This window comes from Budorcas taxicolor, chromosome 16 (genome assembly GCF_023091745.1).
Source record: "Budorcas taxicolor isolate Tak-1 chromosome 16, Takin1.1, whole genome shotgun sequence".
Classification (NCBI taxonomy): Eukaryota; Metazoa; Chordata; class Mammalia; order Artiodactyla; family Bovidae; genus Budorcas; species Budorcas taxicolor.
In genome coordinates this window covers 7,161,853-7,306,031 of record NC_068925.1, presented here as the reverse complement: position 1 = coordinate 7,306,031, position 144,179 = coordinate 7,161,853, and the positions used below count along the sequence as shown (strand labels likewise).

At 38.7% G+C, this 144,179-nt stretch overlaps 1 protein-coding gene across 1 annotated transcript; it reads right to left on the bottom strand.

The window, feature by feature from the left end:
* Positions 1-53,444: 53,444 nt before the first annotated feature.
* On the bottom strand, positions 53,445-103,021 carry CR2 (complement C3d receptor 2). The gene is made up of 27 exons (XM_052653502.1): positions 102,959-103,021; positions 91,714-91,893; positions 89,585-89,684; positions 89,069-89,154; positions 87,201-87,599; positions 84,979-85,155; positions 84,794-84,896; positions 84,097-84,182; positions 82,615-83,004; positions 80,802-80,990; positions 79,977-80,076; positions 79,680-79,762; positions 78,607-79,014; positions 76,963-77,139; positions 76,783-76,873; positions 76,429-76,505; positions 71,672-72,079; positions 71,123-71,299; positions 70,961-71,048; positions 70,524-70,606; positions 69,110-69,502; positions 67,883-68,068; positions 66,589-66,777; positions 65,597-65,620; positions 60,860-60,935; positions 56,201-56,306; positions 53,445-53,506 (listed from the first exon to the last, which is right to left on the bottom strand). The coding sequence occupies exons 1-26, from the start codon at positions 103,014-103,016 to the stop codon at positions 56,216-56,218; spliced, it is 4,419 nt and encodes a 1,472-aa protein (XP_052509462.1). The 5' UTR covers positions 103,017-103,021; the 3' UTR covers positions 53,445-53,506; positions 56,201-56,215.
* Positions 103,022-144,179: the final 41,158 nt, after the last annotated feature.

Below are 144,179 nucleotides of genomic sequence, written 5' to 3'. Positions count from 1 at the left end.
ACCTTTAAGATCTGCTTTCTACACAGCTGCTTCATGATCTTCTCTTTCTTACAGCAATGTCTTCTCTGGGTTCAGGCTCTGTGTATGGTTTGCCTGTGCCCTCTCCACATTTTCTCGTTTCCTTACTTTCTACCTAGTGAACACCTAACTTTTGTTGTATGCACTGTTCTGGTTTCTAGCAAGGATACAGATTTTTCTTCAAATCTTATTATACCTTTCTTCATTTCAATTAGGTGTTGAAAATCTGTCTTCAACCTTTTTAAAAGCAGATGGAAACAGCCTAGTCCTCCTTTCTGAGATATGCCCAGGAAGTAGAATTTCTGTCCTGCAACTCTTGAGCCAAGAGCTGTTGCTTGCAAATCACCCTCTATTACAAGAAAAATTGACTCTGGATCCAAGTTGGTGTTTACATCTATGTGAGCCACCCCATTCATGGGGGTTTAATATGATTTTCCTTGGGAAAGAAACAGAATTGGAGTCAGGTAGACTAATCTGAACTTTTGATAGTGTATAATAAGTTATTCCCATCTGACTATTACCTTCAGAAAAGCACATGCAATTCTGATGGTTCTATAGATTTTTACATCTTGCAGAACCTCACCAGACTGCCTCAGAATTAGCCACCCACTAAACATCACTTTCAAAGAGGTCTCCACTCTAGATTTGCCTCTAATTTCTTATTAAAATATAAAATTACATGTGTCCCACCAGTGTAATTTTTCTTTCCTATTTATTCAAACAGTTTGCATCTCCTGAAATATTTTTTCCCTTATCTTGAGTAATTCATTATTTACTTCCCTGTAACAAATGGAGTTCTCCTGCAAATATTCCTTGAAACTTTCTTACGAAATAAGCATTACAACCAATTATTAAAGATAACCTGTAAGACCAACTCTTACATCTGCCTGATTGCACATGTTTGACAAAATTGCCTTATCACTAAAATTTGGAAAAATTATATATGATCTTATTGATACTTTGACACAATGGGAACACACCAGTGATGGGTTTACTCACATTTACAGACATCTTTGGCACTTGACTATGTGAGATTTTGTAGATACGTGATAGAGAATGATTTCCTATGGTACTCAGGATAGCATTCATACATTAATGATGTCCCAATGGGAAACTCAGTTTCATTGGTTTGGATATTCAATTTGGCAAATTGGAAATGATCTAAGGCATTACAGTGACCTAGGGACCAAAAGCTCAAGAACATAAGAGTTTAAAAAAAGATACCTAATGCCATTCTTCTTTCTCTAGTATTAGATTTGAGGTCACACAAAATAAACTTTTATTTTGGAAAGATAATGTGCCTATAATCTTTGAAGGGAAATTTCCGTTAGCATGTATCCATTAGAAAACAAATTATCTGGAAGTCTATTTTGCTCTCTGGACCTCCTATTTATAGCATTTACTGTAAAAGACAGCTCCCATTCAATGTTCCACATTTTCAGGGAGACAGAGAGAGTGTTTCTGCCCAGCTTCCACCTGGTTTGGTGTCTGTGTACTTCAGTGCATCAAAACCCCAGTAGAGGGCTTATAAGCATGAATGCAAAACTCAAGATGTTTTCTGAAACTTGGAAGCAATCACTAGCTTTCTAGTTCTGATTCCTAGGAAGGCCATTGCAAAACAATGAGGTAATAAATATTATCTCCTCAAAATGAAACCAACAATAACAGCAAATCTACAGTTATTATAAGAAAACATGGTTTGATGTGTATGTTGAATAAAAGTCTAGCTTTAGCTTTAAAACCCTGTGCCTATAGCTCTAGGCTCAATGAGCAAAGACTTACTTTGTATTCAATTAGCAGGAAATCAAAAAATGTATATATCCTTTGAAAAATAGAAATCATTTCCATTTTGTTTTGATAATTTCTCCTTTAGTTTCTATTGAGCTCTCCTCTTCTTCCCTTTCAATTTTTTTTTCATATAGTGAAAGTTATGCTAGATACAATTCTGCACCCAGACAATTCTGTCTGAAGATTTTCAAACCAATTTATTATCTCTTCAACATAATTAAATACTTATCCTCAATATGAAAATTTGATTTATTTTCAATATATTTCAATTTATTTATCCTTTACAGGATATATTTTGATCTGTATTGCCAGTTTCTTTTTTAACTTAGAACTTGAATATTAGGTATAACTAGATTCTAGTTCAAGGAGTTTCCCCTTATAAATATAACCTACTGGACAGAGGAGGCTGGTAGGTTCCTAGTCCATGGGGTTGCAAGAATTGGACATGACTTAGTGACTAAACCACCACTGCTGCTGCTGCTGCTGCTAAGTCGCTTCAGTCGTATCCGACTGTGCGACCCCATAGACGGCAGCCCACCAGGCTCCCCCGTCCCTGGGATTCTCAAGGCAAGAACATTGGAGTGGGTTGCCATTTCCTTCTCCAATGCATGAAAGTGAAGAGTGAAAGTGAAGTCACTCAGTCGTGTCTGACTCTTAGCGACCCCATGGACTGCAGCCCACCAGGCTCCCCCGTCCCTGGGATTCTCAAGGCAAGAACATTGGAGTGGGTTGCCATTTCCTTCTCCAATGCATGAAAGTGAAGAGTGAAAGTGAAGTCACTCAGTCGTGTCTGACTCTTAGCGACCCCATGGACTGCAGCCTACCAGGTTCCTCTGTCCATGGGATTTTCCAGACAAGAGTACTGAAGTGGGGTGCCATTGCCTTCTCCACTACCAAAGGCCAAATGAACATGAAGATGGTCTGGCAGATCTCCAATCTAAAAAGTTTGCCTGGTAAAATAATGGCTGCCATCTCAGTACAGGTTATTGTTATTGTTCAGCCGTCCAGTCATGTCTGACTCTTTGCCTCCCTGTCCCTCACCATCTCTAGAAGTTTGCCCAAGTTCATGTCCATTGCATCAGTGATTCAGTCTAGCTATCTCATACTCCAACTCCCTCTCCTCCTTTTGCCCTCAGTCTGGTGAAAAAAAAAAAAAAATCTCAGAATTTAGATGATTGCCTCTCACTTTGAATTCAGTGAATCTATACTAGGTCTCTGTATTTGTAAACAGGCACGTTAGGAAGCCCCATGTTGAAACCATGGTGTTTATGGAGAAGAGTGAGGACAAAAGTGAGTTGAGTGTCTGTTCTTGGTCTGTTTCTTTTGAGAACCACTCTTTTCTTTCAGAGATCTCCAGCAGTGAATATGTCATGTGAAAGAGTCACTTCAACAATTCCCTTTCTCCTTCTGTCTTCACTTTCTGAATGTTCATGTCTTCATGGTGTTGGTTACCTTAAGAAATTTTCTCCAGACCTTAGAAATACACTCTTATGCATTTTCTCATTGAATTTATCTTTCTTTGTTTTTTGTTTTTTCTTTTCACCAGAGAAGGAAAACTTCAACAGCTGAAATTAGTGTAAAGCTAAGGAGCAAGTCAGCCTTCTATTCACTTAGAATTTGGTTCAGATGGTAAAGAACCTGCCTGCCAACTCAGAAGATGCAAAAGACCCAGATTCTGCCCCTGAGTCAGGAAGATCCCCTGGAGAAGGAAATGGGTACCCACTCCAGTATTCTTGCCTGAAACATTCCATGGACAGAAGAATGTCTGGCTCAGTCTGTCGTACATGACTGAGCATGCACACACATAGCCCATATTGGCTAAAACAATCTTTGTGTTTAGTTTACAATGTAGCCCAATTTTCATAGGGAATGCACAGCATTCTCCAGCCAAATAGGCTATTAATAACAATTTTGCATGCTTTGTTTTCTGTTGGTCTGTGTTTCTCGCCAATATCTATGAAGATGGTCAGTTTACCCCAATTTAGGTTCAACGATATTTTCTTTAAGTTCCTATACTTTGACAACATTTTGCTTCTAATTCTAGACTTTCCTGATGGCCCGGTGGTTAAGAATTATCTTTGCAATACAGGGGATTTAGGTTCCATCCCTAATTGGGGAACTATGATCCCACACACTATGTAACAACAAGGCTGAACACTGAAATTGCTGAGTATGTGTCTCTGGAGCCCATGTGCCACAACTAGAGAGACTGCGTACCACAGCTACCAAAACCTTGTGCCCTGGGGCCCAAGCACAGCAACTATTGAGCCGTGGCTTCACAACTAAACAGCTTGTGCACAGCAGCAAAAGACCCCACCTGACTCTACAAAGATTCCTCATGCTGCAACCAAGACCTGACAGAGTTAAATATATAAATAAAATAATCAAAAAGATGTATTGTATAGCACAACACCTGCTTCCTCAATCTGCAATGCAGGAAGCCTAGTTCAATCTCTGGGTCAGGAAGATCTCCTGAAGAAGGAAATGGCAATCCCCTTCAGTATTCTTGCCTAGAGAATGCCATGGACAGAGGACCCTGGTGGGCTATAGTCCATGGGGTCACAGAGAGACACGACTGAGTGACTAGAACCAAAGATCATCAGAATCTTACATGTTGATGTCTCTTAAAACTATTTATTATGGATTTGGCATTTAATTTTGTCAAGTGCACAAATAAACACCACCTTGTAATTATGGAAATTTGGAGAGTCTTGTTTAGATATTCTGAAGCCTTTTGGAACGTGGGGTAGTGTGCACTAAGCTGGAAGTGCACAGAGAGGGGCAGGACCTCTCCAGATTCCTTTCCCCTGGATGTCACTGGTGCAGCAGATGGTGCTTTCCCCAGTGAGGCTGAAGCTCATCCCTTTCTAGGTGCAGGTCACACGTATAACTTACTTCTTTTCCAAAAGGAAAGGCTTCCAGAGGTTTTCCTCTGTGTCTCCAACTAAGGATATCAGGTTGATTTGGACACAAAATTTCTGGAAAGAAAGTAAAAGGTATGTTTTATTGAAGAGTTTTCACCAGAGGTAATCTGCAGTCATAGGGTGCTATGGTTGGTACTACCTAAAAACACAGAATGGACTAGATCAACTGAGATTTCAATCTCAATTTTTACTTAAAACTATATAAAAGAAATTGCTTGTCCTGAATCTTCCAGGCTTTTAAGTATTCTGAATAGAGAAATTTACACCTTTAGTTAAGTACCAAAACTTTTAAAGAAGCAAAAGGATCTCTTGGAGGATAAGTCATTCATTTACTCAATGTATATTAATTGAGTACTTATTCTGTGTCAGCCATTCATCAGGGTCTGGGGATAAAATGGTGAAGAACATAGATAAATTCCTTGTCTTCCAAGGAGCTTACATTCTCAGGAAAGATTTCTACGTATGTATTCCACACATACTAATCATCTAATCATTGCATATTGGAGACTCATGTTTTAATCAGCTTATTGTTTCTGAATCTTTCAGCATAATTACCTAGATACAAGTTCTGAGAATTTAAGGAGTCTTAAACAGCTCAGCCGGAAGAGGCGATAGCACCCCACTCCAGTATTCTTGCCTGGAAAATCCCATGGATGGAGGAGCCTGGTAGGCTGCAGTCGATGGGGTATCGAAGAGTCGGACAGCACTGAGCGACTTCACTTTCACTTTCATGCATTGGAGAAGGAAATGGCAACCGACTCCGGTGTTCTTGCCTGGAAAATCCCACCGACGGGGGAGCCTGGTGGGCTGCTGTCTACAGAATCGCACAGAGTCGGACACGACTGAAGCAACTTAGCAGTAGAAGCAGCAGCAAACAGCTCAGCCTGTGTAATGTTGCTCCCCATTTTCCCCATATTCCTGCACTGCTTTGATCTACAATCTCCATAAAAATTACTTTAATTTTTTTTCCTTCTTGTGCCACCTCTCCATTTAAGTAGAAATAACACAGGACAGGGAGTTTGCTCATCTTGTTCACTGCTATAACACCAGTGCCTGGAAGAACATCAAACACAGAGTATATGCTCAATAAATTGAATTAAATGAATGAATGTTTTATACTTGTATATTAGCAAATGCAAAAACCATAGAGTACTAATGACATTAAACAAAAGAAAGAAGAAAATAATAAATTGGTCAAAGCTTGACATTAGCTAATCTTTCCTGATTTAGAGGCAAACTACAGCAGGATTTATCATGTTAAACAAAGAATTCTAAATGGCAGAGCCTGATCAGATGGTTCCCAAAACATATGATGCACTTGAAAGTGAATTACAACAAATTTAATCACCATAAAATACTCATAAAACAAGCAAATACTTGTCAATAATTAGAATTAGAAAGCAGGGAAACAACTGCTGGAGAGGCCAGGAGTCAAGTTACAAATAGATTAAAGGGAGAGATAGGCCTTCAGTGTTATCCCTTCTATGCACATTCGCTGAAGCACTGCTATTTCAAAGGCTTTCCCATTTCTACCAAGACACAGTAACTAGCAGAACTTCCTTTTAATTGGAATCTAAGGAAGTAAATATTTGTGAATATGGGAATAGTTTCAACCAAAATGCTATTTTATTTGCACAAATCTCATCATTTTGAGGATCTGAAACCAGCAGGTGGCAGGGGTGCAGACACCACATCAGTCTTGAAAAGTCACAGCTTCCGGAACAGTGAGGGATAACAGCAAAGCACAGTTAAATGGTCATATTATACAGACCCAGCCAAAGATGAAGAAGGTATTGGTAGCATAGCTGCCATCTCCTTGATCCTGGATCCAGACTCAGAGAAATCAGTCTGTCTCTGAGCATCCCATGCTGATAAATTGTCTCATAGTCATTATTAGAATAAAACATCCTCCAAGTGTAGGCACTGAAACAGCTAGTAAAGCAGCTGCCAGTTTGGATTAATAAAGCAAAGAATATCTGGAAGAGAACAATGACTATTCTTTTATCTCTATATTTGTGGTAGTGATTTGGAAAGTTCACATGTTGGGCTACAAAAGAGTAAGTGTGAATATCCTGGGAGCAAAAATGAAAGGAGATTGGAAATAATTCTGGTATAAAGTCCTCCAAAATTCTCATTGTATGTTGAACCCTTGAGTATGTGTGTGCTCAGTCGCTCAATCATGTCCAACTCTTTGCAACCCTATGGACTGTAGCCCACCAGGCTCCTCTGTCCATGGGATTTTCCCTGGCAAAAATACTGGAATGGGTTGCTATTTCCTCTACCAAGGGATCTTCCTGACCCAGGGATCGAACCTATGTCTCTTGCATCTCCTGCACTGCAAGTGGATTCTTTATCACTGAGCCACCAGGTAAGACTGGGCCCTCATGGTTCCTACATTTATTAGGTGCTGGTATTTGGCTGCTGGAAAGGATTCTTCGGAACATTTTGAGATCAGGCGCTTTATTGCTCATGCTTTATACTTCCCATGTAGAGATGTGCATGCTGTGATGGGTCTAAGATTCTGATAAACAAGTGAATGACCTTACTTAAAACATTAACATCAGCCACCATAATCCCATTTCAGAGCCCTTAGCCTGTTGCTAACCAGGTGACATGTGATTGGATGAACTATAATTATAGCTTCACTCCTACTACAAAATTTACTTTTGATGGTTAAAAGATTTCTGAAATCATTCTTAAATGATCTCAGTTATTTTTAATAAGCTTTTCTCGCATATCAATCTTTTCCTGGATCTCTGAAAATGGCTCTTTTTCTTTTATGCCTGAAAATTGCTCTTTTTCTTCAATGCTTGGAGAGTATGATTTCTTCACTTAATGTGTCACCTATATACGTTCATAACTAGTAGCTGTATGTGTGTTTTTGAACTTGCCATTTATGTTTCAGGTTTTCTTTCATATCTCATGTTATTAGTTTCACCTGTTCCTCACTCTTACTTTCCATATACACTTCCCAAACTTAATACCTCTGAATATTTCCTTTTTTTCCCAAATCACACTAAACCCTTTTTAAAATGAAGATCAGTTTCAGCGTTCAGCAGGCCAATCAGCTCACACTCATCCTTCATCACGAATGAAGGATACTTTTGTTCCAAGGTGGAAATTAAGTGCGAAGAGTACACTTCCATTAGGAAATTAGTACAGAAAGTCAGCACAAGATTTCACTAGGAAAAAAAAAAAAAATGGGAATGAGATTTCCCATGAGAGACAAAGAGATTGATCTGCAAACCAGAGAGTACAGGCACAGTGGGGGGCTGCCAGGCTCCAATCTCCCTGGGATGCGCAGCACAGAGAATCAGTCCCCCTGAAGTCATAGCCGGGCTATAGAACACTTCCTGTCCAGGAGAAAAGACATCCTTGTGGCTTGGAGTGTGTTTACCGTGCAGAATTTCTGGAGGTGGCTGACATACTGGAGAAAGAGAAACAAAGTGCTCTTAATTGTGTGAAAATAACTTCTCCTCATTGATGAGCTAGCCAAGAGGCTCATAACCATACATCTATATGTTTTAACAGTTGTGGTAGACTAACATTTTATTGATGGCAAATTTAAACAGAGAGAGAAAGAGAGTCTTGTTAAAAGAACTGATACACTGCAGAACAGTGACTAGAACTGAGACATACTCGGTTCATGGTTTTCCATCTAAAGTACACTCCTGAGATGACATAGCAGACGGTTCCTGTCCACATTTCGTTCTATTAATATCACTGTTCACTCAGTACACAGTTGTTAGATTGATGTATTTTTATATCTTCATACCTCCTTTCTAGAAAGGCATTATCAATTTATATCCACCTTCTTGGCAATAAGAAATGCTTGTGCCCAAATCTCATCCAACATGTTGCCCAATCAGCTATCACACTATGCTGTGACCAACAAAATTCAGACATCTCTTTCCAACTCTGCAGTGGCCACCTGCCATGTTTTGACAGAGAAAATCGGTCTCCTCTCTGCACTCTCTAGAGCCAAGTCCTCCTCAAGCATTCATTTCATTCCAATGAAAAGAGAATCATTGAGTGAAATCTTCTAAAAAGCCTACAGTTCTCACAATAAGACTGCATATTCCATACCATAATTTGTATCTGAGTCTCTGTCTCTATATACAGTTGGTTTGAACCCAGAATCAGAATACACTGGAATCTCTTAAATTATGTAAAACTGTAGTAATGTGAAAAGTCATTTCAGCTTGGCTTTAATCAGGTCAGTTTCTCAGCCTAGACTTTAGATTTCTCAAGAATAAAATGGGGCATTGCACTAGAATAAATTATCCCTTTAAGGACTTTGTAAATACTCTGATGTTGTAATATCAAATTTCAGTCCCTTGTTTCCCTTGATTAATAAATGCACTGTAGTGTGATATTTAAGTACCATGCTGGTTAAATCTCTGTTGACTAAGCCTCACACTTCTGCATTCTCCTTTGACTGCTGAGGCTACAAGCCTGAAAGCTAAAATTGTCTTTCTTATCAGCTGTGTCCTGGTTAAGCTGACAGTTGAAGGCATATATACTGGATTAAAAGGCAGGAAGATGATACAAGTCATTCTTGTAGACAGGCTCAGGAGGTGGCAATTGATGGCTCTTTCTTAGTAGCAGCAACTTTAATTCCAGCAATGGCAATGACTGCATGCTCCAGCAACTTCAGCTACCTTCTGGCAGCAGCGGCAGCTTCTGCAGCATGAGCAGCTGAAGGAAATACCTGTTCACTGACAGTTTCAGGCACCTGTGCTCTAGTCCAGAGGAAATGGCAGGTTCCTGAGCTCTGGTAACATTTCCTGCCTCCTTTAGCTCTTCCTGCCGTTTTAACACTTACTACATGCACTAAACCCCTCACTTCTTAAAATATATAGACTAGTTTTTTTATTTTCACGGCTCTAGAATCAGGTACACTTAGATTCTGGTCCTCCCCATAGTTCAGTTTGGTTCAGTTGCTCAGTCATGTCCAACTCTTTGCGACCCCATGAACTGTAGCATGCCAGGCCACCCTGTCCATCACCAATTCCCAGAGTCTACCAAAATCCATTTAAATTGAGTTGTTGATGCCATCGAATCATCTCATCCTCTGTCATCCCCTTCTATTCCTGCAATCTTTCCCAGCATCAGGGTCTTTTCAAATGAGTCAGCTCTTTGCATCAGGTGGCCAAAATATTGGAGTTTCAGCTTCAACATCAGTCTTTCCAATGAACACCCAAGACTGATCTGCTTTAGGATGGACTGGTTGGATCTCCTTGAAATCCAAGGGACTCTCAAGAGTCTTCTCCAAAACCACAGTTCAAAAGAATCAATTCTTCAGCGCTCAGCTTTCTTCACAGTCCAAATCTCACGTCCATACATGACCACTGGAAAAAGCATAGGCTTGACTTGATAGACCTTTTTTGACAACATAATGTCTCTGCTTTTTAATATGCTGTCTAGGTTGGTCATAACTTTCCTTTCAAGGAGTAAGAGCCTTTTAATTGCATTGTTGCAATCACTATCTGCAGTGACTTTGGAGCCCCCAAAAATAAAGTCTGACACTGTTTCCATTGTTTCCCTGGCTATTTGCCATGAACTGATGGGGCCAGATGCCATTATCTTAGTTCTCTGAATGTTGAGCTTTAAGCCAACTTTTTCACTCTCCTGTTTCACTTTCAACAAGAGGCGCTTTAGTTCTTCACTTTCTGCCCTAAAGGTTGGTGTCATCTGCGTATCTGAGGTTATTGATACTTCTCCTGGCAATCTTGATTCCAGCTTGTGCTTCATCCAGCCCAGCGTTTCTAATGATGTACTCTGCATAAAAGTTAAATAAGCAGGGTGACAATATGCAGCCTTGACATATTCTTTTTCCTATTTGGAACCAGTCTGTTGTTCCATGTCCAGTTCTAACTGTTGCTTCCTGTCCTGCATACAGGTTTCTCAAGAGGCAGGCCAGGTGTTCTGGTATTCCCATCTCTTTCAGAATTTTCCACAGTTTTTTGTGGTCCACACAGTCAAAGGCTTTGGCATAGTCGATAAAGCAAAAAGAGATGATTTTCTGAAACTCTCTTACTTTTTTGATGATCCAGCAGATGTTGGCAATTTGATCTTTGACTCCTCTGCCTTTTCTAAAACTAGCTTGAACATCTGGAAGTTCACGGTTCATATATTGCTGAAGCCTGGCTTAGAGAATTTTGAGCATTACTGTACTAGAGTGTGAGATGAGTGCAATTGTGTGGTAGTTTGAGCATTCTTCGGCTTTGCCTTCCTCTGGGATTGGAATGAAAACTGACCTTTTCCAGTCCTGTGGCCACTGGTGAGTTTTCCAAATTTGCTGGCATATTGAGTGCAGCACTTTCACAGCATCATCTTTCAGGATTTGAAATAGCTCAACTGGCATTCCATCACCTCCATGAGCTTTGTTTGTACTGATGCTTCCTCAGGCCCTAATGTGAATGACTTCACATTCCAGGATGTCTGGCTCTACGTGAGTGTGAGTGATCACACCATCGTGATTATCTGGGTCTTGAAGATGTTTTTTGTACAGTTCTTCTGTGTATTTTTGCCACCTCTTCTTAATATCTTCTGCTTCTGTTAGGCCCATACCATTTCTGTCCTTTATTGAACCCATCTTTGCATGAAATGTTCCCTTGGTATCTCTAATTTTCTTGAAGAGATCTCTAGTCTTTCCCATTCTATTATTTTCCTCTATTTCTTTGCACTGATCACTGAGGTAGGCTTTCTTATCTCTCCTTTCTATTCTTTGAAACTCTGCATTCAAATGGGTATATCTTTCCTTTTCTCCTTTGATTTTGGCTTCTCTTTTCAAAGCTATTTGTAAGGTCTCCTCAGACAGTGATTTTACTTTTTTGCATTTCTTTTTCTTGGGGGTGGTCTTGAAACCTGTCTCCTGCACAATGTCATGAACCTCTGTCCATAGTTCATCAGGTACTCTGTCTATCAGATCTAGTCCCTTAAATCTATTTCTCACTTCCACTGTATAGCCCTAAGAGATTTGATTTAGGTCATACCTGAATGGTCTGGTGGTTTCCCACACTTTCTTCAATTTAAGTCTGAATTTGGCAATAAGGAATTCATGATCTGAGCTACAGTCAGCCCCATAGTTACTATCTTAATAATCTTGAACAGTTATCTAACCTAAGACTCACTTTCTCTGTAAAATGTGAAAAGAATATTAACTACCTCATGCATTTATTTTAATAATTAAGTGCCTCAGCTGACCTGATAGCTCACTTGGTAAAGAATCTGCCTGCAATGCAGGAGACTCCAGTTCCATTCCAGGGCCTGGGAGATCCACTGGAGAAGGGTAGACTACCCACTCCAGTATTCCTGGGCTTCACTTGTGATTCAGTTGGTAAAGAATCTGCCTGCAATGCAGGAGACCTGAGTTTGATACCTGGGTTGGGAAGATCCCCTGGAGAAAGGAAAGACTACCCATTTCAGTATTCTGGCCTAGAGAATTCCCTGGACTGTATAATCCATGGAGTCACAAAGAGTTGGACACAACTGAGCGACTTTCACTTTCACTTCACATAGACTATATAATGGTGCTTAACAAGAGGACTCATTATGTATTAGCACTTACAGTACTCAAGAGTAACTAATGACTTTTTTTAAAGATTATTTTAACTTAAAAAAAATGAGTAACAGATTATAGAGAGTATCAGTGGTGATATGAGCAGAAAATTTGTTTATAAGAATAGCAAGGAGATTGTGCATTCTTTGCCCTGATTTATCTTTGCTTCTGAGTTTGAACATGTACACATATGCACATGGCTGCTTTATTTCATGTTTCCTCCCAAGAAAATGTACTCTTACACACTGCTCACTACACATCTTCCCCCCAGGACAAAAACAAATCTCCTTATCCTTCTATAACTCGTATCATTTGTAGGCACCTTCATGGCCTCAGTCAGACTCACCCCTGGAGGAACTGGGCAGCTCCAGCTCCCACATATTTTGGGACTGGAAATGAACAATGGAGACTCCGTTCATGGTAAAGCCAGACTGACACATAAAACTCATGGTTTCATATAAGAAGAAAAAAAAAACACCTTTTGTTCTCAGACATCTTTATTAAATTTTCAATGACTAGAAGTGTGCATTTAATAGATATAATGCACTGGAGGGGAGGTCTTCTTCAGATGCTCACTTGATTGTCTTTGCTGTTGCAATATATTGACAGTTCACCCATGAGGTCAATCAGCTTTTGCCTTCTCTCTCCAAAATTGCAGTGGTAGGTCACCACTGTTTCATACTTAAAATATTCCCTGTTGGCGCTATTGAAATCTCCATTGGTAATGCCTGGGAGTGGCCCACAAAGAATGCCTAGGGAAATGGAAAGCAGTGAATTAAAATGACTATTGAGAGAAATCAAATGAGTCACTAAATGGTAACTATCTTTATTTTACCTTTATTATTAGATTTGAACCTTTGCTAACCTAGATAAAGCTTTTACAAAGTTTTAATTTACATGGTCATGCCTAAATACAATTTGAGTATATTTGGGTAAGCATGAGAAAATGTATGAAGCTGTAGACTATGCTGAATATTTTGAAAATCTAAATGATGTAAATAGAAATATAAATTACTAATATTCACTAAAGTAGATATAGAAAGCTAGTATAGACCAAGAAACTTGTAAAAATAGAAAAAATTCACAAAGAAGTTATATCATAGTTTCATGTAGTATATACATCTAAATGTAATTTTTAATATAAAGGATAAAACTTACCAATTCACTTTATCAAGCCTAAGTTTGATTTCATAATAGTATACCCCTATAAAAGTGACCACAGAGTAACCTGCAAGAAATGTCAGATACAGTTTTAAATGTAAAAGTGGGACATAACACATGACAGGACATGGAAAAAGTTGTATTTTTCTAACACTATATAACAAATAAGTAACATCAACCAAATTTCTAAAACAAAATTAAAAATGAAAATTCTTAAGGTAGCTTTTGCTTCTGGTAATTTCAATAATTGACATCAATTATCTCTCCACCCATTTCCCACTTACCTCCAGAGAAAAACTAGAAATGCTGCAAAAATATAAAATATGTATCAGGGTGCTAACAAATGAGGGACTATGGTCTCATAGAAGATGAAAATTGAGGTGGCATTTGATAGGCTCATTGAGTCAAAGGCTTTCCTGGTATCAGGGCTTCCCTGAAAGCTTAGTTGGTAAAGAATCCACCTGCAATGCAGGAGACCCCAGTTCCATTCTGGGGTCTGGAAGATCTGCTGGAGAAGGGATAGGCTACCCACTCCAGTATTTAGGAGTATTTAGGCTACCCACTCCAGGGAAGCCCCCACAAGGGCTTCCCTTGTGGCTTGGCTGGTAAAGAACCTGCCTGCAATGTGGGAGACCTGGGTTTAATCCCAGGGTTGGCATGATCCCCTAGAGAAAGGAAAGGCTACCCACTCCAGTATTCTGGCCTAGAGAATTCCCTGGACTGTATGGTCCATGGGGTCTCAAAGAGTCAGACACAACTGAATGACTTTCACTTTCACTTTGAGTCAAAGGAAAAAAATTGCAGTTCAGGGCCTTCAAATTAGAAATTTTATTAATATCTCCTGATATGTATTGAGACTTCAAAAAACCAGGCTCTGTGACTCAAGATTATTAGAATTATTCTTCAAGCACTGGTGGCCCAGAAAAATTAGTTTTTGAAATTGAATCAAAGTCTCAGATTGCTAGGGTCCCCAGGAACCTGGCAGAAACAACAGCAACAATAAAATCCCTCTCTGAAAGAAAATTAATCATCCAAAATCTTGAATTTATTTCTACAGAAAAGCTTGCAAATGTCATTCCTGATACACAATTAAGAGTAACCAGGCACTTGAACGAGTAAAATAACAAGAACAAAAGCTAGCATAGCCACTGACAATAGAAACTGACCCATCAGGACTCCAGATATTGGAATTTTTGTTATCAGATTTTTAAAAACTATATTACTACTAATAATAAAGAATAAAATTAACAAAATGGAAATTTTTGGAAAAATTAAAAACAATTGAAGTGACAGGGCAAATTTTGAAAAAACCTAATAAAAGTTCTACAGTTATAAAATGCGGTTAACTGAAATTCTGAATTTGGATAAGATTCAGTTCAGTTCAGTTCAGTCCCTTAGGTGTGTCCGACTCTTTGCGACCCCATGAATCACAGCACGCCAGGCCTCCCTGTCCATCACCAACTCCCGGAGTTCACTCAGATTCATGTCCATCGAGTCAGTGATGCCATCCAGCCATCTCATCCTCTGTCATCCCTTTCTCCTCCTGCCCCCAATCCCTCCCAGCTTCAGAGTCTTTCCCAATGAGTCAACCCTTCGCATGAGGTGACCAAAGTACTGGAGTTTCAGCTTTAGCATCACTCCTTCCAAAGAAATCCCAGGTCTGATCTCCTTCAGAATGGACTAGTTGGATCTCCTTGCAGTCCAAGGGACTCTCAAGAGTCTTCTCCAACACCACCGTTCAAATGCATCAATTCTTTGGCGCTCGGCCTTGTTCACAGTCCAACTCTCACATCCATACATGACTACTGGAAAAACCATAGCCTTGACTAGATGGACCTTAGTCAGCAAAGTAGTGTCTCTGCTTTTGAATATGCTATCTAGGTTGATCATAGCTTTCCTTCCAAGGAGTAAGCGTCTTTTAATTTCATGGCTGCAGTCACCATCTGCAGTGATTCTGGAGCCCCAAAAAATAAAGTCTGGCACTGTTTCCACTGTTTCCCCATCTATTTCCCATGAAGTGATGGGACCGGATGCCATGATCTTTGTTTTCTGGATAAGATTAGTGGCAGTTTAGATACAGTTGAAAATTTAATCATTGGAAATTAGAATAGAAGAAAACATCAAAAACACAGAGCAACAAAAGAAACATAAATACAGACAGGAGAGTAACAGTCTTGTAGAACAGAGGAATAAGGATAAGCACATGTAGAAGTTTGAAAACTAAGGCGTCCCACAATGACAGGAGAGAGATAATAGTGCATAAACAACATGGGAAGAAGTAATGATAGAGATTTTTCCAAAACTGATGAAATACATCAAACCACAAATTCAAGACACAATACAAACCCCAAAAAACAAATACAAAGAAATCCCTACCTAGATGCATTATTGATATTGTAAAAAATCAGAAGCAATTTTAAAAGCAGTCAGAAAACAGAGAAGATAACTTTCAAAGGAATCATACTTAGAAAAATTTTTAAAACATTTGTTGCCAGAAGACTTATAATACAGAAATGCTTAAAAATTATTCCCTAGGCTGAAGGAAAATAGTGTCACATAGAACTGATAGAAATGTAATATGGAAGAAGTATAAGAGTTAACATGTGGATAAATATAAATAAATACAACTTTTATAAAAGCAGCAACTATAATGTCTTATGAGATACAAAATGTATGTAAAAAACAGTAGGAAATGGCAGGAGGACATAAATGGAGTTGAGATTGCTATGGGTTCTTGCATTGTTTGGGAGGTGGTAAAATCATTATTTATTATAGATTATATAATTATAATAGGTTATAATTAAGATAAATTCAATTATAATAAATCAAGGATCTATATTGCAGTCTCTAGAATAATAAAATATACAAATAAATAAAATAACAAAATTTACTTGAGGAGACAAAATAGGGTAATAAAAATGATTAATTTAAAAATGTTAGAAAGGAAGAATAAAGGAAAAAGTTAAACAAAAATTAAATAACAAGATGCTAGACTTAAACCTCACTATATAAGTAATTATATTAATTTGAAATATTCTAAGCATTTCGATTAAAGGCAAAGATTTTCAGGGTGAATTAAACAACAAAATCTGAGTATATGATGTTTACAAGAGATAAATTTTATTTTATTTTTATTTTTTGGTCGTACTGGGCAGCTTGCAAGCTCTTACTTACTTTCCTGGCCAGGGATTGAACTCAGTTTCTCAGCAGTGAGAGTAAACAGTCCTAACCACTGAACTTCCAGGGTATCCCCTGATAAATTTTAAATGTAAGACAAAGAATGGATGAAAGTAAAAGATTTGAAGCATATGTAATACAAAATCAGAAAAAGAATGTCAATATTTCTATATTAATATTATAAAATAGATTTTAACTAAAGAAATATTATGAAAGGTAAAGAGGGACATTTCATTATAATAAAAGAGTCAATTCAGCAAGAAAGCAAAATAATAGAGATAGACAAATCTAGTCATATTCAGTAATTGTAGTGGTTTGAATGGCAACTCCCTAAAAAGATATTTCATGTCCAAATCCATGGAACTTATGAATGAGAATTTGTTTGTAAAAAGAGTCTGACATAGTTAAGTAAAGAATCTTGAAATGAGATCAACTTGGATTAACAGCGTGGATCTTCAATCTAAAGAAAGCTTGTAAGAGAAGAGAAGGGTAGACATACACGGAGGAAAGCATGTGCAATGGAGGCAAATAGCGGAGAAATACATCTGTAAGTGAAGGAATGCCAAGGATTGCATCAACCACCACAGGTAAGAAAGAGGGACAGGACAACTTTTTTTTTTTTTTTTCCTCCCAGGAAAAGGAATCAATCTTGCTGACATCTTGATTTTAAACTTCTGGCTTCTGAACTGTGAGAAAAAATTTTCATTTTAACCTACTAAATTTGACTATGCTAAAACCAGTCCATTCTGAAGGAGATCAGCCCTGGGATTTCTTTGGAAGGAATTATGCTAAAGCTGAAACTCCAGTTCTTTGGCCACCTCATGTGTGAACTGAAAGGCTTTGACTATGTGGATCACAACAAACTGGAAAATTCTTCAAAGGATGGGAATACCAGACCACTCTACCTGTCTCTTGAGAGACCTGTATGCAGGTCAAGAAGCAACAGTTAGAACTGGACTTGGAACAATGGGCTGTTTCCAAGTTAGGAAAGTAGTACATCAAGGTTATATACTGTCACACTGCTTATTTAACTTATATGCAGAGTACATCATGTGAGATGCCAGGCTGGATGAAACACAAGCTGGAATCAGGATTGCCAGAAGAAAATATCAATATGCAGATATGCAGATGAAATGGCCCTTACAGCAGAAAGTGAAGAGGAACTGAAGAGCCTTGAGATAAAGGTGAAAAGGAGAGTGGAAAAGCTGGCATAAAACTAAACATTCAAAAAACTAAGATTGGGAGCAGTCCCAAGATGACAGAGGAATAGGACAGGGAGACCACTTTCTCCCCAAAAATTCATCAAAAGATCATTTGAATGTTGAACAGCTTCCACAAAACAACTTCTGAATGCTGGTGGAGTACACCAGGCACCCAGAAAGGCAACCCAATCTTTTCAAAAGGAGTGGTCTTAAGGCTACTATAAGAAAAAGACTGAAAGCCAGAGACAGAAGGCTTAACTCCAGAACTTTAAAACATCAGAAAACTCCTGACTCCAGGGGACATTAATAGATAAGAGCTCACCCAAAAGTCTCCATACCTACACTGAAACCAAGCTCCACCCAAGAGCCAACAAGTTCCAGTGCAAGACACACCATGCTAATTCTTCAGCAAAGCAGGAACACAACCTGAACATTAAGAGAAAGGCTGCCCAAAGCCATGCCAAATACATAGACACCCCAAAACTCACCATTGGACATTTCATTGCTCTCCAGAAAGAAGGGATCCACCTCCACTCACTAGACCACAGATGCAAGCTCCTCCAAACAGTAAGTGTTGACATACCACTGGTCCAACCCCACCCACAGGGAGCAGATTTCACAATTAAGATTAACAATGAACTCCCTGCCTGCAGAAAGGGTACCACAAACACAGCAATCTAAACAAAGTGAAAGGGCAGAGAAATATTCAGCAGGTGAAGGAACATGATAAAAACCCAATAAACCAAACCAAAGAACAGGAGATAGGAAGTCTACCTGAAAAAGAATTCAGAATAATGATAGTAAAGATGGTCCAAAATCTTGAAAACAAAATGGAGTTACAGATAAACAGACCAGAGACAAGGAATGAGAAGATGCAAGAAATGTTTAACAAGGACCTGGAAGATATTAAGAAGAGTCAATCAGTAATAAATACTGCAATAGCTGAGATTAAAAGCACTCTGGAGGGAGCCAATAGTAGAAGAAATGAAGAAGAGGATAAGTGACTTGGAAGATAAAATGATGGAAATAAGTGATGCAGAGAGGAAACAAGAAAAAAAGAAGAGACTCTGAGACTGGTTCATCTTCTGCTGCTGGATTAGTGGTGCACTACCATGGGTGTAGGGTCAAGAGATACTGATCCTGGTCTGTTTTCTGCTGCAGTGTGGAAGGCTGGCACTCTGGGCCTTCTGGCATGTCTGATGTGAGTGGAGGAGTCTCCCTGCTGCTATCTTGAATGCTAGGTCTCACCAACCAGGTTCTGCTGGTGCTACCATTGGAAGCAGAAAACAAACTCACTGCTGTTGCAGGACATGAGATATGTCAGTCACCCAGGACCTACTATCAACACGGCTGCTGGTAGACTGAGACCTGCTGTTTCTGATGGGTGGGACGTGGGAAGGACAGACTTCCCCCATCCCTGATTTCTCCCTATGCTGCTAGGCAGACTGGGCCAATGCTATCCCTAAGTATGGGTTTCTTCACTACATCCCTGCTGAGCTTCCCCTCCTCCAGTCCTTTAATGAGAGAGTAGGCTTCTGTCTCTCTCTGCTTGTTGACTATTCTGGCGTACAGTCTTCTATAGCACTCATCTTGAGGGGTAAAAGGAAAATCCAGGGAACTCACCACAGAATCATTCTTTAAGGTCTGGGGCCCCTAACCAGCCCACTTTCTTCCTACCTTTTGTGGTTATCTTACGGTTGTATGTTGAACAGTTTCCAGGGGAAAGCAAAGCTGGAACTAAAAGTTCAGTAACAGGTCTTTAAAAACCATTTATAAAAGTTAATAATCAGTCATTGTAGAAAAAAGTGAAAGACACAAAAAATTCCAGTAATGACAAAAAATTACCTAAAATGTCTCTTTCGGCATAGTTAATGGTTTAGAGAAGAGCTTCTCAAAATTCTCATTTGCATGGAAATCACCAGGGGATCTTGTGAAAATGTGACTCTGATTCAGTGGGTATGCAGATTTTGCATGTCTAACAAGCTTCCAGGAGATGCTGACCTTGCTGGTCTGTGCACTGTACTTTGGGTCCAGAACTTAGAGGAAGTTCTTTCAGTCTCTTATGTGAAGAAATATGTGTGTAACATGAATGTTAGCTGTCAGGTAGTCGTGGTTAAACTGGACTGGGACCTATATTTCACAGCTGTATGAGAGTCCTCCTTCACCCGCATGATGTCTGTGTGTCTTAGGGCTTATATCCCCACACTTCTTTCTGCTTCCACTCTGCTGTGTCTATCCCTGCTGGCTTTGGGTTTTGTACTACATTTCATCTAGCAGCAAAACCCAAGATTTTGTGGATTTCTCCCCCAAATCCACTTGTGCAAAGCATTTGTTGTTGCATTTGGGGCAAGTTTTAGAAAGTGTTCCCCTGGGAAGTGAATGCCATCAGTCATTTTATTCCATCCCTCACTTGTCTTTCTCCTTCTTCTTCTCTGAAATAACAAGCAACTTTCTCTCCTTGCCTTAGTTTGGAGTTGCCTTAGTCCTGAGTTTGGAGTCTCACCTTTTTTAAATATAACCTCTATCCTAAAATGGTTTTCATTATATACAATATTGCTGGGTAGCACACCTATATTTGCTCTTCAGATTTCCTTTTGAGCCTTATTGAGACTGATACGCCTGGGTTCTCTCTTTATCTCTACCTTCCCATCATGAGTTCTCAGATTGGTGAGTTTGGGAGAAGGATAAGGGCAATTAATTTCAAACTTCTTCATCTTGCACCACACTCCCACTCTTCATGCCTGCAGAGAGGATGCATTCTGGTTCATTCCCGGCCATATGCTGAAGTGCCTCTCCTACCCCTGTGGTGAGTGGGGGTGGGTGGGGGAAGCTGACTGTTATGCATCTGTGCCTGAGAACAGGAAAGTACATTTAATTGTGGGATTTTAAAAATTAGTTCATTGATCCCTTACCTAAAGTTATATTCTCTACCAATCCCTTTCAGCAATAAAGATATAACTTGAGCTTCATCTGTCTGATTCCTCAATTGGTCCAGAAATTTGGTGGTGAAGATATGTGAATTGCTCATTGGAATCCTTCCTGCAAACTCTAGCAAATATACTTTGTCAATCCCCAGTGTTTTATTGCAGAATAATATTCCATCACCTAAAGTGAAAGTGAAGTTGCTCAGTCATGTCCAACTCTTTGCGACCCCATGGACTGCAGCCTACCAGGCTCCTCCATCCATGGGATTCTCCAGGCAAGAATAGTGGAGTGGGTTGCCTTTTCCTTCTCCAGGGGATCTTTCTGACCCAGGGATCAAACCCAGGTCTCCCACATTGCAGGCAGATGCTTTAACCTCTGAGCCACCAGGGAAGCCCATTCCATCACCTAAAATGGACCACAATTTACTCCAATAATCCCCTATTGTGAATATTAGGTTACTTTTCAAACTTTCCAAACCTTTAGATTCGTTTAGACTCTTCAGAAGGCTTCCCTTGTAGCTCAGTTGGTAAAGAATCAGCCCGCAATATAGGAGACGCAGGTTTGATTCCTGGGTTGGGGAGATGCCCTAGAGAAGGAAATTGCGGCTCACTCCAGTATTCCTGCCTGGAGAACCCCATGGACAGAGGAGCCTGGCAGGCTACACTCTATGGGATTGCCAGAGTCAGACACAACTGAGCAACTAAGCACAGTACACACAGACTCTTCTGATAATTTTAACTTCTTGGCAAAAATATATTGCTTAAATTGTGCTAAATGGTATAAATTTGTATCAATTTATACTGTTACTAAGGAGATCAAATCAGTCAATGTTAAGGGAGATCAACCCTGAATATTCATTGGAAGGACTGATGTTGAAGCTGAAGTTCCAGTGTTTTGGTCATTTGATGCAAACAGATGACTCATTGGAAAAGTCCCTGATCATGGAAAAGATCGAGGGCAGACGAGGGCATTAGAGAATGAGATGGCTGGATGGCATCACTGATGCAGTAAACATGAACTTGGGCAAACAAAACCCCGAAGATGGTGAAGGACAGGGAGGCCTGGCCTGCTGCAGTCCATGGGGTCGCAAAGAGGTGGACGTGACTGGGCAACTAAAACAATAACAACAGTACTGTTATTAGAAGTTTATGTCAATACCCATTACACTGAACTTCATCAATAGCAGTTATACGTAAGGATTTTTGCCTCTTTTGTTTATTGCTGTTCTTAGTATTTGTGGGCTCTGAATAAATACTTTTGTATTGAATAGTGGTCAAATAGGATACTATTGTTATTTTCATTTGTATTCTATTAATAGCAAGGCTAGACCCTTCCACATGTATTGACATATACATACATTTTTCTTTTGTTTATACCTTTTATTTATACCTTTTTCTTTTGTTAATTGCCACTTTGTACCTTCTGATCATTTGTCTATTTAGATGTTCATGTTTTGTTTATAAGGACTTTCCATATATTTTTTCATTTGCATTTCATTTGTTTTTAGTAATAGTGTATGTGTCAATTCTATTAGTCTCTCAGTGGATTCTGCCTTTGTTTGAGATAAACCCATTGACTTGGAATATTCTTAAATTTGACACATTTATTCCTTTTTATTTAATTGTATCTAGGAGTCATATATAATAACATCTATTTCTTTGATCAATATGAAATTTATTGTGGTACATAAAATGCAATAAGTATTTAATATTATTAAAAAATACTAGTCTGCTTATGCTTTGAAACGCTACATGATACCTTCGAATCACAAGATTCTCTCTTTTACAAATTTGGGTCTATTTCCACTATTCTGTCTTCCAGATCACTGATCTGTTCTGCATTTTCTATTCTGTAATTGAGTCCCTCTCAATAATTTTTCATTTCAGTTATTGTATTCTTCAGTTCTGATGTTTCTTGTTTGTATTTTCTGTCTCTTTATTGAAATTCTCACTATGTTCATCCATTCTTCTCCTGAATTTGATAAGCATTTTTATGACTATTATTTTGAAATCTTTATCTGCTAAATGCTTATCTCCATTTTGTATAGTTCTTTTTCTGGGCTTTTGTCTTATTTTTTCACTTGAAAGATATTCCCTTGTTTCCTATTTTGCATACATCTCTGCATTTGTTTTTATATATTAGGGACATCGGCTGCATGTGCCAATCTTAAAAGAATGGCTTTATGTAGACAGTGTCCTGTACAGCCCAGTGACATAATCCCTCCTGGTCACCAGAGCCAGGCAATCAAGGCTATCCCCTGCATGGGTTACCCACATCCTTCTGTTGTGTTTATGTCATGACTTCTACAAACACACTGGTGGGAAGGACTGATCCCCAGCCCAGGTGTCTGGGAGGCCTGGTTGCAATTACTGTAGGCTTGCTGGTGGGAGGGGCTAGGCCCCCAGAATGTGAGTCACTTTGGAGGGGCACTTGTCCTGACCAGAGACATGCAATGGCTGAGATGGGGTGGGAGCATCTTCAGAGGAACTGGTTGAGGCTGGAAGGTTGGATAGAGCAGAGTCTTGGTGGAATGTTGGGATAGGGCACACAGTATTACTTATGTTTATGGAGAGTGACAGCAAGTCACCTACCAGTACTGAGCGAGCTATATGGAAGGAGAGAAAAAAAAAAATGGCACCTACCAGCACTTTCATCCCCTGGTATATGTACCCCTGGTACATCCCCTAGTGCCCTAAAACTAGACAGTAAATCACCTTCTTATAAAATCCAGGCATTTTTAAACTGCTGCTCTGTCTGTGTGGGACTCAGAGCAAGTGAACCCTTTAAGAGCAGAGTCTCCCACTGCCCTCTGGATCTCCCAAACATAAGCCTGCTGGCTTTCAAAGCCAGACACCATGGTAATTTTCTTTCTGGTGCAGATGCCATTGGCTGTGGAGCTCAATATGAGGCTTGGGCACCTCACTCCTCGGGGGGAACCCTATGGTTGTGATTTTCTTCTGGCTGTGGGTCCCTGTATTGGGGATGTGGGTTCTGACAAGATCACATCTCTTTTCCTCCTCTGCATCTCAATGTGACCATATGTATATATATATATGAGTTTGAGTAAACTCCAGGAGTTGGTGACAGACAGGGAAGCCTGGTGTGCTGCAGTCCATAGGGTCGCAAAGAGTAAGACACGACTGAGACAATGAACTGAATTGAACTTCACTCTTCTCTTTCGCTTTCATGAAGAGGTTCTTTAGTTCTCTTCATTTTCTGCCATAAGGGTGGTGTCATCTGCATATCTGAGGTTATTGATATTTCTCCCAGCAACCTTGTGGGACTGTGTTTCAATCTTATGCTTAATCCAACCCAGGATTTCACATGATGTACTCTGCAGAGAAGTTAAATAAGCAGGGTGACAATATACAGCCGTGATGTACTTCTTTCCTGATTTGGACCTAGTCCATTGTTCCATGTCCACTTCTAACTGTTGTTTGTTGACCTGCATACAGACTTCTCAGAAGGCAGATAAGGTGTTCTGGTATTCCCATCTCTTTCAGAATTTTCCACAGTTTATTGTGATCCACACAGTCAAAGGTTTTGACGTAGTCAATAAAGCCAAAGTAGATGTTTTTTTGGAACTCTCTTGCTTTTTTCATGATTCAACAGATGTTGGCAATTTGATCTCTGGTTCTTCTGTCTTTTCTAAATCCAACTTGAACATCTGGAAGTTCATGGTTCACGTATTGCTGAAGCCTGGCTTGCAGAATTTTGAGCATTAATTTACTAGAGTGTGAGATGAGTTCAATTGTATGATAGTTTGAGCATTCTTTGGTATTGCCTTTATTTGGGATTGGAATGAACACTGACCTTTGCTAGTCCTGTGGCCACTGTTGAGTTTTCCAAATTTTCTCGTGTATTGAGTGTAGCACTTTCATAGCATCATCTTTTAGGAGATGAAATAGTTCAACTGGAATTTAATCACCTTAACTTGTTTTGTTCATAGTGATGCTTCGTAAGGTCCACTTGACTTTACATTCCAGGATGTCTGGGTCTAGGTGAGTGATCCCACTATCATGCTTATCTGGATCATTCAGATCTTTTTTGTATAGTTCTTCTATGTATTATTGCCACCTCTTATTAATATCTTCTGCTTCTGGTTAAGCCCATACCATTTCTGTCCTTTACTGATCCCATCTTTGCATGAAATGTTCCCTTGGTATCTCTAATTTTCTTGAAGAGATCTCTAGTCTTTCCCTTTTTATTATTTTCCTCCATTTCTTTGCATTGATCACTGAGGCTGACTTTCATATCTCTTCCTGCTATTCTTTGGAACTCTGCATTCAATCAGGTATATCTTTCCTTTTCTCCTTAGTACTCAAGTACTTAGTAATCAAAGGGACTAGTGATGTTTTCAAGGCTGGTAACATATGTGCACTGAAATTCATTTCATTTTATTACTATTTTTATGTTTCATTTGTGTTATTTAGTATGTATTGTAAGTAAGCAATAAGTAATAAAAGCAGACCAGAATTACAATATAAGGTCCTCCTTCTCTTTCCTAAATTGGTTGTCTCCCGCAACAGTAAGCCACGAGTATGTCCACTGCAAGATAACTGCATGGTGTACAGTTCTGTACGGGTGCTAGAACAATTAAGATTTGCCCATCCATCACATCTGCTCCATCATCCCAAATAAAGAGGTCTTTCTTACTTTTTCCTGATTCCAACATTTCTAAGACTTATTGCTTTAAGAATGTATGTATGTTTGTTTCATTTACATTTTTAGAATGCTGGTCCATCTCATCTAGTGAATGTTTCACTTTGCTTTAGGTACAGTAATTTAATATGAAAAGACTACCCTCACCCCTCTAATTTCTATCTTGGATACAGGTTTTTCCTATTTTTTCAAATATTTGTTTATCATTCCCAAGGGTAGTTAAATGCCTGGGTTCAAGTCACCACCTCTACTTAGAAACCTTAAAGTTATGTTTTGAATGAATAAGTAGTTTGACTCTGAGACTATTATTTAGAGACTACTGTTACAATTCTAGAGCTGTTATCCCGACCAATGCTACTGCCAACTCACCCTTTATTACAAAAATAATTAAAAGTTGATCCAAACCAAGTGTCTTCGTTGATCTTCATTTTGCCATTTATGAGCTCTAGAAAAGATCCACATGATTTAACTATGGGAAAGAAGCAGAACATGGGAACTTGGGTGTGAAATACTCTGAACTTCTATTAATACATAAGATCTCAACCTGGCCATAGATTACTGAAGGGCATTTGTAATTCCACAGATTTGCTACCTTGAGGAAACTCATAAGACTGCCTCAGAATCAGGTACCTACTACGCATCATTTTCAAAAAGACCTAACTTCCAGATCTGTCTCATCCTCATATTTTTTGCCTGTCAAAAAAAATGAAAATTTTGTTTATTACCAAAATGCTTACTCTGTAATTCAACCAGTATAAATCAAAAGACTTGAAGTTTGGGATTCTCTCCCCACCTACACTTTTCTTTCCTTTCCTGAGTCATTCATTACTTAGTTTCAGTTGTATAAATGGGACATCCCCTAGCAAATTTTCCCTCAGTCATGCCTTCTGATGGTCATTTCCCATGAAATGAATTTGTAATGAACATGATAGGAACTCAAAGCAGTAGGAAGATACAACCTACAAAAATAAATCTCACATCTATTATGCTTTAGGCAAAGTTACCAAGACTTGTGTCTTTGTTTCAAAATTTGAACAATTGATCAGATCTTAAGGATTACTGACTAATACAGAGTAATTCTCAACCCAGATAGATAAAAGAAATCCCTGTATACAGTTGTTACATGTACAGTTGTTTTCAGGGCTTGCCCAGATAGAGTTTTGTAGGCACGTGATAGAGAACACTTCCATAATCACCAAGGCTGCATTTATACTTCACAGTTGTTCGGACAGGAAACTCATCTTTGTCCGTCAGTACTGTAAGCTTGGTGAATGGAAGCTCCACTGGGGCTTTGCATTGACCTGGAGAGAAAGACCACAGTGACATCAAAGTTAGTGGAGAAACTTCTAGTATACTTTCTCTTTTTTTTCTCCAGTGTGTTTCATAGATGTAGCAGTAACCACTGTTGAAAGTCTGTTGCCAAGTCAATGATTCAGCACAAAGAAATTTCAGCACTTAGTTTGTAGACAAAACTCAACAAACATGAAGTAATATTTTAATGCATATTTTAAATACTGGACTCAGGTACTATACCTTAAAACCTCATGTATGTGTGCACGTGTGTGTGCATGAGCTCTGTCACTCAGTCATGTCCAACTCTTGCGACCTCACCCAATGTAGTCCCTCAGGCTCCTTTGTCCATGGAATCTTCCACAAAGAATACTGGAATAGGTTGCCATTTCCTATGCCAGGGGATCTTCCCAACTGAAGGACTGAACCCGCAGCATCTCCTGCATTGGGAGGAAGATTCTTTAACACTGAGCCACCCAGGAAGCCAGAGATAATTACTCAGACTTTTTAAAATTTTCAGCTGTTGATAGTTTCTAAACAAAGAAACCAGTTTTTTTGAACAGTTTGACAGTATTCAATGAGTTATAATGTGCTTTTTTTCACTTTAAACATTTGATAAGGACCATTGTTTCTTCATTGACCCATGGTTTATTTAGAATTGTTTTGCAGAATTTACACACATTTGAGGAAATGACTTTAGCTGTATGCTGCTGCTGCTAAGTCGCTTCAGTCGTGTCCGACTCTGTGCGACCCCATAGATGGCAGCCCACCAGGCTCCCCCGTCCCTGGGATTCTCCAGGCAAGAACACTGGAGTGGGTTGCCATTTCCTTCTCCAGTGCATGAAAGTGTAAAGTAAAAGTGAAGTCGCTCAGTCGTGTCCAACTCTTAGTGACCCCATGGACTGCAGCCTACCAGGCTCCTCTGTCCATGGGGTTTTCCAGGCAAGAGTCCTGGAGCTGTATATTTATTACCAAACTTTGAGGTTAATTGAGTTTGTTTTATGATTTAGTATATGATCAACTGAGACAATTGTATGTGTATATATTTGTAAAAAAAGTTTGTCTGTGATAATGTGTGCAGTCCTCTAGGTGTATCAATGAGGCAAAATCATATTTGTTTAAATCACCTGGATACTTACTGATTTGTGGGGGTCTGCTTATTGTACCAGATAATGTTCCATCTATTGTACATTTGTCTTATTTTTCTAACTCTGCTCTTTTTATTACTATACATATTTTAACATTTTTATTTAGGTATAGTGATGTACCTCTATATATTTTAAAATTAAATTTCCTAGTAGATAGACTCTTTTATTATTAGAATATATCTCTCTTTATCTCTAGTAATGAATCTTGTCTCAAATTATATTTTCTCTATTTTACCTGTAAGGCAAATAATGAACAAAAAAACAAGTTTACAGATTTAATCTTCAGTGAACTGAGAGAGATGGTGAGGGACAGGGAGGTCTGGCATGCTGCAGTCTATGGGGTCACAAAGAGTAAGACACGACTTGGCAACCAAACAACAACATATCTATAATTTTTTTGTTTTGTTTTTCTAATGTGGACCAGTATTAAAATCTTCATGGAATTTGTTACAACGTCACTTCTGTTTTCAATGGATCCATTGTATCATCAAAAAAAAAAAAAAAAGAGAATACCAGAAAAAAAAAATCTACTTTTGTTTTATTGATTATGCCAAAGCCTTTGACTGTGCAGATCACAAAAAAACTGTGGAAAATTCTTCAAGAGATGGGAATCCCAGACCACCTGACCTGCCTCTTGAGAAACCTATATGCAGGTCAGGAAGCAACAGTTAGAACTGGACATGGAACAACAGACTGGTTCGAAATTGGGAAAGGAGTACATTAAAGCTGTATATTGTCACCCTGCTTATTTAACTTCTATGCAGAGTATATCATGTGAAATGCTGGGCTGGATGTAGCACAAGCTGGAATCAAGATTGCCAGGAGAAATATCAATAACCTAAGATACACAGATGACACCACCTTTATGGCAGAAAGTGAAGAAAAACTAAAAAGCCTCTTGATGAAATTGAAAAAGGAGAGTAAAAAAGTTGACTTAAAACTCAACATTCAGAATAAAGATCATGGTATCTGGTCCCATCACTTCATGGCAAATATATGGGGAAACAGTGGAAGCAGTGACAGACTTTATTTTGGGGGGCTCCAAAATCACTGCAGACGGTGACTGCAGCCATGAAATTAAAAGACGCTTGCTCCTTGGAAGGAAAGCTATGACCAACTAGACAGCATATTCAAAAGCAGAAACATCACTTTGCCAACAAAGGTCTGTCTAATCAAAGCTATGGTTTTTCCAGTAGTCATATGTGGATGTTGTTATGCACCGAGCCCGTATCTCCGAACCGACCGAGAGAACAAGTCCACCACAGTAATGCAAAGGCAAGAAGGGAGTTTATTTCTAGCGCACTAGGGCCTAAGTTCCATCCAGCACAGTGGAATCCGACAAGAGCCCCAAACAAAGGAGTATGGCAGCTTATATACAGTCAGTTCTTTGTCTCAGTTACAGGAGTAGCTGGCGTTACATGATTGGCCAGGCAGGATGAGCGCATGTCCTGTCTCTTTCTGGTAAACATGACTCAGGTCCTATAGCCCGTCGTTTGGTCCCTAACAATGTGAGAGTTGAAGTATAAAGAAAGCTGAGCGCCGGAGAATTGATGCTTTTGAACTCTGGTGTTGGAGAAAACTCTTGAGAGTCCCTTGGACTGCGAAGAGATTAAACCAGTCAATCCTAAAGGAAATCAGTCCTGAATATTCACTGGAAGGACTGATGCTGAAGCTGAAGCTCCAATACTTTGGCCACCTGATGTGAAGAACTGACTCCTTGGGAAAGACCCTGATGCTAGGAAAGATTGAAGGCAGGAGGAGAAGGGGATGACAGAGGACAAGATGGTTGGATGGTAACACCAAGTCAATGGACATGAGTTTAAGCAAGCTCCAGAAGTTGTTGATAGACAGGAAAGTCTGGCATGCTGCAGTCCATTGGGTCACAAAGAATTGGACACGACTGAGCGACCAAACTGAACTGAACTGAACTGAACTGCTTATGTTTTATGTTTAGGTTTTTGGCCATGTGATTTGTGGAATATTAGCTTGCCAACCATGAATTAAACTCACATCTATGCATTGGAAGGTCAAAGCTTAACCAATGGGCCTCCAGGGACGTTCCTATCACTGTTTTAAATATAAACACAGAATGATAATTCAAAGATGAAGATTGTCATAATGCCACATTTTTCAAATCAGCTTTCTTTCGGTTCATTTTTGCATAACATGCTTTTCCATCTTTTTATATTCATTCATTCTGTTTCTGGGGCTTCTCTGGTGGCTCAGCTGGTAAAGAATCCTCTTGCAATATGGGAGACCTGGGTTTGATTCCAGGATTGGGAAGATCCCCTGGAGAAGGGAAAGGCTACCCGTTCGAGTATTATGACCTGAAGAATTCCATGCATTGTATAGTCCATGGGATCGCAAAGAGTAGGACACGCCTGAGCAACTTTCTCTTTCATTCTGTCTCTGAACGTGTGTATTATTTGTTTTATATGGAACAAATAGTTTTTATTTTTACTTTTATTTATTATTTATTTAGGCAGGCTGCTTGACATGCCTTCTGGGATCTTAGTTCCTCGACCAGGAGTTGAATATGGGCCCAGGCAGTGAAAGCACATAGTCCTAACCACTGGACTACCAGGGAATTCCCTATAGGGTTTTTTTGTTGTTGTTTTTTAATTAACTAACTTATTTTAATTGGAGGATAATTTATTTACAATATTGTGCTGGGTTTTGCCATACATTGACATGAATCACCCACAGGTGCACATGAGTCCCCCCAACCTGAACCCCCTCCCACCTCTCTCCCCTCCCTCCCTATCCTCTCCCTCTGGGTTGGCCCAGAGCACCATACATAGAACTTTGTGTGCCCTGCTTCATACATTGAACTTGCACTAGTCATCTATTTTACACATGGCTATATACATGTGTCAATGCTATTCCATAGTTTTTATTTTTAATTATGATAGAGTCCCCAAACTTATCAAGTTCACAGCACTCTTAGAGTTTTAGTAACTTTTTCATGTCATTTCTAGCCAAAAGAAAAATACTTAACAGTTTATTTACTAAATAACTAGTCCCAAACAGCTCAGGAAGTCTTGTGCCCACCATAATTCTTAATAACAGAATGTTAAATGCTGCTCAGCTTTGCAAACCATGAAATCAGATTGCAAACCACCACTTAATTTCTGATTCCAGATTAACTTTCACTTAGTACTTTTTCTTTATCACAGTCATTGCTGAAAACCCAGCTATGCAAAGATTTCATGTCATCAAATAGAACTTACTGCAGTCTAACATAACTGGGAGCTACTCTGAGCTAACAGTTTGCAAAATACATGAGAGATATCAAAGATTGCTGTGTTTCCACAGAACATTTAAAATATTCCATAGGTCCCTTGTGAATTTATAAAGGCCCCCATGCCACCTCTGTCCACAGTTTTGGGAATGCAGTACTATGACAATCTTCGTCTTTAAAATGGAATTGTCTGTTTATATTTAATATAATTATTGATATATTTGGGATTCTAGCAACCATTTTACTATGTGTTTTTAATTTGTCCTATATTTTCTATGCTCTTTATTTTCTTCTATGTTGCCTTCTTGTTATTAATTATATTTATCATTTTACTCATTTCTCTTTATTAAATTATTAATATAATAAATTTAATTTTATTGTTATTTAAAGGTAATGCGCATCCTTAACATAGGAAAGGTAATTAACAGTTATAACTTCCTCAACAATGCAAGAACCACAGAAAATGTTAACTTAATTTACTTCCCTCCTGTCTTTTTTTCTATCATTATCATGTATTTAAATTCTACATACATTTTAAACTAATGCTAGTCATAATCAATGCACACAACACAAGCTGTTTACTAGACTATTACCACTTTCTGCTAACCTGAACTCTAATGGGAATGGACTCCCTCAGCTAAGATTTTGAAAATCTGTTTGGAAATATGCAGTAGGCCAGATAATGAGCTCCCAAAGACATCCATGTCCTAATCCTTGAAAACTGTGAACACTACCTATTATGGCAACAGCGCTTTGCAGATGTGATTCACTTAAAAACCTTAAAATGGCAAGATCATCCTGGATTATTTGGATGGGTCTTAAATTTACTTGCAAAAGTCTTTATAGGAAGGAAGCAAAGGATCAAGGAGACAGAAGAAGATATGAAGATGGGACACTACTGACTTCAAAGGTAGAGAAAGGGGGCCATGATCCAGAGGACGTAGGCTGCCTCTGGAAGATAAAAAGAGCAAGGAAACCTAAAGTCCTCTTGAGCGTCTAGAAAGAACACAATGCTATGGACCCATTGTAGATTTTGACCTCCAGAACTGTAAGAGAATTAATTTCTGTTGTTTTAAGCCACCGAGTTTGTGGCAATGTATTTTATAGCAGCAATAAGAAACTAATACAAAAGATAATAGGACACGGTGTTAAAAAATTTGAATTTGTAGAGACTTGGGCTGGAACCCAATGTCTTCTACTTACTAAGTATGAGGTCTCAGATGAGCTGCTTAAAATTTCTGAGCCTGAGTTTCATCTTCATCATAATGATGATAATATTTACCTAGTAATTTTGCTGGGAAATTCAAAGATGTAAAGCATTTAGTAGTATCTTAGATATGAAAGACACTTGGTAAGTTGTTGTTATTGATATTGTTTTCATCTATTGAAAAAGCGAAAAGCTAACAGTGAGCATGCTCACTTTGCTTCCAAGAGTTTATTTTCTGCCTACATGTACAGAGCTAATTTAGAATAAACTTACCTTGGAAAAGCCCTGAAGGATCTCAGTGGCCAGCGATCTCAGAAGTTCTCTTGAATGAGTGTGTCCCAGATTCAGCCTAGGATTTAATCTCTGAAACACATGAGTTCTATCATGGTTCCCACCAAACCACTGACAAGCATGAGAATTCCTGAAGAAACTGGATTGAACTAGCCATTAGGTCTGCATAGTTGCTACGTTACATTTTTTCCTATTTAATGGCTTTTATCAAAATTAAGGGATTTCATCTGTGTATCCTATCCGTGCAAAGGATGGTGATCCAAGAAAGCACACATTACTTATTTTTTCTAACATTAGACAGTCTTATATCTATTCCTACACATTCTCTTTATTAAATAGCAGCTATTAAGCTAGAGTGTCCTTGTCCATGTTTATTTCTTCATCTTGTATCATCTTAGTCCTCTGACTGTGCTATAGTCCTTCCCACCAAAACCTTTTTACTTCTTCTTTAAGATATATGTTCTTTCTTCTGTCTGTGATATTCCCTCCATGTGATTACTTTTATCTTTACTGTAACTTTCACTCTTCTTCCAGATGTCTGCTAAAATGCTGCGTCCTTATACATGGTTGAGTCCCTTTGCTATTCACCTGAAACTATCACAGCACTGTTAATCAGCTATACTCCAACACAAAATAACACATTCCAAAATAAATTAAAATGCTGCTTCCTTATTGAAGCCTTCCCTGACCCTCCTAGGGATTTCAAATCTGATTTCCCTCTGCCTCATCACATAATAATTTCTAATGAGACCCTTTCTTTTTCCTTTTATATCACAAGTTTTCTTTTATGTTTATATGCTTTTAAACATATCTATGTCTCTCAATAGATATTAGACATGCATATTATGAAAGCAAGAAACTCAGGAATTTTGGTCTAGCACTCAGGTATAAGCAGTCAGTGCATATTCACTGCAAAGAACAGGTGAATGATGAATTACCTAAAAAACTTAAAATAAAATCAAGAAATCAGGCTATATCCCTAAAAGCTGTAATTCAGTGGGTGTGGGTAATGGCCCAAGAAACCATCGTTTTAAAAAGTTTCCAGGTGATTTTGACAGATAACAGCACTTTGAGAACCACTGTGACAAATAAGAAAATACTACCAAAATTACCCAAAACTAAAAAACAACTCCTGTGACTTCAAATATGATGCCTTCACCTTTTCTCTAGTTATATGTAGGATGAATGTAATTTTGATAGTGATCTCATTCATTGGTTCTGGACAAGGGAAGAGATTGCAAGTGCAGCTTCTAATGCCAAAGTTTTACTAGGAGAGGCTGAATGTCACAGCAAAGCTCACAAGAAGACAGATATCTAAAACAACAAAGCAAATGTAATGAACAAATCTTGGAATGGCGTACCTTTCCCTTCAGTTCAGTCCAGTTCATTTCAGTCACTCAGTCGTGTCTGACTCATTGCAGCCCCATAAACTGCAGCATGCCAGGCCTCCCTGTCCAACACCAACTCCCGTAGTCAACTCAAACCAATCCCCATTATGTCGGACATGTTATCCAACCACCTCATCCTCTGTTGTCCCCTTCTACTCCTGCCCTCAATCTTTCCCAGCATCGAGGTCTTTTCAGATGAGTCAGCTCTTTGCATCAGGTGGCCAAAGTATTGGAGTTTCAGCCTCAGCATCAGTCCTTCCAATGAACACCCAGGACTGATCTCCTTTAGGATGGACTGGTTGGATCTGCTTGCAGTCCAAGGGACTCTCAAGAGTCTTCCCCAACACCACAGTTTGAAAGCATTGATACTTTGGCCCTCAGCTCTCTTTATATTCCAACTCTTACATCCATACATGACAACTAGAAAAACTAGCCTTGACTAGAAGGACCTTTGTTGGCAAAGTAATGTCTCTGCTTTTTAATATGCTGTCTAGGTTGAACTTCCAGATGTTCAAGCTGGTTTTAGAAAAGGCAGAGGAACCAGAGATCAAATTGCCAACATTCGCTGGATCATCTAAAAAGCAAGAGAGTTCCAGAAAAACATATATTTCTGCTTTATTGACTATGCCAAAGCCTTTGACTGTGTGGATCACAACAAACTGTGGGAAATTCTTCAAGAGATGGGAATACCAGACCACCTGACCTGCTTCTTGAGAAACCTATATGCAGGTCAGGAAGCAACAGTTAGAACTGGACATGGAACAAGAGACTGGTTCCAAATAGGTAAAGGAGCCTGTCAAGGCTGTATATTGTCACCCTGCTTATTTAACTTCTATGCAGAGTACATAATGAGAAACGCTGGGCTGTAAGAAGCACAAGCTGGAATCAAGATTGCCGGGAGAAATATCAATCACCTCAGATATGCAGATAACACCACCCTTATGGCAGAAAGTGAACAGGAACTAAGAAGATTCCTGATGAAAGTGAAAGAGGAGACAGAAAGAGGAGGGTGAAAAAGTTTGCTTAAAGCTCAACATTCAGAAAACGAAGATCATGGCATCTGGTCCCATCACTTCATGGGAAATAGATGGGGAAACAGTGGAAACAGTGTCAGACTTTATTTTTGGGGGCTTCAAAATAACTGCAGATGATGATTGCAGCCATGAAATTAAAAGATGCTTACTCCTTGGAAGAAAAGTTATGATCAACCTAGATAGAATATTAAAAAGCAGAGACATTAGTTTGCCAACAAAGGTCCATCTAGTCAAGCCTATGGTTTTACCAGTGGTCATGTATGGGTGTGAGAGTTGGACTGTGAAGAAAGCTGAGCACTGAAGAATTGATGCTTTTGAACTGCAGTGTTGGAGCAGACTCTTGAGAGTCCCTTGGACTGCAAGGAGGTCCAACCAGTCCATCTTAAATGAGATCAGTCCTGGGTGTTCATTGGAAGGACTGATGCTGAAGCTGAAACTCCAATACTTTGGCCACCTCATATGAAGAGTCGACTCACTGGAAAAGACCCTGATGCTGGGAGGGATTGGGGGCAGGAGGAGAAGGGGACGACAGAGGATGAGATGGCTGGAGGGCATCACCGACTCAATGCACATGAGTTTGGGTAAACTCCTAGAGTTGGTGATGAACAAGGAAGCCTGGCGTGCTGCGATTCACGGGGTCGCAAAGAGTCGGACATGACTGAGTGACTGAACTGAACTGAAATGAGGTTGGTCATAACTTTCCTTCCAAGGAGCAAGCGTCTTAAATTCCATGGTTGCAATCACCGTCCGCAGTGATTTTGGAGCCCCAAAAAATAAAGTCAGCCACTGTTTCCCCATCTATTTGCCATAAAGTGATGTCATGATCTTAGTTTTCTCAATGTTGAGCTTTAAGCCAATTTTTTCACTCTCCTCTTTCACTTTCATCAAGAGGCTCTTTAGTCCTTCTTTGCTTTCTGCCATAGGGTGGTGTCATCTGCATATATGAGGTTATTGGTATTTCTCCCAGTAATCTTGATTCCAGCTTGTGCTTCCTCCAGCCCAGCGTTTCTCATAATGTACTCTGCATATAAGTTAAATAAGCAGGCTGACAATATACAGCCTTGACGTACTCCTTTTCCTATTTGGAACCAGTCTGTTGTTCCAAGTCCAGTTCTAACTGTTGCTTCCTGACTTGCATACAGGTTTCTTAAGAAGCAGGTCAGGTGGTCTGGTATTCGCTTCTCTTTCAGAATTTTCAACAGTTTATTGTGGTCCACAGTCAAAGGCTTTGGCATAGTCAATAAAGCAGAAATAGATGTTTTTCTGGAATCCAGCGGATGTTGGCAATTTGATCTCTGGTTCCCCTGCATTTTCTAAAACCAACTTGAACATCTGAAAGTTCAGTTTACGTATTGCTGAAGCCTGGCTTGGAGAATTTGAGCATTTCTTTGCTAGCATGTGAGATGAGTGCAATTGTGTGGTAGTTTGAGCATTCTTTGGCATTTCCTTTCTTTGGGATTGGAATGAAAACTGATCTTTTCCAGTCCTGTGGTCACTGCTGAGTTTTCCAAGTTTGCTGGCATATTGAGTACAGCACTTTCACACCATCATCTTTTAGGATTTGAAATAGCTCAAACTGGAATTCCATCACCTCCACTAGCTTTGTTCGTAGTGATGCTTCCTAAGGCCCACCTGACTTCACATTCCAGGATGTCTGGCTCTAGTTGAATGTGAGTGATCACACCTTCTGTGTGATTATCTGTGTCGTGAAGATCTTTTTTATGCAGTTCTGTATTCTTGCCACCTCTGCTTAATATCTTCTGCTTCTGTTAGGTCCATACCACTTCTGTCCTTTACTGAGCCCATCTTTGCATGAAATGTTCCCTTGGTGTCTCTAATTTTCTTGAAGAGATCTCTAGGCTTTCCCATTCTATTGTTTTTCCACTATTTCTTTGCCTTGGACGCTGAGGAAGGCTTTCTTATCTCTCCTTGGTATTCTTTGGAACTCTGCATTCAAATGGGTATATCTTTCCTTTTCTCCTTGCCTTTCACCTCTCTTCTTTTCACAGCTATTTGTAAGGCCTCCTCAGACAGCCATTTTGCTGTTCTGCATATCTTTTCTTGGGGATGGTCTTGCTCCCTGTCTCCTGTACAATGTCATGAACCTCTGTCCATAGTTCATCAGGTACTCTGTCTATCAGATCTAGTCCCTTAAATCTATTTCTCACTTCCACTGTATAGTCATAAGGGATTTGATTTAGGTCATACCTGAATGATCTAGTGGTTTTCCCCAGTTTCTTCAATATAAGTCTGAATTTGGCAATAAGGAGTTCATGATCTGAGCCACAGTCAGCTCCTGGTCTTGTTTTTGCTGACTGTATAGAGCTTTTCCATCTTTGGCTGTAAAGCATGTAGTCAGTCTGATTTTGTTGTTGACCATCTGGTGATTTCCATGTGTAGAGTCTTCTCTTGTGTTGTTGGATGAGGGTGTTTGCTATGACCTTTCCTTTAATTACCTAAAATTCATACCTGAGTTCTGGTATAGTATATGTAAAAACTAAAAATGAAAATTTGGATGAAGTGAAAGTGAAAGTCTCAGTCATGTCCAACTCTCTGCAACTTCATGGTCCATGGAGTTCTCCAGGCCAGAATACTGGAGTGGGTAGCCTTTTCCTTCTCCAGGGGATCTTCCCAACCCAGGGATCAAACCCAGGTCTCACAGATTGTAGGCAGATTCTTTATCAGCTGAGCCACCAAGGAAGGCCAAGAACACTGGAGTGGGTATCCTATCCCTTCTCCATTGGATCTTTGTGACCCAAGAATCAAAGTGCATTGCAGGCAGATTTTTTACCAACTGAGCTACCAGGGAAGCCTGAGACTTTGGATAATATCCCAAATAAAAAGGAATATATGAATCTGAGAAAGCTTGATTTAGTTTCTTTTCCTTTCTTTATTGCCAATCCCTCAAATTAGGGCTTGTTCCTACAACAAACATATTAATATAAACTCTATAAGCTCAAGATGTACCATAGTTTAAAAAATTTTTTTATAGCTTTATTAATATATATTGGGCTTCCCAGGTGGCGGTAGTGGTAAAGAACCTGTCTGCCAGTACAGGAGACAAAAGAGATGCAGGTTCAATCCCTGGGTTGGGAAGATCCCCTGGAGTAGGGCGTGGCAACCCACTTCAGTGATCTGGCCCGGAGAATCCCATGGACAGAGAAGACTGGTGGGCTACAGCCCATGGGGTCGAAAAGAGTCGGACATGACTGATGCAACTTAGCATGCATGCAAACATACATTAAGCTATATTACATACAGTAACTACACAATTTGTTGACTCAACATATGTATACACTATGAAATGGTCACCACAGTCAAGACAACAAACTTTTCCATCACAGTACCCCTTCTCCTTTCCTAATGTTTCTTTGTAATCCGTTCATCTCTTTATCTCCTTCTCTAGGCAAACTTTTGAATAAACTGAATTACTCAGTTTGTATGCACTGAGTTACTCAGTTTGTACTTTTCATTTTTATCTAGCTTTCACAAAGCATAAATATCTTGCGAATCATCTGGATTGTTACACATAAAAATTTAAATGGTTTTGTTTGTTTACTGAGTAACATTCAGCTGTAAAATTACACCTTAATTTAGTTTACCCTTTTAGCTGTTGAAGGACATTTGTATTGTTTCTAGTTATTGGCTATCACAGATAAAGCCACTATAAAAATTCTTGAACAAGACTTTATGTGAACATATGCTTTCATTTCTCTTGAGTAGATACCTAGGTGTAAAATACTTAGATATATGTGTGTTTAACATTTTAAGAAACTGTCAAAATTTTGTTTCCAAAGTGGTTGTATCCTTTTAACAATGAAGAATGTTTGATAACTACAGTTTGCCTTATAGCTAATACTTGGTATAGTCAGTTTTTAAAATTTAAGTCATTCTAGTGGGTGTATGGAGAAGGCAACGCACCCCACTCCAGTACCCTTGCCTGGAAAATCCCATGGACGGAGGAGCCTGGTAGGCTGCAGTCCATGGGGTCACTAAGAGTCAGACACAACTGAGCGACTTCACTTTCACCTTCATGCATTGGAGAGGGAAATGGCAACCCACTCCAGTGTTCTTGCCTGGAGAATCCCAGGGACGGGGGAGCCTGGTGGGCTGCCATCTATGGGGTCACACAGAGTCGGACATGACTGAAGTGAGTTAGCAGCAGCAGCAGCAGTAGGTGTATAGTGTCATTTCATTGTTATTTTTGTCTTGGGTGTCACTGTCCACTTTGAAATACACCTGATTCAAACTTTCTTGAGGCAGGTTGATTTATTCTCTACTATAAGCACAAACTACCCACTATTTCTTTCATGTCTGTTCAAACATGAGCTGTCAACCTAGAGTATACTCTGTTCCTCATTCCTCATATTCTGCTCTTTATAAAGGGACCTGAAAATGTTTCACTTAAGTAATTACATTATTTAGAAAAAAAGAGCATGCACTTAAACATTTTTATTTATCTTATATTTAAATATATTCATATATTTTATGATGTATATTATATGCTATGCATTTGGTGTACTATATAACATTTAATATTATGTAGCACATACTTTGGTATAATGTACCCCTTCTCCAGGAGATCTTCCCAACCCAGGGATCAAACCCGAGTCTCCTGTATGGCAGACAGACACTTTACCATCTGAGCCACTAGGGAAACACATAATATACATTGTATTTTCTATATGGTATAATATAATATATACTTTGGTATAGTTTGGTATTAAATAATATATAATATTTAGTACACATAATATACATTATATAGATTAACATGTTATATATAAACTATATATACAAACTATAAGAAGTCAATAGTAGGTGTTAAATTATATTATATAACATAATAAAGCTATTATATCCATGTTTAATTATACTAATATAATTTAATTATATTAATATCAGTAATTATATAATTATATTATATTATATTATTATGCAAGTTATTTACAATTATTATATAAGCTATATATAATAATTATATATGCTATATAATATATATTGAATGTAAAGCTATATTTCAACTTGTCTCCTTAACACTTTCTAGATTTTTTCATTTTTGTCAACTTTTGGTCAATCGTGATTAAACCAACAGGATTTCTTCCTCTTAATGTCTGTGTGGAGAGGACAGTCAGCCAGGTCATTCAATTGCTTGTTTGAGTTGGCCTTATTAGAATTATTTTATTCATTATCTCTATATAGGAAAATTTTGAAGTTACTTGTCCAATTGTGAAAGTTATATTAGATAAAACCAGGTAACACAAGCATAAATCTACTCATCTGAGCATATGTAAACTGAAACAAGTCAGGAATTATAGAAAGCCAACTCCTTTCTACCCTGCATCTTTACACAACAAGGTAATAGTGAGATCCGACCTGAGGGCCAAGTGAGGGCGCCAGAGTCGTCCCTATCTTCAACACAGTCCTAGCAAGGCTTGTGCTATGCTAATTTTTACGTAAAATAAATATACTCATGAAACATCCTTTATATATTTTTTTATTCACTCTTCAATTGCTGTTAAAGCTATGCTTCTTCCACTCAGCCTAACATCACTGAAGCTGAGATCTCCCCCTTTTCAATCACTCTGAGGCCCTCAGACTCTTGTATGACTTTTTAGTCATGGTTTTGTAGATCCCCATGGGGATTTTCAGGTTATGAAACACTGTCACATACAGTAAGTCATCTGATTTTCACACTAACCCTCTCAGATAGCAGAATATTATGTTTATTGTATACATGTGGACTCTCGAGATCAGGGATGTTACTGACTTGCTGGTCCAAGGCTTCTAGCTAGTAGGTAGCAGAGGCTGGACAAACCAGAACCCTGGCCTTTTAGTTAAGATTTCCTAAAATCCCACCACCCTACTTTACGCACACATCTTGAAGGCACAGCTCTCTCTTCCATTTCTTACAAACTTCAAAGGGCTGTGTACACTGTCAGCATTCCATCAGCATTTTCTAAATTACTTTAGCAAGTAAATTGCTAGAGTTTAGGATATCTCACATTTTGAAGTTATTATAATAATCCTAGTAATTCTTTTTTTTGCAATTAATCATGTCTGGAAGTGTACTATAATGGTAAACTTAATAAACACAGACAAGCTATAACAACATTTCAATAAGAAGGGAACCAGGTACCCACAAAGTCCACAAAAATTCTAAATACAGATTGCTTAAATTTTTTGGCATGCTTCTCTTCTGAAAATAAAGCTTTAGGTTTTATCCCATTTCTTCACTTGACAGGTTCCTTTATGACATCTAAGTAAGTGTTAGTTGCTCAGTCGTGTCTGACTCTTTGCAACCCCATGGACTGTAGCCCAGCAGGCTCCTCTATCCATGGAATTTTCCAGGCAAGAATACTGGAGTGGGTTGCCATTCCCTTCTCCAGGGGTTCTTCCCCTCCCAGGGATTGAACTGAGGTATCCCACATTGCAGGCAGATTCTTTACTGAGTCACCAGGGAAGCCTATGGCGTCTAAAAAGATAAAATATTAATAACAATTCCTGTGGAAACTTAGTTTTCCTTCTTTTTTAACTCTCTTAGAAGGGAAGGCACGATCAAATACTGAATGCAAAATGCCTAGTGGTGACAAAGAGCAAACTGAGTTGTCAAGAAGAGGCTCAACAAAAAAGAAAGACTGTCACTTCAACCAAGATGTCCACTTGAATGAGGTGACTCAACTAAGAAGACTTCTAGGGAAGTCAAAAATAAGGGTTCTAATCTCTGTTTGCCTATTTGAAGTGAAAGGAAAAAAGAGAGGACACCACCTCAAAATTTTCATAAGTTATAATAGGCTTTGTTTTGTTGTAAATACTTGACTAAACTGGGACAATATGTAAACATTACTCTCCACTCCTACCTGCAGTCATTACACTGACTGAGGGTTCTGCAGTTCGGCTAGCTTTTCTAACCCCAAGCACCTGGCATTTGTCTTAGCACAGGTGCTCAGTAATGACGGCTGAGAGGATAAAGCGTCTGCCTGAATGCAGGAGTCCCGGGTTCGATCCCTGCGTTGGGAAGATCCCCTGGAGAAGGAAATGGCAACCCACTCCAGTATTCTTGCCTGGAGAATCCCATGGACAGAGGAGCCTGGCGGGCTATAGTCCATGGGGTCGCAAAGAGTCGGACACGACTGAGTGACTTCACTTCAGTAATGATGACAGTGGTTGTTTAGGGTGCTGAATGGCGGGGGGCGGGGAATATAACCAGATGCGAGGCACCTTGCAGGTGATAACTGGCACCCCGGGACTGCTTGTCCAAACACCCTCGTGTACAAAGGGCTGAAGTAATGAGGATAGATAAGTGGCAGGCACTGTGTTAAAACTTTGACATGCTGTCTGCCATTTAGGTAGCAACTGGCACCCCACTCCAGTACTCAGTTCAGTTCAGTTCAGTCGCTCAGTCGTGCCCGACTCTTTGCTACCCCATGAATCGCAGCACGCCAGGCCTCCCTGTCCATCACCATCTCCCGGAGTTCACTCAGACTCACGTCCATCGAGTCCGTGATGCCATCCAGCCATCTCATCCTCTGTCGTCCCCTTCTCCTCCTGCCCCCAATCCCTCCCAGCATCAGAGTCTTTTCCAATGAGTCAACTCTTCGTATGAGGTGGCCAAAGTGCTGGAGTTTCAGCTTTAGCATCATTCCTTCCAAAGAAATCCCAAGGCTGATCTCCTTCAGAATGGATTGGTTGGGTCTCCTTGCAGTCCAAGGGACCTTGAAGAGTCTTCTCCAACACCACAGTTCAAACGCATCAATTCTTCGGCGCTCAGCCTTCTTTACAGTCCAACTCTCACATCCATACATGACCACAGGACAAACCATAGCCTTGACCAGGCGGACCTTAGTCGGCCAAGTAATGTCTTTGCTTTTGAATATACTATCTAGGTTGGTCATAACTTTTCTTCCAAGGAGTAAGCGTCTTTTAATTTCATGGCTGCAGTACTCTTGCCTGGAAAATCCCATGGACAAAAAAAAAAAAAGAAAGAAAATCCCATGGACAGAGGAGCCTGGTAGGCTGCAGTCCATGGGGTCGCCAAGAGTCGGACACGACTGAGTGACTTCCCTTTCACTTTTCACTTTCATGCATTGGAGAAGGAAATGGCAACCCATTCCAGCGTTCTTGCCTGGAGAATCCCAGGGACGCGGGAGCCTGGTGGGCTGCCGTCTATGGGGTCGCACAGAGTCGGACACGACTGAAGCGACTTAGCAGCAGCAGCAGCAGCCATGAGGTGCAGAGATGGGTGACGAAGAAACACAAGGAGTAACTTTCCTCACAGTTAACATGTTTCAAGGGTTAGAACTCACCTCTGTCGAATCCCCCAACACCTTTTCTTTCCCTGTGACCTTCGGCACATTCTGCTATAGACAGTCTCTGTACAAGTAAGGCAAACGCAAGGAATTCCGCGCGGCACCCGGTCATCATCGGCACTGGGCACAGCAGAAGCCCCACGAAGAGAGGAACTGGAGCAGTGCCACCAGGGGTCCGGAACACAGCGGGGAGTCCCAGAGCCGACCTGCCTTCTCGCGCGCTTAGCTCTTGGAAACAGACACTCTCGACGCGGGTGCCAGCGAGCACAACGCGCCCGCGCACCTCACCCCCGGCAGCCCGGCGCGCAAGTAGCGCCAGAACCGCCCGCACGGCTCCTCCCGAGCTGGAGAGCGGGGCGCCGGCAGCCGGACAGGGTCCCGTTTCCACGGAGCGGAGGTTCCCATCCGTCCCAAGCGCCTCTAGTAACCAGAGACGGTCTCGGAGAAAATCGAAGTCGGGGAAAGTGCAGCGGAGAAAAGGACCACACACCGGATGCCGCTCCCGGGTTTGGGAAGTGCAGCGAAGGTTCCCGACAAACACATGTCAATGTATGGCAAAACCAATACAGTATTGTAAAGTAAAATAAAGTAAAAATAAAAATTTTAAAAAAATAAATAAAAATAAAAGTTAAAAAACAACAACGACAACCAAAAAAAACTGTTGACCACAACTTCCCCTTGGTGAGCGAGGTCTTGTTTACTCCCGGTTTACCTTGTTTCTAGTAAGTCTCGCTCCCAAGGAACACCTAAGAGATCTTGGTACAGAAGGAAAATTAGGCAGAGCTTTCAGCTCCTTGATGTGTTCTACATATGAGGGTGGGCAGCTCGGCACAAAAGCGGTGGATTCTCACAGCCTCGCTTTCATACACCCCTACACGATTTTTTCCCCTTCTCAAGGATCCGCGTGGGTATTAGTAGGTCAGCTAAAGAAATGCCTGCACTCTGCCTAAGAGACTGTTGCAGGCAACATGCACAGTGTACAGAAAATGAAGAACCAATTTCTTTATGTTGAATTGAGATACACCAAGCCATTGAAAGATCTTTTGAAAGAGAGTGACTTAATCAAATTTGCATTTTTAAAAGTATGATTCTGATATGACACCCCTTATGTATGGTATCTAAAAAATAATACAAATGAACTTAGAAAACAGAAAGAGACTCAGAGACTTAGAGAAGGAACTTCTGGTTGGAGCAGGAGAAAGGATCCTTAGGACGTTTGGGATGGACATGTACACACTGCTCTATTTAAAATGGATAATCAGCAAGAATCTACTGCATAGAACATGGAACTGCTGCTCAATGTTATGGGACAGACTGGATGGGAGAGGGCTTTAGGGGAGAATGGATATATGTGTATGTATCCAGTCCCTTTGTATGGCTCAGTCCCTTTGCTGTTCACCTGAAACTACCACAACTTTGCTAATTGGCTATGTCCCTGATAGCTCAGTTGGAAAGAAGCTGCCTGCAATGCAGGAGACCCTGGTTTTATTCCTGAGTCGGGAAGATCCCCTGGAGAAGGGTTAGGTCACCCACTCCAGTGTTCTTCTGCTTCCCTTGTGGCTCAGCTGGTAAAGAATCTGCCTGCAATGCGGGAGACCTGGGTTCGGTCCCTGGGTTGGAAAGATCCCCTGGAGAAGGGAAAGGCTATCCACTCTAGTATTCCAGCCAGGACGAGTCTATGGGGTCGCAAAAAGTCAGACACGACTGAGGAACTATCACTTCACTTCACTTCAATACAAAATAAGAAGTTCAAAAAATAAAAAATAAAAGTATGATTTTGTCTGTAGTTTAGAGACTAGATAGGAATAAAGCAATAGTGGATGGAGATACCAAGAAGGAGGCTTTTACATCAGGATGAGATTTGGTGGTAACCATGACTGGGATTAAAGTAGATAATTAAGAAAGATATTGGATATAGAATGAACAAAATTTGCTCAAGCATTGGATTTTGGCTAATTTCTTAAAGTTGCTGGTAAGAAAAAGAAGAGAATCAATAGTTAGCTTTAGGATTCAAAATGAATGATAAAGGTGTTTATTGAAATAAGAAATGTGGGGGAGGGACAAGTAAGAATTCAAAGATGAGAGAAATGGGGGGGGGGGGGTGTGGTAGGCAGAAAAATGGTTCCTAAGATGTTCCTGTCCTATTCCCTACAACCTGTGCTATGTTACCTTATGTGGCAAAAAGGATTTTGCAGTGTAATTAACTTAAGGATTTGGAGGTGGGGAGGTTATCCTCTATTATCTTGGTGGGCAATATAATCAAAAGGCTTCTTGTAAGAAAAAGGCAGCAGAACAGAGTGGGAAAAGGCAACATCTGAAGCAGAGATTAGAGTGATGCCACCACAAGCCAAGGAATGCCAGCTACCTCTAAAATCTGGAAGAGGCAAGAAACAGGTTTTTCCCTGGAGCTTTCAGAAGGAGTCAGTCCCATCAACACCTTGGTTTAGCACTGTAATACTCATTTTTAACATCTAACCTCCAGAACTGTTTTTAAAATCTGCACTTTTTCAAGATTCAAGGTAATTTGTTATAGCAGTATCAGGAAATCAATATGGAGAGGATGGGGGCAGCCTGATCAGGGGAGAATACTGAAGGTTTTTTGGATTTTTAACTGAGAAAGTTGTAGCCATGGAACAAATGGAGTTTAATGAGGGCCAGAAGGTGCGAGAATACTGTAGGAAAAGGTTGAGAGTATAGTTAGTTTGTTGATTATGAAACTAGACTTCTAGAAAGGCCCATGAAGAGGATTTTGTAAAGGAAATGGATGGAAGACAATCAAAAATCTCAGGAATTGTTCGATTTGTTAAGGAAGAAAATGTACAATAAACAATAGATCAGCATAGAAACATATGAACCACATTCATCCAGAGGTCTTAAAATTTTTTTGTTGAAGTATAGTTGATATACAATACTATTTTAGTTTCAGGTGTATAACATAGTAATTCAAATTTTTATAGATTATATTCCATTTAAAGTTATTATAAAATATTAGCTATACGGTAATTCCCGTACATATGAACCTTCAAGTGGTGAACTTTCAAAGATGCAAATGTGCATTTACATGTCCAATCATGTAAGTTAGTCCACCTGTCTGGTGTACACTGTCATGTTCACGCCATCTTCTAGAAGTGGTTGCATTTTTTGCATACTCTATTGTACTGTATGGTATAGAGTCCAATAGTACAGTATTCTTATTTCAAACCCAGAATGTCCAGAAGCAAGTGTAAAAGCAGCAGTGGTGTAGTTGGTACTCCTGTACTTTTCAAGATACTATACTGTAAGATTTTAAATGTTTATTTTGTGTGTTTGTCTTTTTTTTTGTATTTGTGTAAAAAGTAGTATAAACCTATTACAGTGCAATACTAGATAGAAGGTTGTTAGTTGGTTACCTTGGCTAACTTTATGGGACTTACAAACAAATTGGTCTTATGAAAGTACTCTCAAAACAGAACTTGTTCATATGTAGAAGAACTACTATACTCAATATATTTCCTGTGCTGTATAATATATCTTTATACCTTATGTATTAAAACATAGTGGTTTGTGCCTCCTAACCCCCTATCCCTGTCCTGTCCCTCCTCCCACTCTCTCCCACTGGTAACCACCAGCTTGTCCCTTATATCTGTGAGTCTATTTCTGTTTTGCTGTATTCATTCTTTTGCTTTATTTTCTAAATTCCACACACAAATGATCACATACAGTATTTGCCTTTTTTTCGGTATGACTTATCAGCTAGAGGTTCTTAATATTTTTATGTATAATGGACCCCTTTGCCTATTTGATCAAGCAGGACCCCTTCTCAGAATTGTTTTTATAAATGCATAAAATAAAGTACACAGAATTACAGATAAAACTGGTTATACAGAAATATAGTTCTAGTTACGAATTTTTGGAGGTCTGTGGTGACCAAGACAGAACCCCTAGATTTAAAAATTAGTAAAAGCAAAAGTCATTTGTTTCTGAAGCTAGAGTTAGAGCAAGTCATATGGAGTGGAATAATTTCAAATATCAAATGCTGTAAAGAGGGAGGAGGGGTATGAGGATTGAAAAGTCTTCAGATATTTCAGTAAATATGTTAGCTCTTCTCTCCTCTGTGCATAGATATGGTTCATGGTGGAATAAAGACACTCAAGGTTGGAAATTAATCTTCACTCATTACCTCTTCACTGTTGGAGACCCACATACACACCGTCCAGCAAACCTGCACTTACTCGGCATGTACAGCCTTAGTTCACACAAACATTCCAAAATACTGTCTTACTTCATTAGTCCTTTTATTAAAGTCTCAGTCCCTACCCTCACTAGGTGAAGAAGGGCAGTGTCCCAAAGGCCAGATATGTTTTTAATCTTCCATTCGTGCCCATTAGACTCTCTCCTAAGACTCTATTGTGATAAAATCAACTTTGATCACATCACATCACAAGCCCCCTTTTATTTTTTTAATCAATAAATTTATTTTAATTGGAGAATAATTTCAATACTGTGATGGCCTCTGCCATACATCAACATGAACTGGCCCTAGGCACACCTGTGTCGCCTCCCTCCTGACTCCCCTCCCACTTCTTCCTCCTCCCCATCACAACAGTTCAGGTCATCACAGAGCACTGGCTTTGGGTTTCCTTTGTCACACATCAAATTCCCATTGCTATCTATTTTACACATGGTAATATAAAAGATTCAATTTTACTCTCTCAAATCATCACACCCTCTCCTTCTCCCACTGTGTCCAAAAGTCTGTTCTTTACATCTGTGTCTTTTTTAATACTTTAATACTTTCCTTTTTAATACTTTAATACCACTCTTTCAAGGATTTGATATCATCCTTTCAAGATATTCTCAATAGAGCAATGGAAGAAGAAGCCAGATAATAGTAGGCTGTGGAAAAAGGAATAGAAGATTCAATTCCCCAGGCTTACATCACAAGCTATCAGAATATGCCACTCGTTACCACTTCTTTTTACACTAGTCTCCTAGCATCTGCTTTCTTCCCTCATTTCTGGAAGGTTTTAGCTCCTACCTCATGGCAAACTTCTCTACCATTACTCCTGTCATAATCCTCAGTGATTTGATATTCAGTGACGGTACTTTCCAAATACCTTGTCTTTTCTCAACAATCCTGCCCTTTCCTCTATTCTGCCACTTATGCCCATGGCCATATCTTAGACCTTGTCCCCATCAATAAATAGAGTCCCTCCATAATTTTGGCCATCTCACTGTTCAACCACTAATCCTATCCTTCTAGCTCACCTCTAGTACCTTGATCCCAGCTATCTTGGTATCTCTAAGTACCTACAACCCATTATCTTTTCTTTCAATTTCACACCCCCTTAGTATCCTCACTTTCATCCTGACCAGATTCAATTCAATTCCATGGTCCATCATTATAATCACTATCTTGCATTCTGCCTCAGTCGCCTTGCCTTCTTCCACTTTATTGTATTTATTACATGAACAATCTTGCTTTGATTCATTTCTCCACAATTTTGCCCCTGTACTTATGAAACTGAATGTGGCTGGAAAAAAAAAATGTCCATGAGGACTAGTCTAATGACAACTCATTTCAAATGGACCTTTGTAATGCAGGCTGGTGTTCTTACTACACTTACCTAATCCATTTACTCTCTCATTCTTCCAAGTGACTATCAATCTTTTTTTTTTTTTACATTGAACTCTCATTTCTCCTCCATTGTTCTTAATATGTTTATAGCTTTGGTTCTTTTCTTTTCTTTTTTTTTTAACAGAGAAAATAGAAAGAAAAGAAAGAAAGAAAAAAAAAAAAAAAACAAAGAAAACTTCCACAAACTTCTCTCAAAATTTAATCCAAATATTTCTATCTGGTTTAGATAGTTTCTTTATCTCCTGTTCATGGGGTTATACAGTTCACACCTTATCTAAGGCTAAATTTGCCACTAACGCACTAGATTCTATCTGTTCTTTCTTGCTCAAATACATCACTCCAGGAATTCCCCTCTCTCTCCAGAATTATTACTTCCCCCTTTCTACTGGATTTTTACCATAGCATGCAAACAAATTTCTCCAAATGCAGCAGACATAGTCCCTCTTTCATTTTTTTTTAATTTTAATTTTTTTTTCTCCTAATATTTCTTTTGCTTGCAACCCAATCTGATGAGATATCTATATCTGCAGAGCTACCTCCTTCATCCCCTTGAGTTTCTGTTTTTACTTAAGTGTTACCTTCTCAATGAAGTCTTCTCTGGCCACTATTTACAGCTGCGCATCCATTCAGAACTTCCTTTCCTCTTTCTCTGCATCATATAATGTTGAAATTTTTACTTATTTCTTCATTTTATTTCCATCTGACGATCTGCTTGTCTTTGGCCTCTCCTCACTAGAATAAAAGCTACTTGAGAAAACATGTTCATTTATCACTGCTATATCCCACAACCTAAAACATTGCCTAGCACGCAAGAATGGGTACCATAATTATTTGGTAAGTGAATAGATGAAATGGTTAAATCTGCTAAGTTCAACCACTTTTTCAGAAAATTTGATGGTAAAGAAAAGGGAGATAGTTTAAGGGAGAAAGCATGGATGGTTTGGGGGAGGATTTGTTTCAGGGTTGAGGGTGGATATGTGTTGCTTTAACTGAACCCATTCTTTTGGAATTAGGCCCCTGATTTTTCCTGTTTCCACAGTTCCTTGTGGTCCACATGGACCACAATTTCTCAAATATGACAGTATTGACATATTGAACCAGACAATTTTTTGTTTGGGGGGGCTGTCCTGAGCACTGTAAGATGTTTAGCAGCGCCTCTGGCTTCTACCCCCTAGATGCCAGTAGCACTCCCCTCCTCCAGCTGTGACAATAACAAATGTCTACAGATATTTCCAAATGTCCTCTGTGGGGTGTGGGAGACTGGGGGAAGAGAAGGGAGGGTGTGATTACCCCACTTGAGAAGAACTAAGGTAAATCAATTCTATCCCCAGCTCTAAGCCTGGGCAAGCAGCTTAGTCCTTGTCATCTGCTTGTTCACTGCTCTGATCTAGTAACTGGTTCAGCTGAGGACATTGACCCTATTTGGACAAATAAGAATTAGTGAAGGCACTTTTGAAAGAGTTATTGGACCAAAGAAGTTCTTTGTGCTGGAATGCCAAGCTGACAGGGCTTCCTAGGTGGTGCTAGTGGTAAACGACCTGCCTGTCAATGTAGGAGACCCAGGTTTGATCCCTGGGTCAGGAAGATCCCCTGGAGAAGGAAATGGCAACCCACTCCAGTATTCTTTCCTGGGAAATCCCATGGACAGAGGAACGTGGAAGGCTACAGTCTATGGGGTCACAAGAGTTGGACACGACTTAGTGACGAAACCACCACCGCCAGAGAATGAGGCCAGAAGAAAAAAAAACAAAACCAGGGAATGAAACAGATTCTTAAGGACATGATGTGAATATTTAATTCCCATTTTGACTGAAACAAGCTGCACCTTTGACCTTTTCTGTCATGAGACATAAAATTCCTTCTTGGTTTAAACCAGTGTGAGATGGATTTCTGTCACCTGCTGCTGAATAAGTACTGGCTTGAACACATTTTGTAGGTGAAAAAAGGCAGGCAGTGATGAGAGAAAGTATAACTGAAGGAGCCATCTCCTGGAAGAAACAGAAAGGGATGAGAAAACTGTATAGTGTGTAAAAAGTGGTAAGTGGAATAGAGAATAAGGATGGATAAACTTGAGAGGTGAATAAAGAGGAACTAGAAAGCTATCCTGTGATATTTTCATCCTCTGCTAAGATAAGGAAGATCGTAAGATATAATATGGGGTTTTCCAGGTGGCTCAGTGGTAAAGAATCCACTTGCAATGCAGGAGACACTGGTTTGATCCCTGGGTCAGGAAGATCCTCTGAAGAAGGAAATGGCAACCCACTTCAATATTCTTTCCTGGAAAATCCCATGGACAAAGGAAACTGGCTGGCTATAGTCTGTGGAGTCACAAAAAGCCAGACACAACTTGGTGACTAAATAACAAGTTATAGTAGATGGCTTGAGGTGCATAAACAGATGAGTTGGAGAAATGAAAATGGTACTGTGAATGAATAAGATACCAAACTGCATACCAATTGAAAGCAGTTTCTTAAGGAGATATCTGTACACTCATGTTCATGTGTGTGGTGGGGCTAAGTTGCTTCAGTCATGTCTTACTCTGTGCAACCCTATGGACTGCAGCTCGCTAGGCTCCTCTGTCCATGGGATTCTCCAGGCATGAATACTGGAGTGGGTTGCCAGGCCCACCTGCAGGGGATCTTCCCAACCCAGGGACCGAACTAGCATTTCCTATGTCTCCTGCATTGGCAGGTGGGTTCTTTACTACTAGCACCACCTGGGAAACCCATTCATGTTCATAGCAGCCATATTCACAATAGTCACGAGGTGAAAACAACCCAAATGTTCATTGATGGATAATTAGATTTTAAAATATTGTATATACATACAATGAAATATTATTCAGCCTGAAAAAAAATTCTGACACATGCTACAATGCAGATGGACATTGAAGACATTATACTAAGTGAAATAAACTTGTCACAAAAGGACAAGTAAATGTATGGTTCAACTTATACATAAGATATCTCGAAGTAGTTATGAAATTCATAGAAATGGAAAGTAGAACAGTTGTTGGCAGGGGCTGAAAGATGGGGGGAATGCGGACTTATTCTTTAATGGATATAGAGTTTCAGTTTTGTAAATTGAAAAAGTTCTGGGGATCTGTTGCATAGCAATGTGAATATACTTACACTTTTGAAGTATACACTTAAAAATAGTTAAGACTAAATTTTGTTACATGTTTTCTTTACTACAATTTTTTTTTAAGACATCAAACAGTCTATAGAATCTAGAAGAGTAGGAGTAAATCTGTGGTAGTGAATGGGCAAGATTTTATTTTCTCAATAATTTAAATACTGGAACAGAGAACACTGACAGTCAGATTTAGTGTGGTGGGCGACAATGAGTGCCCTGGGGGAAGGTGTTGTTGGATAAGTGTTGAGGATGAGGGAATTCAGTTTGTGGGTTGAGTCTGACTAACATGACAAAGAAGAAGGCAATGGCACCCCACTCCAGCACTCTTGCCTGGAAAATCCCATGGATGGAGGAGCCTGGTGGGCTGCAGTCCATGGGGTCGCAAAGAGTTAGTCACGACTGAGCGACTTCACTTTCACTTTTCACTTTCCACTTTCATGCACTGGAGAAGGAAGTGCCAACACACTCCAGTGTTCTTGCCTGGAGAATCCCAGGGACAGAGGAGCCTGGTGGGCTGCCATCTCTGGGGTCACACAGAGTTGGACACGACTGAAGCGACTTAGCAGCAGCACCAGCAGCAACATGACAAAATGGTGGGCTCCAGAATGCATAATTGTTAAATCAAAAACTCTAAAAACCTTAAAACTATGTCTGCTATTCAAGAGTTCATTGACTCCAGAAAAAAGATCACAAAAGGCAAGTTTTTTAAGATAATATTTATTTGAATGATTAATATATATTATCAAATGACATTTTACAAACAACTATAGTTACTTCAGAGTGAAAGCTTCAGAATTGCAACTTGATGCCCATAATTTTTAAAAAGGTGCAAACTGGAGTTACTGAGTGATTATAGAAAGGCAAAATATATTTGATGAGAAAAATTCAAATCAAGTGGAAATAAAAGTGAGATGTTTAACTAAATCAGAGAAAGGTGCTCTTATTAAAATAAAAACAAGCTTCCCAACAAATGTATGCCTATCATAACCATAGGATATGCTTTATACTTTGCTTAAATAATTAAAACCACACTATAATTAAAAGTCTATGGTAACAGTAAGTATACTGATTGCAGTATATATGTCTAGTTTCTTTCTAGACACAAGGAAAGCTCTTTTTAGTTCCTTTCTTAAAAATGTAACACTATTTCTGAGATATGTAACTATTTATAGTCATAACCTGTCTCCAGGTACATCACAGGTGAGGCTTCAAAAAGTCCTTGAAATGCACATGGCGGTGAAACTGGGCTCCCATCTTTACCATCATCAAGCAGCTGTTCTTTGTTCTGCTTGAGACTGATATCATATAGGAGTTAAATCTTATGAAACAGTATCACTGATGTCGAGACCATACTAATCCACTTGTTGATAGTAGAGTGGTTTCTTTCCAACTGATGTTCAGTAGGGTTTCAAGCAGTGAGGCATACTGAAATAGATTAATTTATATTTAGGAGACAGCATGAAAAGCAGTGATGCAACTCAAAGTTTAAATGTGAGTGTTAACCTCATCTCTATATATACCAATTACAAGTGCTATAAACAATGGAGCATCATTCAATTAAATGGTCCATCATATTACATGAAGCAAACAAATAATAACTAAATTTTGCATTGATAGATATGAATGAAAATAAATGAGGAAGAAATTAAAACAATGGTCTCCTACTAACTTACTCAAATATTCATTCAACAAACATTTACATGATAGCTTTACTTTGGGCCCCTAGGGCTTTGGTTTCAGAGATCTCTCCCATCCTCTTCTTCTCTTTTTCTGCAACTCATCAGCAACAAGGAAACTTTTCTTCCTCAACTGCCACAGCAGTTTTTCTCTGTCTAGTTTATGGCAGTTAATGTTACACTATGATATGTATATGTCTTATTTTTCTGACTAAAATAAGTTCCAAGAGGGTAGAGGTGTTATCTTCATTTTATATTTTATAACTCACATAGGAGAGAGCAGCTTGAAGTCATATTTGAGCTTGAATTCTACCTTTGTCAATTACTGACCCCGAGTCTTTGGTCAAGAGAATTTTTTCTCCCTGGTTTTATCACCGAGGATATTATATGCCCACTCAGGTATTACCTTGGAATAATACACACCTTTTAAAGTTGCAGTGAAGGCTAAACGAGATAAGGCATGAAAGAGCCTTAGCATAAGGCCTGGGCTTAGCAAACCTTCAACTGTTCACCCCCATTTTCTCCTGGAAACCTCAGGGGGGCTCTTCATGTTGCCTGTCAACCTTTCTGTACTCCCTATCATTCAGGCTTCACCTATCATGGTGACAAATTAATACCTTCTCCTCAAGTCTTTAACATCTCCTTTTCTAATCTCCCTGTCAGCTGGTCATTTGCTTTTTATTCACTGAGAAAACAGAGGCATCAGAAGAGAACTTCTACATGTGTTTTCCTAATCACATCTCCCCACCTGCCTTCATCTGCTCCCGCATGTTCTGCCTTTCCTGTTACTAAGGCTGGGTCCTATCTAAGGTCTACCTCCTGCTTGAACACTAGATCCCATTCCTCCTAGCTTAGGATATTGCTCCCACAATTTTCCCTTTTCTTTCCCTGTCATTTCCTTCCTTCCCCCTAGATCATTCTCTTCAGCTTATAGGAATAGCAGCTATTTCTCCATTCTTACAAATATGTCCCTTTGCTTCTTATCCTTGCCATTACTCAACTTATCTACTCCTCTCTATAGAAAAAAATCCTTGAAAGAGAAATCTCCAATTTCTCTCCTTTCATTCTCTCTTAAACTCACTTCTGTCAATTCCAATGTGCTTCTTTACCTCTACACCAAAACTGTTCTTGGCAAGATTACCAGCAAATCTTATGCTAAACACAGGTCAGTTTTCACATTGATGTTCCTTGATCTATCAGCGCATTCAACAGGGTCTGTCACTCCCTCCTCCTTAACGTTCTCTCTTTGCATGACTCCTGGAACACCACACTCTGGGATTCCCTCCTGTATCAGAGCAGCTTCTATGCTTCTGTGTCAGCTCCTTCCCACTCCATGACTCCTAATGTTGGAGGAGCTAGGGCTCAGCATTTGGACCCATCTTCTTCCTTTGCCTATCTCACTCCTTTTATTGACCTTACTCAGTTTCATTATTCTCTAAATCTATCCACTGACAAGACCCAACTTTGTATCCCAAGTCTGGTCCTATGCCTAAAATGTTGAGTTGTACATCCAGCTATCTTTTTAGCACCTTTATGTGGATATCTATTAGATATCTTACATTTAACAGATATCCAAAGTGAACTGCTCATGTTTCTCTCTGGTCGTGATTTCATTCTCAGTTGTCTTAATTAACAGCAATTTTATACTTCAAGCTGCTCAGGCCAAAACCTCCAGGCATCATCATTGACTTCTCCCTTTCTCTCATACTCGGATACAAACTGTCAGCAAATTCTACTGTCACTGTCTCAAAAATGTATGAAGAATCTGACCTCTCCTCACCAGGCTGGTAGTAGCCATTCACAACTTATTAGAGTTTTGTGATAGTGTCCACATGGAGACCCCATCTTTCACCCCTGGCACCTACACTCTCGTCTTGGTGCAGCAGTTAAAGTGATCATTTGCTTCCCTGTTTAAAATCCTTCAATGATTCTCATCTCAGAACAAACACCAAGTTCATTACAATGACCTAGCATACCCTATAGGGCCGACAATCTTCACCCTCCTCCCCGTGTGTGCCTCCAATGTAGCAGGAACATATCACCTTATATGGTCTTTGTGCTCACTGTTCTTTCTTCTTCTACAAGGCTGAGTCCTTGCTTCACACTAGTCTTTGCTGAACTGTCATTTTCTTAGTGAGGACTTCCCTGCTAACTCTCCTTCCCTATCTAGCCCCTTTTCTGGTTTATTTTTTCTCACAATATTTATTGATTGATTGATTCTTATGTTGCTATTTATTTAAATATTTGTTGAATAGATGAATAAATTTAAAAAAACAGGGACATGAGTCAGCAGTGTGAAGTAAGTAAACAGATTCTATGCATAATTATTAAAGACCTATGCAACAGACCCATATATATTTAGTACTATGCTTATTGATAAATATAAATTGAAAGAAATTTTGACATAGAAATTAATAAAAATATTTAAAACTTCATTAGATACCAGTTTGTCTTCTGATTAGTTTGCTGGGCTGTATGGGTCAGCAGAGTATATGTCTAGTGCTTCTAAATGAACATCTTCTTTATGGTTTGTATTTGTGTAGTAATTGCTAAATGGACAAAAAAAAGAAAAGAAAAAATAAATTCTTTATTCACTGGCCAAGATTACTATAAAGGTGTAACAGTTGTTTTCCTTTTTGCAATTCCCAACACATGGTAAGCACTTTTTATGGATGATTTCATTTTATTGTCTTAACTATCTTATGGAGTAATCACTATAATCCCCATTTTTTGAAAAGACCCATAAAAATAATTTGCTAAGCTACTAAGTGTCCAAATCAAAAGTTTACATTGGGCAGCTTTATCCAGCTCTTTTAATAACTAATAATTAGGACTCCCAGATTGAAAAAAGTTATAAAGAAGCTTTCACTTTATAATATGATCATAAACTTACCTTTGGAGGACCAATCTTCCAATCTAACTTAAAAAGTAATTTTTTTATATTTTATGTTTAATTCAAAATACTTATATAATCATGCAGCACTAAAAGTTTTAAATGACTTTTAAGACATTTTTACTTTTTTTCTTTCAAAGCACATGTACTCTGCTGTGCTTCTAAAACATTTTGTCAAAATTAGCAAAAGACAATAAAGTGTGATTGTACTATCATGCAGAACTCTGAGATAAAATAATACAAAATTACTAGGGAAGAAAGACTACCACTAAGGGTACTTACAACTTGCCACTCACTATCACATTTAAGAGGTCAATTTACATATTTAGCAGGAAGATACATTAAAATTATTACAAAAGATAATTTTTAGGTTAATATGAGATTTAGGTTTTATTGAAACATCTTAGAAGGCAAGGAGAAAATAACATAGTCTCTTCTTCACGTGTTTGAATAACTTCAAAATATTTAATTTTGTTAGTAGACATTGATTTTTAAATGATCCATGACTCATCTTACTTACAAAAAGTATTTAAGGCAGTTCAAATGTCTGTATTAAGTATAAGAAACTAAACTGAAGTCAGTTAGAAAATGAAAATGAAACGAGTAATGCTTAGGAGTTTCATTTTAACATATATGTTTAGTTCATAATCCACTGAGGCTCTTATGTATAGTGTTTGATATAAAAGTTATGTTAATAACTTTGTTAATAACTTTAATAATCAGATAGGAATAGTACAAATTATTTGAGCTTATAGGTGTTCCCAAAGTTTACAAATTTTCCTACACAGGTAATGCTCTGATAGCAAACTTTATAAAAGGAAGGAAGGAGATAGAGACCACCTTTTCTATTTATTTAAATGTCTTTTTAAATTACTCTTGACTAAAATTATGTTCTAACTTCCTGTGAGGAAAGCCATGCAAATATCATCTCTATGTTTGTTTTCTTGAGACCTTTAATTCTCCTGAATTCTATGAAGCCATTTTCTCCCAACTTCCTTTCCTCCTACTTCTGACAGTTCCTTCCCCCTCTTGCCTTTTAAGTATTACTGTTATTCTTAGACCTGTTTTCATCCTTGTTCTAATCTTCTATTTTGTTTGGTACCAAGGCTACAATTGTGATTTAAACATCATCTACCTGAGTCCAGGCCTCTCTCTTGAGTCCTGGAAGAGGGTGCCTAGAAGTAGCCGATCAGAACTGCACCATTTCCCCCCACAAACCTGTCCCTCTCCGTTTTTGGTGAACCATTGGATCCATCCAGTGGCACCCACTTGATTCATACTTTGTGTCCCCTTCTTCCCACATTTAGCAGTTCACTAAACCTTGAAATACTGATTGAATGAAGGAGGAGAAGGGGACAACAGAGGATGAGATGGTTGGATGGCATCACCGACTCGATGGACATGAGTTTGAGTAAGCTCTGGGAGCTGGTGATGAACAGGGAAGCCTGGTGTGCTGCAGTCCATGGGGTCTCAAAGGGTCAGACACGACTGAGTGACTGAACTGACTGCACTGAAATCCTGAAAAGCCTATTGTCTTCATAGTGAAAATATTTCCTTTTAAGGTTTTTTTGGACGTAGACCATTTTAAAAGTCTTTATTGAGTTTATTACAATATTGCTTCTGTTTTATGTTTTGATTTTTTGGTCAGCAGGCACGTGGAATATTAGTTCCTAACCGGGTATTGAACATATACCCCTGCATTGGAAGGTGAAGTTTTAACCACTGGACTGCCAGGGAAGCCCTTAAAGATAGTTCCTACATCTACTGCATCCTCTTGATCCTCACCACTGCTGCTTTGGTTGACAACTCAGTACTGTCCCTTTTGAAAAAACCAAAAATCTGAACATATTGTTTCTTTGCTTAAGATTCTACAGGGTAAACACCAGCTCCTTGTCGTACCATACAAGGCTTTTTTGATGATCTAACTTTCAGACCATCTTTCCCCAAGACTGTTAAACATCAGTCCCATGAGATGTTAAAGGCATTTTATGAGAAAAAAGTTCAGCAGCCCAACTTGTCTGAGAGACTCATTGTTGAAAAATTAAATAGGCTTCTTTAGTGTAAAACCTTTGCCTGGAGAATCTCAGGGATGGGGGAGCCTGGTGGGCTGCCTTCTATGGAGTCACACAGAGTCGGACATGCCTGAAGCAACTTAGCAACAGCAGCAGCAGCAGCAGCAGCAGCAGTGTAGGACCTTAATTAGTCTCATAGTCATTGTGAATCCTCATGAGAAAAACGTAGCATGAAGAATTTCCCAAGCTTATTTGTTCATAGAACACCATTTCCCCTGAAATCATTCACAAAACAAAGTTTATGTAATAAACTCTGATAAACACTACTGCCTAAAGTACCTCTCAACTGTAGACCCTTGCCAGACCTATTGTGCTTAGGCCCTTCCAGGCTTAGAACAAACTATTCAGGTTCAAATATGCCATTATTACATAATTTCAATGCTACCCCCTTCATGTCTGATGCCTACTCTAGGCATTACAGAACTGAGAACAGTGCAATCAGATCATTTAGATAGATCCAAGGGGTGTGGCTTGTTAAAGTAATTTTGCTGGAGTTTGTGGGTGACATGTTTATGGTGACATGATTTGGTCATGCCCCACTGGAAGTTATTTGAGATTTGGTAAGACTTTACCTGATTATCCTCCCTATCACTAGCATTTATTGATCCTTAAGAACCTGGTCACACAGAACATTCCTTGGCTGATAACTGATGATACCATTTGCTAACAGTGTATCCTTTGTACCTATCAGAATTTTCTGCAATTTCCATAAGATTTTATGTATCAGAGGGGATCCTTTATGTCATTTAAACCTATGCTAACTTCAACTTCAATGTGTCCCAGGCATGTCAATTTCTTACATAGTTCTTACAATATGTGATGGAAAGACAAGTACCTGGGTCTTTACTCAAACTGCACCTTCTACTTGGAATACTTTTCTCTACTTGTCTGTGAGGCATACCTACAACATCTTCTCCACTATGAAAGCTTTACTGATCAAAATTCCTAAGTACTGACCATTTGATTGCATCCCCACCAAACATCACATAACCTACTCTGGCAATAATACTTTATGGATACAATTTTTTTAATAATAAATTTAAAATAAAATGAAAAAGTACATCTAATTTATGGATGATAAAACAGAATATAGCAAAATGTAGAAACCTAGTAGTATATTTAAATAGTCATGAAAACAACAAATGAGTTGTTTAAAGATTGCTTAAACAAATAGAAAGGCCTAGCATGTTTCTGTATGAGAAAGCATTACAGAAAATGTGCCAATTCTCAAAGGTTAACCTATAGACCTAAATGTAATCGCAACATATCTGTCTTTAGAAAATGACAGATCATCTAAAACTCCTATAAGAACAAACAGAAGAAAGAGGAAAAACTATAATGAGGGGATTCTTGCCTTGTTAGAAGTTATAATATCAGAAAATTAAACTATTTGAATGCAAAGTGGTTTGTGATAGAAAAATAGGCACATCAATGAAACAATAAAAAAAATCCAGAAATACAGTATATCCAGATACATTAATTATTTGATATATGATCAAGTTGGAACTAACTTTCTGGAAAACCATTTGGCAATATTAACTAAGCATCTAAATGTCCATACACTTATTCCTAGAATTCTAGGAATCTAAGCTAAGGAAATACGGAGATGTAGAAAAAATTTCTTTAGGTTTTTCTTGTTTTCATTTATTATGAAACTAAATGTGGAAGCAGCTTAGAAATCTGTACAATATAGATACATATTACAGAAAAATATGCAATCAAATTGGTAAAAATAAAATGCGATTTAAATATAAAAATAGGCTAAATGAAAATAAAAAATTAAGGTGGGAGACTATAAGGCCAATATTGCAGTTTAAAAAAAAAAGAAATCAGAAAATAATCATATAGGCAAATGCCAAATATCAGCAGTTTTTATGCCTGGGACTTTTTCCTATTTTTTAGATTTTTTATTATGTATAAATAAATATAATCTTATCTGTATAAATATCATTCAAATAAAAATAATGCTTGCTATCTTTTAAGTTCTTACAGAAAGGATATTCTGTTCAACACAAGATACCTTATTCCAGTTATCACATTGCAGTATTTATTTCATTTACCTTGTGCTTCTGTGTTTAGTTTCAGGAAAGAAGTCAAAATCTTTTGTGCATTTTTGTCAAGCAGGCATCAAACTTACCGTTCTCTGTGTTTTAATATCATGCGTAAGGTGACAACACCCAAGCAGAAAAGAGCTATTACCCCTGCAGAAAAACCTAAAATACAAAACAAAGTATTAAATGATAGAAAAATGTAACCTACATTGTTTTGAAGTGATTGTGGGGCCTGTTCCTAGTGGTGGGAAAAATGTTATTTGACTTTTTTGCTTATTCTTCTTCAGCCATACAGATACTAAATTCTGAAATAGTTGTATGTGGGCTTACGTTTTGGATTTAATCCAGTTCATATTTATTCTAAAGCACCAAGCATTTGACAACAAGGTTCAAGTCAAGTTTAGGTTCAGCTTTTCTGTTCTTTTCAGTTTTATTAGTAATATTTTTGTCACTGGAGTGAAATTAGAAGCTCAGGACACCAGGATTCCGTGACTTTTCATACATCGTTTAACTCTCAGTTGTGAAATATATTTTGCCGCTGCAGAATAAATGAGTCTGTTTTGATAGTGACCAAATCATGCAAAAGACCAATAGTTAAATGAAAGTTTCATGTGTGGTGCTCAGTAGCTCAGTCATGCCGTACTCTTTGCAACCCCGTGGACTGTGAGGTACTTCTGTCATAGAATTCTCCAAGCAAGAATACTGAAGTGGGTTGTCATTTCCTTCAGGGTATCTTCCCAACCGAGAGATTGACCTCACATCTCTTGCATCTTCTGCACTGACAAATGAATTCTTTACCTCTGTACTATATGGGAAGCCCAAACTTTTAGTAAACCTAAACTTTTGAACTAAAAACTGGGAGTAGCTGATCAAGTCATTTATTTCATCCTATCCAAAAGTGACAGTTTGTGATGTGAAGTGCACATTAAAAGAGCCTTAGAACACTTAAAAAAAATACAATTTCTCATGAGTTCAAATGAAGAAACTTAACAGGCAGGATACAGGGCTTCCCTGGTGGCTCAGATGGTAAAGAATCTGCCTGCAATGCAGGAAACCTGGGTTGGGTCCCTGGGTTGGGAAGATCCCCTGGGGAAGGGAATGGCAACTCACTCTAGTATTCTTGCCTGGAGAATTCCATGGACACAGAAGCCTGGTGGGCTACAGTCCATAGGGTCGCAGAGAGTTTGACATGACTGAGTGACTAAGCACAGCACATATCAGTTCTGTTCAGTTGCTCAGTCATGTCTGACTTTTTGCAACCCAATGGACTGCAGTACTCAAGACTTCCCTGTCCATCACCAACTCCTGGAGCTTACTCAAAGTCATATCCATTGAGTTGGTGATGCCATCCAACCATCTCATCTTCAGTCGTCCCCTTCTACTCCTGCCTTCAGTCATTCCCAGCATCAGAGTCTTTTCAAATGAGTCAGTTCTTCACATCAGGTGGCCAAAGTATTGGAGTTTCAGATTCAGCACCAGTCATTCCAATGAATATTCAGGACTGATTTCCTTTAGGATGGACTGGTTGGGTCTCCTTGCTGTCCAAGGGACTCAAGAGTCTTCTCCAACACCACAGTTCAAAAGCATCAATTCTGTGTGTGGTGTTAGAAAGTGATCTAGTTTCATTCTTTTACAGGTGGTTGACCAGTTTTCCCAGCACCATTTGTTAAAGAGATTGTCTTTACTCCATTGTATATTCTTGCCTCCTTTGTCAAAGATAAGGTGTCCATAGGTGTGTGGATTTATCTCTGGGCTTTCTATTTTGTTCCATTGATCTATATGTCTGTCTTTGTGCCAGTACCATACTGTTTTGATGACTGTGGCTTTGTAGTAGAGCCTGAAGTCAGGCAAGTTGATTCCTCCAGTTCCATTCTTCTTTCTCAAGATTGCTTTGGCTATTTGAGGTTTTTTGTATTTCCATACAAATCTTGAAATTATTTGTTCTAGTTCTGTGAAAAATATGGCTGGTAGCTTGATTGGGATTGCATTGAATTTGTAAATTGCTTTGGGTAGTATACTCATTTTCACTATATTGATTCTTCCGATCCATGAACATGGTATATTTCTCCATCTATTAGTGTCCTCTTTGATTTCTTTCATCAGTGTTTTATAGTTTTCTATATATAGGTCTTTAGTTTCTTTGGGTAGATATATTCCTAAGTATTTTATTCTTTTCGTTGCAATGGTGAATGGAATTGTTTCCTTAATTGCTTTTTCTACTTTCTCATTATTGGTGTATAGGAATGCAAGGGATTTCTGTGTGTTGATTTTATATCCTGCAACTTTCCTATATTCATTGATGAGCTCTAGTAATTTTCTGGTGGAGTCTTTAGGGTTTTCTATGTAGAGGATCATGTCATCTGCAAACAGTGAGAGTTTTACTTCTTCTTTTCCAATTTGGATTCCTTTTATTTCTTTTTCTGCTCTGATTGCTGTGGCCAAAACTTCCAGAACTATGTTGAATAGTAGCGGTGAAAGTGGACACCCTTGTCTTGTTCCTGACTTTAGGGGAAATGCTTTCAATTTTTCACCATTGAGGATAATGTTTGCTGTGGGTTTGTCATATATAGCTTTTATTATGTTGAGGTATGTTCCTTCTATTCCTGCTTTCTGGAGAGTTTTTATCATAAATGGATGTTGAATTTTGTCAAAGGCCTTCTCTGCATCTATTGAGATAATCATATGGTTTTTATTTTTCAATTTGTTAATGTGGTGAATTACATTGATTGATTTGTGGATATTGAAGAATCCTTGCATCCCTGGGATAAATCCCACTTGGTCATGGTGTATGATCTTTTTAATGTGTTGTTGGATTCTGATTGCTAGAATTTTGTTGAGGATTTTTGCATCTATGTTCATCAGTGATATTGGCCTGTAGTTTTCTTTTTTTGTGACATCTTTGTCAGGTTTTGGTATTAGAGTGATGGAGGCCTCATAGAATGAGTTTGGAAGTTTACCTTCCTCTGCAATTTTCTGGAAGAGTTTGAGTAGGATAGGTGTTAGCTCTTCTCGAAATTTTTGGTAGAATTCAGCTGTGAAGCCGTCTAAATGTAAGACCAGAAACTATAAAACTCCTAGAGGAGAACATAGGCAAAACACTCTCAGACATAAATCACAGCAGGATCCTCTATGATCCACCCCCCAGAATTCTGGAAATAAAAGCAAAAATAAACAAATGGGATCTAATTAAAATTAAAAGCTTCTGCACAACAAAGGAAAATATCAGCAAGGTGAAAAGACAGCCTTCTGAATGGGAGAAAATAATAGCAAATGAAGCAACTGACAAACAACTCATCTCAAAAATATACAAGCAACTTATGCAGCTCAATTCCAGAAAAATAAATGACCCAATCAAAAAATGGGCCAAAGAACTAAATAGACATTTCTCCAAAGAAGACATACGGATGGCTAACAAACACATGCAAAGATGCTCAACATCACTCATTATCAGAGAAATGCAAATCAAAACCACAATGAGGTACCACTTCACACCAGTCAGAAAGGCTGCGATCCAAAAATCTGCAAGCAATAAATGCTGGAGAGGGTGTGGAGAAAAGGGAACCCTCCTACACTGTTGGTGGGAATGCAAACTAGTACAGCCACTATGGAGAACAGTGTGGAGATTCCTTAAAAAATTGCAAATAGAACTACCTTATGACCCAGCAATCCCACTGCTGGGCATACACACCAAGGAAACCAGAATTGAAAGAGACACATGTACCCCAATGTTCATCGCAGCACTGTTTATAATAGCCAGGACATGGAAACAACCTAGATGTCCATCAGCAGATGAATGGATAAGAAAGCTGTGGTACATATACACAATGGAGTATTACTCAGCCGTTAAAAAGAATTTATTTGAATCAGTTCTGATGAGATGGACGAAACTGGAGCCCATTATACAGAGTGAAGTAAGCCAGAAAGAAAAACACCAATACAGTATACTAACACATATATATGGAATTTAGAAAGATGGCAATGACGACCCTGTATGCAAGTCAGGAAAAAAGACGCAGCTGTCTATAACGGACTTTTGGACTCAGAGGGAGAGGGAGAGGGTGGGATGATATGGGAGAATGGCATTCTATCATGTATACTATCATGTAAGAATTGAATCGCTAGTCTATGTCTAACGCAGGATACAGCATGCTTGGGGCTGGTGCATGGGGATGACCCACAGAGATGTTATGGGGAGGGAGGTGGGAGGGGGGTTCATGTTTGGGAACACATGTAAGAATTAAAGACTTTAAAATTAAAAAAAAATTAAAAAAAAAAATTAAAAAAATAAAAATAAAATAAAATTAAAAAAAAAAAAAAAAGCATCAATTCTTTGGCGCTCAGCTTTCTTTATAGTCCAACTCTCACATTCATACATGACTACTGGAAAACCAAAGCTTTGGCTAGACATACCTTTGTTGGCAAAGTAATGTCCCTGCTTTTTAATATGCTGTCTAGGTTGGTCATAATTTTTCCTCCAGAGAGCAAGCATGTTTTAACTTCATGGCTGCAGTCACCATCTGCAGTGACTTTGGAGCCTCCAAAAATAAAGTCTATCACTGTTTCCATTGTTTCCCCATCTATTTGCCATGAAATGATGGGACCAGATGCCATGATCTTAGTTTTCTGAATGTTGAGTTTTAAGCCAGCTTTTTCACTCTCCTCTTTCACTTTCATCAAGAGACTCTTTAGTTCTTCACTTTCTGCCTTAAGGGTGGTGTCATCTGCTTATCTGAGTTTATTGATATTTCTCCAGGCCCTCAAATTTTACATACATTGTATAAATTACCATTAGAAGTTTTATTTTAGAATTAAACAAAACTTACCAGCAATAAGAGGAGCAAGTGAACCTAAGGAAAATGCAAAATCATGAAAACATTAGTCTAGTTGTATGGCTCCATGTAGCTCCAAATACCGTGAATGTCCCAGAAATAAACACTCAGATCCCTCTTCTTTAAATCTACTTAAAAAGATGCATCAGAACATTGAATTATACCCAATCTTTCTTCATTTTTTATGTAACAACTTCTTTGGCCTTTACAATTTTTTCCACTTTAAGATGAGGTAGTTCACTCATGAAAAAAAAAAACAATAAACAATAAACTCAACTTTATAATCAGGGATTTCTCAGATCAGAATGGAAACAGCCATTACAACAGTTTAGTTAGCATATTTTTGGAAGTCGCTGTCATATCAGTAAGCACTTAAAAATCAAGATTCAGTAATAGCAGAAGTCTCAGGAGCAACTTCTTTCAAAATACAGTCTGTCTTTTGTATCTGTGGATTCAACCAACCACTAATCAAAAAATATTTGAAAAAGTAAAATATTCCAGGAAGTTCCAAAAAACAAAGCTCACGCTGTGAGCCCAGCATCTATTTATATAGCATTTACATTGCATTGGGTATTATAAATAATATAGAAATGATTTCAAGTATATGGGAGGATGTGAACAGATTATATGCAAATACTATGCCATTTTACATAAGGGACTTGAGAATCTGCAGATTTTTTTACCTAAGGGGGTCCTAGAACCAATTCCCCTGAGGATACCAAAGGACCACTGTATAAGGCTGTGAGTTTTGCACCTTTTAAATCAGTGCTCCTCTCTCTTTATATTCTTTGTTTACTTTCCCAATGTTCAGAAAGCCTCACTTTTACTACAATAGACCATTGACTTCAAATTCTTATGTTACTATACCACTGATCACAAACCTATATCAATTTAAAACACAGGAGTCCCTAAAATTGAGGGATAACCCTCTGTCTCTTCTTTCCAGTGAAACAAGTAGAAGCTGCAGAGAAGCTGTTTGCACTTACTGGGTGATTTGCAAACAGCCAAGGGAGGGTTCCATCGGTGATCTTCCTGACACTGGCTCTGGGGACTGCCTTCTAGGGTATACCCGTCTTCACATGCTAAAGTGACAACAGCTCCATATTGATACATTCTTCCAGGCTCCAGCCCATTCTGGATTCCATTTATATGTTCTGGGAAGCTACAGTTCACCTCTGAAATTAAAGGAATCTAATTGAATCTGTGTCATATTTTGACCTTTAACTAAGAATGTAGATACTGCCCTTCATGGAAAGATTTATGAAACCAATTTATTCTATTCTCAGTTAGTAAAACTTCACTGAAATAACATAAAATTATATCCTAGGTATAGACTTTAGTGTCAGCCATCTACCTCAATAACACCCTGGTTATCAAATAACTTTCTTTCTTGTGCTTTAGTCTCTAAACCAATAATGAATAATTTTTGTGGCTTCTTAGAGAAATGATGCAGGATGAATGAGTGATGTTAAGACTTCTGAATTATTTCCTCAACTTCTACTCTTGTTCTCCATCTCTTCTTAGATGTGAATGCTTCCTCTTTTCTTCTTCTGTCTTTTCAGTGTAGTGGCCAATAGTGTGAGATTTGGGATTTGAACCTAACTCTAGGGCTTTCAAGTTGTTTGACTCTGTATAAGTTATAACTCTCTCCATTCTACTAGGACCTCATCAATAGTACAGGAATAATGACATCAGTCTCACATGGTTCTCATGAGGATTAAATGACAGAAGGCATGCAAAGTGCTCTGTGCCCTAAGTGCTCAACTAATATGTAGTATTAACTCACCACTCATATTTCATATGCACTATTTATGATAGTAAAAATGACATTCTGAAACTTTGATAAGTGTACCCATAATCCTACCACCACTTACAGGGAAATATGCTCAAAGAATTATTTTTTAGGAGTATTTTGTCAAATGCACACTTATAACTAACCACAGTGCACATTCAATCTGTATTAGTTGTTTAATCTACATAAGTTGTAGTTGTTTAATCTACATAAAGACTTCATCTTTCCATATTTAAATGACTACATATATGATAGCTCATATAGACTAGGCCTTCAGCCATTTTCTTTATTTTGCAATATTTAGATTATTTCATCTATTAATCCAATTAAATACATTTAATTGGATTAACTACATTAATTAAATGTATTTAATTAAATGATCCAATCAATGCATCTATTTGGCTATTTTAAGTTGAAAGTACTTAACTGAAAATATCTACTTGGGACAAATTTTATTTAAAAAATAAGAAAACAAATAGAGAACACACCTTTACAATATGGGGCAGGTCGGTTCCAGGTTCCTTCATGTGTGCAAAGAAGGAGTGCCTCTCCCACAAGCAGGTAGCCTTGGTTGCAGCTGTACATGATTGACATTCCAGGAGAAAATCGAGTTATGTCTCCACCAGTATGATTTCCATGGGAGATCTTAAATGGACGTGGACAGCCTAAGAAAGCTTAGACATCAATATGAAAGGATTTTTAATTTAGTACAGAGGAACACATAGCCAATACTCTCTGTAGTTGATAACAATACAGAAAGAAGGCAGGCAACAAGCCAACTGATCAGTATCCAAAAATACTCATTCCACCCAAACCAAGCAGTACAGGACAGATTTTTGCATTTCCTGCTTATACCATATATGATCTGAAAGCAAATGTCAAAAGTAAGATAATGAAACATCAGTGGTTGCAGCCTACAACCGTAATCTATCAAAGAACAGTAATCTTTTCTTTTTAAATGGTAGAAAGACTGTAGTCAGCTGTCACACCTTCAAATATCTACAGGCACAAGGAAATGATGCCAAGTTATAGAGCACCTATCTTTCTAAAAGTGGCAGCCAATACCTAATTCAAGCTACTGGTACCTTTCAGGAAAGCAAAGGGGATCCTCACTGTATCACAGATTTACAGTTTATCTTGGGCAGTAGCAATGGGTCTCACTTAAAATAAGACTGCTGTGCTAGACAAAAATAAACAGTTCTGAATTCAGTTCTTGGTTGCCAGTTGGTGTTCTCTGTTGCAGATAGCCACTGACAGGGATAAAACTACCAATGACAACTAAAATTACAAGACAATTAAGTGGGTTTTAAGGCTAGCTCCATTCTCCAGAATACTCAAATGTCTCTTTCTGGCTGATAGCACAGCCTTAAATAGGAAATTATCAATCAATGTTACTGCCAAACATTTGCTGAAAAAGGTATGTGCATTTTTGCCATTCTAAACTAATAAAAATAATAAATTTGGAAGATCCCTTAAATTTAGAAGTTTACCATTATCCTTTCATGTACCTTTTGTCAACATGCTTGGAAAGAAAAGGAAAAACAAAACATGAGCTGAGAAAATAAGACAAGCAAGTATTTTGTAAAAATACTTGTAACATGGTTACCTAAGCTTTTAACTTGCCTTTCTATAGGTGAAATGACAAGTGCATATTCAAAACCCCTTTTTAAAAATTATATGTAACACCCCATATTTTATTCCTTAAAATATCTTACCCTTTTTGATGCAAGTTGGTACACCTGGCACCCATTTGTTGTTGGTATGGCATCTAATCAAGTGACTGCCATTCATGATGAAGCCAGGATTGCAGGCAATATGTAATATGTCATTGTGGGAATATGAAGAATAAGTTTTATTTAGCTTGTGTCCATGCATGACTTCTGGGTTAGGGCAGTGAGTCACAGGACGAGATTTTATGCACTGCGGGGCAGGTCCACTCCAAGATCCATTTCCTTTAGAATCAGTTATGCACCGTATACTTTTCTCTCCCAAGAGATCAAATCCTTGATCACATTCATAAGAGACTTCGTTTCCATATCGAAAGCCTCCTGGCAGCACACCCCTGTGCCTCCCATTGTTAATCCTTGGTGGATCCTTACAGTCGATAACTGCAGAAGAGAACAGGAAATTCTACTTCAGCTGGTACACCATAGTGGACAGTCTTCATTCAGATACAAATGTAACTATGCAACTGTGTGTACTGCACATAGCTATAAAGTTGTTTCCTGGAGGAGGAAATGTCAATCCACTTAATTCTTGCCTGGAAAACTCCATGAACAGAGGAGCCTGGCAGGCTACATTCCATGAGGTTGCAAAGTGCTGGACATGGCTGAGTAACTGAGCACACATAAAGTTATTTAAATTTTAGATGCTGGATCATGCTTTCTTTAAAAAAACTTTATTGAATTTTTTGACTCTGTGAATAATACATACTCATTCCAAAATAATTCATAAAATAAAGTATAAATATAGACAAAGGAATAAATACAGCTATGTTTCCATGAAATAAATAGTTTATATTGTTATTTTTTTGATTTTTAGCAATTGACAGGCCTACTGCAAATACAGTCATTCCTCAGCACCCACAAAGGACTGATTCCAGAGTCCTCCATCAGTACCAAATTCCAAGGAGACTTAAGCTTTTTATATAAAATGGCATAGTGTTAGCATTTAACTTATGCACAGCCTCCTATATATTTTAATCACCTCTAGATGACTTACAATACTAAATACAACATAAATGCTATCTAAATATTTACAAATACAATGTAAATGCTAAGTAAATAGTACCCAGAACATAGCAAATTCAAGTTTAGCTTTTCAAAACTTTCAGGATTTAAAATATATAATATATATATATATATATATATATATATATATATATATATACACATATATTATTTACAGTTGGTTGACACAAAGTTATGAAGCCTGCAAATACAGAGGGTCAACTGTATTCATTTCCTACTTGACAATTTTTTTTCCCACTGCCAGTACTACCTAAATACTAAAACATGTTTTATATAAACCAAGCTAGAACACATACACTGCTGAGGCATAGATTAGCTCTACAGTGACCTATCCTCTTTACCTCTCTACAATCCCATGGACTTTTTTTTTTAAACTTACTTTCACAAACTGGAATCTTTTGGAACCAAACCCTATTTTCATCATCTTGACATTTCTTATAATTGTAATTCTTCATCCGGTACCTAGAGAGAGATTATAATACATTTTCTCTTCTTAAAAATCACATCTCTGAAACCTAGCCTCCTCAAATCACTAATATAGAGATACTTCTAAATAGGAAATTTGGCACAGAGGAGTCAAAAGTCTTGGCCCCTCAAGTAAGAAAGCTGCTTTAGACTTAGGGTGCTCCCAGCAAAGACATTTCCACATCAAGAAAAGACTGAAAAGTTAGAGATGGTAGTTAGACCTTTATAACCTCACATCCTCTGTTAATGTGACAATGAAGAACCTTAAAAGGTAGTCACCAGGACAAATTGAGGCTAGAATTAATGCACAAAGCAAGATGGAGGCCCTTTATGAGAATGAATCTTACTAACCCATCTTGGCAAGATGTATTAGCTGGTACCACAGGTGAACCAACTGGAGGTTTTCTAACATCTTCTCCCAGAGGTTGGCATTGTGCTTCTAGAGGAGCAAAGTTGAAATTACTTATATGTGCTTGATATAAAAAAGAAAGACAACTCAGGAACTGAAAATACCTTCACACCGAGGGACAGACGGACTCCAGTTTCCTGAAGGCATACAATGAATGGATCTGTTTCCCACAAGCAAGTAACCAAGGTCACAGGTGTAGTCTACAGTCATCCCAGAGACAAAGAGGACCCTATTTCCACCTGTATGCCAACCATGGTGGAGCCCAGAGGGTGGCTGACAGCCTGGAGAGAAAACTTCCCACATAAATACCAACAAAAACTCAAGAACACTAAGTACACAACATTTGACAATAGACAATCTGAAAATTTAAAGCAAAAGAGCAAGCCCTTATTCATTACTGAGTGTTTCCTTCTCTTTTGAAGGAAACTGGCACCTTAGAAACAGATCCTCTGAACTATCTACCCTGACTATATCCCAAATCCAAGGGAGCATTTGCGTAAAGAACATATACAACACGAAAAAACTGTTTTAATACAGAATAGGATGGTAATCTATCCCCCTTTGCTTTTTCGCACAACTCTAGCTTTGGGTGGGAGGTAACAAACAAGAATAAACAAATAAATACCTCTGTTTTTTCTCCACTTGATTTTTACCTTTTTCACAAACTGGTATTTCAGGATCCCAGGTGTTATTGGCTTTGCAACGAACCTGACTGCTGCCCCTCAAAATAAATCCATCATCACACTTGAATACCACACTGTCATTGTAGAAATATGGAGCTTCCTTTCCAGATATCTTGTATCCATTTGCAACACGGACATGTGAGCACTGAACAGCAGGGAGGGAGAGTTTACAGAGAGGAGCAGGGCCACTCCAGATGCCTGTCCCTTGATCATTGCTTATACAACGAATTGTGCTCTCCCCAATGAGGTTGTACTTCACTCCTCTCTCTGGCCCAGGGTAACATGTGTAAGTGACTGTAGTTCCATACAGGACATCTTCTGAAGAACTGCCTGTGTGTACTCCATTGTAGATAACAGGAGGTGGTGGGCAGGTGATATCTGGAGGGAGGAAAACTTATGCTACAATTCTGTTTTAGTATTAAACACCAAAGAAAAGAAATGAAGCTGATTATAAATCTTTTATCAGGTTTCCTAGAGAATATGGGTGAGATATGATTATGTTTTGTGTCAAAACTCATCATGCATGTAAAATTCAATTTAAAAGATTTCATTGAAAAAAATCTTTGCAATGTGTTAAAAGATGTATATAAATATCATATTGTGACTAAAGTCAGATAGCAAATTATTAAGAAAAGGATTCTTTTTATAACAACCAATAGGTCAATAGGCAGACAGAATGAAAATAACAGTCACAGAAAACTAAACAAACTGATCACAGTGACCATAACCTGTCTAACTCAATGAAACTATGAGCCATGCCAGGTGGGCCACTCAGGACAGATGGGTCATGGTGGTGAGTGATGACATAATGTGGTCCACTTGAGAAGGAAATGGCAAACCACTTCAGTATTTTGTCTTTGAGAACCCCATGAACAGTATGAAAAGGCAAAAAGATATGACACTTGACCTCCTCAAGTTGGTAGGTGCCCAATATGCTAATGGAGAAGAATTATAAGTAAATAAAATAAAATAAAATAAAACTCCAGACTTCACAGAAACAAAAAAAAAAAAGAAAGAAAGAAAGAAAGAATGAAGAGACAGAGCCAAAGTGAAAACAATGCCCAGTTGGGGATGTGACTGATGATGGAAGTAAAGTCTGATGCTATAAAGAACAATATTGCATAGCAACCTGGAATGTTAAGTCCACAAATCAAGGTAAATTGGAAATGGTCAAACAAGATGACAAGAGTGAACATCAACTGTTTAGGAATCAGTGAACTAAAATGGACTGGAATGGGAGAATTTAGTCCAGATGACCAATATATCTATTACTGTGGACAAGAATCCCTTAAAAAAAATGGAATTGCCCTCAAAGTCTACCAAACAGTCTAAAATGCAGTACTTGGGTGCAGTCTCAAAAATGACAGGATGATCTCTCTCCATTTCCAAGGCAAACAATTCAATATCACAGTAATCCAAGTCTATACACCAACCACTAATGCCGAAGAAGCTGAAGCTGAATGGTTCTAGGATGCTCTCCAAGACCCTCTAGAACTAACACCCAAAAAAGATATTCTTTTCATCACAGAGGATTGGAATACAAAAGTATGAAGTCAAGAGATACCTGGAACAACAGGAAAGTTTGGCCTTGGAGTACAAAACAAAGCAAGGCAAAGGCTAACAGAGTTTTGCCAAGAGAATGAACTGGTCATAGCAAATATCTTTCCAACAACACAAGAGATGACTCTATACATGGACTTCACCAGATGGTCAATACCAAAATCAGATTAATTATATTCTTTCCAGGAGAAGATGGAAAAGCTCTATACAATCAGCAAAAACATGACTGGGAGCTGACTGTGGCTCAGATCATGAATTCTTTATGGCAAAATTTGGACTTAAATTGAAGAAAGTAGAGAAAACCACTTGACCTTCAGGTAAGACCAAAATTAAATCTCCTCTGATTATACAGTGGAAGTGACAAATAGATTCAAGTGATTAGATCTGATAGACAGGGTGCCTGAAGAACTATAGACAGAAGCTCATGACATTGTACAGGAGGCAGTGATTAAGACCATCTGAAAGAAAAAGAAATGCAAAAAGTCAAAATGGTTTCCTGAGGAGGCCTTACAAATAGCTAAGAAAAGAAGAGAAGCGAAAGGCAAAGGAGATAAAGAAAGATATACCCATCTGAATGCAGAGTTCCAAAGAATAGCAAAAAGATATAAGAAAGCCTTTTTTAGTGATCATTGCAAAGAAATAGAGGAAAACAATAGAATGGGAAGAAACTAGAGATCTCTTCAAGATCATTTAAGATACCAAGGGAACATATCCTGCAAAGATGGACACAATAAAGGACAGAAGTTGTATAGACCTAACAGAAGCAGAAGATATTAAGAAGAGGTGGCAAGAATACACAGAAAAGTTATACAAAAAAGATCTTCAAGACTCAGACAATGATGATCCTGTGATCACTCACCTGTAGTCAGACATCCTAGAGTGCAAATTCAAGTGGGCATTAGGAAGCATCACTGCAAACAAAGCTAGTGGGGATGATGGAATTCCAGCTGAGCTATTTCAGATCCTAAAAGACGGTGCTAGCAAGTACGGCACTCAATATTCCAGCAAATTTGGAAAACTCAGCAGTGACCTCAAGAATGGAAAAAGTCACTTTTCATTCCAATCCCAAAGAAAGGCAATGCCAAAGTAGGTTCACACTACCACACAAATGTTCACCTGCTAGTAAAGTAATACTCAAATTTCTCCAAGCTAAGCTTCAACAGTACTGAACCAAGAACTTCCAGGTGTTCAAGCTGGATTTAGAAAAGGCAGAGGAACCAGAGATCAAATTTCCAAAATCCGTTGGACTGTAGAAAAACAAGAGAGTTCCAGAAGAACTTCTACTTTCTTTATTGACTATGCCAAAGACTTTGACTATGTAGATCACAACAAACTGTGGGAAATTCTTAAAGAGATGGGAACCCCAGACAACCTTACCTGTCTCCTGAGAAATTTGTATGCAGGTCAAGAAGTAACAGTTAGAACCAGATATGGAACAATGGACTGGTTCCAAATTGGGAAAGGAGTACATAAAGTCTATATATTGTCACCCTGCTTGTTTAACTTATATGCAGAGTACATCATGCAAAATGCTGGGCTGGATGAAACACAAGCTGGAATCAAGATTGCCAGGAGAAATATCAATAACCTAAGATAAGCAGATGACATCACCCTTATGGCAGAAAGTGAAGAGGAAGTAAAGAGCCTCTTGATGAAAGTGAAAGAAGAGAGTGAAAACGCTGGCCTAAAACTCAACATTCAAGAAATGAAAATCATGGCATCTGGTCCCATCACTTCATGGCAAACAAATGGAGAAACAATGCAGGGAGAGACTTTATTTTCCTGGGCTCCAATATCACTGAAGATGGTAACAACAGCCATGAAATTAAAATTCACTTGTTCCTTGGAAGAAAAAGTATGACCAACCTAGACAGCATATTAAAAAGCAGAAACATTACTTTGCCAAAAATGTCCTTCTAGTCAAAGCTAGAGGGCTATGAGTGCTTCCCTCATAGCTCAGTTGGTAAGGAATCTGTCTGCAATGCAGAAGACCCAGGTTCAATACCTGGGTCAGGAAGATACCCTGGAGAATGAAATGGCAACCCACTCCAGTATTCTAGCCTGGCAGGCTGCAGTCCATGTGGTCACAAGATCGGACATGACTGGGTGACTAGAGAGAGAGCGAGTCAAAGCTACGGTTTTTCCAGTAGTTATGTGTGGATGTGAGAGTTGGAGCATAAAGAAAGCTGAGCATCCAAGAATTGATGCTTTTGAACTGTGGTGTTGGAGAAGACTCTTTCGAGTCCTTTGGACTGCAAAGAGATCAAATCAGTCCATCCTAAAGGAAATCAGTCTTGAATATTCATACTTTGGGCACCTGATGCAAAGAACTGACTCATTGGAAAAGACCCTGATGCTGGAAGGACTGAAGTCAGAAGGAGAAAGGGACACCAGAGGATGGGATGGTTGGTTGGTATCACCTATGTGATGGACATGTGTTTGAGCAAACTCCGGGAGTTGGAGATTGTCAGGGAAGCTTGGCGTGTGGTAGTCCACGGAGTCGCAAAGAGTCAGATACGACTTAGTACTGAACTGAACTGAATAGGTCAATAAACAGCACAGCAGAATAGAATTAAGGTTTTTTAAGATGGTATATCTTTGTGTTGCAATGGTATGGTAGGTTAGCCAAGAATTTTTATTGTTTATTGAACGTTTACTTTTTGATAGGCAATGTTCTCATCCTTAATGTAGGGATAGTAGCATTTAATTATAACAACTTTGAGGTTTGCAATCTTATGACAACATTACAGATAAGAGGCACAAGTTCAGAGAAGTTACATAAATGGCCCCAGGTCAATAAGTAGAGATAGAATCTGAGTTCAGATCCCATTTCGGTCCTCTTTCTCTCCACTAAGCTAGTATACCCAGAATTAAGGATGATGGTTCATACACTTACTGACCTCATTACTCTTATTCTCCCAAATCACGTAAGAGAATCAGTAACTAAATGCATTCACATTAAGTGATTGCTATGCTTTGAGTAAAAAGAGGAGGCCACAGAAAGCAAAACTGTGCAACTATAACTATTGACAGAGAGAAAAGAATGGAATCTAATGTTTGTAATCCCATAACATGCCTAAAACAAACCTCACAGGAAGCTAGATCCTCTGTTATTCATATTCATTGATCTCACATTATTCTAGATCCTCTGTTATTTTTCTACTCACCTTTACAAAGACGAATTTCCATAAACCAAGGAAATGTGCCTTGACACTGCTGATAAACACTTTCACCCAGTCGGTACCTAGGGACAAAGAGTCAAGACATTTTGTCATCTGTGGGCTATTAGCCTAAGCAAGAGCTATTGGCTCAATAGCACATATTACTCTCAGGACAGGCAACTATAGGAACAAAAATGTAGCCACCATGAACACAACCCATCCACTGAACAGCATAGTTTCCATTAATGGAAAAACAGAGTGATCAGCACGCCCACAAACCCATGAAGAAGGTCTTTGAGATAAACTCTTAACACAGGGCTTACAGTGTACCTAGTGTAGTCTGAGATAGTCCTCACTTACCCTTCATCACAAGAAGAGTTAACATCTGGTCTAATAAATTGGTTCTTGGGTTTTTTAAAGACTTGCTTTCCAACAGGTTCACATTCTGCCGCTAAGGAAACAAAGGAGAATGAGAAATCAACTGAAGGCCATCTCAAAACCAAAAAAAAAAAAAAAAAATCAAAATTCAGAGCCTAGCACCTTTGCATATGGGAGCAGTGGGTATCCACACTCCATCAGGGGTACAACGTATGGATTCTTCTCCCACCAGCACATAGCCAGGGTCACAGCTGTATTTTATGGATGTCCCAGGGTCAAACCGAACCCTGTGTCTATCTTCCTTTTGCCCATTGAGGATTTTAGGAGGGGCTTGACAATCTAAAAGGAAAGCAGAGAATTTTTCTTATGTAAACAACAGAAAAAACTGAGCCAAAGATATTGATATCAATGCTACAATTCCATTCTGGTGGCAGTGTACAGTACAGCTGCAATCTTGCAGCCCGGTTTCGGATAACTTTAGATCAGTGGTTATTTTTTTTTCTTTCTGCATTTAGACTGCTGTAGATTGTTTTCCATTCCAACTGAGTGCTCCAACTCAATTGCTATCTCTTCCTGTCTTAAGGAATCCTCTTGTATGCTTCTAATGGGAGATTCTGATCTATCTGTAGGGTGGGATTTTGCTGACGTCTCTTTTAAGAAATCACTGTTAAGACAAGCAAACATTTTCCCCCATGTTTGTTGTTGTTGTTGTTGTTTAGTTGTTGTTGTTTTGTTGTTGTTGTTGTTGTTTTCTTTAAAGAAATGGACAATTTAGTGATCACTAATGTTTTTCCGCCAAGGATACTTCCACAAAATGAATGGCAGACAGTGTTTTAAAAGGCTTCTGTATAACTTATATTCACTATATTTGATATGAGTGGGCTTCCTTGATAGCTCAGCTGGTAAAGAATCCACCTGCAAATACAGGAGAACATGGTTCGATCTCTGGGTTGGGAAGATCCCCTGAAGAAGGGATGGGCTACCCACTCCTGTTTTCTTGGGCTTCCCTGGTGGTTCAGATGGTAAAGAATCTGCCTGCAAGGTGGGAAGATCTCAATCCAGGGATGGGGAAACAATGAAAACAGTGACAGACTTTATTTTCTTGGACTCCAAAATTGCTGCAGATGGTGACTGCAGCCATGTAATTAAAAGACACTTGCTTCTTGAAATAAAACCTATGACCAACCTAGACAGCATATTAAAAAGCAGAGACATTACTTTGCTGACAAAGGTCTGTATAGTCAAAGCTATGGTTTTTCCAGTAGTCACGTATGGATGTGAGAGCCAGACCATAAAGAAAGCGGAGCGCCAAAGAATTGATGCTTTGGGACTGTGGTGTTGGAGAAGATTCTTGCGAATCCCTTGGACTGCAAGGAGATCCAACCAGTCAATCCTAAAGGAAATCAGCCCTGAATGTTCATTGGAAGGACTGATACTGAAGCTCCAATACTTTGGCCACCTGATGCGAACAGCTAACTCATTGGAAAAGACCCTGATGCTGGGAGAGATTGAAGACAGGAGGAGAAGGGGTTGACAGAGGATGAGATGGATGGATGTCATCACCGACTCAATGGACATAAGTTCGAGCAAGCTCTTCGAGTTGGTGATGGACAGGGAGGCCTGGTGTGATGCAGTCCACGGGGGTCACAAAGAGTCGGACATGACTGAGTGATTGAACTGAACTGATTCTTGGTATAATTGAGGGGACTGGAAGCTGGAAAAGGTCCTGCTGAAGTCCATAACACCTTCTCTAATGTTTCTAAAGAAGGAATCAGTAGCATTTATTCTGAACATTGGAATACCCACCCTTTTCACAGACTGGTACTGACGGTTCCCATGTGCCTTGGGCATTACATCGGACTGCCCTGCTACCCTTCATGGTAAAGCCAAATATGCAAGCAAATACCACAGTGTCATTATAGGAATATTGATCTCTCTGCCCAGATGATATTTGGCCTCTTGGGATCTGAGGAGGTGGACACCGAACCTCAGAAACAGAAAGTTCACAGCGTGGGGCAGGTCCACTCCAGGTCCCAGTCTTCTGACTATCGGTGGTACAACGGATAGTTCTCTCCCCAACGAGGATGAAGTTCACTCCTTTCTCTGGGCCCGGGTCACAAGTGTAACTGACTGTCCTTCCATATCGAAAGATCACTGAAGAGGTGCCTGTATGTCTTCCATTGAGTATAGGAGGAGGTGATGGACAAAGAATTTCTAGAAAATTAGAGAAAGAGTTGATAAGATTACAGCTGTATTATCAACAAAGAATGTCTCTGGTGTTTCTAGATGCCACTCTCACATCCTGGGTTCAGGGACAATAGTGTTTGAATCTGTAATCAATCTGCCAAAGCAGCTATAGCAAAATAATTCAGAAAGTATGATCTAAAATTTTGTTCCTGAATATATCTACTTTGCTGATCCTTTTATTTATTTTACCAAGTATATAATCTCATGTGCATGGCCTGGATGGCAACTGTACATAGCTTTCAGAGAAAAAAGTGCTCAGGAACGTTATTACCTGAGTAAGCAAAGGATAAAGAGATAATACAAGGATGCTTCAGTGAAGAATATATCCCTTAAAATCTAAAGATCTCTTCACAGCCTGTGCAAGTCAGTGAAACTTTGAGCCATGCTGTTCAGGGCCACCCAAGAAGGATGGTCATGATGGAGAATTCTGAAAAAATGTGATCCACTGGAGAAGGAAATGGCAAACTACTTCAGTACTCCTACCTTGAGAACCCCGTGAACAGTATAAAAAGATTCTGTAAGATCCTGTATAGTAACAACTGGACAAAAAACTTTCAGTTAATCTGAGAATGAAGTGTCTTGCTGAACCTCTGGCCAAGGAGCAAGTTACAAACTACAGGTGCCTAACTTACCTTCACATGCTGGCATCCTGGTCCAAAAAGTACGCTGTTCAACAATTACACACCGACTAGAAAGTGGTCCTTGTAACCTATATCTGGAGACAAAGGGAGGTCATTCAGAATGATTAGGCAAATGAAAGCCTCTATTAAAAATCCAAGATAAATTCACTTAATTTGTGGGCACTAACTTCTTTTTATCAGCATTATCTCACAACCTCAAGCTGTCCATCAACCCTCATAGTTTCACAGTTCACACCAAGCACACATAAGTCAAATGAATGAAATCCCATTGAGCCTCTGGACACTCACCCTTCATTACAGGAAAAGTTCACAGTTGCACCAACCCCAAAACTTGTGGGCCTCTTTATCTGACCATTGAGAAATGATCGTGGAGGTTCACACTGTGCCTCTAAGAAAGCAAGCCAAAGACGAGCAAAAGATGGCAAGTAACATAATAGCCCAAATTTATTTAATATAAATTTATTTATTTTAATTGGAGGTTAATTACTTTACAATATTGTATTGGTTTTGCCATATATCAACATGAATCTGCCACAGATATACACATGTTCCCCATCCTGAACCCCCTCCCTCCTCCCTCCCTGTACCATCCCTCTGGGTCGTCTCAGTGCACCAGCCCCAACCATCCAGTATCATGCACTGAACCTGGACTGGCAATTTGTTTCATATATGATATTATACATTTTTCAATGCCATTCTCCCAAATCATCCCACCTTCTCCCTCTCCCACAGAGTCCAAAAGATTGTTCCATACATCTGTGTCTCTTTTGCTGTCTTGCATACAGGGTTATCGTTACCATCTTTCTAAATTCCATATATATGCGTTAGTATACTGTATTGGTGTTTTTCTTTCTGGCTTAGAAATATATCTACCTAAAGAAACTAAAGACCTCTATATAAAAAACTATAAAACACTGGTGAAGGAAATCAAAGAGGACACTAATAGATGGAGAAATATACCATGTTCATGGATCAGAAGAATCAATATAGTGAAAATGAGTATACTACCCAAAGCCATTTATAGATTCAATGCAATCCCTATCAAGCTACCAACAGTATATTTCACAGAGCTAGCCAAAATTCTTAGCACAGATAATTCTCAATTTAGAGTACCTTTACATGTGGGAGCAACAGCACTCCAGTCTCCCGAAGACAAACAGTGAATGGTGTTTTCTCCAAGAAGTAAATAACCAGGTTCACAACTGTAGGTCACAGTCAATCCTGGAGCAAAGGAGGCAACACTCTCCCCTGTGTGATGCCCATTGGCAATTGTGGGAAGTGATGGACATTCCAGGGGGATATCTTTACACACACATTAGGAAAAAGGTCATCAGATAACAGTTCCTTCACACTCTGTATTTTGATTTAGTACATACATCCAAATAAATGATACATGATCTATGGCAAACAGTCATTATTAATATTCAACTCAGCCTTTTAAAGATTAAACAGGTGTGGTTTAATTATATCCATTTTATATTACAAATAGTACATTATCTTTTAGTTATAAACTTTATGAATTATATTTGCCATGTGAAAACCTTCAATTACCAAAAAATAAAGTCCATTTTTCACTCATACTCCCATTCTACCCTTAAGCCTATCCTATGCTCCAAAAGTAGTATGCTGTTATTTATAGGATTATCCTGCCAGATATCAGTAATATAGTTTGTTTTTATCCTATATGCGATACATATACATACATTTTTGCCGTCTGTGATGCTCAATACATATTATTCAATGCCTTGCTTTATTTGTTTAATAATCTATATAGTTCCATGTCAATACATAGAGGCCTATCTAAGTCTTTATAAAGACTTAATTGTTTTTCAGGCTTCCCTAATGGCTCAGATGGTAAAGAATCTGCCTGCAATGCAGGAAACTTGGGTTCCATCCCTAGGTCAGGAAGATCCCATGGAGAATGAATGGCAACTCATTCTAGTATTCTTGCCTGGAGAATTCCATGAACAGAAGAGCCTGGCAGACTCCAATCTTTGGGTCTCAAAGAGTCAGACATGATTGAGGGACTATCAAACACACACAATTGTTTTCCATGGTCAGCTCATTTGTGACTATCCTCAGAATGCCTCCAAGATTTTATAGATAGAATCATATTTTGATTATTTTGATAGTACAATTTTTGTCAAATATTGCCAGATCCCATAATTACATAACTGAAATTCAGATTTAGAGTTCAAGTAACATAAGTCAAACAAAATAAGAAGAAAAGGAAGAGCTTACAGTAGTTTCTATTCTCAAAGTTGTTGTTCAGTCGCTAAGTCATGTCCAACTGTTTGCAACCCAATGGACTGCAGCATACCAGACTTCCCTGTCCTTCACTATCTCCTGGAGTTTGCTCAAACTCATGTCCATTTTCAAAGTAACTTGATTTCAAATGTTATGGCTTAGGAGATGAGTTTGGAAGATAGTGTGGATCACTCAGAAAGTATTTATAGAAGTCAAAGGGAATGGCAAATCATTTCTGCCATACTACATTAACAGCTCTTATAGATAAATTTTAAATCCATTTGGTGTGTTTTTGCTCTAAGAGCCCACCTTTCTTTTCATTTGACAATACCCTAGATAGACAGTTTAAACTATCCACTTCCCACAGTCTGGACTAACTCTGGCCTCCATCGTTGTGAGACATTCCATTCAATTATTAGGTGTGTTCAGTTAGACTTTTCCATTATATTTTAAAATTATTTGCTCTATTGATGAATGAAAATTTATATCCCTCTAGAACTAAGAAGAAAAAAAAAAAAAAACAGGAAACTGTCATTTTCACCCATTCCTTTGCTTCCTCCCTCCACCCTTACCATTTACACATTCACACTGTTCTTCCTTCAGAATGACCCCAAACTTAACCTGCACATAAATGCAAAGTTCCAAGCTCCTGGTTCAATTTTATTTTCATTCTACTCACCACTCTCACAGGTTGGTAATGGTGTCGGACCCCACTTTCTATTTGCTTGGCACCAAACAGTTTTGTTTCCTTTCATGGTGAAATTGGCATTACAGGAAAATGTCACAGCATCACCATGTCTGAATGGTGGTCTAGATGTTTTAGTTCGGTATCCCCCTGGTATTATAGGTTCAGAGCAGACAGAATTTCTATTGTAATATTCACAGATAGGAGGAGCTTTATCCCAGATTCCATTCACATTGTCTTTACTTATACAAAAAAGACGTCTTTCTCCAATGAGGCGGAAGGCACTGGTACATGTGTAGGTCACCACAGCATTAAGAGCTACAGGACCAGAATGATAACTATTGCGTCCATTTTTGATAGAAGGAGGGGGGTCACAAAAAATTCCTGCAAAGTAGGAAAGAAAATATGTGGTCACACTGATCATGAAAATAAGATTCAAATTTAGATAAAAGATCCAAATATAGGTCATGTCACTGTTTCAGAAATAAATTAGAAATTTGTATAATTGATTTCTTATTCATACTCATTCTAACAACTCGGTAAGAGCTGTCCCTAAGCTGCTAAATTCTTACCTTTCTCTTTATCTTCAGCAAAAAAAAAAATTAGGAACAAACAATAACAATGAAACAGAATTTATTGACTAGTTCTGTGTCTAATCAACTTTAATAATGAAACAAAAGGTAAATAGTACCTGAAAATAATGTTAATGACATACTAATTACATGTGTACAATTTGGGCTCAATAGGCCTGGTTTCAAATCCCCACAGTCATTCAATAGCTGCGTGACCTTAGGCAAGTCTCACCCTTTTTAAGCCTCAGTTTCCTTATCTAGTAAGAAAGTAGCCAAAAAGGATAAGTACAATACCTGGAACATGTTAATTATGCAACACATATTTCAAACACAACTGGGGCTATAAGTACAGAGACCACATTCTGTCCTGTTACAAAAGATACTGCATCCTCACTGCAAGTCAATTGTCTTCTTTTAATGCTTGTCTCCTTTGAAGAAGCCAAGGGAAATGGTTTCAAATAATATCTTTTATTTACTTGTCCTAGTAGGCATGAAGAATATTAATTGTTTATAGCTGTGTTAATACATGTACACTTTTCCTGAGTGAGTCTCAGAATAAAGGAAAAACTGCCAACCTCTGAAACTTCTGGTTGATTTCCATTTAGCTCCAAGATTTGCTCATCACATGAGGAAGTAGCATAACCATGTCAGTGCATCAGTGCTATTCATTTTCAGCTGCAGTAACTTTTGAGAGCCTTTATCTTTATACACATAGAATACTCAACACCATTTGTAGTCAATTGAATAAAGTTAGTTTTGGCCTGCATTCTAAAACATACAGAAAAGTGGCATATATATGTTCAAAGCATACATGTTGATAGATTTTATAATTGATAAATACATAAGAACACACCAAAAATCAAGAGGCACAATCCATACTTGATTATGTTTGCTTTCTACTCACGTTCACAGACAGGAAACTTATTACTCCATAGTACTCTCATTCCTTCTGAGACACACTGACTAGAAGACTGGCCATTTAAACGGTACCTTAAACAATAAGGGGCAGCAAATTATCACCAGAATAAACTAATTCTCCATTACATGGAAACTAAACACTTCATTCAAGAGTGTGGTATGGGGTCTATTTTCTTAAGAATTTTCCTTAAGGAAAAAGTCCAAGATTGCGAATTAGCTAAGTTATGTGAAGACTTCAGACCAGCTAAAAACACAGAGCAAACAGTCCTCATGGTCTGTTCTTTTCTTGAGTTCTTGCTTTAATCTTCAGCATCCAAATGTTAAGATTTTCTTGACCATTAGAAGGAAACAACCTTAGTTCCTAGTGAAGAAAACATCAAAGACTTTGTTTCCTAAGCTCACTTCAGAGTCCCTCTTACAGAACCCTCAACATCCATTCAGTCTCCATAAAAGAAACCTTAACTTCTGAGCCTAATCTTTGCTTTTGCAAATGATGAGAGGACAATTCCCAACTTTGGCTGACCATGCACACATTTGGAGAAAATAAATGGGATTCTTTTAATAACAGAATTCTTAATCATAAAAGGTAAAGAAAAGGAGAGAGAAAATCAGAGGCAAAGAAATATAACTGTCTTTAAAGATCATACTTTGCAATGAATAGCTATGGATTACTTTGCACTCACCCTTTATTACAAACAAATGAAACCTCTGCCCCAAGCTGGAGATTAGGAGGAGCTATCACACGACCATTGAGAAGTTGGTTTGGAATGTCATCACATGATTTCACTAGGAAAAAAGAAACAAGGCTGGCACATAAAGAGTCAGGAAACAACTGAGTTTCCTTGAGATGAAATAGACCTTTATGCACCTTCACATTTGGGTGCTAGATGGCTCCACGTTCCCAGGGATGTACACTGTATAGGGTTAGTTCCAATGAGAGTGTAGCCAGGCTCACAGCTGTAGAACACTTCCTGTCCAACTGCAAAGAATTCCTCATCCAATTGGTTATAATTACCATGGTGGGTATGTGGAGGTGGTAGACACCCTGAGAAGAGAACAGGACCAGAGGCCTGTTATTCCTAAAATAACAACTTTCTTCTCTACAGCCTAAGCCAATCTAGGGTTGGCAGGAATTGGATGAAGGTGGTCATGTCAGCCCTCCTAAGTGTAAGGAAGACACTCTTTTGGGTGAGACAGAGTGGGGCTGCTATATGCTACATATTTTAGACATGATGAACTTTGCATCTATCTCCTCTGTATCTCGACCTATGCCAGGAAATATGACCCCTCCTCATCATTTTCCTGTTTTATTTAAATGGATGTCCTCTCACTAATACTGTAGCCAAGGGAATCAAACTATTATAATGCCTTTTTTTTTTTTTTTTTTTTAACCACCAAAATCTCCCCTTTCTTCCTGGTCCCCACACCACTGATGAAGCGTCTAAGTCTTGGGGAAGGAACTCCCAATGGTGCCAGGTTTCTACTAAGTTGGGCATTTCTCAATAAAAGTAGGGGAAAGAGGGGAAATGGGGGGAGTGACTCAATCTTAATTCTAACCTTATTCCATAAAGGCTACATTTTTCAATAGGAGAATGTATAAAGTTTATAGTAATTTGAATCAAATTCTGATCAGTCAATTTTCCCCACTGGCCTGGCTAATGGGATTAAAGAGTTTATTTTATCCTCATTTAAATAAAATCTAACTACATACAATTTTAATCATATAAAAATCTTTGATCATTGGCTCTGGTACTATCTGCTTTTTTTCTTTTCTTTTCTTTTTTTTTTTCAAAGCGTCTTCTGATTTCCCCTCAGTTCAGTTCAGTTCATCTCAGTCGCACAGTCGTGTCCGACTCTTTGCGACCCCATGAATTGCAGCACGCCAGGCCTCCCTGTCCATCACCAACTCCCGGAGTGCACTCAAACTCACATCCATGGAGTCGGTGATGCCATCCAGCCATCTCATCCTCCGTTATCCCCTCCTCCTCCTGCTCCCAATCCCTCCCAGCATCAGAGTCTTTCCAATGAGTCAACTCTTCGCATGAGGTGGCCAAAGTACTGGACTTTCAGCTTCAGCATCATTCCTTCCAAAGAACACCTAGGGCTGATCTCCTTCAGAATGGACTGGTTGGATCTCTTTGCAGTCCAGGGACTCTCAGGAGTCTTCTCCAACACCCCTAAATTAATGTATATCTAGCTCTGTCCCAGAATATAGTAAATTTCTCATCTCTTCAACATTTAGATACTACTTTCAAAGTTTACTTTTAAATTCTTTTTTTTCCCACTTACCACATCATCCTATTTAAGCCCCCAAATCATATGTAATTATTTTATATTGTTAGGTTAATCATGTTTCCATGATAAAATTATAATTATCTTTAAATTTTTGTCTAGCTATTGATTGTGAAAACTGATAAACATCTTTTACTATTGTGATTATGCAACTATTATTCACTTAATACCACTGTATCATGATTGGTCAACAGAAAATAACAGAATTCTATATCACTAAAACTACTATTTAATAGAAAAACTTGAATTTACTTTTTAAAATCCAGATACATAGCAGAATTATTTTGGAATTTTTTTTTTTTTTGAAAAATAAAAATGTCCAGGTATTGCTACTTTTCTCTCCAGAGCTCCAGGTGTGTTTCTTTTTTTTTTTTTAATATAAATTTATTTATTGTGTTTCTAATGAGCAGATATGTTTAAAAACAACTGGACTATATGATGATCTCTTACTTTTATCTAGTTTGTTGCACCTTTTCTATTTCATATTCAGTGCTCCCATTTCACTTAGTTTATGTTTTTCAATTTCTCCATCTCTTTTTTGTTGCTATTGCTGCTGTTCTTTCTCAAGCCTTTACCAAGCATAGTAGAAAAGCTGTTGTATACCTATATGTATGTAGTATTGTAATAAATATATTTTAGAAAATTTATGAATCTTTGCCTAGCTACTTTTAAATTCTTTAACCAGGATATCCAACAACATACACTGCCTTTATCATCCTCTTCTCATAGGTATCCTACATCTATCTCTCCCAAAATCTCATTTTATTTCTAGATTCCCAAAGTTGCAACCCAACTCACCCTTGAAGCACTTTGGCAGTGGAGGATTCCATTTGCTGTTTGGTTGGCACCATACTGTGTTGCTGCCTTTCATGGTAAAGCCAGGCTTACACTTAAACATCACAGAATCATTTAAGGAAAATGAAAGCCTAAATCCAGATTCCATAGCTCCATTTTCAACTTCTGGAATTGGGCATTTGACTACAGGAATACACTGAGGGGGAGGGCTGTTCCAGATGCCAACTTGATTGTCTTTGCTGGTGCAATATATTGACTTCTCACCCAAGAGGTCAAACAGCTTTTTCCCATTCTGTCCAACATGGCACTGATAAGTAACCACCATTCCATAGTAAAAGTGTTCTCTATTGCTGCCGTGAAAGTCTCCATTAGAGATGGTTGGGGGTGGCTCACAAGGAATAGCTTTGGTGGTGTGGTAGGTAGGAAAAGAGAGAAGGCATTTAAATGTTATATCTTCTGTAATAAACACATGAAAAGACGCTCAACATCACTCATTATCAGAGAAATGCAAATCAAAACCACAATGAGGTACCATCTCACACCAGTCAGAATGGCTGCTATCAAACAGTCTACAAGCAATAAATGCTAGAGAGGGTGCAGAGAAAACGGAACCCTCATATACTGTTGGTGGGAATGCAAACTAGTACAGCCACTATGGAGAACAGTGTGGAGATTCCTTAAAAAACTGGAACTAGAACTGGATATGACCCAGAAATCCCACTGCTGGGCATACACATGGAGGAAAGCAGAATTGAAAGACACATGTGTACCCCAATGTTCATCTCAGCACTGTTTATAATAGCCAGGACACGGAAGCAACCTAGATGTCCATTGGCAGATGAATGGATAAGAAAGCTGTGGTACATATACACAATGGAGTATTACTCAGCCATTAAAAAGAATGCATTTGAATTAGTTCTAATGAGGTGGATGAAACTAGAGCCTATTATACAGAGTGAAGTAAGCCAGAAAGAAAAACACCAATACAGTATACTAATGCATATATATGGAATTTAGAAAGATGGTAACGATGACCCTATATGTGGGACAGCAAAAGAGACACAGATGTATAGAACAGTCTTTTGAAATCTGTGGGAGAAGGTGAGGGTGGGATGATTTGAGAGGATAGCATTGAAACATGTATATTGTTATATGTGAAACACATTGCCAGTCCAGGTTCGATGCATGAGACAGGGTGCTTGGGGCTAGTGCACTGGGATGACCCTGAGGGATAGGATGGGGAGGGAGGTGGGAGGAGGATCAGGATGGGGAATACATGTATACCTATGGCTGATTCATGTCAATGGATGGCAAAAACCACCACAATATTGTAAAGTGATTAGACTCCAATTAAAATCAAAAGAAAAGAAATTAAAAAATAAATGTTATATCTTCTGGGAATTTTGTCTTAACTCTTGCAAAACAAATTTCCACTTCACCTACAATTAACCCATATTGCTGAAATTCTGTAAGCTCATCTCAAAGATGGTTCTAAATGGAAAGTATCAAGGTAGGAAGATACATGGAACTGGCTTAATAAAACCCCCTAAATATGACTTAGTCACCAGTCCTCACTCCCAGAGTACAGATAAACTCTTACAAAAGGTACTTAGAGTGAGATACATTCTGCATAGGTTTAAGCTGGCAGTGTGGAGTCTCGTGGCATATGTTAGACTTGAGCAGTTATTCACTGTGAACTAACTTACCATAAAGGTACAGTAAGCAAAAGAAAGGGTAGTGGGATCAGGGGCATGGAAGAAAATAAATCACAGATTTGTGTCCAGATCTGCTCAAAACAAATGTAACCTTCCTGGGTACTTATTTTGATGTGTAGATGCTCACTTTCCCTCAAGAAGGAAAATTCTACTCACATTCACAAAGGGGTTGGTCCTTATCCCAGGTTACCGTATTGTCTAAGATAGTACACATAGCGGATGAGTCACCAATGAGTCGATATCTAAAGATAAAGAGATGAGTGATCATCTCCCAGCTGAACATTTTAGAAAAGATTAGATCTTTTTCCACTGAAAGAACGGCAAAGAATAGAATATCACAGTGAAAGTAATGGTGAAACACTATGGACACATACATAAGATTCAACGATCTAAAGACAAATGAAATTTGATCTCCTGGTCACTAACACTGAAGATTTAAAATTGGAAGAGGAGTAGTGCAAATTTTTTCTCTTCTAGGGATCCTCTCTAGTGGGTCATCCTAAACAGTTCTCCCTGGAGCATATCAAAGAGGTGATTCTCTTTTTATTTATCTATTTTCAAGGGTGGGTGGCAATTACTCATATCTTTTTTTTTTTTTGGAAGACAAATGATTTCCATTTAAACTACTGTTCTAATATACATGTACTCTGTATATGTCTCCTGCCAACTCACCCTTTGTCACAAGAAAATGTAATTGTTGCCCCAAACACGATACCCTGAGGGGTGTGAACAGAGCCATGGAGGAGTTCTTTAGGAACCGTACATGATTTACCTACAAGGGAGAACAAAACAGAAAAAAAAAAATTGGGATTGGGATTTTGGGAATTTTTTTCTGCTTTTATTAAATTCCAATGTGATTGGACTTGCTGAGTAGCCTACCCATGCTTATGCAAAGAAATTTTGGACATTTAGAAAACTTTCAACTCCATAACACTATTTGTTTAAAACATGTAGTCTATATTTCTAAGCAATACTATTTGTGGTCAACCATAATTTATAGTCTCTCAGTTCAGTTCAGTTGCTCAGTAGTGTCTGACTCTTTGCGACCCCATGAATCGCAGCATGCCAGGCCTCCCTGTCTATCACCAACTCCCGGAGTTCACTCAGACTCATGTCCATCAAGTCCGTGATGCCATCCAGCCATCTCATCCTCTGTCGTCCACTTCTCCTCCTGCCCCCAATTCCTCCCAGCATCAGAGTCCCGGCTCTTTGTGATCCCATGGACTGTCGTCTACCAGGCTTCTCTGTCCATGGGATTTTCCAGGCAAGAGTACTGGAGTGGGTTGCCATTTCCTTCTCCAGGGGATCTTCCTGACACAGGGATCAAACAAGGTCTCCTGCATTGCAGGCAGATGCTTTACCCTCTGAGCCACCAGGTACTGTAATTTATAGTCTCTACTTCCCCCTTTCATACTCTCAGTTGATGGCAACATCTAGCAAGTCTTGTGGCTTTAAAAAAAAAAAAAAGTTATCATTTCCTTTCTGTAGCTCATTGTTTACCACCTGTCCTTAATTCAATTGATCATCAAGTTTTCATGACTAGATTCCAGATATCTCTCTCCAAACCAATTATTTTGCTACTACTAAAATCTCTCATTAAATCACTGAGTAATAAAATTTACCTTTCTAATATTGGTTGCCACTGGTCCAGTATATATTTTATGCCACTACACACATTATCATTCAGAATCACAAATGCGGTCATGCCACTCCCCACATTAAAAAACTTACAATCACTTACCAATGTTCATTGGAAAAAAAATGTATGGCCCACCACAGTTAAGTTCCAGTCCTCATCATTTACTGTTTCTCACCACGAACCTTGTGTTCCAACCACAATATTTTTTTCTACTTTCTATTTTTCAAAGACATCATGTTCTTCCATATCTTTATATGTTGACATATGCGGTTTTTTCTGTCAGTAATACCCAGATGTCCCTGTTCTCCTAGATAGCACCTATTTACTTCTCTGTGATGTCATATAATTTTATCTCTATAAATATAAAAAAATATACCAAAGCACACTGTTTGCTTAAAAGCCAGTCTCTACAAATAGTATAGGAGTTCCCCAAAGACAGAGACTAGCAGATTAATTTATATATATCTCCCCAACCCCACCATCTAGCTTAATGCTTTATACCTAGTTATTACTCACATATATTCTTGATTACTTAATGCTTTATACCTAGTGATTACTCAAATATATTCTTGATTACTCAAATATATTTCTTGAATTGGGTAAGATTGAGGTGTAACTAATATTAGAATTAGTTTATACATTATATATATATATTAGTATATACTGACTTCCCTGGTGGCTCAGATGGTAAAGCATCTGCCTACAAGGCGGGAGACTCGGGTTCAATCCCTGGGTCGGGAAGATCTCCTGGAGAAGGAAATGGCAACCCACTCCAATATTCTTGCCTGGAAAATCCCATGGACAGAAAAGCCTGGTAGGCTACAGTCCATGGGGTCGCAAAGAGTCAGACACAACTGAGCAACTTTCTTTATTTCTTTAGTATATACTAATATACTAATTTTTAAGATCACTGTAACACAGTACAGAGACCATACAACAAAGTCATGGAGATTATAGGATAAACAGAGTTGGACAGCTGTGATGATTTAACTCCAATACCCAATAACTAAAACCCTTAAGAGTAAAAGAAAACATGGAGAACCTAGGAACTCATTCATTTGAGATTACTGACTAATTTTCTTATCTTTTATCTCAAAAATTACAGGTTAGCCCATAGAGACATGCTATAGACTCAAAGATTCTTCTATTACAGATTACTCACGTTTACAGAATTCCTGAGCATTTGACCACTTGGAGGTCTTTAGGCAGGTGACAATGAATGACTTCTTGAAATACCCAGGAAGGCACTCATATTCCCAAGTTTTGCCAACAGCAAACTCAGACTGATCACTCTGAATTTTAGGCTTAGCGAAAGGATACCTTGGCAGGAATTTACACTGACCTAGAGACAAAGATCACAGGAATATCAAAACTAAGAGAGGCTAAAATCTCTACTGTGCTTCTGTATGGTCACCAGTTACAATGACAAATTTGATCTTTAAAAATTGAATCTAATATGTAGATATTTGGGGGAGGTGGTCAAAGAAAATGTATCTTACAGTATGAATGCATATACTGAGAAACAAGCTCAGGAGTTCAAAGACTTTTTATGACAGGCTTCAGAAAAAGAACTGGATAAAATAATTTTTAATAAAATTCCATAAAGACCCTGAAGTTCCACCTTTACAAAATCTCATAAATAAAAACTAAAATGGTATAATAACTTTTCTGCGATATCACAGGAAACAAGTATATCAAGTATATCAGATCTTGTGAGCTCATCTCATGAAAGAACCTCCAAAATTACTTTTATGAATTAACATTCCTATTTTAGTCTTTAAATCTTTAGGTCCTAGCAAGGAGAAAATAGGATTGTTGTTTATTCTTCATTATTTTTTCCATTAACCTAATGGAGTAATATGCCCCCAAAAGCATTTAGTAAATACTTTCTGATGGGTACCAGATAAAAGGAGATAGTTGTTTCAAGATATGTCCCTGTGACTTAAAGTAATTGTGATTATGATGATGAAAAAGAAACAAGTCTTATTCTAGGAGATGAGAAAAAAACTGTAATGCCCTGTTGCTTAAGAATGTATGTTGAAAAGAATTATTCTAGATATGAAAGACAGTTCAAGTTTCAACTCCAGAATGATGGTATATTTGAATATCAAATCTATAAATCTCCTTTTTCAAACAAATCTGAAACAGTTACAGGTGCAAGTCAAAGAACAAACATGGACTAACTGACACAAAGGGAAACACAGACCTCCCAAGGTTATAGCTGGATCCAGCCTTTTTGTAGCCAACACTTCTATTGGTGGAGTTATACAGACAGGAGTGGAGGCACAGGCCAAACCACAAGGAGGGAACACAGCCCCGCCCATGCACAGACAATTGGATTAAAGATTTACTGAGCATGGCCCCACCCATCAGAACAAGACCCAGAACAAGACCCAGTTTCCCCCACAGTCAGTCTCCCCCATCAGGAAGCTTCCATAAGCCTTTTATCCTTATCCCTCAGAGGGCAGAGAGAATGAAAACCACAACCACAGAAAACTAACCAAGCTGTTCACATGGACCACAACCTTGTCTAACTCAAGGAAACTATGAGCCATACTGTGTAGGACATAGGGAGAGTTCTTACAAAACGTTGTCCACTGGGAAAGGGAATGGCAAACCACTTCAGTATTCTTGCCTTGAGAATTCCATAAAGAGTATGAAAAGGCAAAAAGATAAGACAGTGAAAGCTGAAATCCCAAGGTCAGTAGGTGCCCGATATGCTACTGGAGAAGAGTGGAGAAATAACTCCAAAAAGAATGAAGAGACTGAGTCAAAGCTAAAGGACCACCTAGTTGGGGATGTGATTGGTGATGAAAATAAAGTCTGATGCTGTAAAGAACAATATTGCACAGGAACCTGGAATATTAGGTCCATGAATTAAGAAAAATTGGAAGTTATCAAACAGGATGTGGCAAGAGTGAACATCGACATTTTAAAAATCAGTGAAATAAAATGGCCTGGAATGGGAGAATTTAATTCAGATAACCATTATATTTACTACTGTGGGCAAGAATCCCTTAGAAGACATGGAGTCACCCTCATAGTCAACATAACAGTCTGAAATGCAGTACTTGGGTGCATTCTCAAAAATGACAGAATGGTCTCTGTTCATTTCCAAGGCAAACCATTCAATACCACAGTAATTCAAGTAATCCCCAACCACAATGCCAAAGAAGCTGAAGTGGAACGGTTCTATGATGACCTACAAGACCTTCCAGAACTAATACCAAAAAAAGATGTCCTTTTCATAATAGGGGACTGGAATGCAAAAGTAGGAAGTCAAGAGATACCTGGAGTAACAGGCAAATTTAGCCTTTAGTTTTGCCAAGAGAATGCACTGGTCATAATAAACACCCTCTTCCAACAGTACAAGAGATGGTACTACACACAGACATCATCAGATGGTCAATATTGAAATCAGATTGATTATACTCTTTGCATCTCAAATGGAGAAGTTCTATACCCTCAGCGAAAACAAGACCGGGAGCTGATTGTGGCTCAGATCATGAACTCCTTATTGCAAAAATCAGACTTAAATTGAAGAAAGTAGGGAAAACCACTAGACCATTCAGGTATGACCTAAATCAAATCCCTTATGATTACACAGTAGAGGTGACAAATATACTCAAAGGATTAGATATGATAGAATCCCTGAAGAACTATGGACAGAGGTTTGTGACATTGTACAGGAGGCAGTGATCAAGACCATCTCCAAGAAAAAGAAATGCAAAAAGGCAAAATGATTGCCTGAGGGGGCCTTACAAATAGCTGAGAAAAGAAAAAAAGTGAAAAGCAAGGGAGAAAAGGAAAGATATACTCATCTGAATGCAGAGTTTCAAAGAATACCAAGGAGAGATACGAAAGCCTTCCTCAGCAATTGATGCAAAGAAATAGAGGAAAACAACAGAATGAGAAGAGTAGATGTTGCTTCAAGAAAATGAGAGATACTGAGGGAAAATTTCATGCAAAATTGGGCAAAATAAAGGACAGAAATGGTATCGACCTAACAGAAGCAGAAGATATTAAGAAGAGGTGGCAAGAATACAAGGAAGAACTACACAAAAAAAGATCTTAATGACCCAGATAACCACAATGATGTGGTCACTCACCTAGAGACAGACATCCTGGATTCGGAAGTTAAGTGGGCCTTAGGAAGCATCACTATGAACAAAGCTAGTGGAGGTGATGGAATTTCAGATGAGCTGTCTCAAGTCCTAAAAGATGATGCTGTGAAAGTGCTGCACTCAATATGCCAGCAAATTTGGAAAACTCAGCAGTGGCCACAGGACTGGGAAAGGTCAGTTTTCATTCCAATCCCAAAAAAAGGCAATGCCAAAGTAGGCTCAAACTACTGCACAGTTGCATTCATCTCACACCCTAGCAATGTAATGCTCAAAATTCTCCAAGCCAGGCTTCAACAGTACCTGAACTAAGAATTTCCAAATGTTCAAGCTGGATTTATGAGGCAAGGGAACAAGAGATCAAATTGCCAACATCCACTGGAACATAGAAAAAGCAAGAGAGTTCCAATAAAGCATCTAGTTTTTCTTTATTGACTATGCCAAAGCCTTTGACTGTGTGGATCACAACAAACTTTGGAAAATTGTTAAAGAAATTGGAATCCCAGACCACCTTACCTGTCTCCTGAGAAATCTGTATGCAGGTCAAGAAGCAGCAGTTAGAACAGGACATGGAACAACAGACTGGTTCCAAACTGGGAAAGGAGTATGTCAATGCTGTATAATGTTACCCTGCCTATTTAACTTATATTCAGAGTCGATCATGAAAATGCTGGGCTGGATGAAGCACAAGATGGAATCAAGATTGCTGGGAGAAATATCAATAACTTCAGGAATGCAGATGACACCACCCTTATGGCAGAAAGTGAAGAGGAACTAAAAAGCCTCTTGATGAAAGTGAAAGACAAGAGACAAAAAGCTGGCTTAAAGCTCAACATTCAAAAAATGAAGATCATGGCATCTGGTCCCATCATTTCATGGCAAATAGATGCAGAAACAATGGAAACAGTGAGAGACTTTATTTTCTTGGGCTCCAAAATCACTGCAGATGATGACTGCAGCCATGAAATTAAAAGACGCTTGCTCCTTATAAGAAAAGCTATGACTAACCTAGACAGCATATTAAAAAGCAGAGACATTACTTTGCTGACAAAGTTCTGTATAGTCAAAGCTATGGTTTTCCCAGTATTTATGTGAGGATGTGAGAATTGGACTATAAAGAAAGCTGAGCACTGAAGAATTGATGCTTTTGAACTATGGTGTTGGAGAATACACTTGACAATCCCTTGGACTGCAAGTAGATCCAACAAGTCCATCCTAAAGGAAATGAGTCCTGAATATTCATTGGAAGGACTAATGCTGAAGCTGAAGCTCCAATACTTTGGCTACCTGATAGGAAGAACCAACTCTTTGGAAAAGACCCTGGTGCTAAGGAAGATTGAAGACAGGAAGAGAAGTGGATAACAGAGGATGAGATGGTTGCATGGCATCACCAACTCAGTGGGCATGAGTTTGAGCAAGCCCTGGGAGTTGATGATGGACAGTGAAGATTGACATGCTGCAGTCCATGGGGTCACAAAAGAGTCAGACACAAGTGAGTGACTGAACTGGTCGACAGGACCTAAGAATAGCCTTTACTGTTGGGACTCATGTCACACCGTAGGTCTCCTGTTGCTTTTCTCAATTCCTCTGTTTTCCTCCATTAACACCTACAAATGTCTTCAAGCACATACTTTTGCAAAACAGCAAGACTCTATGGGGAAAGTCAGGATTTGACCTCAGTGAATACCAACTTCACAACCCTGTCATGATTTGTATCAATTCACCCTAATCAAATGATTTAACCTATACACACCCAATGTGAATAAGAACAACCCTAAATAATTCCAAAAGCTGAAAACCTGTCTGAATTTACAAGATTTATTCAGTAGTGATGACATGGACTAAGATGCAACCAAGATCTTGGAGAAGCAAAATATATAAGTTACTTTATAACATGACATTTGGGGTAAATTAAGTAAGAATCACACTTCCTGGATGAGAAATATTAGGAAATTCTTATCTTCAAAGAGACTTAGGAATTTTCTCTCTTTTGGGGAACACCAACTCTTATTAGTAGGGCTTCCCTTGTGGCTCAAATGGTAAAGAATCTGCCTGCAATGCAGGAGACCTAAGGTCTATCCTTGGGTTGGGGAGATCCCCTGGAGAAAGGAATGGCAGCCCACTCCAGTATTCTTGCCTGAAAAATTCCATGGACAGAGGGGCCTGGGTGCTACAGTCTATGGGGTTACAAAGAGTCATGCTTGACTGAGCAACTAACACTTTCACTTTTCAGCTTTTATTAGTAATGAAATTATCAAAATCCCAGGTCAGAGGACAGAAATTCCAAAATGCTGTTTTCCACATAAGAAAAGGGAATGTTATCTATGAACCATTAAATAACATTATTTTTCTTAAGTTGGATCCTCTTCACATCTTTTTAAAATCAGGACTAAACATCAGTATAAATAATGACAGGATCTAAAATAGAAGATAGTGACAAAATATTGACATATACATCACATAAACCATGCTAAAACTAAGTATGCAAAGGAGTTTCTAGAGAACAAAAATATATCTAATTCTTTATTTGTGTTTAAGGAGATTTACCTGAACTGGCTTAGAAGTCCATTTGAAATGAATAAGGAACAAATATATAGGATAATGAAAATAAACCTGAAATTTAAGACAGATAGCAGGTAGGAGGAGAAAATATTATAGATAATGAGAATTATTATGATAAAATATCAAAACACTGGGTTTCCTCACTATTTGATAATTTTTGAATGACCAGTGTGCATATTAACCAAGATACTGTCTTAAACACAGACTATGCATCAGTGAACATTAGACACAAGGTTCTCACCTTCATGGAATTTATATTAAAATAGAGGGAGATAGACTATAAATAAATAGATGATATATAAAGGAAATAAACAGAATTATGTATCAAAATGTAATGGACTGGGAAAAGGAGACAGGATGGCATACAACTTCAGTTATGATGATTAAGGAAGACCTATGACGAATAGACACTGGAGTTATGACTGAAGGATAAGAAGGTGTCAGCAAGGTAAAAGTGCTGGGTAAAAGCATTTTAGGCAGAAGCCTAAGATCAGGGATGGATTTGCTATGCCTTAGGGATAGACTAGGGCTTCTCTGGTAGCTCAGATGGTAAAGAATCTGCCTGCAATGTGGGAGACCTGGGTTCGATCTTAGGGTTGATAAGATCCCAGGGCATGGCTACCCACTCCAGTATTCCTGCGTGGAGAATTCTGATGGACAGAGGAGACTGGTGGGCTATAGTCCATGGGGTCACAAAGACAAAAGGCAAGTGTGGCTGGAATTTGGTGATCAGAGTGGAATGGGATGAAGCTAGAAAGCCCAGCAGGAAGAATTGCACAGGGCTTCTTAGTCTACAGTAGGATGTCACCATGTTCTTTTGGGTGGATGTCATTGGAGAATTCAAGCAAGAGAGTCATGTGATCTAGTTTAACTTTTAAAAAGAATAGTCTGGTAATTGGATGGAGAATGGACTGGACTTTTACTTTCAGAAGTAGGGAGTGCAGTCTGGAGGCTATTGAAGTAGACTGGACCAAATAAAATAAAGCTTAGATACAAGGAGACAGTGAGAAACAGATAAACTAGGAATATATTATAGAAATAAAATTGGTAGGACTCTATTGTACTAGATGTGGGGCTAAGGGAATGGGAGAATTCAGTAATGGCTCCAGGCTTCTTTAAACAAAATTTATTTTATTTATTCATTTATTTGACTACACTGGGACTTATTTGATGCATGTGGGATCTAGTTCCCTGACCAGGGATCAAACCAAAGCCCCCTGAGTTGGGAACACAGAGTTTTAACCACTGGACCACCAGGAAAAACCTAATAAATGGCTTTTAAGCTTTTGATTTGAGCTACTTGGTTGATGGTAATACAATGTATTGAGATTAGAATGGACCTGTGTCTGTGTGTGTGTGTGTATGTGTGTGTGTGTGCCCGCGCGCTCATGTGTGTGTTGTGGGGAATGTATAGAATTGGTTCCACTTTAGACTTGGTGCATTTAACATACTCAGTGGACATAAAGATGTAAATGCAATTGCATGCGCAAATTTGCCTCTCAGGAGAGAGCTCAGGGCTACAGATAATACATATGAGTCATCAACATATAAATAGTATTTAAAGTCATGAGACTGGATAGCTCTCTTAGGAAGAAAGTATGGAGGAAAATAGAAGAGGCCCAGGACTAAACCCTAAGACCCTCTAAAAATATTAGAGATAGGGCAAAAGAGACTAAAGGTAACCAGAGAAAATAGGTAAAAATAGGAGAAAATAGGTAAAAATAGAGCAAATAGGTAAGAATGTCTTGTTTTGGAAGATGATAATGAAAACTGTTTCAAGAGGAAGAAGTCAGTCAGCTTTTGCTGAAAGACTGAGAAAGGTAAAGATAGAAAAATGACCATTGGATTTGTTAGCAGAAGGTCAGTACTGACCTTGATGAGAATAGCTTCAAGACAACAGTATAGAAAGAATCCTGTCTGGGGAGGATTAATGACAAAAGTAAGTGTGAGAAAGTAGTCAATGAGAATTTTTGCTGAGAAAGACGAGAAAAAGGACAAAAAAGTGGAACGCCACTGGATCATGAGAAGCTTCTTCCCGCAACCAAAGAAAGGATGCCCTGGGGCATATTTAACTGCTGGTGGGGATCATCCAAGGGAGAGATACAAATGGATGAGACAAGACAGGGGATATCTGCAGAGGTAAAGTCTTTGCATGGGAAAGACAGGATGGATTGTGATCATGAATACAGAAAGAGGATCCGACTTTTGTCAGGAAGAAGGATACTTTCATTGTTATAGAAGAAAATGGAACTTTCTTACTGAATTCCTAGATATGTGCAAATGCTGGGGATTCATCAGGCAATAAGACAAATAAAGGCCTTGCTCTCATGGCCTGGTAAGGGAACAAACAAGTAAATAAATTAGGAGGTTTTTATATGATGATAGGTGCTCTGTGGAAAAAAGAACATGGTTATGTGATAGAGTGACTTGGGGCAGGAGCTACTTCAGGTAGGAGTGAGAGAGTCAGAGAAGAATAACAGTGGGTCTGAGACCTGAATCTTGAGGAGACAGGTAAGGGGTGACCTATAGAAAATATTTAACAGAGGAAAACTAGAGCAATAACTAAACAAGTGTGACTCCAGTTAAGGAACAGAAAGAAGGTCAGTGTGGCTGGAACAGAGCTGGTGAGTGAGGAATGCAATTTCAGAGAGAGGCAGAGGCTTGGCATTGAGTTTAAGGAGCATGGATTTTGTCTCATTGTGATGGGAAACCCTTGGCAGGTTTTAAGCAGAGGAGAGAAAAGGATCTGATTTCAGACAGAGGTAAATGACTGCAAAATAGAGGAATTTCTCTTAATGATTTTGTTTCCTTAGTGTTGGATGAGGTAAGGCTGTCAGTCAAGGTAAGAGTGAAATTTAAGAGTATAAGAAATTTGAATTGGTTTATGCAAATAGGCAAAAGGAGAAAAACAAAACCACTCTGAGCAGGAAATTTGGTCTTTAAGACACTTGCTTCAGAATTTTTCAGAATGCTTGTTAGATCTTGGATTCCTAGGCCAACTCCAAAACGTTTCTCTGGAAGGTAAGGTGGAACCCAGAAACCTGTATTATAAAAAGGTACCATAATTCCTCAAAAAATTAACAATAGAACTACCATATGATTCAACAATTACATTTCTAGGGATATATACAAAGAAAATGAAAACATTAGCTCGAAAAGATATCTGTACCCCCATGTTCACATTATTTATACATGTAAAATAGCCAACACATGGAAATAACCTAGTTGTCCATCAACAGATGAATGAACGAAGAAGCTGTGGATGAATATATACAATGGAATATTATTCAGCCATTAAAAAGCAAGGAAATCCTACCATTCACAACATGGATGATATTTGAAGGCATTATACTGAGTGAACACTTCAGAGGCATACAAATAATGTATGATTTCCTTATATGTGGGATCTAAAAACAAAAATACCAAACTCATAGAAAAAAGAGATCTGATTTACAGTTACTGAAGACAGAGCATGGGAGGAGAATTGGAGGAAGATGATCAAAAGTTTTAAATTTCCAGTTATATGAAAAATAAGTATAGCAATGTAATGTACAACATGATAACTATAATTAACATGGTTTTATGATGTGTGCGAAAATTGTTAATAGAGTATGTCCTAAGTTCTCATCACAAGGAGAAATTTTTTTTCTTTTCTTTCTATGTTGTGTTAACAAAATGGATGTTAACTAAACTTACTATGGTAATCATTCTACAGTATGTGCAAGTCAAACCATCATGCTGTACACCTTAAACTTAGTGATGTATATCAGTTATTTTTCAATAAAACTGGAAAAATACACGTATGCATACTTTTTGAAAAAGGAATGTCAAGAGTTTCTTAAGCATGCTCAGAGGCAGGAACTGCCCAAGAGCCAAGGGATGGACAGGGGAGGGTAGATAGTAGGAGCAAAAGTCAGGAGAAGGGCATGGGCAGAGCATGAGCAAGAGATCATGGGGTGACGGTCAGGCAAGATGAGCAGGAAGTGGTGGGGAATCAGGAGGGGTATGCTTAAGTGAGATTCAAAGAAAGGCTTGAAAGACGGAAGACATCAGATTTAATCTTAATTCCACAGTCAGTAGGAAGCCCTTTTAGATTTTTGAGAAAGGGAGTGAAATAATGAAAAAGATATTTTAATTTTAGTTTTCATGATTGGAAAGGTTGGACAGGTATCAGAATAACCTGTAAGAGAGGAGGTTGTTACAAAGGTAATCATAATGAGAATGATCGGAATATTGGTGTGAGAATGATAAGACAAACAACAGAAGCACACTAGTTATGACAGCTGGCAGTTCAGTAAACCTGCTCTTCCGTGTGTCTGGAGTTAAGTGACGGAGAGGATAGTCCTGCTCTGGTACTGGAAGGGGATGCTCTGGCATCCTTGGGGGAACAATGAATTGACAGGGTTGCTAAAGAAGTTGATTTTCAATTGATAACATCCTCGCTGAAATTTAGATAAATGAATGGAACACTGGCAAAAAGTCTGGTCAGGAACAATGCCACAGAGATGTGTTAGAGAAAGTTGTGAAAGTACATCTGTTCAAAGAGAGTCAATAGGTAGGAGAGAGAGGGGTGAAGATAGTGGTTTGGGGAAATGTTCAATTAAGGGTCAGGAAAAAGCTGAATGTCAGGAAGCTGACAAAGTAAACTGTAATAGAACCAAAGAATGCAATATCCCCTAGCAAGTTGGCAGTGGTCAAGGTTAAATGTTGACTCCATCAAAACAGATTCAGATAGTTATCTTATTACTGGCATTTAGTAATAGCATCGAACATCCAGCTTTCATTTGCCGAATTTCATTTGATATTCAAGGCAGTCCAATAAGGGTAGGGCTGCTTATCACTAGCTTCCTTTTAAAGATGAAGAAACTGAGGCTTGGGAACCAAATGACTTGCTAAAAGTCACGTAGGTATTGAGGTCTGTATACAGTAAATTTCTTATCCACTGACCTCTGAAAATTATTAGACAGTTATACCTAGCCTATTACCAAGAGACTCCAATCTTAAATTACAATACAATTTAATTTACAATTTAAAATTAAGCCAGTCTGGAGGAAGAAAATTATAATAAAAGTTGAATGACACTTTCTGGTGCCCTTGCCAATAAATAACACAAAGTACTGCAGTTTTTATTCACATATCAGCTTTTCTAAGTAGCTTCAGATGTTTATCATTTAGGATCTCTCTACCAATATCACATCAAAATTAAATATATATATATATATAAAAGAATCACGCCTGGGAATCAGACATTATTCTTTTTGGGGGAAGCTAGCGGGAGGCTGTGCTGTTTTTATTGGCAGGGGAACGTTCAGTGTGTGCAGAAACTCCCGCGCCTAGCGGAGCATGCAACTGCACTCAGCACAAGTAAGTTTCGCATAAGTGTCTGGGCATTAGCGCTGGCAGACCTGCGGGACCCAGAGCGCTGAGCACATGCTGAGTCCCGGCGGCTCGGGGCCCGGGGAGCACAGGGCGAGCATGTCACGCCACAGGACACACTAGACAGATCACATAGTGCCATTCCGTCATGCAGCCAGCGATACTGGTGGCCCCAGCACCGGAGCAGCGAGCGAAGACCTTCAGGACCAAGAGAGGTGCCCCAAACGAGTAAGAAGCAGGCAAGGTTGTCCCACCTTCTCACGTTTGACTGCTTCCTTTGCATCATGGCACAGAGGCCATCCCGGTCCCAGACGCGTCCCTACCTCCATGATCCCATTCCCAGCTCACCGAGGACCCCCGGCGCGAGAAGAGTCAAGAAAACCAAGATCGGGCCCGCGGCGCCCATGCCACGGCTGCAGCCCCAGCGGCGCGATGCGTTCTGAGACCCGCGAGCCTCCAGCTGCTCCGGGAAGACAGGGCTAGAGAAGCTGGCGGCTGCAAGCAGGGGAAGGTGGGCCCTTAAGTAGTATCTGGCACCACGTGCTAGCCTGAGTGCACACCTGCAGGCTGCTGGGGGCGGGACCGCACCGTGAGGGTGGCAGAAGGAGCTGCGGGTTGGCCTGGGGCCGGCAGGCGGAGAAACTCTGATTCACTGTTTGGCTCAGACTCCAGTCTTCAGTGCAGTCGCTTCTCAACTTTTTGGAACGCGCAGCCCAGGCCATCTACTTTTGCCGCTGGGGCTCTGAAGCAAAATAGCACTACCCTGACCAATCTATGATGTTCTTCTGTCCTGTCCTATTCTATCATCTCCTCTCCTCCCCCGTCTCCTCCCTCTGCTCAATCTCCCTTCCCCTCTTCTCCCTTTCCCCTTTCCCCTTTCCCCTTTCCCCTTTCCCCACTTTCTCTCTCTTGAAAATTCTGGTTTGGATTCGCTAAATTCATTTCAAAAGTTATTCATGTTTCCAACCTTCCGTTTGAAAACCGTTTACTTACAAAGGAAACTAAGGAATAGAAACCACCTCTGATGTCCTTTTCTTTTTATTTTGCAATAACTGAGACAGAAAAGTTGCAAAAATAATACAAAGGATCCCCACACATCCATCACTCAGATTATCCAAATGTTAACATTTTACTATATTTTCTTTTTCATTCTCCCGCTCTCCCTCTTTCTAGATTAATAACTATGATATAGTTATATAGAGATTTAGATATATACACATATAGGTTTATAAGTGTATATGATTACAATTATATAATTATTTACTTTGGAACTCTGAGATAAGTTACAGGCATGATGCCCCTTTTCTAAATACTTCAATATGTATTTCCTAAAAACGAGAATATAGTCTGACATAATTTCAGTACAATGAGCAAAAACAGGAAATTAATGTATTACCTAAGGGACAGACAGTACAGGTTTCTCCAATCATCTAATATTGGTTATTATGGTTAAAAAAAAAAAGTGGGGGAAGGCAAGTGCCAATTCATGCACAAAGGAACACACACCTGCTTTTTTCCTGGTGCTGAGTCATTCTAGGATCATGCATTGCATTAGATTTTTTTTTTCTTTCTCTCATTTATTCTGTTAAAGATTTTCAGTCTTTTTGTTTTCCTGACTTTGAAACTTTTGAAAGTAAGCAGCAATTATTTTTGTTTAATGGCTTTTAAATTAGTTACCTATTGCAAGTAGCAAATTACCCTTAACTTATTAATTTAAAGCAAGAATAAACACACATTATCTCATACAATTGCATGTATCAGGAATTTGAGAGCATATAAGCAAGGTGGTTCTGGCTTGAGAGCTTTCATGAGGCTGCAGTCCAGACACTGACCACAACTGCAGTCATCTGAAAGTTGGACTGAGACTGGAGGATCTAAGTCTAAGATGACTCAATCACATGGCTGTAGGTTGGAGGCCAGATATCCTTACCAGAAGGATCACGCCCTGGGACTATTTGAGTGTCCTTGTGATATGCCAGCTGGCTTCTGATAGAACAAGAGGAAAAAGCAGAAGTCACAATGTCATTTAAAATTTATTCTCAGAACTCATGCTATATTACTTCCATAGTATCCTGTTGGACACTTGTGATGGTTAATTTTATGGGTCAGCTTGACTGGTCTATGAGATGTCCAGATAAATGGTCAAAATTATTCTGAGAGTTTCTGTATGGGTGTTTTCAGATAATATTAACTTTTTTTGGTAACGTATATTTATGTTAATTATTTCCAGTTTTGTTGATATATAATATTGTATTAGTTTAAGGTGTACATCATAATGATTTGATATATGTACATATTGAAAAATGATTAGAATGGTAAGTTTAGTTAACATCCATCACCTTACATAGTTACAGAGTTTTCTTATAATAATTTTTAAGATCTACTCTTTCAGTAACTTTCAAATATGCAGTACAGTATTGTTGACTATAGTCATTCTGCTGTGCTTTATATACCCAGAACTTATTTATCTTATAACTGGAAGGTTGTGTCTTCTGACACCTTCATTCATTTTCCCCACTTCCCACCTGCCCCCATCTCTGGCAGCCAGCAATCTGTTCTGTAATTATGAGTTCATTCTTTTTAGATTTCACATGTAAATAAGATCATACAGTATTTCTCTTCCCCTGTTCAACTTGTTTCACTTAATATAATGCTCCCGAAGTTCATCCATGTTATAAAAAATGGCAAGATTCATTCTTTCCATGGTTGAATATATATATATATATATGGCATATTTTTATTTTCCCCTTTGATGTATAACAGAAGTGGAACTGCTGGATAATGTAGCAGTTCTGCTTTTTTTTTTTTTTTTTTTGAGGAACTACTCTTTTTCCATAGTAGCTCCATCAATTCATATGAGTCCTTTTTATACACATCCTATCCAACACTTGTTATCCCTTATCATAGTAGCCATTCTAACAGGTGTGAAGTGATACCTCATTTTGGTTTTCATTTGCATTTCCTTGATGATTGATCATGTTGAGCATCTTTTTATGTGTGACATGTAGGAGCTTTTTAGTTTAATGTAGTAATAGTTGTTTATTTTTTGCATATGTTGTCTTTACTTTGGGTGTCAAATCAAAGAAAAGAAATTGTTAAGACCAATGTCAAAGAGTTTACCCGCATGTGTTCTTCCAAGTATTTAATGTTTCAGGCCTTACATTCAAGTCTTCAATGCAGTTTGAGTTGATTTTTGTGTATGGTGTGAGATGGTTCAGTTTCTTTCTTTCACAATGGTTGTAGAGTTTTACTAACACCATTTACTGAAGAGACCATCCTCTATTCATTGTTTATTCTTAGCTCCTTTGTTGTAAAATAATTAATCTTATATATATGGGTTTATTGGAGAAGGCAATGGCACCCCACTCCAGTACTCTTGCCTGGAAAATCCCATGGATGGAGGAGCCTAGTAGGCTTCAGTCCATGGGGTCGCTAGGAGTCAGACACAACTGAGCGACTTCACTTTCACTTTTCACTTTCATGCTTTGGGGAAGGGAAATGGCAACCCACTCCAGTGTTCTTGCCCAGAGAATCCCAGGGACGGGGGAGCCTGGTGGGCTGCCATCTATGGGGTCGCACAGAGTCGAACACGACTGAAGCGACTTAGCAGCAGCATATGGGTTTATTTTTGAGTGTTCTATTTTCCATTGATCTGTGTGTCTGTTTTTATGCAAACACTATACTCTTTTGATTTTTATAGCTTTGTAATATAGTTTACATGAGATAATATAAAATATATGTGTTGGTCTCTGCTCCTTCTTCCTGGCACAGAGCTCCTAAAATCCTTGATATTTTCTAGGTGTTTACTAGGAGGATATCTTGTTCTAATATTTGTCTTTGATTCTACCCTGACACAGCTCATAAAACCCTAGTAAATTTTCAAGATACGAGCACTAGGAACATCTTTTGTTCTGTTGAGGTGACTCTTGCAGGACTTCTGGATGGAGGCTTGTCACTAGAAAGATCAAGCCATCATTAGAAGCTTGCAAGTTTTGCCCCCTCCCTTTCCCATCCTCCAGAGAGGGGAGAGGCTAGACATGGAGTTAATAATTGACCACCCCTACATAAGGAACTACATTTTGAACTACATTTTGAACTGTGATGTTGGAGAATATTCTTGAGAGTCCCTTGGACTGCAAGGAGATCCAACCAGTCCATTCTGAAGGAGATCAGCCCTGGGATTTCCTTGGAAGGAATGATGCTAAAGCTGAAACTCCAGTACTTTGGCCACCTCATGCAAAGAGTTGACTCATTAGAAAAGACTCATGCTGGGAGGGATTGGGGGCAGGAGGAGAAGGGGATGACAGAGGATGAGATGGCTGGATGGCATCACTGATTCAATGGACGTGAATCTGAGTGAACTCTGGGAATTGGTGATGGACAGGGAGGCCTGGCGTGCTGCGATTCATAGGGTCGCAAAATGTCAGACACGACTGAGCAACTGAACTGAACTGAACTGAACATCAGGAAACCTCCATAAAATCCCAATAGTGCAGCCATAGAGAGCTTCCTGGCTGGTGAAGACATTAGCACTAGGAGGGTGACATACCCCCAGTCCATGTGGACAGAAGTTCTTACACTTGGGTCCCTCCTAGAGCTTGCCCTAAGTATCTCTTCATCTGGTTGTCCATCTGTAACCTTTATTATGGTGGTGAGGTGAAGGTGTGCTCAGTCATGTCTGACTCTTTGTGATCCCACAGGCTGTAGCCCACGAGGCTCCTCTGTCCGTGGAATTTTCCAGGCTGGAACTAGTGGAGTGGGTTGTCATTTCCTTCTCCAGGGGATCTTCCCAACCCAGGGATCGAGCTGCTTTTCTTAGCATCTCCTTCAATGGCAGGCAGATTCTTTACCACAGAGCCCCCTGGGAAGTTCATCCTTTATTATATCCTTTGATAAACTGATAAATGTGAGGCAGTGTGGCCCTGAGTTTTGTGAGCTTCTCTAGCAAATTGATCAGACTCAAGGAGGAGGTTTTTATAACCTCCAATCTATAGCCAGTTGGTCATGGCCACAGGAGATAAACTGAGTTTCTGAATGACAACTGAGTTGGGATGAGAGTAGTCTTGTAGGGCTGAGCCCTTAACCTGTGGAATGAGATGCAATCTCTGGGTATAAAGTGTTGTAATTATAGTGTAGGACACTCAGAGAACTGCTTGATGTGGGTAAAGCCCTCCAGGTATTTGGTCACCAGAAGTGTAAGAAGGAGTGTTCTACTAAAGGTAAAGGAGAGACACAAGAAAGAAACACACATTGGGGAACAATTGGGTTTTTCCCTACATAGGAAAAAAAAAAAAAGCTGAGTTTTGTTCTTTATAGTTTGAAATTAGGAAGTGTGATGCCTCCAGTTTTGTTTCTTTCCCAAGAGTGCTATGGCTATTAGGGGTATCTTGTGGCTTCACACAAATTTTAGGATTTTTTTTTTTTTCTGTTTATGTTGAAACTACCATTGAAATTTTAATTGGGATTGCACTGAATCTGTGAATCATTTTGGGCAATATGGGTATTGTAACAACGTGAACTCTTTCAATTCATGAGCGTAGAATATCTTTCCATTTATGTATGTCTTTTGTCATTGCCTTCTCCAGTCGCCTACGTTGTGTCAGAACTCTCCACCATGACCTGGCTATCTTGGGTGGCCCTACATGGCATGGCTCATAGTTTCATTGAGTTAGACAAGGCTGTGGTCCATGTGATCAGTTTGATTAGCTTTCTGTGATTGTGGTTTTCATTCTGTCTGCACTCTGAGGGGTAAGGATAAGAGGCTTATGAAAGCTTCTTGATGGGGGACACTTGACTGTGGGGGAAACTGGGTCTTGTTTGGATGGGTGGGGCCATGCTCAGTAAATCTTTAATCCAATTATCTGTGCAGAGGCGGGGCTGTGTTTCCTCCCTGTTGTGTAATGGCAACCTCCTTCAAAAGGTCCCATGCATGCACTGCTTCACTCAGTGTCCCCGACCCCATAGCAGGCCACCACCAACCCATGCCTCTGCTGGAGACTACTGGACACTCACAGGCCAGTCTCTTGTGGGATCAGATTAGGGTTTTTTCCAGTAGTCATGTATGGATGTGAGAGTTGAGCTATAAAGAAAGGTGAGTGCTGAAGAATTGATGCTTTCGAACTATGGTGTTGGAGAAGACTCTTGAGAGTCCCTTGGACAGCAAGGGCATCAAGCCAGTCAATCCTAAAGGAAATCAGTCTTGAATATTCACCGGAAGGACTGATGCTGAAGCTGAGACTCCAATACTCTGGCCACCTGATGCAAAGAACTGACTCTGGAAAAGACCCTGATGCTGGGAAAGATTGAAGGCAGGAGGAGAAGGGAACGACAGAGGATGAGATGGTTGGATGGCATCACTGAGTGGATGGACATGAATTTGAGCAAACTCTGGGAGTTGGTGATGGACAGGGAAGCCTGGCCTGCTGCAGTCCATGCGGTTGCAAAGAGTCGGACATGACTGACTGAACTGATGTCTTTTGTAGGTATTTTTCATATTATTTTATTCTATTTCATTTTTATTGAAGTATAGTTGATTTACAATATTATATTAGTTTCAGATATATGGCATACTGGTTCAATATTTTTATAGATTATATTTCATTTAAGCTTATTATAAAATAATGGCTACATTTTCCTGTGCTACATAACATACCCTTGTAGGTTATTTATTTTTGTATGTGATAGTTTGTCTCTTAATCCTATACCCCTATTGTGACCATTACCGTACTCTCTTCCCACTGGTAACAATTGTTTTTTTCTGTATGAGTCTGTTTCTATTTTTGTTGCATGCTTTTGTTTCATTTTTTAGATCCCACATATAAGTGATAACATTGAACAATTGTGTTTCTCTGTCTGACTTTCTTCACCCTCTAGGTCTATCCACATTGCTGCAAATGACAAATTTTCATTCTTTTTATGATTGTATAATATTTCATGTATATGTGTGTGTGTGTGTATGCCATATCTTCTTTATCCATTTATCTGTTTATCCTTAGAAAATCAGTTTATTGGCAATCCATATGCTTTCTACAAAAAATTTATCATAAAGACAAAGATAGGTTAAAAGTAAATGACTGACAAGTTACAACATGCAAAGAGTAACCACAATAAAACTGGCATGCCTAAGCTAGTATCAGACAAAGATTTGAAGGCAAGGAATTTTACAAAAGCAAAAGAGGGACAATATATAATATTAAAAGAAACAATCACTAGGAAAACAAACATCCTAAATGTACATACATTTAATGAAAAATCACAAAAATTAAAGAAGCAAAAACGAAGAACACAACACCAAACAACTGCTAAAATACCCAACCTCAATGAATCTATTCTTTTTTCAGCACACATGTATCACTTGCCAAGGTAAACCACATAATGATCCACAAAGTAGGTCTCAAAAAAGTCAAATATTTGATACCTTATGAAATATATTCTCTGGTCATAGTGAAATTAAATTGGAAATCAATAAACATACTTGGAAAATCCCAAAATGTTTAAATACTTATAAATGATACTTCTAAATAACCCATCTCCTTAAGAAAAGAATCCCAAGGAATTAAAATTTTTTGAAACTGAATGATAATAAAGACACAGTACACAAAAACTTCTGGGGTGGAACTAGAGCAGCATATAGATGGAAAGGTATGACATTACAAGTTTGAAATGGCATCCAGGACTGATGTTGAAGCTGAAACTCCAATACTTTGACCACCTGATGCAAAGAGCTGATATTTGAAAAGACTCTGATGCTGGGAAAGATTGAGGGCAGGAGGAGAGGGGGATGACAGAGGATGAGATGGTTGGATGGCATCACCGACCCAATAGACTAGAGTTTGGGTGAACTCTGGGAGTTGATGATGGACAGGGAGGCCTGTTGTGCTGCAGTTCATGGGGTCTCAGAGAGTCGGACATGAGTGAGTGACTGAACTGAACTCAACTGAATCTGTTGATGGATACTTCCATATCATAACTATTGTAAATAATGCTGCTATTAACATTGGGGTGCATGTGTCTTTTTGTTTACTTCAGATATATACTCAACAGTGAAATTGCTGGATCATAGGAGAATTCTATTTTTACTGTTTTGAGGTATCCATATATTATTTTCCACAATGGATACACTAATTTATAATCTCAACTATGTACTGTGGTTCCATTTTGTCCACATCATTGTCAACTTTTGTTATTTGTAGACTTTTTGATGATAGCCGCAAGTATGAAGTGATTTCTCACTGAGGTTTTGATGTGCATTTCTCTGATGATAACCTGTGGTGGGCCTCTTATCATGCGCTTATTGGCCATTTGTCTATCTTCTTTGGAAAAAATGCCTTTTGGGGTCATCTGCCCATTTTTGGATTTCTTCTTTTTGATATTGTGTTGTATAAGCTGTTTATATATTTTGGATATTAAACTTTTACTGGTCATATCAGTTGCAAATATTTTATTCCATTTATTTGACTGTCCTCTCATTTTGTTGATGGTTTCCTTTACTGTTGAAAAGTTTTTTTAACTTTAATTTGGTCCCACTTGTTTATTTTTGCTTTTATTTCTTTTGCCTTAAGAGTCAGATCAAAGAAAAATATTGCTACTATTCATGTCAAAGAGTGTTCTAAGTATGATTTCTTTCTAATATTATGGTTACAGGTTTTACATTTAGGTCTTTAATCAATTTTTTAGTTTATTTTGCATATGGATACAAGAAATGTTCTACTCTTATTGTTTTATAGATAGCTGTCTGATTTTCCCAGCACATTTATTGAAAGGCATGTTTTTCCTCCATTGTATATTTTTGCTTCTTTGTTGTAGATTAATTGACTCTATGTTTGTAGGTTTGAACATTCTTTGGCTTTGCCTTTCTTTGGGATTGGAATGAAAACTGACCTTTTCCAGTCCTGTGGCCACTGCTGAGCTTTCCAAATTTTCTGGCATATTGAGTGCAGCACTTTCTTTTTTTTTTAATTTTAATTTTTACTTTATTTTACTTTACAATACTGTATTGGTTTTGCCATACATTGACATGAATCCACCACGGGTGTACATGAGACTTTCACAGAACCAACTTTTGGGATTTGAAAAAGCTCAGCTAGCATCCCATCATCTCCACCAGCTTTGTTTATAGTGATGTTTCCTATATCTGGCTCTAGGTGAGTGATCACATCATCATGGTTAGCTGGGTCATTGAGATCTCTTTTGTATAGTTCTGGGTATTCTTGCCACCTCTTCTTAATATCTTCTGCTTCTGTTAGGTTCATACCGTTTCTGTCCTTTACTGAGCCCATCTTTGCATGAAATGTTCCCTTGATATCTCTACTTTTCTTGAAGAGATCTCTAGGTTCTTCCTATTCTATTGTTTTTCTCTATTCTTTGCATTAATCACTTAGGGAAGCTTTCTTATCTCTCTTTGCTATTCTTTGGAACTCTGCATTCAGATGAGTATATTTTTCCTTTTCTCCCTTGCTTTTAACTTTTTTTCTTTTCTCAGCTATTTGTAAGGCTTCCTCAGGCAACTATTTTGCCTTTTTGCATTACTTTTCCTTGGGAATGGTTTTGATCATAGTCTCCTGTACACTGTTACAAACCTCCATCCATAGTTCTTCAGGCACTCTGCCTATCAGATCCAGTCCCTTGAATCTACTTGTCACTTCCACTGTGTAATCATAAGGGATTTGATTTAGGTCATACCTGAATGGTCCAGTGGTTTTTCCCTACATTCTTCAATTTAAGTCTAATTTTGCAATAAGGGGGACATGATCTGAGCCACAGTCAGCCCCTGGTCTTGTTTTTGCTGACTGTTTAGAGTTTGCCCATCTTCAGCTACAGAGAATATTATCAATCTGATTTCAGTATTGACCATCTGGTGTTGTCCATGTGTAGAGTCTCGTGTTGTTGGAAGAGGGTGTTTGCTATGATCAGTCGTTCTCTTGACAAAACTCTGTTAGCCTTTGCCCTGCTTCATTTTGTACTTCAAGGCCAAATTTGCCTTTTACTCCAGTAATCTCTTGACTTCCTACTTTTGCATTCCAGTCCCCTATGATGAAAGTCACATCCTTTCCTTTGGTGTTAGTTCTAGAAAGTCATGTAGGTCTTCATAGAACTATTCAACTTCAGCTTCTTCAGCATTAGTGTTTGGGGCATAGACTTGGATTACTGTGACATTGAATGTTTTGCCTTGGGTTCTGGACTCCATATTCTGTTCCACTGACTTATGTGTCCATTTCAATGTCAAACAGTACAGTTTTGATCACTGTCGCTTTTTAGTATAGTTTGAACTCAGGGAATTGATACCTCCAGTTTTGTTCTTTTTTCTCAACTTGGCAATTCAAGGTGATTCCATATACTTTTTAAAGATGTTTTTCTAGTTCTGTGAAAAATATTATGGGTATTTTGATAGGGATTGCATTCAATATGTAGATTACTTTGGATAGTATGGACATTTTAACAATGTTAAATCCTTTAATCAAAGAAGATGGAATATCCTTCCACCTCTTTGTATAATTTTCAGATTTCTTCATTAATGTTTCATATTTCTTAGAGTATGGATCTTCCTCCTCCTTGGTTGAGTTTATTCCTAGGTATTTTATTCTTTCTGATGCAATTGTAAATGGGGTTATTTCCTTACTTTTTTCTGGTAATTCATTATTAGTATATAGACAAGTAACAAGTTTCTATATATAAATATTATATTCTACATCTTAACCAAATTAATTTATTAGTGCTAATAGTTTTGGTAGAGATGCTAGAGCATTCTATATAAAATATCATGCCATCTGCAAAGCAAACAGTGGAAGCTTTACCTTTTCCCCTTCCAATTTGGATGCCTTTTAATTTTCTCTCGTCTGATTACTATAGCTAAGACTTCATATACTATGTTAAAAAGTAGCAAAAGTGGGCACCCCTTTCTTGTCTCTAGTTTTAGAAGAAAAGCTTTCAATTTCATCACTGAGTATGATGCCAGTTGTGGGTTTGCCATAAATGGCCTTTATTATGTTAGAATATATGCCAACATATACAAGATATTTACCTCTATATCAGCTTTGATAAGACTTTTTATCATGAAGAGATGTTAAATTTTGTCAAATGCTGTTTCTTTATATATTGAGATGATAGTGTGATTTTTATTCTTTCTTCTGTTAATATAATGTATCATAATGACTGATTTGCAAATATTGACGCATCCTTACATCTCTGAAATAAATTCCACTTGATTATTGTATATGATCCTTTTTTATATATTGTTAAATTTGGTTTGCTAATATTTTGCTAAGATTTTTGCATCCATATTCATCAAAGATATTGCCTGTAATTTTCTTTTTGTGGTATCTTTGCCTGGAAAAGGAAATGGCAACCCACTCCAGTACCCTTGCTTGGAGAATCTCATGGAGGGAGGAGCCTGGTAGGCTACAGTCCATGGGGTTGCAAAGAGTCGGACACTACTGAGCAACTTCACTTTCACTTTCAGTTTGTCTAGTTTTGGTATCAGGATCACGGTGTCTTCATAGAATGAACTTAGGAGTCCTCTGAAATTTTTTAGAATAGGAGTGTAGATATTTATATCTTTGAGAGCATTTCCCTGTGAATCTGTCTGATTCTGGACTTTTATTTGCTGGAAATTTTTTAAATTAAAAAATTCAATTTTACGATTAGTGATTGGCATGTTCACATTGTCTGTTTCTTTCTGATTCAATTTTGAAAAGCTGTATATTTCCAGAAATTTGTCAGCTTCTTCTAGGTTGTCCAATTTGTTGCCAATACTATAATAACTGTTTGTAGTATTCTCTTATGATATCCACAAGACCAGGAGCTGACAAATTCAGATTTAAATAAAATAAAGTAGTGAAAACCACTAGACCATTCAGGTATCAAATCCCTTACAATTATATAGTGTAAGTGACAGAGAGATTCAAGGGATATGATAGACAGTGCCTGAAGAACTATGGACAGAGGTTCATGACATTATACAGGAGGCAGTGATTAAGACCATCTGCAAGAAAAAGAAATGAAAAAAGTCAAAATAGTTGTCTGAGGAGGCCTTACAAATACTTAAGAAAAGAAGAGAAGTGAAAGGCAAAAAAAAGAAAAGGAAAGACATACCCATCTGAATGCAGAGTTCCAAAGAAAAGCAAAAACAGATAAGAAAACCTTCCTCAATGATCAAAGAAAAAAAAAAATAGAGGAAAACAATGCAAGGGGAAGAAACTAAGATCTCTTCAAGAAAATTAGAGATACAAAGGGAACATTTCATGCAAAGATGGGCTCAGTAATGGACAGAAATGGTATGGACCTAACAGAACAAAAAATATTAAGAAGAGGTGACAAGAATACACAGAAGAACTATCTACAAAAAAAGATCTAAATGAACCAGATAACCATGATGGTGGGATGATTCACCTAGAGCCAGACATCCTGGAATGCAAAGTCCAGTGGGCCTTAGGAAGTGTCACAACTAACAAAGCTAGTGGAGGTGATAGAATTCCAGCTGAGCTATTTCAAATCCTAAAAGATGGTGCCATGCAAGCATTGTACTCAATATGCCAGCAAATTTGGAAAACTCAGCAGTGGCCACAGGACTGAAAAGGTCAGTTTTCATTCCAACCCCAAAGCAAGGCAATGTGGGGGAATGTTCAACCTACAGCACAATTGCACTCATCTCACACACTAGCAAAGTAATGTTCAAAATTATCCAAGCCAGGCTTCAACAGTATGTGAACCATGAACTTCCTAATGTTCAAAATGGATTTTAAAATGGCAGAGGAATCAGAGATCAAATTGCCAACATCCACTGGATCATAGAAAAACCAAAAGAATACCAGAAAAGCATCTACTTCTTCTTTACTGATTACGCCAAAGCCTTTCACTGTGTGGATCATAAGAAACTGTGGAAAATTCTTAGAGATGGAAATCCCAGACCACCTTACCTGCCTCCTGAGAAATCTGTATGTAGGCCAAGAAGCAACAGTTTGAACAGGACATGGAACAGACTGTTTCCAAATTAAGAAAGGAGTACATCAAGGCTGTATATTGTCACCCTGCTTATTTAACTTATGTGCAGGGTACATCATGCTGGATGAAGCGCAAGCTGTAATCAAGATTGCTGGGAGGAATATCAATAACCTTAGATACACAGATGATACAACCACTATGGCAGAAAGGAAGAGGAAATGAAGAGCCTCTTGATGAAACTGAAAGAGGGTGAAAAGTTTGGCTTAAAATTTAACATTCAAAAAACTAAGATTATGGCATCTGGTCCCATCATTTCATGGCAAATAGATGGGTAAACAATGGAAACAGTGAGAGACTTTATTTTCTTGGGCTCCAAAATCACTGAAGATGGTGACGACTACAGCCATGAAATTAAAAGATGCTTGTTCCTTGGAAGAAAAGCTATGACCAGCATGTTATTATAAAATATGAACAGCTCATTTATAAAAGCTATAAACAGCACATTTAAAGGCAGATATTCCTTTTCCAAGAAAGGTTCATCTAGTCAAAGCTATAGTTTTTCCAGTAGTCCTGTATGAATGTGAGAGCTGGGCTATAAATGAGGCAGCTAAAACTGGAGCCTATTATACAGAGTGAAGTCAAAAAGAAAAAAACCCATACAACATATTAATGCATATACATGGAATTTAGAAAGATGGTAATGGTGACCCTATATGCAAGACAGCAAAAGAGACAGATGAACAGATGTCTGGACTCTGGGAGAAGGCAAAAGTGGGATGATTTGAAAGAATAGCATTGAAACATGAATATTAGCATACGTGAAATTGATGACCAGTCCAAGTTCAATGCATGAAACAGGGCACTCAAAGCCAGTGCACTGGGACAACACAGAGGAATGGGATGGCGAGTGAAGTGGGAGGGAGTTCAGGACAGGGGGACACATGTACGCCCATGGCTGATTCATGCCTGCTGCTGCTGCTGCTGCTAAGTCTCTTCAGTCGTGTCCAACTCTGTGTGACCCCAGAGATGGCAGCCCACCAGGCTCCCCCGTCCCTGGGATTCTCCAGGCAAGAACAGTGGAGTGGGGTGCCATTTCCTTCTCCAATGCATGAAAGTGAAAAGTGAAAGTGAAGTTGCTCAGTCATGTCCAACTCCTAGCGACCCCATGGACTGCAGCCTTCCAGGCTCCTCCGTCCATGGGATTTTCCAGGCAAGAGTACTGGAGTGGGGTGCCATGTCAGTGTATGGCAAAAACCGCTACAATATTGTAAAGTAATTAGCCTCCAATTAAAATTAAAAACAAATTTTTTTTAAAGAAAGCTGAGCACCAAAGAATTGATGCTTTTGAAATGTGGTGTTGGAGAAGACTCTGGAGAGTCCCTTGGACTGCAAGGAGATCCAACCAGTCCATCCTGTAGGAAACCAGTCCTGAATATTCACTGGAAGCACTGATGCTGAAGCTCCAATAACTTGGCCACCTGATGCAAAGAATTGACTCTTTGGAAAGGACCCTGGGAATGACTGAAGGCAGGAGGAGAAGGGAACAACAGAACGAGATGGTTGGATGGCATCACCAAGTGGATGGAAATAATTTTGAGCAAGTTCTGGGAGTTGGTAATGGACAGGGAAGCTTGGCATGCTGCAGTCTATGGGGTTGCAATGCGTCAGACAGGACTGGATGACTGAACTGAACTGATAACCTTATCCTTTAAGCTTTTGACAATTTAAGATCGATCATGTACTAAAGCTCTATATTTTTACACCCTTCCACCCACAATTTTATGTTTTCTATATCACAATTCACATCTTTTTTACCTTGTATATCCATTAACGAATTATTGTAGTTATAGTTACTTTTACTACTTTTATCTTCTAACCTTTGTACTAGATTTATAAGTGATTTATCCACCACCATTACAACATTGGCTTCCCTCGTAACTCAGCTGGTAAAGAATCTGCCTGCAATGCAGGAGACCCAGGTTTAGTTCCTGGATCAGGAAGATCCCCTGGAGAAGGGATAGGCTACCCATTGTAGTGTTCTTGGACTTCCTTGGTGGCTCAGATAGTAAAGAATCTGCCTGTAGTGTGGGAGACCTAGGTTCAATCCCTGGGTTGGAATAGGGCATGGCAGCCAGCTCCTGTATTCTTGCCTGGAGAATCCCCGTGAACAGAGAACTCCCATGGACAGAGGAGACAGGCAGGCTGTAGTCCATGAGGTCACAAACAGACATATGTGATTGAGTGACTAAGCACAGCACAGCACATCACAACATTCGAGTATTCTTAGTTTAACTAAGATCATGGCATCTGGTCCCATCACTTCATGGCAAATAGATGGGAAACAATGGAAACAAGGACAGACTTTATTTTGGGGGGCCCCAAAATCACTGAAGATGGTGAATGCAGCCATGAAATTAAAAGATGCTTGCTCCTTGGAAGAAAAGTTATGACCAACCTAGACAGCCTATTAAAAAACCAAGACATAAACTTTGCCAACAAAGGTCCTTCTAGTCAAAGCTATGGTTTTTCCAGTAGTCATATATGAATGTAAGAGTTGGGCTATAAAGAAAGCTGAGAGCTGAAGAACTTATGCTTTTGAACTGTGCTGTTGGAGAAGACTCTTGAGAATCCCTTAGACAGCAAAGAGATCAAGCCAGTCTATGCTAAAGGAAATCAGTCCTGAATATTCTTTGGAAGGACTGATGCTGAAGCTGAAACTCCAATACTTTGGCCACCTGATGCAAAGAACTGACTCTGGAAAAGACCCTGATGCTGGGAAAGATTGAAGGCAGGAGGAGAAGGGGATGACAGAGGATGGGATGATTGGATGACATCACTGACTGGATGAACATGAGTTTGAGTAAGCTCTAGGAGTTGGTGATGGACAGGGAAACCTGACTTGCTGCAGTCCATGAGATCGCAAAGAGTCTGACATGACTGAGTGACTGAACTGATTCTGATTCTAACTGAATTTAACTATATATTTAATAATATCTTTTCCAATGAGATTGATACTTTTAAGGTTTTCTGTTCCTAATTGGCTATTTTATCTCAGGTTTCACTAAGTCCCTTTAACATTTCTCATAATGCTGGTCTTATGATTACAAATTCCTTTCACTTTTTCTTGTCTGGAAAACTTTTCATTTTTCCTTGAATTCTCAAAAACAACTTTGCTGGACACAATATTATTGATCAGCAGCTGAATATATCACACTGATCCCTTCTGACCTGCAAAGTTTCTACTGTAAAATCTGCTGCCAGTCTTATGAGGGTTCTCTTATACATAATACATTGCTTTTCTCTTTATGCTTTTAAGAGTCTTTAACTATTTAACTTCTATGCAGAGTACATCATGAGAAACGCTGGGCTAGACGAAGCACAAGCTGGAATCAAGATTGCCGGGAGAAATATCAATCACCTCAGATATGCAGATGACACCACCCTTATGGCAGAAAGGGAAGAGGAACTAAAAAGCCTCTTGATGAAAGTGAAAGACGAGAGTGAAAAAGTTGGCTTAAAGCTCAACATTCAGAAAACTAAGATCATGGCATCTGGTCCCATCACTTCATGGGAAATAGATGGGGAATCAGTGGACACAGTGTCAGACTTTTCTTGGGCTCCAAAATCAAGGCAGATGGTGATGGCAGCCATGAAATTAAAAGACTCTTACTCCTCGGAAGGAAAGTTATGACCAACCTAGATAGCATACTCAAAAGCAGAGACGTTACTTTGCCAACAAAGGTTCATCTAGTCAAGGCTATGGTTTTTCCTGTGGTCATGTATGGATGTGAGAGTTGGACTGTGAAGAAAGCAGAGCACCGAATAATTGATGCTTTGGAACTGTGGTGTTGGAGAAGACTCTGGAGAGTCCCTTGGACTGCAAGGAGATCCAACCAGTCCATTCTGAAGGAGATCAGCCCCAGGTGTTCTTTGGAAGGAATGATGCTAAAGCTGAAACTCCAGTACATTGGCCTCCTCATGAGAAGAGATGACTCATTGGAAAAGACTCTGATGCTGGGAGGGATTAGAGGCAGGAGGAAAAGGGGACGACAGAGGATGAGATGGCTGGATGGCATCACCGACTCGATGGACGTGGGTTTGGGTGAACTCCGGGAGTTGACGATGGACAGGGAGGCCTGGCGTGCTGCAATTCATGGGGTCACAAAGAGTTGGACATGACTGAGCGGCTGAACTGAACTGAACTGAACTTTTGACGATTGAGTTATGATGTATTTTGGTTTAAGTCTCTCTGAATTAATCTAATTGGAGCTCTCTAGGATCCCGGGACCTGGAGGTTCATTTCCTTCCCCAGGTTAGGGAAGTTTTTAGCTATCATTTCTTTGAATAAGCTTTCTGTCCTTTCTGTTCTGACAGGGAGATGGTGTTTGGATACGTCCATGGGAAAAGGGGAGTTCAAGAGCCTCCTATTTAACCATCTTGGATGGGAATCCCTGAGATTAACATGTAATATCAGTAGACTCATAAAGTATATTGCCCTGCTTAATGTGGATGAGGCTTATCTGATCAGTTAAAGGCCTGAATAGAAGGAAAGTCTGACCATTACTTGAGTAAGGGAGAATTCCTCCTGTCTGACTGCTCTCAGACTGGGACACTGGCTTTTTTTCTCGCCTTTCAGACTGGAACTGAAAAGTCAGATCTTCCTAGGGCTAAAGCCTGCAGGTTTTTGGATTGGAGCTACTCCATTGCCTCTCCTGGGTCTCTAGCTTGCCAACTCATCTTGTAGATCTTGGGACTTGTCAGCTTTCAGAATTGTGTGTACAATTATTTATTATAAATCCATGTTTCTGCCTCTGTCTCTCTCTCTGTCTTTGTGTCTGTGTCTCTCTCCATGTATCTGTGTCTCTCTGTCTCTATGTCTTTTCTTCTATGGAGAACCTTGACTAATACAGACATACAGATCAGTCCTTTTCAGTGTGAGAGGGCCTATACACGGGTGGGAGTAACAGAAGGCAGAGATCATTCAGGACCATACTAGAAGCTGCCTCAATTTGGTTTTGCTTGATATTTCTTCATCAGATTGGATTCAGATTATGCATTTTTTTCAGGAACATCACAGAAGGGATCCTTTTCAATGCATTATATCAGTTCAGTTCAGTTCAGTTGCTCAGTCGTGTCCGACTCTTTGCGACCCCATGAATCGCAGCACGCCAGGCTTCCCTGTTCATCACCATCTCCCGGAATTCACTCAGATTCACATCCATCGAGTCCGTGATGCCATCCAGCCGTCTCATCCTCGGTCGTCCCCTTCTTCTCCTGCCCCCAATCCCTCCCAGCATCAGAGTCTTTTCCAATGAGTCAACTCTTCTCATGAGGAGGCCACAGAAATGGAGTTTCAGCTTCAGCATCATTCCTTCCAAAGAAATCCCAGGGTTGATCTCCTTCAGAATGGACTGGTTGGATCTCAGGAGGCACATATTATCTATTTGCCCTGTTCCTAATGGTTAATTTTGATCACTTAAAGTGGTATGTGCCCAGCTATTTTAATAGTGTAAAATTAACATTTTCTTTTTGTAATTAAGAAACATTTTGAGAGGAGATTCTTTAAAACTATGTAAATATCTTATTTTACATCAAATTTCCACCTACTAATTTTATTATTTAGTATTTTTATGATTCTTACCTGAATCAATTATTACCATGATGGCTGAGAAACTATGGTTTTTTTTTTTCATTCAGTTATAACTTCTATATTTATTAAGTTGGCATTACAGCCAAGAGATGCTTTCCTTTCTCTCCCATTTGTTCTTTCATCTATTTATCTATATCAGCATGGACTTGATATCTATACCAATATAGACTTCATTTATTTAATGGGTCATAATATATTGGTATCATTATTTATTGTGATTGCCCTTGATTTGACCAATGGGAACCCTTAAAATAGCTCCTGTGTCATTTTGAATGGTTTCTCCCATTTTTTGAGCATTTCTTTTCTGGCAGAGTAAGATGTCCCAGTCTCACCTTATATTTGTCCAGACCCAACACTAGAACTTGTCATTTATCCAAAGAATTCTGGCTCCTTTAGGAGAAAATGGTGTCTGAAAACCAAGATCTGGATACTAAGTGTGTTCATTTCCATTTTAGTAGCATTGCTTCTAAAAGCTCAGAAAGCAGAGCTGGGAAATATATGTTTGTATATCTATACCCATACCTATTTAAATCTATTTCTATCTATATTTATTTCTAAGTCATAAATTCATATCAGTTCTTCAAATTTTGTTCCAAAACCTTTTAGGTGTTATTTTAACCTTCCCTCTTTCCCTTTTAACTCCCTTTCCAGCAGTATGATGCCAAGTTCCCATTCAGTTCAGTTTGGTTCAGCTCAGTCGTGTCCAACTCTTTGTAACCCCATGAACTGCAGCATGCCAGGCCTCCCTATCCATCACCAACTCCTGGAGTCCATCCAAACCCACGTCCATTGTATCGGTGATGCCACCCAACCATCTCATCCTCTGTCGTCCCCTTCTCCTCCTGCCCTCAATATTTCCCAGCATCAGGGTCTTTTCAAATGAGTCAGCTCCTCACATCAGGTGGCCAAAGTATTGGAGTTCCACCTTCAACATCAGTCCCTCAATGAACACCCAGGACTGATCTCCTTTAGAATGGACTGGTTGGATCTCCTTGCAGTCCATGGGACTCTCAAGAGTCTTCTCCAACACCACAGTTCAAAAGCATCAATTATTCGGTGCTCAGCTTTCTTCACAGTCCAACTCTCACATCCATACATGACCACTGGAAAAACCATAGCCTTGACTAGATGAACATTTGTTGGCAAAGTAATGTCTCTGCTTTTTAATATGCTGTCTATGTTGGTCATAACTTTCCTTCCAAGGAGTAAGCATCTTTTAATTTCATGGCTGCCATCACCATCTGCAGTGATTTTGGAGCCAACAAAAGTCAGCCACTGTTGCCACTGTTTCCCCATCTATTTGCCATGAAGTGATGGGACTGGATGCCATGAACTTAGTTTTCTGAATCTTGAGTTCTAAGCCAACTATTTCACTCTCATCTTTCATCTTCATCAAGAGACTCTTCAGTCCATAAGGGTGGTGTCATCTGCATATCTGAAGTTATTGATATTTCTCCCGGCAATCTTGATTCCAGCTTGTGCTTCCTCCAGCCCAGAGTTTCTCATAATGTACTCTGCATATAAGTTAAATAAGCAGGGTGACAATATACAGCCTTGACGTACTCCTTTTCCAATTTGGAATGTCTATTGTTCCATGTCCTGTTCTAACTCTCGCTTACTTACTTGAATACAGGTTTCTCAAGAGGCAGGTCAGGTGGTCTGGTATTCCCATCTCTTTCGGAATTTTCCATAGTTTATTGTGATCCACACAGTCAAAGGCTTAGGCATAGTCAATAAAGCAGAAATAGATGTTTTTTCTGGAACTCTCTTGTTTTTTCGATGATCCAGCAAATGTTGGCAATTTGATCTCTGGGTCATCTGCTTTTTCTAAATCCAGCTCGAAAATCTGAAAGTTCATGGTTCATGTATTGCTGAAGCTTGGCTTGGAGAATTTTGAGCATTACTTTACTAGCATGTGAGATGAGTGCAATTGTGTGGTAGTCTGAGCAATCTTTGGCATTGCCTTTCTTTGGGATTGGAATGAAAACTGACCTTTTCCAGTCCTGTGGCCACTGCTGAGTTTTCCAAATTGCTGGTTTTTTGAGTGCAGCACTTTCACAGCATCATCTTTTAGGATTTGAAATAGCTCAACTGGGATTCCATCACCTCCACTAGCTTTGTTCGCTTCACATTCCAGGATGTCTGGTTCTAGATGAGTGATCACACCATTGTGATTATCCGGGTCGTGAAGATCTTTTTTGTAGAGTTCTTCTGTGTATTCTTGCCATCTCTTCTTAATATCTTCTGCTTCTGTTAGGTCCATACCATTTCTGTCCTTTATCGAGCCCATCTTTGCATAAAATGTTCCCTTGGTATCTCTAATTTTCTTGAAGAAATCTCTAGTCTTTCCCATCCTGTTCTTTTCCTCTATTTCTTTGCATTGATCGCTGAAGAAGGCTTTCTTATCTCTCCTTGCTATTCTTTGGAACTCTGCATTCAGATGCTTATAGCTTTCCTTTCTCCAGCTTTGTTCATAGCGATGCTTCCTAAGGCCCACGTGACTTTCCATTATCCATAATCTATTAATATATTTACTCAGTTATAGAATACACAGAAAGAAGTTTTACAATTTGTAGTCCTATACTCTAGTGGAAACCAAACCTACTAGTTTAAAATATTTTTGTTTTTGCTTTTCATCTGCAAACATAAAATAACATTGCTCTGTTCAAATGTTGCTTAGATTAATTACCCCCACCCTGCAGTGTGGCTATATTATACTACTAAATCTATTTGTTTTTATTTGTATTCCATTTTAGTTTTTTCCACATTTTTTATTTTCTAATTTTTATATCAGTAGACAGTAACATAGTTCCAAATATCAGAAGTATATAAGAAGGTGTGATCATAAACATTCTCCTGCCCACCCCTTCTATTCTGTCCCTTTCCTTTATACTCCATTTCTACCCGCTTCTTATAGGTACCCAATTTCACTAGTTTCTGGCTTATTTATCTTCTTAAATTTTTCCCAAATGAACAGACTATGTATGTCTTCTTATTTCTCTTTATTACATAAAAAGAAAGCACCTTATATGCACTTTCCCCATATAACAGATAATGCTGGAATTCGCTACATATAAGTTCAGAGATATTCCTCATTCTTTTTACAGTTTATAGCACCTCATTATGTAAATAACCATTTCAAATCCCCAAAGATGATACTGTTAAAGTGCTGCAGTCAATATGCTAGCAAATTTGGAAAACTCGGCAATGGCGACAGGACGAGAACATCTGTTTTCATTCCAATCCCAAATCCCATTGCCAAAGAATGCTCAAACTACTTTACATTTTACAAAACACTATGTTTTCGTTGTTGTTCAGTCACTATTGTGTCCGACTGTTTGTGATCCCATGGGCTGCAGCATGTCAGGCTTCCCTGTTCTTCACCACCTCCCAAAGCTTGCTCAAACTCATGCCCATTGAGTAGGTGATGCCACCCAACCATCTCATCCTCTGTCACCCGCTTCTCCTCCCGCCTTCAATCCTTCCCAACATTAGGGTCTTTTCCAATGAAAAGACCTTCGCATAAGGTGATGAAAGTACTTATTGAAGCTTCAGCTTCAGCATCATCCATCCAGCGAATAGTCAGGGTTGACTTCCTTTAGGATTGACTGGTTTGATCTCCTTGCTGCCCAAGGCACTTTTGATGTTTGTAATATCCACCTATTTTGCTAAATGTGCCTTTAATCTGTTACTTCTGACATGTAGCATATATATGTTGCATATAGCACATTTTGCTTATCTACTCTGCATCATGGGCACCTAGATTGCCTCTAACTCTCTGCTGTTACAATGCTATTATAAGCATCCTTATATATGTACCCTATGGAATTATAAAAGAATCTTCCAGAAATTTTGTCTAGGAACAGAGTTACAGAGTACATGTATTCTTTGATGATATACACTACAACTATTGGCTCTCCTGTCTGCAGTCCTACCAACAGTTGAATCAGGATTCTTCTGCCTCCATATCCTTGTCAGTCTTAGACATTATCCATCTTTCTAATTTTTGCCTTTCTGATGGGTGTGCAAGTGATGTGTCCGTATAGTGCTTTTGCCTTGTAAACATTTTCATTTTTAACTTTTGTGTGGTCATACAGTCTTTTATTGTATCTGGATTATGAGCCATAGTAAGAAAACCTTGTGTACATCCAAGTTATAAAGTAAGCCATCCATGTGTTCTTGCACTTGTGTCATTTTCTTGATTTTACAGGTAAATCCATGATATATTTGATGTTTACTCTTGTGATCATTCCTGGATTTCCAAAATATATTCTTTTACAAACAAACACCTCTTACCAACACCAAAACTCAAGTTCTCAGCAGACAAGCATGTTGAGTGTGTACTGTTTTACAGCGATTCTATTTAAGTCTTTGGTAAAAAAAAAAAAAAAAAATCACTTTTTTTTGCTCCAAACCCTCCAATAATTTCTTATCTCATTCAAAGTAAAAACTGCTTGGCCCTGTGTGATCTGGTTTCCTTTAACCTCTCTGAGTTTTCTGCTGCCTTATCTTCTGCCGCCTTCCTTTTCTTCCCTCCTCTGGTCACAAAGACTTCTGCTGTTCCAGAATAGACCCTCCATGCTCTGAAGGGTCCTTTGACTACAGAGGGTCTTGTGTGCTCTGCCCAGAATGCTCTTCTCCTAAATATCCCGATGGTCAGCTCTCCATTTCTTTCTGCGTTCATGTGTGGGTGCTAAGTCGCTTCAGTCTTGTCCAACTCTGTGTGACCTTATCTGCCAGGCTCCTCAATCCTTTGGATTCTTCAGGCAAGAATACTTGTGTGGGTTGCTATGCCCCACTCCAGGGGATCTTCCCAACCTGAAGATTGAACCTGCATCTCCTCTGTCTCCTACATTGGCAGGCAGGCTCTTTACCACTAGTGCCACCTGGGAAGCACCTCCCTCCCCGATTTCTTTCTAGTCTTACTCAAAGACACTTTCTCAATCTGCTCTTCCCTGGATAGTTTTTCTCACATTTTTATCTATCTTTCCATTCATATTCCCTTTGATGTACTTTCTTTTTTCCTTAGTTCTTAACTCTATTTAATGTTTTCTATATTTTTACAAGGATCTTATTTATCAGCATCTATAAGACTCATGATGGTAGGATTTTTTTGTCTCTGGCTTTTCCACGATCAAATCCCCTCTTTCCGAGAATATTGTCTGGAATATGGTGAACACTCAATAGAAAATTTCTTAAGCAAATATATACATGAATCCAATGGAAGAATGAGGATGCTGCACAGAGTTATCCAGCTATACTACACCTATGGCATTAGGTATGCATTGGAAGGAATTTCTAACTATTATTAATAAAACCCAGTAATCAGTTCAGTTCAGTTCAGTTCAGTCACTCAGTCGTGTCTGACTCTTTATGACCACATGGAATGCAGCATGCCAGGATTCCCTGTCCGTCACCAACATGAAGAGTTTGCTCAAACTCATGTCCATTGAGTCGGTGATGCCATCCAACCATCTCATCCTCTGTCATCCCCTTCTGCTCCTGCCTTCAATCTTTCTCAGCATTAGGATCTTTTCCAAGGAGTCAGTTCTTCAAATCAGGTGGCCAAAGTATTGGAGCTCTAGCTTGAGCATTACTCTTTCCAATGAATGTTCAGCACTGATTTCCTTTAGGATAGACTGGTTGGATTCTCAAGTCTTCTCCAACACTACAGTCCAAAAACATCAACTCTTTGGCACTCAGCTTTCTTTATAGTCTGTCTCTCATATCTCCACATGACTCCTGGAAAAAAAAACAACATAGCTTTGACTAGATGGACTTTTGCTGGCAAAGTAATGTCTCTGCTTTGCTGTCCAGGTTAGTCATAACTTTTCTTCCAAGGAGCAAGCATCTTTTAATTTCATGGCTGCATTCACCATCTTCAGTGATTTTGCAGCTCCCAAAAATAGTCTGTCACTGCTTCCACTGTTTTCCCATCTATTTGCTATGAAGTGATGGGACCAGTTGCCATGAACTTAGTTTTCTGAATGTTGAGTTTTAAGCCAACTTTTTCACTCTCCTCTTTCACTTTCATCAAGAGGTTCTTTAGTTCTTTGCTGACAAGACTGGGAGCTGACTGTGACTCAGATTATGAATTCCTTATTGCCTAATTCAGACATATATTGAAGAAAGTAGGGAAAACCACTTGACCATTCAGGTATGACCTAAATCAAATCCCTTATGATTATACAGTAGAAGTGAGAAATAAATTCAAGGGATTAGATCTGAAAGAGTGCATGAGAACTATGGATAGAGGTTGATAACATTGTACAGGAGACAGGGATCAAGACCATACCTAAGAAAAAGAATGCAAAAAAAAAGCAAAATGGCTGTCGAGGAGGCCTTACAAATACCTGAGAAAAGAAGAGAAGGGGAAAAAAAGGAGAAAAGGAAAGATATACCCATTTGAATGCAGAGTTCAAAAAATAGCAAGGAGAGACTAGAAAGACTTCTTCAATGATCAGTGCAAAGAAAGAGGAAAACAATAGAATGGGAAAGACTACAGATCTGTTCAAGAAAATTCCCTTGAGAGATACCAAGGGAATATTTCATGCAAATATGGGTACAATAAAGGACAGAAATAGTGTGGACTTAACAGAAGCAGAAGATATTAAGAAGAGGTGACAAGAATACACAGAAGAACTATACAAAAAAGATCTTCACAACCCAGATAAGAAAGATGGTATGATCAGTCACCTGGAGCCAGACATCCTGGAATGTGAAGTCAAGTGCGTCTTAGGAAGTGTCACGATGAGCAAAGGTAGTGGAGGTGATGAATTCCAGCTGAACTACTTCAATTCCTAAAAGATGATCCTGTGAAAGTGCTGCACTCAATATGCTGGCAAATTTGGAAAACTCAGCAGTGACAACAGACTGGAAAAGGTCACTTTTCATTCCAATCCCAAAGAAACGCAATGCCAAAGAATGCTCAAACTACCCCAAAATTGCACTCCTCCCACAGGCTAGTAAAGTAGTGCTCAAAATTCTCCAAGCCAGGCTTAAATAGCACATGAACCATGAACTTCCAGATGTTCAAGCTGTATTTTAAAAAGGCAGAGGAATCAGAGATCAAATTTCCAACACCTACTGGATCATCAAAAAAGCAAAAGAGTTCCAGAAAAACATCTATTTCTGCTTTATTGACAATGTCGAAGCCTTTGATTGTGTGGATCACAATAAACTGTGGAGAATACTTCAAGAGATGTGAATGCCAGACCACCAGACCTGCCTCTTCAGAAATCTTTATGCAGGTCAGGAAGCAACAGTTAGAACGGACATGGAACAATAGACTGGTTCCAAATAGGAAAAGGAGAACGTCAAGGCTGTATATTGTCACCCTGCTTATTTAACTTATATGCAGACTACATCATGAAACGCTGGGCTGGAATAAGCACAAGCTGGAATCAAGATTGCTGAGAGATATATCAATAACCTCCGATATGCAGATGACACCACCCTTATGGCAGAAAGTGAAGAGGAACTAAAAAGCCTCCTGATGAAAGTGAAGGAGGAGAGTGAAAAGGTTGCCTTAAAGCTCACATTCAGAAAATGAAGATCATGGTATCTGGTCCCATCACTTCATGGGAAATAGATGGGGAAGCAGCGGAAACAGTGTCAGACTTTATTTTTTTGGGCTCCAAAGTCACTGCATATGGTGACTGCAGCCATGAAATTAAAAGATGCTTACTCCTTGGAAGAAAAGTTATGACCAACCTAGAGAGCATATTCAAAAGCAGAGACATTACTTTGCCGACTAAGGTCCGTCTAGTCAAGGCTATGGTTTTTCCAGTGGTCATGTATGGATGTGAGAGTTGGACTGTGAAGAAGGCTGAGCGCCTAAGAATTGATGCTTTTGAACTGTCGTGTTGGAGAAGACTCTTGAGAGTCCCATGGACTGCAAGGAGATCCAACCAGTCCATTCTGAAGGAGATCAACCCTGGGATTTCTTTGGAAGAAATAATGCTAAAGCTGAAACTCCAGTACATTGGCCACCTCATGCGAAGAGTTGACTCATTGGAAAAGACTCTGATGCTGGGAGGATTGTGGGCAGGAGGAGAAGGGGATGACCGAGGATGAGATGGTTGGATGGCATCACGGACTCGATGGACGTGAGTCTGAGTGAACTCCGGGAGATGGTGAAGGACAGGGAGGCCTGGCGTGCTGCGATTCATGGGGTCACAAAGACTCAGCCACGACTGAGTGACTGAACTGAACTGAACTGAACTGAACTGAATGAGAATATGTAAGTGGACTTATCAGGGCAAAATAACAGAGGAAAAGGCAAGTCAGTTAGGTCTTTTAGGGGGTGTTGGAGAATTTGAGCCTTGATCCTGAAAGTCTCTTGAGCCAATGAATACAGAAATCAAGGCCCACAAGATGACTAAAATTAAAAATAAAATCAGAAAATAAAAAGTGTTTTTAAGCATATGAAAACTCAGTATCCTCTTATACTACTGGTGAGAATATAAAATTGTGCAAGTTATTTGGAAAATAGTTTGGAAATTTCTCAAATGATTAAACCCAGCATTTTTACCTCTTGGTAAAAATCCTAGAGAATGAAAGTATGTGTTCATACTAAAACTTGTAAATGAATGTTTATAGCAGCATTATTCTTAATAGCCAAAAAGTGGAAATAATCCAAATGTCAGTCAACTGATGAATGGATACACAACCCATATGATGGAATATTATTCTGCCTTAAGAGGAATAAAGTACTGATACATGTTACAAGTTGGATAAACTTTGAAAACATGCTAAGCGAAAAAAGATAGTCACAAACCTGCGCATACTGTATAATCCCTTGATATGAAAATCCACAACAGGGAAATCTGTAGAGACACAAAGTAGAGTAATGGTATCACTTCGTGGTCTTTTGGCTAAGAGCAAGTATGGTATCTTTTCTTATCAGAACGTAAATTAGTGGCTGTTTGTTGATAGAGAGGAGGATAACGAGGGGATAGGAGATTGATAACGAAAGGGTACAAGGTTTCTTCTTGAGGTAATAGAAATGTTCTAAAGTCAACTGTGGTGATGGTCGCATATACTTATGAATATATTAAATTATTAAATTGTATATTTTAAGTGGTTTAACTATATGGTACATGACATTGCTAAGTATTCAGTTCGGTCGCTCAGTGGTGTCCGACTCTTTGCGACCCCATGAATTGCAGCACACCAGGCCTCCCTGTCCATAACTATCTCCCAGAGTTCACTCAAACTCACGTCCATCAAGTCGGTCATGACATTCAGCCATCTCCTCCTCTGTCGTCCCCTTTTCCTCCTGCCCCCAATCCCTCTCAGCATCAGAGTCTTTTCCAATGAGTCAACTCTTCATATGAGGTGGCCAAAGTACTGGAGTTTCAGCTCTTTACTGGGATATTGAATGGTTTGCCTTGGAAACGAACAGAGATCATTCTGTCGTTTTTGAGATTCCATCCAAGTCCTACATTTTTGACTCTTTTGTTGACCATGATGGCAACTCCATTTCTTCTAAGGGATTCCTGCCCGCAGTAGTAGATATAATGGTCATCTGAGTTAAATTCACCCATTCCAGTCCATTTTAGTTCGCTGATTCCTAGAATGTCGACGTTCACTCTTGCCATCTCCTGTTTGGCCACTTCCAACTTGCCTTGATTCATGGACCTAACATTCCAGGTTCCTATGCAATATTGCTCTTTACAGCATTAGACCTTGCTCCTATCACCAGTCATATCCACAACTGGGTATTGTTTTTGCTTTGGCTCCATCCCTTCATTCTTTCTGGAGTTATTTCTCCACTAATCTCCAGTAGCATATTGGGCACCTACTGACCTGTGGAGTTCCTCTTTCAGTATCCTATCATTTTGCCTTTTCATACTGTTCACACTGTTCATTTTTTTAAGCCCTGAGGATATAGGAAACTTGAAAAAAAATAATAGGAAAAAAAGATGTAACAAGAAAATACCTGTAAAAAATCTAATTTGAGGCATAAAGCATTGCTATAGATAAAGAGAGTCACTAAATAATGGTAAATGAACTATTCACTCAAATGATGTAAGATTTTGTATTCATTTGTATATTATAACATAGCCTCAAAGCATTTAAGTCAAGTTGGACAGAACTATAAGAAGAAATAGACAAATTCGCAATTCAAATTCATAGACAAATTTTAATTTGTGAAAAGTGGAAGCATTAGCCACTCAGTCACATCCAACTCTTTGCAACCCCATGGACTGTGGCCCCCCCAGGCTCTTCTGCCCATGAAACTCTCCAGACAAAAATACTGTAGTAGGTATTCCCTTCTCCCTGGGTATTTTCCTGACCCAGAGATCAAACTTGGATCTCCTTCTTTGCAGGCAGATTCTTTACTGTCTGAGCCACCAGGAAAGCCCTAAATTTTAATTTGTCTGTCAATAATGGTTAGAATGAACAGATGGAAAATTTGCAAATATATTGAAAATGTGTGAAATGTAATTAGCATGCGTTTTATATGTATGTACATATAGAAAACATGTGCTGTGCTGTGCTTAGTCATTCAGTCATGTCCAACTCTTTGTGACCCCATGGATTGTAGCCTGCCGGGCTCCTCTGTCCATGGGGATTCTCCAGACAATCATACGGGAGTGTGTTGCCATGTCCTCCTCCAGGGGATCTTTCCTCCCCAGGCATCGAACCCAGGTCTCCAGCATTGCAGGTAGATTCTTTACTGACTGAGCCATCAGGGAAGTCCAACAAACGCAAAATACACCTTTTTTCCCCCCAAGCACACAGAGCTAATTTGCAAACATTAATCATAGATAATAAAACCTGTCTCAAAAAACTTCAAAACTTGAAATCATGCAATGTATATTCTCTGACTTCAGTGCTATTAAACTAGAAATCAGTAACTAAAAGACAAATAATTTTTAAAATCTATGTGTGTGAAAACTGAGATAGACATGTCTAAGTAACACATGCACCAGAGGGAAAAAATCACAGTAGAAATGAATATATATTAGTATATATGTCAGACTGAACCCTAAGGAAAATAATCACATTAAAATCTGTGAAATTCAACTAATGCAGGTTTTAGAATGAAATTCAAAGCCATGCATGGATATGTTGCAAAGAAAAAGTCTGAAGAGCATGTTTTTCTTGAAGTTAGAAAAAAATCCAAAAAGTAAAAAGAAAGCAATGCTAAAAATAAGACTAAAAATCAATCAAGTAGAAAACAAATAAAAGCCAAGTTGGGTTCTTTAAAAAGTCTAATTGGACAGATGACTAATAAGAGTGATTAAGATTAGAGAAAAGGATAAAAATAAAACTAATGGTGAATATTGAAAATGTACAAGGGGTCATTACTGCAATAAATCAAGAATGCATGCTAAGTTTGTTGAATGAACTAGCCCAGAAGTCCCTTGAAAAATGCCTCCCAGTCTGTGATTTACTCAAAGATAAAGCAGATTCTTGACTATCTGAGCCACCAGAGAAGTCCAACAATCTGCTTCCTTTGTGGCTCAGATGGTAAAGCGTCTGTCTGCAATGCTGGAGACTGGGGTTCGACCCCTGGGTAGGGAAGATCCCCTGTAAAAGGAAATGGCAACCCACTACAGTACTCTTGCCTGGAAAATCCCATGGACAGAGGAGCCTGGTAGGCTACAGTCCATGGGGTCGCAAAGAGTAGGACAAGACTGAGCGATATTACTTTCTTACTTTACTTATGATCGGTTTAGAAACTTCCAAATTTCTGGTGAATTATAAAGGAGATTGATATCAAGTCATCATAAAGTATCTCTGTTTCCTACAACAAAATTATATTTACGCTTAGTTTACCATAGACTTCTGGCTCCAGCATGAAACAATTGCCATTATAAGAGTGGAGCTACCACATCTTCATATTGTGATTTTCAGTAGTGACAGAATCTGGGATGAGAACCTCCTAGAATATTGCCAAGAACACATACATATAGTGGGTGTATAGGCAAGGTAGAAAGTAAGACAAGTAAATCATTCTCTATGAAATTTAATTTTTCCCAGCTTAAGTGGTGTTTAAAAAAAAAATCTGTCATTGTCTTAATACAGAATTTTAAAACAGCTGCAATATTTTTACCATCTAATTAATTAGATTAATGTCACTTGGAATGTGGGTCTCTTGAATACAACAAAAAGTAATGTGTGCAAAAAAGCATTAATCCCTAGGGATTTCTTGGGAAAAAAAGATATGGTCAATCCATATAAAAGCAGAAGAGGAACTGCTCTACTGGGGAGTTTCCACACTTGCTTAGGGGTGTGGAATGCTGTACCCTCAATGGTAAAAGAAGTTCATTCAGGAGTCATGTAAGAAAAAATGTTCCTTCCCTTTTGAAAAGCAGAATTAATGTAGTTTCACATTAAGTAGAATCAGTGTTTATATTCTGGCTAGGACAATTCCTTCCCCCTCCCAAACTGCTTGATTATTTCGGAGTGGCCAATTTAAAACAAACACCTCATATACTAAGTTGCCTGAGAATACTTCTGTCACATGTTAATCAATGAGTAACTGTCCATAAAAAGTGGCCAAACATCAATTTACATTTCAGAATCTTGAGGCTAGGTGGTGATGCTAAGGGTGATAGTAGTGGAGGGTGGTCAAGAGGCTAAGCGATAGGGACGTTGTTAAGGGTTTTGTAGGCTGCCTAAGTCTTAGACATTCATTTCATCATCATTTCTGTTTTCATTCCTTTGCAGTCAAGCAGAAGAGATTTTGCTACTATTTGGATCTAACTTTCTGCAAAACTCATGGGTTTGCATACCATACTTTGTTCTTTCAGATCCTATGTTTACGTATTACTGAAGCAAAGACTTGGCCAATTACAATTTTCAGAGGTGCAGAACCTCTGAACGTTCCTCCTGAAGCCCCTGCGAAAGGAGACTGATTGCTGTCATTTGAGGCATCCTGTCTTGCCTCTTGAGGTGGCCCGATTAAGAAGAGCAGTGACGTGACAGTAAGTAGTGGGCTAGACTTCTCCACACTTCTTAATGGTTCCTTTGTTTCTCTTACTTGGGCTTTGTCCAAATTTTCATTTAAACAAAGATCTTGGGTTTCAAGAAGACACAGAGCTGTTGTGGCTCATCATCTCCCATTTCTGTCTGACATGTGAAGAAATCTTTAGTTGATATTCTTTGCTGAAGTAAGCCAGAAAGAAAAATACCAATACAGCATACTATTGCATATATATGGAATTTAGAAAGATGGCAGCAATAACCCTGTATGCAAGACAGCAAAAGAGACACAGATGTATAGAACAGTCTTTTGGACTCTGTGGGAGAGGGCAAGGGTGGGATGATTTGGGAGAATGGCATTGAAACATGTATAATATCATATATGAAACGAATCGCCAGTCCAGGTTCGATGCATGATACTGGATGCTTGGGGCTGGTGCACTGAGAAGATCCAGAGGGATGCTACAGGGAGGGAGGAGGGAGGGGGGTTCAGGATGGGGAACACGTGTATGCCTGTGGTGGATTCCTGTTGATGTATGGCAAAACCAATACAATATTGTAAAGTAATTAACCTCCAATTAAAATAAATAAATTAAAAAATAATAATAATAAATAAATAAAAATAAAAATAATTTTAAGAAACTACTTTACTGATAACACTAATTTAAATTCCAAAAACTTACAACATAATTCTATTTTTTTAATCACTTTCCCTAATTCACTCATTAATCCAGTATACTTTTAAACTTTTCTCTGAAGATTTGAAGATTGAGAAAACATAGAGCCAAATTTTACACTTTATCAGTATTTAGTTGAAATATATATACAAGCTTACAAAGAACAAAAGTATAACTTTAAAAAGGCAGTTTTGTAAGTCCAGTATATCTGATATTCTAACAGGAAGAAAAATTTTATGTCAGAGTTCAGGTTGTGTATTTAGAGGAATTAGAAAGAATTATTCTCAGCACTTGAAATAAGACAAAGATTAATCAAGTGAAATAGTTTTTTTTAACCATGTATCATTTATTTATTATTATTATTTTACTTTACAATATTGTATTGGTTTTGCCATACATCAACATATTTGAATTTCCATCAAAATTTATAATCTGCAAAATTAGTAATTAATGTAAGTAATGATATCAACCCAGTGAAAAATTTAATTAGCTCATGACAAGAATAATGATATACATTAGTTGACACACTTGTTAAAGCAATTTTAAGGCCTCTGTAAAAGCTCCAAATCAGTATGCTCTCTTGAGTTCATAGGAGTTGAAAATTAATATAAAAAGCAATGTTTATAAACTCAGAAGCAATAAACAGCAGAAATAAACATAGTAAAACTTAAATTTTACAAATAATTTGAAAGATGTCCTTTTAAATATAATTTTATTTTATATTTAATATATAATTGATTTAAAATATTGTGTTCAGGCATACAGCAAAGTGATTCAGTTAAACATATAAATATATCCATTCTTTTTCAGATTCTTTGCCCATGTAGATTATTACAGATTATTAAGGAAATTTCCTTGTATTATACTGCACATCCTTGTTATTTATTTTATATATATGTTCATCCAAAAATCATAAATTATCCCTTCCCCCCATTTATCCCATTTGGTAACTATAAGTTTGTTTTTGAAGTCTGTGAGTCTGCTTCTGTCTTGTAAATAAGTTCATTTGCATAATGTTTTAGGTTCCATATATGTGTTATCATATGATATTTGTCTGTCTAACTACACTTCACTAGTATGATAGTCCCTAGGTCCATTCATCTTGTTGCAAATGGCAAAGCTAGAGTAATGAAAACAATATGGTTCAGTTCAATTCAGTTGCTGTCATGTCCGACTCTGTGACCCCATGGACTGCAGCAACACCAAGCTTCTCTGTCCATTACCAACTCCCAGAGCTTGCTCATACTCATGTCCAGCAAGTCAGTGATGCCATCCAATCTCATCTTCAGTTGTCCCCTTCTCTTCCTGCCTTCAATCTTTCCCAGCATCAGGGTCTTTGCCAATGAATTAGTTCTTTGCATCAGGTGGCCAAAGTGTTGGAGTTTCAGCTTCAGCATCAGTCCTTCCAGTGAATGTTCAGGTCTGATTTCCTTTAGGATGGACTGGTTTGATCTCCCTGCAGTCCAAGGGACTCTCGAGGTTCTTCTCCAACACCACAGTTCAAAAGCATCAGCTTCTTTGGCACTCAGCTTTCTATCTAGTCCAACTTTTACATCCATACATGACTACTGGAAAAACCATAGCTTTGACTAGATAGACCTGTGTTGGCAAAGGAATGTCTCTGCTTTTTAATATGCAGTCTAGGTTGGTCATAGCTTTTCTTTCAAACAGCAAGCGTCTTTTAATTTCATAGCTGTAATCACCATCAGCAGTGACTTTGGAGCTCAAGAAAATAAAGTTTGTCACTATTTCCATTGTCTCCCTATCTATTTGCCAGGAAGTGACAGTATGGTACTGGCACAAAAACAGAAATATAGACCAATGGAACAAGATAGAAAGCCCAGAAATAAACCCACACACCTGTAGTCAATTAATCTACAACAAAGGAGGCAAGAATATACAATGAAAAAAAGACAGTCTCTTCAATAAATAGTGCTGGGAAAACTAGACAACTACATGTAAAAGAATGAAACTAGAACATTCTCTAACACCATACCAAAAATAAATAAATAAATAAATGCAAAATGAATCAAAGACTTAAATGTAAGACTGGATACTATAAAACTCTTAGAGGAAAACATAGGCAGAATACTCCTTGGCATAAATTGCAGAAATACCTTTTTGGATGTACCTCTTAGAGTAATGAAACTACAAACAAAAAATAAATAGGACATAATTAATCTTTAATTTTCAAATCCTATGAACTCAAGTGAGCATACTGATTTGGAGCTTTTACAAAGGTCTTAAAATTGCTTTAACAAGTATATCAACCTCTAACGCATATCATTATTCTTGTCATGAGCTAATTAAAAAGAAAAATAACCCATAGAGTGGAAGAAAATATTTGCAAAAGAAGCAACTGACAAGAGGTTAAATTCCAGAATACAAACAGCTTATACAGCTCAAATCAAACAAACAAGCAAGCCAATCAAAAAATGGGCAGAAGATATAAATTGATATTTTCCGAAAGAAGATATACAGATGGCCAAAAAGCACATGAAAGATGTTCAACATCCACTACTATAGAAATGCAAATCAAAACTACAGTGCGGTATCACCAAACACCAGTCAGAATGACCATCATCAAAAAGTCTACCAACAATAAATGCTGTGAGAGTGTGGAGAAAAGGGATCCCTTCTATACTGTCGGTGGGAATGCAAATTGGTACAACCCTTATGAAGAACAGTATGAAAGTTCCTTTAAAAAAAAAAGCTAAAACTTGAACTACAATAAGATCCAGCAATCCTACTCCTGGGCATATATCCAGAGGGAAAGAAAAAACATAATTTGAAAATATACATGCATCCCAATGCTTATTGCAGCACTATTTATAATAACCAAGACATGGAAGCAACCTGAATGTCCATCTACAGAGGAATGGGTAAAGATGTGGTACATATATACAGTGGAATATTATTCAGCCTTTATAAAGAATGAAATAATGTCATTTGCAGCAATCTGGATGGACCTAGAGATTATGAAATGTCTCTTTTTTAAAATTCCTAGATCATTAGATAATACAAAACAATTCGAGATTATGCTATTATATATATAAATAATATAATATATAATATATATAGTTATATATATTATATTATGCTCTTACATATATATATAATAATATATATATATGTATTATTGCTTGCTTGCTAAGTCGCTTCAGTCATGTTCGACTCTGTGCGACCCCATAGACGGCAGCTCACCAGGCTCTGCCATCCCTGGAATTCTCCAGGCAAGAACACTGGAGTGGGTTGCCATTTCCTTCTCCAATGCATGAAAGTGAAAAGTGAAAGTGAAGTCGCTCAATCGTGTCCGACTCTTAGCAACCCCACGGACTGTAGCCCACCAGGCTCCTCTGTCCATGGGATTTTCCAGGCAAGAGTACTGGAGTGGGTGCCATCGCCTTCTCTGATATATATATATATATATATATATACATATATATATATATATATATATATGTATATATATATATGGTAGAATTAGATAGCTAACATCTGCAAATGCAGCAAGTAGATGAAAAGGTCAAAGTTTATAAATGGTCTATCTATAACTGTAATCACAAGACAATAGAGTCAATACACTAAAACACACACTTTTGATTCTAGTTATTATGGAAAAAAGAGCCATAAAATCAGACGTGACAGCAGACAGGAAACTTAATCTGTCACCCTCCAAACTCTAAATCTCACATAAAATAAATAAATTCTTGCCAGTTAACATATAGGTTTAACCGGTAGTTGGTAGCCATTTCAAGTTCCATTGCAATATAGAGCAAATAAAAGAAAATGAAATCTTGCTTCAGAAGTTTTAGAAGATAGCTCATAAAACACAGGTAAATAATGCATGAAAATGATTAATGAACCAACCATGAATCTAAACATATTTCCTCCTCCTCTTAGCAACCATTTATCTTTCAACAACTTGCCTGGTTTCAGCCACTATAAGTCATAGGCTATAATTCCCTGGTCTATCGTAAATCATACATCTAAAATTTTATGTCTCTGAAATACTTTGAGAATTAGAATAAATAAAAAAATATGAGCTTGTGCAAAGTGATTAGACATGCATTTTTTCCTCTTGGAACATTTTGCTACTTCCTTGGTGGGTGATTTTGAAAGTTTAATAGTAGTCACGAAAATGTGTTGACATACTCTTCACCACTTTGCAATAGCTTCCAAAACTAGAGTTCAGTTCAGTTCAGTTCAGTCGCTCAGTTGTGTCCAACTCTTTGCAACCCTATGAATGACAGCACGCCAGGCCTCCCTGTCCATAGCCAACTCCCGGAATTCACTCAAACTCACGTCCATCGAGTCCGTGATGCCATCCAGCCATGTCATCTCACCCTTTTCCTCCTGCCCCCAATCCCTCCCAGCATCAGAGTCTTTTCCAATGAGTCAACTCTTTACAAGAGGTGGCCAAAGTACTAGAGTTTCAGCTTTAGCATCATTCCTTCCAAAGAATACCCAGGACTGATCTCCTTTAGGATGGACTGGTTGGATCTCCTTGCAGTCCAAGGGACTCTCAAGAGTCTGCTCCAACACCACAGTTCAAAAGCATCAATTCTTCAGCACTCAGCTTTCTTTATGGTCCAATTCTCACATCCATACATGACCACTGGAAAAACCATAGCCTTAACTAGACGGACTTTTGTTGGCAAAGTAACGTCTCTGCTTTTGAATATGCTATCTAGGTTGGTCATAACCTTCCTTCCAAGGAGTAAGCGCCTTTTAATTTCATGGCTGGAATCACCATCTGCAGTGATTTTGGAGCCCCAAAAAATAAAGTCTGACAGTTACCCCTAGCAATCCACTCCAGTATTCTAGCCTGAAAAATTCTGAGGACAGAGGGTCCTGGTGGGCTGCAGTCTATGGGGTTGCAAAGAGTCAGCCACGACTGAGCACAATAACCTCCAGAACAGGCCTCCTTATAAGCAAAAAGAGCCCCATGCTGGGGAATGTGGCTTCAGCCTCTACATTAGTTTTGGGTAGAGCAAACTGCATAATCGTATACTGGAACTGTTTTAAGCCTCAATAAGTGGTGATGGTGGCTACTTGTTTGCTTTTTTCTCCCTTCTTACTGCATTCGTTCAGAATTGTTCCTGCATTGCACCACTCTTTCCTTGGACTTTTAACATTAACCTTTAACCTGTAACTTTAATTTCTTCAACTGTTAAAAAATTCATTTGATTGTGAGTAAATTTTGTCATGATTCTCCCACTTCACTGAAGTTTGTTTAGACAAATAAAGACAACTTTTTCCACTGAGTCAGAAGCTGGTTCCCTAGTTTCAACATGTAATAATACCTCACATGGTTTCTTCTTTCCATAAATTTTTTTTCACAGCTAGCTTACTTTCAGTTCTTTCCCTCTGTGTCTGTATTTAGTGAGTCTGTATTTATTACTTTATGACCTACTTCTGCCAGTATTAACATAATACAGAAGGGAAAGTCTTCAAGAATTTTGAGTAGTTATCAAGGAGCTCAATGTTATACTATTGCTATAAAATGAATGGATGCAATGGTGTCTGTAGCATTTACCTTTCCAGGAGGTGTGGATGGTGGTGGAGAATAAATACCTGCCAATATCTAGGCTGTCAGTTTTTTTGAAAGCATAGTGACCACTGCTCCTGTAAAATAAGACTTCCTAAAGAGACTTCTATTTTGAGAAGAATCTGCCTATAATCTGCCTTGACCTTCATAGTAAGTGTAATTCAGTTTATCTTGTACTTATCTTTGCTTTTCTGAGAATTGAAGGAGCTATAAGTCCTTATAAGTTTAAACATTTACAATTCTGAATCTCTAAGAGAACCGGCCAACCCCACCATCATATACTGCCCCCTTTTGCTGTTATTTAAGAGCTATGTTCCTGTGGGTTCTGACATGGAGATAGAATTTATTTTTGGAAAGAAATCACAAGCAAGAGCAATGATATCTTTACAAGTTTGCATCAATATATTCATTTATTTTGTCATTCATCCATTTATCCAAAAGTGCTTATTGAACAAATGGTGTGGGATAGGCATTAGTGGTACTGCAGAAGACTCTTGAGAGTCTGTGGAACTGCAAGTAGACAAACCAATCAATCCCAAAGGAAACCAATGCTGAATATTCATTGGAAGGACTGATGCTGAAGATGAAGCTTCAGTACTTTGGCCACCTGATGCGAACAGCTAACTCATTAAAAAAAAGACTCTGATATTTTGGGAAAGATTGAAGGCAAAAGGAGAAGGGAACGGCAGAGGAAACGATGCTTAGATAGCATCACCAACTCAATGAATGTGAGTTTGACATGGGGTCGCAGTTGGACATGACTTAACAACTGAACAGCAGCAAGGCATTATTCTAATTGCTGGGCAAAAGAGGCAAAAATCTCATTCTACTGTTCTCAAAGGGTAGCTTCAAATACCTGTGAATAACAAAATGATCCCAAAAGATTTTAGCTCCCCAAAGATTTCTATATCACTGAAACCTCCTCTCCTTTCTAGGAAGCACTGCATCTTGTGCAAAGTGATAGCGCATATCACTTACCTGGTGCATGACAAGACCGAATTTTCTCGTAGACAAAATGTGTGGTTCACAAAACACAAGGAAAGATCAATCTTCTTTGCCATAGAGATAGGCAATTCTTCCTTTAAATAATTTCCATTGTATCAATATTTTCCCAATCCTTTTCTTTCATTAAGCATCCATTAGATATTTTTCTGCTTTCCGCTTTTATATGATAACATACTATTTATATATTTCTCCTATAATTCTCTATTATTTGCAATAACTCATGATCAAATGGGTATTTTGTTCTACACTTCATGAAATATTTTCTCCTAAAGAACATCATTAAGTTTTTCTATGCTGGATAAAAAAAAATTTGACTCTTGTTTGCTAGTCAAAGAAAACTGTATACCCAGTGTATATCAAAATATGCTCAATTTCATTAGTAATAAAGGGATTACAGATTTAAACCAATATTATTGTACACCTACTAGACTGGCTAAATTTTAATTTTGCATTTGCAACAATGACAAGCATTGATAAGAATGTAACACAAAGGGAAATTTCACACCCTTCTGGTAGGGAAATAAATTAGATATTGTTTTGAGAATAATTTAGTCACATCAAGGAAAATTGTGTGTGTGTGTGTGTATATATATATATATATATATATATATATATATATATATGTTGACTCAATTTCCACTTCTAGATATATACCCAAAATAAACTCTAGCATGAAAACTGCATTTATATAAACTCATATCATTCATACATCAGTGAAAAGGGTTGAATTAAAGTTGAATGTATTAACATAAATTCTCCAGAATGTACTCTTGATCAATGATTGAAAATTGCAGGCTACATGAAGGATGATACCATTTATGTAAAAGATACAAGTACACAAAACGGTACTGATCTGCATCCATTAAAGAATGCATCCATTTTTGGCAGGGTCCTGGTTCCTACACAAGGAATATGCATAGCAATTTCTTTGAGTTCTTCTGCGGAACTGGAGCCCCACTCAGGTAGAAGATGATAATTTTAGGCTAAGCACAATATTCCTGGAACACTCTCCTCACCACCAACAAATCACACACCCTGAAGCCCTCACCCCAAATTTTGCCTTCCTTTTCTGGGCCCAGTGATGACCATCCTGCTTAGCCTCTTGTTTTACCTCTGTCTGTTTCGTCTCTGACACGATCCAACAGTTTCAGGTAACTCGCTATAACTACAAGGGTGGAAGTTAGTTTCAGATATGGAATGCCTTGACTTAGATGAGATAGAGACTTCTCTGCTAAGCAGCACTACATCCATGCCTAGCAGGAAGTAGTTACAGAAGGAAGAGACCTCCACCCCAGTTCCCAGTATCTTGAGTATGAAGTCTCTCAGAGTGGAGTTGTTAGAGGAAGCACACTGACTGAAACTACCCACCCTGGTCAGGCACCATAGGAACCATCTGCATGAATTGTTTTATGACAGGAGATCCTGTTAAGAAACACAGAACTTATAAGCCAGAACTAACCAGAAGAGTATGGGAAAGGTCAAAAGGAGACGTCACATGTCCATCCATCTCCCAGAATCCTACTTGTTAGCATTCATCTTGATTGAAAAATGTGTGTGCCACCAGGAAGTACTCTGAGCCAGATGATTGGCCAAAGACCACTTGGAAACTAATCCCATTACCATAAAACCCAGGACTGAGAGCCATGTGGCAGAGCAGATCTCTTGGGTTCCCTGCCCTACTGCCCTCTTCCCAAGCATGCTTTCCCAATACAGTCTGTTGCTTTGCCTAAATAAACAAATAAACAAAGCATCCATTTTTAGTAAAAGGATATGCATAGAAATGATGAATACCACTTTTAGGATCACTGTTATGTCTAAGCAGACAAGTAGGAGAATTGGATTAGACAGGGGTACATAGGGGACTTAAATTCATATCTGTAATTTTATAAAACATCTGAACTAAATTTACAAAATGGTTAGATCTGAAAAAATTTGGGTTTGAGTTCAGTTATTCATTATTCTATTTTTCCTGGATGTTTGAAATATTTTAAAGTGAAAAAAGATAGCATATGTCAATGGTATAAAGGTGGTTTGCAACAGAAGTTAGGAAACCTGGGGTCAGCTGGAAATATGTATCTTGTGTTGTGCAGTGAGCAAACACTGAATTTAGAATGATCTGAACATCTGCTAATTAGAGAAACTATTTCATCAGGTTGTATGAGGCCTCAGTATCTGCACAACAGAATCATGTGAGGTGTCTACAAAAGTAAATTGGGGTAAACTCTTAGAGATTCTGATTTTATTGACCTAAAGAGGACATCAGTAATTTTTTAAAAGTTCCCTGAATAATTCTAATATACAGTCAGGGTTGAGAGCCACAGGCTGGGATAAAATATCCCTCAATACATTAATACTTGTATCTTTGATTCTAACAAGTAATCTTCCAAGGTTTAGAGTTGGATACAGAAAAGGGAGGAGAGATTCCATGTAGGATACATAACTATTCTGATCACTGGAAAATTTATATAATTGATAGAGAAAGTTTCTTGGAAGTTCTGTTAGTGAAAGACTATCTGCTATCCAAAAAATAATCCATAGTTCTTATGTTGACGAAAGTCAGTTTCTGAAACAGTGAAGTCAAAGATTATGCCTTGGAATGTAGAAACACACATATTTACCTTGAGAAACCTTGTCAGGTGGCCAACCAGTCAGATTTTCTCAACATCTCACTCTTTCTTTCTACTTGATCATATAGATTCATATGAAATGTTTGACTTATCATTATCCTCAAGTGTAAATATTTTAATATGCCATATGAGACCTATGAGCAGGGCCCTTTCATCTTTTTGCTCTTGACTTCCCTTTCAC

Coding starts and splice junctions, on each gene's coding strand:
- CR2 (XM_052653502.1), bottom strand. CDS start 103,016: ATGGGCGCCGCGGGCCCGATCTTGGTTTTCTTGACTCTTCTCGCGCCG. Junction 80,077..80,801: donor TGTTGCTCCCACATGTAAAG/GTACTCTAAATT, acceptor TTGCTTTCTTAG/AGGCACAGTGTGAACCTCCA. Junction 79,015..79,679: donor CAGGATGCCAGCATGTGAAG/GTAAGTTAGGCA, acceptor CTAATTTTCTAG/AAATTCTTTGTCCATCACCT.